Below are 143336 nucleotides of genomic sequence, written 5' to 3' on the forward strand. Positions count from 1 at the left end.
CGGGCGGCCAAAGAGACGTGACATCAGATCTTTGTTTCAGAGAGATAGCTAACTGGGACTGTGTGAAGGTGGGTTTGCTCCCAACATTTCACCACGAGGAAACCCCTTTCCTTAATTTACCTCCATAGATCTCACAGTTTGATTTGGGCCATTTAACAGATTCTATTTATTAACATCTGTGAGGCTGTACTGAGGTAAATGTACAGTTTCTAGTAGTTCCTTTAAATATTGAAGATCCATAGATAATCTGAAAGTGCCGGGTTGGGGACCAAGGGCATCGAGAGAGGTCAAAGAGCAGAGATCTGCAGACCCCTTAGTAAATGCCCACAGTCTCCTGGGCCAAAGTCGGGGGACTGAGCTTAGGCAGGGCTGTGCTTTCCAAAAGGCAGGGATAGGTGGGAGACAGTCTGTGGGTGCAATGGACAGGACCTGTGAGGGAGTGGGGCAGAGGAGAGGGAGGAAAAGAAAGAAGGTGATTCAGAGGCCCTGGGCCTGGGGATGAGACCATCAGTGGTGCATTCACCAAGGGAGGGGGCAGACTCCAAGGGAGGAGTCAGCAGAGAGTGGGATACAGAGTTTGAGGGGCCTACAGTCATCCACGTGGAGTTCTCCAGCAGGAGGTTGGGAGCTTGGGGGGCATCTCAAGACATTTTCTCATGGGCAGAAAAACTGGGGCTCTGTTGACCTTCTATCCTCAGGCTCAATGCATGGGATCAGTGGGTGGGACTAGCGATCCTAGGCCTCCACCTTACCTTTTTTTTTTAACATCTTCACTGGAGTATAATTGATTTACGTTGTTGTGTTAGTTTCTGCTGTATAACAAAGTGAATCAGCTATACGTATACATATATCCCCATATCTCCTCCCTCTTGCGTCTCCCTCCCACCCTCCCTATCCCACCCTTCTAGGTGGTCACAAAGCACCGAGCTGATCTCCCTGTGCTATGTGGCTGCTTCCCACTAGCTATCTATTTTACCTTTGGTAGTGTATATATGTCCATGCCACTCTCTCACTTCGTCCCAGCTTACCCTTCCCCCTCCCTGTGTCCTCAGGTCCATTCTCTACATCTGCATCTTTATTACTGCCCTGCCCCTAGGTTCTTCAGAACCTTTTGTTTTTTTTTAGATTCCATATATATGTGTTAGCACACGGTATTTGTTTTTCTCTTTCTGACTTACTCCACTCTGTGTGACAGACTCTAGGTCCATCCACCTCACTACAAATAACTCAAGTTTCGTTTCTTTTTATGGCTGAGTAATATTCCACTGTATATATGTGCCACATCTTCTGTATCCATTCATCCTATGATGGACACTTAGGTTGCTTCCATGTCCTGTCTATTGTAAATAGACCTGCAGTGAACATTGTGCTACATGACTCTTTTTGAAATATTCCACCTTATCTTTTAACGTATGCTCCAATCAATCCCTGATCACATAGAGTCTACTTCCTAAAATTCTCCTGTACCTGTCCCTTGGAGCCTAGGCAATGCTTGTTGACTATCAGAAGGCAAAGATTGGGTTAGGAAGCAGGGTGGACGGAGGGGCTCTGGATGGCACTCTGCCACCACCTCCTGTGTCCGTGCCCAGCCTGTGGTCAGCCTGATTTAGAGCAGATGCTCTCAGTCATGATCAACCTCTGTCTCTGCTTTTGCTCTGTGGTGACAGAGCAAGGGTGTGGAATAGGAAACAGATGGCTTGCCCTGCTGTACTTGGGACTGAATTGCAATATTGGTGGTGGGGGCACTGGGCAGAGTTTCCAGAGTGGGTACTTTTGCTGCTAACACCCCTTCCTGTTCAGGTTGACAGTGTGCTGCCCTTGGGGCTGCCAGACAGATACGTGGTGGGGGGCATAATCCCACCCCAAGATTTCCCATGAATGCGGCCCTCTGTGACTGCCCACTGTGTGGAATTCAGGAATTCAGAGCACAATCACCCTATGAGGTGGGTCTGGGTCAGGGTCTTCTTGATTAGGAACAGCTGTCCCACGCCAGGTAAAGCCAATCTCTAATTCTGGGACCAAACGGTCCTCCGTGCACGGGCTCGGACTTTACCAGCATCAGGATCATCTGCCAGCTTGTTGGAATACAGATTCCTAGGCTCCACCCCAGGTCTGGTGCATCAGAATCCCTGTGATAATGATTTACATTTTTAGCAAGGTTTCCAGGTGGTTCGAATGCACAGTAAAGTTTGAGAGCCACTGCTGGAGACCATCCGTATTACCATGACGCTTGGTTTTCTAGAAACTGTTTCCTGAACCACACGCTTGTGTTCTGAATCTGGGTACTTGACTCTGGTCTAGGCTCGTGTGTCCTCTAGCTTCTGGCCGTAGGTGCTTCCTCTCTTGCAGGCCCACCATGATGGGGCGCCTGGACATGCAGGGCAGCAGGGGGAGCTGGACAAGAAAAAGGGTCCGATCGTGTTCACTGATGTGGGGAGAGCTGGGAGTCGAGGATCAAACCAGCAGGATAATGCTGAAGTTCACAGACAGCCGAGGGAGAAGTTTGCTTTGGGAAATCCTGGGTTTATGCTGCAGCAGGAGGGCCTTGTCTGTGGCAGGTGGCAGTTTGGGTCTGGTGCTCCAAGGGTCATGGGCTCTGGGATGTGGACCAGCATCGGCACGGAGGTGGTAGGTGACGTGGAGTTGGCGGTGGGTGAAATTGTCCAGGGAGAGGGTGGAGAGGTGGAGAGATGCCAAGCACTGGGCCTGGGGGCCTTCTCCCTTCTAGGGATGTTGGTATAAGAGTTGGGATGGATGCAAAACAGTATCCTATGAAGGAGACCAGAGTCAGGTAAGGGGAGAACCTCAAGGAGGGAGAGCTGATGGTGCAGGAGGCACTCCATCCGGGAGCCACAGAGATGGAGTGGGAACACTTGCTTTAACAAGCCATTGGCTCTGCGTACTGGCGAGGAGACAGTGGAGGCGAGTGTTCACGAGCTTTGGCTCTGCTCTAAGTGGGGTACACTTGGGCGGTGGAGCACCTGTGCGTTTGGCTTCCCTGAGGGGCTGGCATGGACTCTCGCACAAGCGGGCTGCAACAGGGCAGTAGAAGGGGAGCCCCTCCTCTGACATGTCACCGTGTCCTCCCTGTGCAACTGGGCTTGGCCAAGGCTGAGCTGTTAACCGCTTGCCCCGTGCTGGCTTCCCATGCCCTGCTCCCCAGGCAGTCTAGAACACCATGGCCCTCCTCTGCTCCTCGAGCCAGAAACTGCACTCTGCTAAATGAGCTGGACTTGCTGGAACTTTCTCGTCTGCCTAGGCCACTTAAACTTCCAAATTGGTTGAACACCAGCTGGTTTTCCGTTTGGGTTTGAGTTGCCCCTCCTCCTTGCACCTCGGCGGCAGCCGGTGAGGTCGAAGAGACTGGCCGCTCAGCTGTGGCTGAATGTGGGGAAGCTCACTCCGGGGGGCAGGCATGGAGTTGGGGATGAAAACTGATCCGTGCCACTTGGCTTCACGTTTTTCTCCCCAAAGTGAAAACCCAGCTGGCTCATTCTCCCTGGTTTGCTTCTGAAGCTGTATCCGGTATTTATAGAGGACCGAACCAAGGGCCAATCAGCTCGGAATGGAAATTCCTGAGCCTGGAGTTCTCTGGAGCAACCGGCTCTTGGCTTTCTCTCTCCCTGGAGTTCAGCTAAGGTTTTCTCTTGAAAACTTTCAAGTTCTGAGAAGTTTGAGGAGGCACAAATGGAGGATGGACATGACAACACACTGACTGTCTTCTCTTGGTGTGGACACCCTGTGTGCTTTTTGGGGTTGACGGCCACAGATGGGTGAAGGGCCAGGAGAATGGATCAGTGGGGGACCCTGGGGAAACAGCTGCGGTGCCCAGCTCTCTGGGGGTGACAGGCATTGTCTACTGTTCCTGCAGCCTCTAGGACCTCCCACTTCTGAAATTATGTGCCCGTGCTGACCTACTGGGTATCAACCAGAATTGGTGGTGGTTGTTAGCACGAGCCTTCCAGCTGCAAGGAAAAGGGATTGTGAGAGATTTGACATTTAAAAAGACAGCTACAATGAGTGAGGTATTGACTGACACATTAACTAAAGGTCACCACTTTTGTTTCCGAAATTTTCAACGTTCAGTGCTTCAGTTATTCTAAATTAATTACATAGCCACTTCATTTATTCCTTACATTCCCCCTCCCTGCTCCCTCCCACCCTCTCCAAGCTTAAGAGCAGTACATTGGCTTATCCCCTTTGTTCTCAGGTTACTCAGTTGTGAAAGTGACAGGTCTTCAAGGGAAAAGGAGAGGGTCCAGGCCGAGGTGCTGCAGTAAGCTCTCAGGATGCAGATCGAGGTGGAGCCTGACCACTGCCATCAAAGCAACTACACCCCTGTTTTACAGATGAAAGAAATGAGGCTCAGAGAGGTTACGTGATCCGCCCAGGGTAGCCTGGAGAAGCTTGAGAAGGCAGGACTTAACCCACATCTTCTGGTTCTAGGTTCTTGAGTTTTCCAGATATACTGGGGTCAGAGAGTTGAATCCACCCTCACAAGGCAAATCTGGCAGGAAACAGGTACCTGCTGGGATTGAAAGACTGGAGAATATAGTTCTACCCCCTGCTTCATTGCCAGGGAGAGAGCCCCTGGGAGCATAAGGGCAGCTCCAGGTTCGAGACCAGGGGTTACAGGAAGAACTTCTCCTGTAGAAAGTCACGTATATTTGAATCATTTGGGAAAGAAAGTTCCTGGTAATTGAAGGATGACAGTGTCTGAAGCTCGTCTGGCCCTTTGATTTCACAATCCATTTTAACTACAGTGTGTCATTGTCAGTAATTTCTCCAGGGAGATGAAAGACCATGGTATAAAGGGCCATAGCCCTTTCCACCATGATTAGCAAGTCCTCTGTCATCTCAGGGACTCACGTTTCCAAAAACACTGAGAATTTCTAGCCACGAGTTTTCATTCCTTATTGCTCCAGACTGAAGGGGCCTCACAAACCTGACTCAGGCACAGATTGCAAGGTGAAGCCACAGAGAAAAGAACTGCTACATGTCTCAGTATGCCTGAGGCTCCTGCCCACGTTGGCGCTCTGTGTCTCTCTGGATAATTCCTGATGTGTCACCAAACTTCCCCAATCTGTGCAGAAAAAGAGCCACCTGGGGAAAAGAGTCACATACCTCCCCACTCCTACCCCCAGGACTAATTTACCGTGAGTTACTCGTCCTCAGCTGAGATCCCTGTAGGAGGAGACTCACCACTCTGGTTCTGAAAGGAAAGAGATACAAGAAGGCAGAGCTAGCCTGTGTGCATTCCTGAGTTTCCAGGCTTCCTCTGAACCCTCTGAATTCTTCTGTCTGTCCTCTCCCATGGCAGCTCATCATCAGTTTCCCTTCTCATCCTGTCTAATGGCACAGGCTTTGTTCAGAGCTGCACATGGCAGAGTGATGAGCCCTTGACTGTGCTCAACACTGCTTTCCAGTAGAGCTGCTGAATTACAGCCTTCACTCTTCCTTGTATTGTCCAACATAGAACACATTTATGGGCTGACTGGCTGGGGCTGGGCGTGATGGGCAGACTCCCCAAATCTTTAGCTGTTCCTAGAGGAGTAACTGATGTAGGGAATCAAGTTAGTATGCGTGACTGAGGGTTCACAAAGAGGTCGTTGTAGGGCTGTCTCCAGGAAGGGATGAGGCTGGGCTCTCAGAGAGTACATTTGGGATGCGCCATGAAGGGGATATGCATAGATGGCTGGGGTAGGAAATCTTTCTCTAGGATGCCTTAAATCTCTAGTATATCTCTAGCATTGCCCTTACCATATTGTAGAATAATTTTCTATTTTTGTGTCTGTCTCCTCCTCTGAATTGTGAGCTCCTTGAAGAGCTATGTTTTGTTAGAAGACAGCTTGGCATCGTGCTTAAGCATGTGAGCTCTGGGATTTAGATATCTGGGTTCAGCTGTGTGACCTTGGGCAAGTTTCTTAACCTCTTAGGGCTAGAGGAAGAATTAAGTGATATAATGGATGTAAAGAATTAAAACAGTGTCTGGCATATAGGAAATGTTTTGTGTTCGTTAGTTATTATTAATTTGTGTGCCCTCAGCCCTAGCATGTTACCCGATATATACTAGCTGCTCAACACATGTTTGTTGAGTGAATACCTATGTGCATGCAGAAGCAGATGAGCCTTCTTCATTCATGGGAATGAGTCCAACTGAAGTTCTTGAGTGTTCTGGAACTGAGTGGGCAGGAAAAAGAAACTGGGCTATAGGGTTGAGTTTGGTCAGCAGGTTGGGAGTTGTGCCAGGACATTTGCAGTTGTGGGAGGTGACTTCTACAGAAACTTGGCAAGAGTTGAGTTTAGTGTAAAAGGTCTAGTTAGCTGGTTTGAACTCCATGACTTGGTCCTGCACCAAGGATCACAACATGTGTTTAGAAGTAGGAACCCCAGAGGTGAGGATGAATTTGTGGACAGATTGTCAGCAAATGGCATTTGCGGGTAATCACAGTGTCCTTAAGAGTTGGATCTCTACCAATACTACCCAAAGCAATCTACAGATTCAATGTAATCCCCATCAAAGTCCCAATGATTTTTTTTTTTTTGGAAATAGATTCATCCTAAAATTCATGGAATCTCAAGGGACCCCAAAGAGCCAGAAATAATTTTGAAAAAGGACACAGTTGGAGAATTTACACTGCCTGATTTCAAAACTTACTACAAAGCTATAGTAATCAAAACAGTGTGGTACTCACATAAAGACAGACCTATAGACCAATGAAACAGAATAGAGAGCCCAGAAATAAATCCACACACATATTGTCAAATGATTTTCAACAGGGTGCCAAGATCATTCAATGGGGAAAAGACAGTCTTGGCAACAAATGATGTAGGAAAAAACTGGATAGCCACATGATAAAAGAATGAATTTGAACCCTTACCTCACAGCCTATACAAAATTTAACTGAAAATGGATCAAAGACCTAAGTATGAGAGGTAAAACTATAAAACTCTTAGAAGAAAGCACTGGGGGAAATCATCATGGTATTGGATTTGGCAATGATTTATTGAGTATGGCACCAAAAGCACAGGTAACAAAAGAAAAACTAGAAAAGCTGGATGACATCAAAATTAAAAACTTTTGTTCATCAAAGGGCATGATCAACAGGGTAAAATGGCAGCCCACAAAATGGGAGACAATATTTGCAAATCATAAATCTGATAAGGGGTTAATATCTAGAATACATAAAGAACTCTTAAAATTTAATAAGGACAACAGCAAAAATTCAAAAATAAGCAAAGGACTTGAATAGACATTTTTCCAATGAAGATATACAGAGGGCCAATAAGCACATGAAAAGATATTCAGTGTTACTAATCATTAGGAAAATGCAAATCAAAACCACAACAAGATACCACTTCATACCTATTAGGATGCCTACCATCAAAAAATCAAACAATAACAATTATTGGTGAGGATATAGAGAAATTAGAATCTTTGTACACTGCTTGTGGGAATGTAAAATGGTGCCGCTGCTATGGAAAATAGTATGATGGTTCCTCAAAGTATTAAAAATAGAATTACTGTGATACAGCAATTCCACTTCTGGGTATATGCCCCCTCAAAATTGAAATCAAATCAAGGACACGAAGAGACACTTGTGCACCTACGTTCATAGCAGCATTATTCCAATAACCAAAAGGTGAAATGTCCACTGTGGATGAATAGAAAGCAAAATATGGTACATACATATAATGGACTATTACTCAGCCTTAAAAAGGAAGGAAATTCTGACACGTATTATAACATGGATGAACCTTCAGGACATTATGCTAAGCGAAATAATCCAGGATGAAGAATAAACGTCATGGGAATTCCCTGGCAGTCCAGTGGTTAGGGTCCCACACTTCCACTGCAGGGGGCACAGGTTCAATCCCTGGTCAGGGAACTAAGATTGTGCAAGCTGTGTGGTGCAGCCAAAAAATAAATAAAATAAAAAAGAATAAACATCATATGATTCCACTCTTATGAGGTACCTAGAGTAGTCAAATTTACAGACAGAAAACGGAATTATGGCTGCCAGCAGCTGGAGAGAGGGAGTGGTGGGGCTGCTAAATAATGGGTGTAGAATTTCAGTTTTGCAAGATGAGAAAAGTTCTGTGGATGGATGGCAGCGATAGTTGCACAAAAATGTGAATACATTTAAAGTCACTGAGCTGTACACTTAAAGATGGTTAAAATGGTAAATTTTATGATATGTATATTTTACTACAATTAAAAAAAAAAAAGGCAAGAGCATAGCTGAAGTGGCAAAAAAAGAGGTGGGTCCCTGCAAATGTGGGTGAAAATAGACTAGTGAGTCAAGTTACGTTTAAGCACTTTGGATTAACTTGTTATGAAGAAGTATTTTATGAAGCCCTTGATTGATGTTTTTGTTCATTAGCATTTTCATCGATTAGCTTCACTTGGGGACACCTCCATTATTATTCACATCACTTCTGTTCTCCTTGACCTCTCAATGTTTATAGGTCCTGAAGAACATCTCTTTGAGATCTCCTTGTTTTGGCGTGGCAGCGTCAGCCTCCTGTCTTCACACCTCATTTTGGTGTGTAAGCTTTCTATAAATTAACATCTCATGCCTGACCTCTCAGCCGAGTAGCATGTTGGGCTGCAGCTGCCTGCTAGACATCCTTCCAGCATCTCAAACTCAGCTGGGCCCAAACTGGACTCATCAGTTTTTTTCTTGTTCTGCTGAGTTTCTGGTTCCCTCGGAAGGCACCATCATTCTTCTGGTGCCTCGAGTGTAAAGCCAACAGCTTTGCATCCCGTTTCCCTCTCCCTTCTTCCAGGTTTGCTCAGCTGTCAGCTCTGTGGTGTTTTCCACCTGTGATCACCACATCCTGTGCATGTGCCCTTGTTTCCCTGTGCACTGCCTATGCTAGCCCAGCCCTTGGTCCATTCTCGACTGGACCACTGCAACTGCCTGCCGGTCTCTTCGTCTCCAGTCTCTCCCAATGGGCTTGCCACAGCTGTGCGGGGGGTGCAGCTGTGACCCAGCCAGAGGAAAGCCAGGGAGAGGCCAGTTCTGTTCCCTGAGCTAGAAGATCAGACATGAGAATAGGGCTTACTTCAAAGAGGAGCAGAGCAGGACAGGACAAATCATAAAGTCCCGAGTGGCTTGTTGCTGAGAAACAGCCTGAGGAGGTAAGACTGGGTAAGTGGATGAGGTGTGGCAGCTGGGCTAAGTCTCAGATGCAGGCAAGTTTTGAAGTTCCAGGTGATCAGCCCTTTTGGGAGCAGAAGCCTAGCCTCCAATGGGGGGTGGGCAGCAAGTCTGTTTCCCAGTGGAGGCAGCTGGCAAGAAGTACGCGGGGACCAGGGTAGGGGAAAGGAGTGCTTCTCGGGCAGAAGTCCAGCATTCTGTCTGGGAAGAGCAGTGCAAGCAAGGGGGCAGTGGTTCAGGGGGCTCCTTTGTCTCCCCTGGATGCAGGTGGCTTGGCAGCCCTCGGAATTCCTCAGCTCTGGGTCTTCACGTGTATGGACCCCTCAGCCTGGAATGTGCCCCCTCCCCACAACTTCCGCATCCCCAACTCCTACCCATCCTTAAAAGGTCTAGATCAGGGGCCCCTTCTTCCTTGAGCTGTCACTCCATCTGCAGAGCTGTGGTATTCTTTCTTGGACTTCTGTAGCCTTTTATTTCACCTCCCTTCCTGCATTTTCCACTTTCTACCTTGGACTAGAGTTACTTATGTTACCAAGTTACTAGACTAAAAAGCTTTTTGTGGGCAAGATTCAAGCCTGAGGCTAGCACAGGTGTGTGGCCCAATATATAGCCGTGTGACTCAACGTACAGTCCTTGATTTCATTCAAAAATGAATAGACCACAGTTTCCCTTTATTGGTTTCTCGGAATCAGCCCTTCAGTGGCTGTCACCCTTCACGGGTCTGTGAAGTTCACTGTGGTCCTACCAAGTCCTGATGACCAAATATTTCTACTTCTTCTTCCTCTGGGAGCTTGAACCCCTTATGTTTTGGAGGCCACATGAGTAGTTCTGGGCAATGAACTGTGAAGGAAAGTGACATATATTCCTTCTGGGCCAGAGCACTGAGGCCGGGATGAGACCCTTCCGAGTGCTCTTACCCTCGGGCGTGGCAACTGGCAATGTCTGAGATGTTGGCTGCTCTGTCATCCTGAGTTCCCCTGAATCAATTCGATGAGCAGAGCCCCGCCTTGCCGACCTGTGATGAACATATAGCATGAATAAGAAATAAGCCTTTGTTGTTTTCAGTCGCTGAAATCTGAATGTTGTTACTGCTGTATAACCCAGCCCAGCCAGCCAGACGCATTTACCCTGATGGCTGATCTGCTCTAGATGTGACTAGCACAGCGGCAGATCCTGGTGGCTGGTGGGTGACCTGATGGGAAGTCAGAAGCAAGAGGAAGCTGCATCTTTGGGCCACAGAGTGCTTGTCTCAGCAGTTTGGCTCCCTTGGTGTCTTCTCACTGTGGAGTGCCAGTAATTCAGATGCAGATGTGCAGGAAGAGAGAGTACCTTCCACTCTCTACTCTATGGGTTGCTTTCTAAATTAATTAAAAGCTGGGGGTGAGCAGAGAGGATATTCTATTAAGTTAGAATGTTTTTGTTTTTGTTTTTCTTTTAATTTTCGAGTCTGCAACAGGATTTTCTCAAGTTGCGTTTTATGAGAATTAGCAGGATTCCTCTCCCGGTAGGCGAAAGCATTGCGCTTTCCCAGTATGAGTGTGTGACCCCTTCCCTAGAGAAGCTTCAGCATCTGGAGTGGCTGCTTGTTGAGCTCAACAGCTGAGAAAACAGCAGAGCCCCGTGTACCAAATGCCCTGTGAGCTACAAACCTGACAAAACAGGTGGATTCCAGCCTTCCGGGGTACACAGGTATTCCTTGGGCAGAATAAAATATGAACAAGCCCTTCCACTGTACCTTGATTGAAGGGAAGTGGTTATCTATGTGAAACACAGATTAAAAATAAAAGCTTTCCAGTGTCCTGTGTGTGTGCTGACTGCTAAACCTCAGGAATGTACGATGATAAGAGAAACGGGCAAGAGGAGATTTAATTGAATAAAAACTCCAGGCTGTGACAAGGGTGGGACGACACAAAGCAGTAATTAACAGCATACTTTTTTAAATGACCATGCAATTAATTGCATCCTGAGTGTAAGGGGAGGGAAGGGGAGGGGAGAAGCATTCTTCAGCCTAGAAACACTGCTCCATAAAGGGAACTTTGCACTTTCAAAAACATCGATGTACAAAAGGCCCTGGTTATCATGACTTCAGCGAAGCCCATATCGCCAACCCAAGAAAGAGGTTACTCGTGGCAGAGGAAGCTGACAAATGAGTCAACCTTGTATTTCATTTTATTCTTCAACTTGTAACCATTTTATGCTCATCTTTGAGGGAGAGAGATCAGGGTAGACAACGAAATGGGCAGAAATTCAGGTTCCATTCATGCTTTGGGTTGAGGACTAGTCTCGCCTGAGGATGCTGGAGGCGGGGGTCCAGGAGCTGAGAGCCTCCCTGGCGTGGGCTCCCCAGCCTGTAGATGTTTACTAAAACTGCCGTAGCGGGACTGGTAGCAGTCGGTCAGGGTGGTGTGGAGGCTAACCATAATCTGCTCAGGAAATGATTTTTCACAGCCGCTGGGAGGCTCACTCGTGTGAGGTGGCTGCTTGGACATAAAAGGAATGCCTCAGAGCAGTGACTCTTCCATGATTCGCACTGATCCTATTCCCTTCTCAGTCCTCCCCATCTACCTACAGGTTTGAAGACGACAGCTGGACATGTGTTTCAAGCTCACTTCTGGAAGGAACCCCTCGCACTAATTTCTGGGCTCCCTATGAGGCTGGAAAGTCAATGCCCCCTTCATAGTTACAGGACCCCCAGCACCTGCCCAATGATTGAGATGGCCATCTCGATGGGATCATTCTAGAGTCAAGAAACAGAATGAAGTTCATGGCCTGTTGGAAGTCTTGTCATGACCTTGAGTTTCTTCTTCTCTCAAGAGAACATCCAGCCGCAAGGCCACTTGACTGGGAAGGCCTGTCAGTCACAAGACTTATCTTTACACCAATGACACATTAGCCCCTAGCCTAAAGCTCAGTACAGGGTGAATTCTCAGTTTATCTCCATTGTTTTAAGATGCAAACTTCTTTTGCCACGATATCCTGTTACCTCCTGCCCAATCTGGTCATTTTAGGACTTAGGAGACACTACCCAAAGTTATATCAGCACAGAAACCTGATAACTTGGCTTAAAACAAGGGTTACTTTATTGAATCGCTGCTCCTAAAGCATGTGACATATGTAAAGAGTGAGACACAAGGTGTGTGAACAGTTTTTACGTTCTTGACCTGCCATTGTTGAAGGAAGCGCTTCTTCAGCAGACTTCAGCAGCAGTCACACGCACAGCTCTGGAAATTGGCATTTCACAGCCACAAACTGAAGTGAAAACCCACCCACACATCTACCAGGGCTATACAGACTGAGATGGAGCAAATCAATCTAGTTCTAGGGGGTTGGTGGGAAGGCCACTATTAACTCAACAGAAATGGACGATTACAATACAGAATAGTTCAAACATTCTTTTTTCCTAAACTGAATTTGACCTACGGTAGAGATCTAAAGAAAAAAAAAAAAATCCTTCACTACCACTGAAACAAACACTAAAGTCCTTTATAATCTATAGAACTAAAGTTTAAGATGAACATTGTCCTAGCATCTAGGGGGCTGAAATAGACTTAAGCTGACTTGGTTTTAATCAAGAAGGTACTGTTCATAAAAAGACTACACCTATTCCTTGGATTTCAAAACTTCCCATTCAGAAAAGAACATTTTATGTAGTTTTTTCTTTGATCTCTTTAGGCATTTTAAACAGTTGCTTGATACTTCATGGAACTATAAAGCTAGGTATAATGCAGAAATCATTCCAGAACATATGTGCTTCCCTTTTTTTTTTTTTTTTTACAAGAAGGTTATTTTTGAGAACAAAGATCTTGTTTTCAAACAAATATGGTCATTAACTGTGGCGCGCCAGAAAACATAGGGCATGTTCGTTTCAACAGAATTATTCCTAAAGGAAGTGACTCAGTTCCCATGAGGAATCAAGACATGTTCAATTCACGAGGACTGGGAGAGAGGAGCCCTGCACGACCAGCTGAAGGTTCACAGATAGCTCGGAATGCTCCCAATTTCAACATGGGGCCAGGAGTCCACATCTCGGTTTATGTCACATCAGCAAAGAGCTTCTAAGAGTCGTAAGCAGTAGCCTTTGTAAAGGCTCTTCGCTGAAGCCCACTTAACAAAGTAGCCATTGCCCGTCTCCCACTTCCCTCTCCTCCGGGGTTAGGGAGTTCAGTGGAGACACAAAATTTCAGAAACTCAAACCACCTCCCCCTCAAAGACGACTATGTTACACTGTATTTAATAGAACAAATGTCAGGGCTCTCCCCTCTTTTTTTTTCTCTTCTTTTCTTCCTGACAGCAGATCCATAAAAAGTGAAAGAACCAGAAAAACATCACCTTGGGAGACAGAAAAGACTAAGACAGATCTGACCACACGACAATTGTCTCGGCCTTGACCTACACGGGGCAGCTAAGACTCTGGAGTGAGAGGCACTGCCCCTACCGCCGCTGCTGCACAACACTGTGTTTAGACGGTTGAACAAGTGCAAAAAGAACCCTGCTGAGTCTCGTTGGTGTGGCCCGGCCCGCGTGCAGCTCAGGGTGTCGGAGGTGGTCTCGGAGACGGGCACGAGCTCTCGCTGTCGAAGCTGGCGGCTCGGCCCTGCCACTGGGGAGAGGAGAAAAAGCCACTTACCCGTTGCCAAGGGAATGTACATTTCAACTTTTGAAGCTCATCCGGCCCATGCACTGAATTCACCTTTTCCCAGCTTTTCATAAGCTTTCGTGAATTTTGCTGTTAGCCATGCAAAGATGTAAGGAGACCAGCTTTCGAGCTTCTAGTTTGGAAGGCCTGATTTTTAGAAAAGACCTGCTGCAGAGATAATGAAAGCTTTCTCTAGCGTGTGGAAGGCATGCGTGCAGGTGTGTGTGTGTGCACGTGCGTGCGTGCACGTGCGTGCATGTGTGTTAGTTAATGAGGTGCTATGACTGGACCATTTCTGAATGCTTCAGCCATTTTTCATGCTGAAAATCGGATTTTGTGAGCAGCGAAAGAGGCCGTCTGCAGAGTATGCCCTTACGGCCAAGATCCTGCAATCATGAATTCTTAGCAGTTTGTCTGGGAGCTGTTCGTACAGCTAAAGCCCTGATCTCGCTTCAGCGCTGGGCTCTCCTCTTCAGTCTGAGTGCTTCCCGGGGGGACTTCACACTCAACTTGTGAAGAGGTGGGAGGAGATGGCAGCCCCCTGCCCTTTCGGGTGCCTCCACCTTTCTTTTCCTCCCTCTCCTGTCTCACAGGCTGCCACCCCCTCAGCCCGACTCTAACCCCTCTGTGAAGATGGTGATGTAATGAGGTGTAATGGAGTGAGGAGAGGGCTGAGGGTGGATGACCCACGCTTGGGCCATCGAACCCTTCTCTACATTGAAAAGCCAGGCAGAGCTGGAGCCATGTTTTCTGGACAAGGATCTGACCCTGTGAATATTCCAGAGCCGTCTGGTGACTGTATAACTTCAAAGCAAGTCAGTGTCCACTGCTCACTCCATCCTTTCTGTGAGCAGAGGAGACGCCATACTCTCCTAGGTGCCTGCGGGACAAGGCTCCAGGGAGAGAAGTTAGGTACGTGGGTGAGATGGCCTTTCTGAACCTGAAGTGCAGCCCCTTTTGCTTCTCATGGGTTTTTGGGGTCTCCACGTGGAGGGATGGGGCTGAGGAGAAGTGGACTACACCTCTGTGTTATGTGTAGGGGTAGGATGGGGAAGGACGCGGTCCCTTCTCCACCCCACACCTCACAACACAGCCCTTTCTAGACAGAGCCGAGCCACTTAAGGATTAGACCATCCCTTCCAGCATCTCCTGTGGGAACCCACAACGCAGAGGAGAGACCCAGACCTGCTGATTGCTTTCATGTTCCTGGCTCTTAGGAAAGCCTCTGTTACCTGTCCCCAGGCTCGATCCTTCATGGTCCCTTAGTACCCACTGGGCAGGCCAACCTGAAGATCTTTACAAGTAATCAAAGGCTGGACAGGCAGGTATTGATGACCACCATAGCGTGACCTGGGCCTGAGCAATCTTAGCATGCGAAACCCGGAGGCAGGCCTGGGGGATCATCGAGGCTAGCTCTTTTGTTCTTGCAGATAAGAAAACCAAGACACAGAGGAGTCAACGCACAGCTCGTTAGGAGCAGAGCCAGGATCTGAGGCCAGGTCTCCTAACTCCGTCCACACTCAGTGTTCCCTCCGCTCCATCCTGTGGCCACCTTTGCACCTGGCCACATCAGGAGAAGAAGGAGACACACAATGGAATAAGAAACCTAACCTCTTTGGTGCCATACCAGGTACTTACTCCTAACTCCGGTGGCAGTCTCTCTGATTGCAGCATCCACGTGAGTGAAATCACAACCGAGGGTTTCCCTGGTGAAATATTTTACATAAATAAATGCCTGGTTTTTGAGCCCACTGTGACTTCTGACTCAAGCGTTTCTTAACCAGAAGGTGACATAAGATGATTACTAATGCTTTCATTTAACAGATCTTCATTTTAGAGCTTCTGCTTTTTCTGTTACAACCTTTAATGTCGGTGAAAGGTACATTGTAATTACTGGCTTCTCCCCTGGGTAAGCATGCCTCTTAAACAACCCGACTGATAGGCCAGCTCAGAGGAGGAGAAAAAGAAAGGGCTACACAGAGTACATCTTTCTTCCTTTATATAATAGCTCAAAGAGAAGTCACACGGAGCATAATTGTTTATCCAGGACACATGAAGAAGGCACACTGGCTCCCCTGCCAGCCCCTGATTTTTCCTGTGAAGATAAACAGAGGGAGGAGATGGGGTTCCTGGACAATGGGAAGATGAATGGTTCCTGTAGGCTTATCATGGTGGCTCTGAAATAGCAATGAATTGGTCTCCGGGACACCAATGAGGATGATTATTCAAGGGCGGCTGTGGTCCAGTGAGATCTTTTATTGTTCTGAAATGTGTGACATTCCAACAGAGATATAAAATCCCTGGCAGATGATCTGAATTTGACCCTTCATAGTAAACCGCCTTGGAGAAGATCGCTGGTCAACGTGGGCTGTGTGTGTGGTGACAGCGACAGCACGTAGCATTGGGCAGGAGTGCTGAGAGGAAAGAGGCCACAGCCTCTGCTGGGGAAGGATGCTCACTGTGGCTTAATCAATTTTTATTCATGAAAAAACCCCAGCAGGGAAAAATACCTTTTCAGTTAGTTTGTTCCTTCAACCTAATTTTAAAACTCCAAACAAACAAGCCAGTATGGTGCCCTCTGTTCTCGTTAATAAAAAAGAAATGAGGGCTTCCCTGGTGGCGCAGTGGTTGAGAGTCCGCCTGCCGATGCAGAGGACACGGGTTCATGCCCCGGTCCGGGAAGATCCCACATGCCGCGGAGCGGCTGGGCCCGTGAGCCATGGCCGCTGAGCCTGCGCGTCCGGAGCCTGTGCTCCGCAACGGGAGAGGCCCCAGCAGTGAGAAGGCCGCGTACCGCCAAAAAAAAAATAAATAAAAAGAAATGATCACAGCACTTGAAACTCCTCTAAGAAAGGTGGAATATAAATATAGTGCTTTCTAGATATGATGCCATTTATCTTCCCAGGAGGGGGAGAATAAGAGTTTTGTATGTCTTATACAAACGGGAGAAACAAGCTCCAAGAGCAAGGTTCTTGCTCAGTGTCCAGAACAGGACCAAAAAGAAGGCAGGAGCTCTAAGGATGATTGAGATGATAAATGTTCAAGTACAATGCATCACATGAACACGAAGAGGGTGCACTTAATATTACCCTAGTGGTTTTTAGATGCATCTCTATACAGGTACTTAAACTGTGGATGCTAAAAAGTGCAGGTACACATTTTTACGAATTTGTACTGAAGAAATCCTAAGTCGCCAAGATGAATGTCATTTTCAGCTTCTTCACACAGAGAAATGATCAGCTGAGCAGAACATGGAAGGCCAGGGAGTGGGGGAAGGGAAAGTCTCGGGAACTTGGTGTGCGAGGTCAAGAGAAAAGTAAACCCAAAGGATATGAATCAATGTATTCTCTTTCCGTTTTCCACGTACTGTTACTTTCCCTTTTCTGTCTTATCAAATATTCATTTTCAAGGGCTTGGTTCTACTTTATCTTTCTTTTGTAGTCTGGACCAGTGAGTTGGAGTTCTCAAAGCAACAGGACTTGAAATCAATTATTGGGCTTAATTAGGTGGTATTCGTCATGGAGAGCGATGCTGGGGCTGAGCCCCAGCCCCTCTGTGCTACCCTGCACCTCAGCCCCATCTCCAGCCACTGTTGGCTGGTTACTCCAGTCTGTGTGGCCAGACTAACCGGGTAACAGCAATGGATTATGGCAGCTTCAAGGTCAGAAAGGCGATGCAAGATGTGGGCTCACCTGCCACCTGTCGTCCTGTCATTTTGGGCCAGAGTTTCCTAGAAAAGCTGAGATGGGAGGAGCCCACCCCCCTCATTTTACCAACCAGGAAACTGAAGACCAGGTGGGGCAGTGAGGTGCCTGAGGCCCCGCAGCCCATCAGAGGCCTCTCAGCTCCCATTCCTTGCCCCTGCCCCACGCCATCCTGAACGTTTTAGTATACTTATTCTATCCTTAAATATCTGCAAAGGATTTTAAAAGGAGGGGTGCCACACCCCCTCTCTAGACTGAATCAGCCCTGCAGTCGGTGAGGTGCTGAATGTCCACTGGCTGCCTCCTGTGTAGGTGCAGGCTGGTTGTGTGTACCTCACCCACACCCTGCGGAGAGGGCCTTCTGGAAGAAAGGGGAGCCCAGGAGCTGAGGGACGGGCCTCACTCATTAAAGCTCCACAGCTGTGGTAAATCAAGGCAAACACCAGACAGAAATGTGAAGCCTCGCGCTGCTGGCCCGCAGGCTTGACCACCCTGAGAGGGAAGAGGAGACGGCGGATCCTCTGGGGTTGCTGCCCACACCTTTTCTGTGTCACAGAACACGGGGAAGGGGTTACGCTGCTTTTAAGCTGAGGGGCCATGTGGCTTATTTTTTTATTAGTAGATTTTCCAATTTTTATACAACTCTCTAGACTCCCTGGCTGGAAACCTATTAAAATGAGTGAATGATCACCTGGCTTTCTAGGATATGGGTGGAAGTAATAAGATGAGGTTTAAAACTTGCTTGGCTACCCCCATGTCCCAAACCATTTAAGAAAAAGCCAGCCGGAGGACCACCAAGGTGATGAACGGCAGGATCTTAAATTGGTGCTGTTTGGTGGAGGTGGGGCGGGCTTGTGTCACTGGAAGGAACATTTTCTTTGCAGTTGAGAGACCAATAACTAGCTCAAGATTATGCTGCAAGTTGGAAAGGTCCAGGGCTGGAGCCCAAGTCTCGGGACTCCCAGGCAGTGCTGTGTCCATTACGTCTCTGTTAGGATCCGGCTGGAAACTGGGCCACCTTGAAGCCACACTCTCTTCTCCAACAACGGGGAGAAGCAACGTTCACGAGGGTAGGATCCTCTCTCTGGCCAGCTCCATCCACGTGGCGAGAACTGCCCCAGGACTGTCTGGCTAGAGCCTCAGGGAACTTACTGCTTCGACAGGGGTAGAATTTCTTGCCAAGTTCTGATCTCACCCTCTTGGGGCTCTCTCTGAAGGGACTGACTTGGCTCAGGGACTTCGTGGAAGCATTCCGGGCCTGGCACAGTGAGCTGCCGGGAAGGCTTCCTCCAAGTTTTTCTTTTCTGTTTTGAACTCAGTGTCACTTTCAATATACTCAACATCAAAGGCTTTTTGTCAAGCAGTTTCCCACCATCTTCCCTTTCTGCCTGTTACACCCTGGGTGAGACGCGTGTATGCCCCCCCCCACCAGTGCCCCCCAAGGACCCACAAAGGCGAGGTCTCACGGCAGCCAACTGCCATTCTCCAGCCCACGCTGCCATGCAGCAAACATGCCAAGGGCCAAGCGTGACCTCACCCACCTCTCTGAAGGATTTCTTTACCTCCACCAAGGAGTGCCAGTGTGCGATGGGCTTCCGCGGGTATGCCAGCATCTCGTTCCAGTGGTCCCTGCCCAAGCCTTCGGCACTGATCCCCACACGACAGACTCCTATGATCTCGTTGTGGCCTACTCTAAGGGAGAAACAAAGGGCCCGGCATCGGTGACCAGACATGCTCTCAGAAAGGGGAGTCCCGCGGTCTCGGTCTCAGCCCCCCAGGTCTAACTCAGAATACTGAGCTCTGTAAACAGATGCTTGGCAGGCCCTCAGGGTGCCAGCGGCGGTGAAATACTGCCCAGCCTCCTTGGGCGGACATTGGACACAGACAGACAGATGAGCAAAAGGTTCTCAACTTGTTTGGAATCTCAGGAATGGTGGGAAGATGGCCTGACTTTGGGGAGTGGGAGAGTTTAAGTCTCTTCCTTTATTTGACTCAGCGAGCACTTGAGACATTAGCGCTATTGGGAAATAAATCAACCTGCTCTGAGTACCATTTCTCCATACCTAGCGGCTGTGATGTGATTTATTCGCTCAGTAAGAACATCAATCATCACTCATATTTGTTCACCCAGCATCTACTATGTCTGGGAACTTGTGCTAAAGATCCTGGATTGAGGCTTTACTGCATTTTTTTTCTCCTTCAGTGAAAGTGACACCTGGAGAGAAGGAGTCACAGTGGCTGACGTAGTTGGAGAATGTGTTTGAGCCAGCCTTGACGGGGAGGCAGGATTTGGAAAGTGGTGGAGAAGAAACACATACAAGGTGGGGGAAATCAAGTTGGATGGATATGCTGGGTCCAGATCTGGAAGGTCTCGAGAGTCCAGGGGAAGAGCTTGTCCAGACAGCAGGAGCTACTGATGGTTCTTGAGAGGGGCAGGCCCAGGAACAAAGTGGTCTTTTAGGAAGGTGTGCCTTGGTGTGTTGGCTGGGTTGAGGCAGGAAGTGATGGAGGCAGGGGTCAGCTAGGAGGGCTGCACAGACATCCCCAAGTGGGAGTGGTAGCAGCAGTGGAAACGGAGAGGACGGGGGGAGGGGGTGGGCGGGATTCTAAAGGACAGATGCCAGATGGAGGAATGGGAGTAGTCGGGGGTGAATTCAGGGAAATTGATGGGTGGGGCAGCCCCTGATGGAAATGAGCCCATTGGGAAGTGAAGCTTGAGCTTCTACTTTGGCGGGGAATCCATGCTTTTCCTCAAACTCCTGTGCCCTCCTTGGGTGGGGCCAGATTTGAGACCAATGAGTGTCTGAGCCATGAACCACAAGGTCCAAGGTCAGAGAGCCCTGTGCTGCACTGAGGTGGGGACGAGGGGCAGGGAATCGTGGCCCTCAGGGACCTGTACCTACCTATCATAATCCATGACCGAGATGAGCAGACTGACTTGATCCATATTCTCCGGGGGAATGTCAAAGATGATGGCCTCGTTGTAGACGGGGTTGAGGGTGTTCTTCTTTATGGTGGTTTTCTTCTTCTTCAGTCTCCGCCCGTCACAAAGCAGGGACACTTTGACGTATGGATCTGTGCCAATGGGGGCAGTGAGAAGGGAAGGGAGCCTGTTAAACAGATGTCCTTAAACATCCTGTGCAGCAGAAGGATGGAAGCCCCAGACCTACTGTTATTCTCAGATGGTATCAGTGGGTTGTTAAAATAATTAAACCACCTTCTGTTTAGGTAGCACACCTGTCTCTGCAGATGCTCTGCGCTTAATAAACACAGAGTCTTTGGTGACCTCAGGCTTCTTAGCAGAGTGCTTAACGGACTTCCACTAATGGGGAAGCTGGCCCCACATCAGACAGGATACTTGCCCATGGGTATGCAGTTCACTAAATCTCAACTCTATGGTTGGCTGGCCGGCTCCAAAGGGTGGGGAAGCTAAACAAAGGCACTCTGTTCCCTTCACCTACTTGCAGCCTTTTCTCTGGGGGGTCTTGTCAGCATTATTAACCAAAGCATAAAGTGGGTAAAAATAGAATCGATGACACCCAAGGAATAGCAATGAGACAGAGTAAATGAACAGCGACAGTCACGATGCTTGTCGGGTCCTCCCTACCTGAGGACAGGATTATGGGTCTCATTGTCCCATCAAGCTCATTTCCATCTGGCATCAGGGAGCGGGTAGGAGCCCTGCTCTCTGCCTCCCCGGAAGCTGTTTGTGCCCACTCTGGGCAGTGGAGGAGGAGGGTGCCATGGCCGGGGGACTGAGTGAGGCAGCCTCCTGGGACTCAGGGTGGCCGGCTGCCATTTCATCTCTCAGTGGGATCTTGGAATCTCTCCAGCCCTCGAGGAGATGTCTTTTTACTGACCTCCCACGCGCCTCCCATCCTTGTCTCTTCTTTAGTTTTCTGAATGGGTATTTCATGGTCAGCTTCCTACCCTGAAATTTTCTACTCGTCCAAGTGAAGTGACACCGATCGTATCTCATCGCTCAGGTGTCTCAGTCACCGTCATAACTGTTATTTATGCTGCACAACTCAAGAAACGGGAGGGCAACACACAGGTAATAACAGCTTTTGAGACACTGATGTGCTGAGACACCTGCTTGCCCAGAAGCCAGGGCTCCTGTGACTCTGTCAGGAGGTGCGGACCAAGCAGCCGCTCCCAGCTCCTCATTCACAGGCGTATGGCTCTATCTCCTGGGCACCCAAGTACCCAACGAGGCGCTCATGCTCCCTGGGGAATTGTTCAGGTGGCAGAAGAGGTGCACAGCTTTGGGGAAGCTACAGAGACCTGTGACATGGGATCAGAAACTCAAGCCTTAAAGGTAGTTCTGTAGATGCCCACATGTGCTACGGACTCACCAACGTGACAGCAGCAGCTGTGCCTTAGCCATGGGGGCACTTGGGTTTATGGGGTACCTGGGGAGACCATGAGGTGTTTAATCACCCTGCTGTCTCTGACGACCCATTTGCAAGGGTTCTCTCTCAGGAGGACGTTCAGTAAAAAGGAAGGAGGAGTTCCTAGAACTGCTGTGAGATAGCTTTCTCGTGTCCGCAGGCTCCATTCCCTATGGATACGCCCCGGACCGTGTTGAGGTCCAAGCAGATGGGTGGGATAGCTACCTCCGAGGCCTGTTGTGAACTTGGCAACCTCTATGCTCCTGAAGTGTGAACATTGCCTTGGAAAGCGTCTTCAGGCTTGAGGCTGCCCAAGTGCTGCCTCATCCCCTGCCATGCCTATTTCCACACACACCCACAGCGGAGCAAACCTACATGTCGCCAGGCTTGGAAAGATGTGACAGAGCCACCTGTCCCACGGGCCACTAGGCAAATGCCTGATGATTAGCTGGGAGATTCTCAGCTTCCTTCCCCACCTCTATTCACTCGTATGAGGCGTATCTAATTTATAAACTTCAGTGGGTGTTTCCCTTGAAGGAACCCATACTCTCACCATGATCCTAGAGGCTAAGCAGAGAGAGGACTCTTCCTTAGGGTGTTTGCTCTAGGGCAGAAGCCTGTGCTTCTAATGGAATGCTGGCTCCAGACGACCTTTGAGGCCCTTTCCTCTCCAGCAGCCAATGATGTTTATGCAGCTGAGGGAGGGGGCACGACGACCAGCCGTGTGTTTCAGTCTCCTTGTCATGAGGGCCATCATAATTCAGCATGCAGTATGTGTCAGGCACCACGCTAAGAGATTTACACATATCATGTCAGTTAAACTTCATGTCAACCCTATAAAATATTCATCATCCCCCTCTTCTACATAGGGAAATTGAGGTTTGAGAGATTAAGAAACTTGCCTAAGATTTCAACTTAGCTCTGACTCCAAAGTTTATATTTGTAACCATTAGAGTCAAAGCAGTGCGGACCAGATGTGGCAGAGATGGGTGTGTTCACTCACTCACCATCCCTTTGGGGTATACTGATCCTTATTATTATTTTGTATTATTTTTTATTGTCATGGTTCTGGTGGATAGGCTTAAAGAATTGACTCACGACTAGTTTAGATCGAGGAGAATAGGAAGATCCTTGGTTTTAGAGGTCAACGTCATATAAACCAAGAACAGGCAAGAACCAAGAACATCCACTCCCTAGTTTAGTCCAACATCAAAGCAGTCCAGGCTGAAGGCAACCTCAAACTTATCCTCCAAAACAGGAGATCTAGCTTGAGAAGCCCCTGGCAGGTGTGTCCCCACAAAGTTCTTTAGCCTATAAATTCATTCATTCATTCATCCTTCAATACATACTTATTCAATGCTTAGTGTGTTCCATGAACTGTCCCAGACACTTGCTTACCTCAATGAACAAAATAGAAATCCCTAGCAAAAAGAGGACCCCTGAATTTTCAGAATCAAGCTGAGATTTAATACCAGATTCCAAACCCAGGTAGAAAAGAGAGGCAATCATGAGAGGGAGGTTAGAACTTAGCGTGAGAAAAGTCTCTCACCCCCAACCCTCTGACGTGGAACAGCCTTTACGATTACCTTGGCGGCTTCGCTGTAAGCTCTCTCTCTAGCACATCAATTTAATTACACCAGAGGAGATAGTGTGGGGACTTGGGTAGCAAAATCCTATTTCCTTCAGCAGTCTTGAGCGTCCTCAGTGAATTTCTGTCCCTGCACACACTTATTTTGATATTAAAATGCAATCTACGTTGGTTGTATTTTTGGAGGAAGCCAGCTTGCTGCTGCCTAAGAGCTTTGCACGTGCCGGAAGAGGTTCTTTAAGCTCCTCACCACATCCTGATGTGTGGTGGTAGCTTCAGTGGAAAGAGGCGTCAGGGCAGGTGCTAGAGGCATTGGGTCAGGCGCTATCTGGGGCAGCTTTTGGCCTGGAAGGTATGAGTGTTGCAGAGAGACAGTGCGGGCTGGGAGCAGAGGCTCTGAGGGATTCAAAGCCACCACAGATATACCTTACTTCAGCGTTTCTTGACCACCCTTCCCTGAAACCTCATATTTCAAGGCCTAATATCTCATCTTCTTCCAAATGCACCAGGTTGGGCCTGGGCCCAGATATTTTCAGCTAGACCAGTCACCTCTTTATGGCAACTGTGATTACACTAAGGAAATAATTAATGAGTAAAAGGAAAACTCTTCCATATACTCCCAGCCAAGTTCATAGGCACCTGTGGAGTGGATTTGTATCGCTAACTGGGATTTCCAGAAGAGCCTCTTGGGTAGGGGTCTAGGGAAACAAACCAAGCCTTTCCCCGCATTTGCTACTAAGTGCAGCCCAGGCGGTTCTACGTGCCGGCTCTCCGGGACGCTCTACCCCATCCCTTGGGCTAATTTGAGCCGACACGGGGAAGGAGGCTCCTGGGACTCCTCTGTTCTATCAAAACTCAAAAACCTTCTCTGACAATGACTTGCAGAATCGTGGAAAAGGGTCAAACCTCTGACGCCGGGTCCAGCCTGCAGGCTCTGAGGCTGCATCCAAACCAGCATCTCCTCGGTTACTAGAACAGGACTTCTTTCTCCTGCTGTACCTAGCAGCTCTCCTGGTGCTGAGACAGAGGCCCAGAGCCCTGCAGGAAAACCTCAAATACAAGTGCACTCTGCTTTTCAGCGCCTCTGTTCCTTTGACTCAGTCTGCAGGGCTGCCATCGCTGCGTGGACCTACAAACGCTTAAGACACTCAAATTTGACGTAACCCTTGGAAGTCCTGAGGCCTCACACAAACTAGAAAGATGTTCCTTAATTTTTTTCACCTATTTATTTGCTTCTTCTTCTCTCCATCCTCAAAGAGAAAGAATGATAGTAATAGCCAGTATCTACTGACTGCTTATTATGTATCCGGCACCTTTCTAAGCATTTACTTGAATTAACTCGTTTATCCTTAAAGTAACCTGTGTAAGTTTTGTTTTTTTTTTTTTCCAGATCAGGAAACCAAAGCATTACACCACAAGGAAGGGGCAGAACTGGAATTCAAAGCCAGACCATTTGCCTGCAGGGCCGTGCTCCTGTTCGAAGAATACTGACAATTCTTCCCCCTTCTCTCTGAACATCTTCCCACATCCTAATATCTAGGCTGCTGGCAGGCCACTTGGCAAGCACTCGGGCAGGAGAGGTACCTGAGTAGCCTGTGATGTCCATCGCCTTGAGGTTCCGACATTTGATCACAGTGAGGGTGAGCCTGCCTGCTGTGGGCAGGTAGCAGAGGGAGAACATGATCTCTCCCAAATCCACGCTTTCCTGCAAAGAAGCAGACAAGAGGGCAGATGAGGGGCACACAGCTCCAGTGCAGCTGCAGGGCTGCTCCGGAGCCCAGGAGAAGGCTCTCTGAGGGAGAGTGCTATGTCTTTAAGGCCTGACGTTCTGGCCTCCATGCTGAGAGTAACTGGGTATAAAAGGCAATGATAACAACGCTGGGTCTTCAGCAGAATTTGTCCCCTTCAGTATTCCTTCTGAGCTCTGATCAGACTCTGGTCCTCGTCCTCCCCCTCCTGCTTTGGCCTCACCTGCCCTACCTATGCCCTTTGGCTGCAGCCTCCAGACCACCAGGCCTTTTGGGGCCCAGCCCTATTCTCCAACTTACCCTTCTCAGTCACTGGACCCCTTGACTCCCCACCCTGCCTGGCCTGGGGTCATGACAGTATTCTGTACGAGACCCACTCTGGCCATCAGGGGTCCCCTCTCCCCACATATCTGGTTCTAGCTCTCAGCTCAGTCATTCTTTGTGAGTCCCTCTGCTTTGGCAGCTTCCTTGCCTCTCCTGAAACACATCTAGCCCTCCAACTTCCAGGCTTCAGTGTGGAAGCACGGGGAATCAGGACCTGCCCAGGATATGGGCTGACCAAGAAGACGTACACGCGTCATTCCAAGTTTGTGCCAGGTCTTGGATCCGCTCTGTCCTTAAATGTGGTCCTGCTTCAGAAGTGAACCCAGCATGGAGCACACACTCTGCTGCCTCTCCTGCCCCTAGAATCATCATGACCAGGGATCCCAATCCTAGGAAGATTCTGAGCAACAGGGAATAGGAAAATGTCAAAGATGGTGAGCGTGTCCAGCTGTTGAATTAAACAGCGCCCCGCTGGACTGCCTTCTCTTCCTGTGCCACGCCTGGTGGAGGAGGGTGCTGTCACTGCAAAACCTCTCCCTCGGGCTCTGAGGCTGCCGGGGGGCTCCAAGACATGGAGGTGTTTCCCCTCTTAAATCTCCCAGACCCAGGGTAGAAGAAGAGGAGGTCGGGGTTTGGGCTGGCTCTGATTTCAGATGCAGATATCCATTTGTTCACTCATTCAGTCAGTCAACAAGTAGTAATTGAGCACCTGCTATGTGCCAGGTGTTGCTCTGGGTATGGAGATATGGAAAAGAACAAAATAGACAAAAATCGCTGCTCTAACGGAGCTTACATTTTAATAGGACAAAGGACAAGAAAGATGGTAAGTAAGTTGGTAAAAAGGATCGAGGAGAAAAAAATAAGGCAGGGAAACAGGATATGAAATGCTCATGAGTGAGGCTATAGTTGTTGAAATTTTAGACAGGGTAGCTGGGGAGGCCTCCTGGAGGAGGTGACTTTTGAGAAAGAGTGCAGTCAAGGGTGGCTCCAAGGTTCTTGTCCCTTCTCCTCACAAAGTAACACCCTCTACTGGGGACTCCAAGAGACCCCTGATACTTGGCCTCACCTGGAGAATAACCCACCACCCCTTCCAGAGCCTGTGGTCTCAATGCTCTCCCCTAGGTGGCACTGATACCCACCCTTTCCCTAGCCCAGGATTTGTCCTTTTTTAACCCTCTGGTGAATCAAATCCCAGGAGTAGCAGGTGAATCCTCCCGGCTCCCTGGGTGAAGAGGTGGAGGGGGCGGGGGTATTGGGGGTGGATGTGAGGGGTGGAAGGGTGGTGTCTGGCTGGGGCAGAGCTGGACACAGCGTAGAGAGAGCTACCCCCACCCCCCCACCCCAGCACAAGAGCCAAGACCATCACCCACGAGCTCCTGTGCCCCACGAAGCTCTTCTGTGACGGGCAGCTCCACCTCTGAGGCTCACAGCCACTGTGCAAGGCAGGGTGCATTGGCATTATTCCCTCCATCTCACAGAGAAGAATTCAGTGTTTAAACTTGGGTGTAAAGTCCTGACCAGGCTTGCGTGGCTGGTGGGAGACACAGCTGGACTCCGACCCCTAGGAGAGCAACGCCCTCCCAGCCCACCTAGGGAGCACCTCAAGGTAACCCTGGCTCCTCTAGACCTTAGACCACAACTTCACCTGTTCTTCTGTTTGTATTTGCCGAGAACCTGCTAGAGGCACCATGTTTAGTGGGGTGTAACCAATTAAAAGAAGGCACCAGGATCTCCCTCTCCCTCAGGGAGACACAGGAAGTGGCCCATGACAGGTGCTGTGGGTGTATGACTGTCCCCTCACGCAGCAGGGGTCGGGTCAGCAGTGCACCTGGCTGAATGTTCCATCTCTGGCAGGGGCACCGAGGTACAAGGAGGCCCCCAGCTCCCTTTATTTCCTTGTAACTCTCCAATCCTGCCCAGACTTAGAGAAACCCTTTCAGACGCAATAACAGGAATAAGAACCAAGGTTATTGCATGCGTACCAGGCGCCAAATCCTTTACTAAATTATCTCCGTCGAGTCGCACCACAGCCCCGTGAGGTAGGTGATCTTAGTATCCCTACTGCACACAGGAGGAAATGACTATTTGGTGAAGTTAAGCCTTTCCTAGGCCAGCGCGGCTGCTTGCACGCTCTCAGTGGCTCCCCTTGTTAGGCTCCTGGAATCAAGGCCCATCTTCCCAGCTTGCATTCCGAACCCTCAGCAACCGGGTCCTGTCTTCCCTCCTCACCTGATTATTTCTCTCTGTTCCTCTATGCCAACCCTCTGCTCCAGCTGGCTGGTATATCTTTGGTCCCTTTGGCCAAAATGCCTCCTCCTCTTATCTTTGCTTGGACAATCCCATGCCTCTTGTAGGGCCCAGGGCCATGCCCCTCACAGGGACCCTCGCCCAGGGTCCAGCCCACACAGAGCATATCTCCCCTACACCCCTGCAGCACTTTCTGTCCCTGAGCTGCTCACAGGGGTTACGGAGTCCCTGCCTTGCTGCAGCTGGGCCCTCCCATGCCGTCCAGGGACTGGAGGCCCCTTAGGGGCAGGGGCTTTGCTTTACACCTGCTGGGCTTCAGGGGTGCCCGATAGTACAAGAGGAGCTACACACACGCCCGGATCATGTTAGGGCCCTGGTGAGGAATCTGGAAGCTCCTAGGGCCCCCCTGTGAGGGGGGGGTGAACAAAAAGCTGCTGTCACCCTTTCCCCACACGGCTACTCTGGAGGCTTCGAAGGCTGTCTTGTCGCAGGGGTCTGAGCTGATTGGTTTGTGAACTGGGGAGACTTGCCTGGGGATGTGGGAGATCCCTCAGGGTGAACGGAATCATCTGGGGTGCTATGGGCTGCCCTCAAGGATGGCTCCCTCTAGGGAGAGCACCGACCCAGCAGGCCCCCTCCTTTTGTGGTAGAACTGTGGCAGCTGGGGGGCACTCGTGGTGCTGAGTCTGCAGCCAGGTTTGGAACCCCCACCCCCATCCTGGTCCCTGCACTGAATAGTGAGCTCCACCCTCCATCGTTGGGCCCGGACAGGCAAAGGGAGTGAGCCAATATCCCCCTACGACTTGGACGCAGAGAGGAAACTGGGGCCGGGGGGCCCGAAGCCCAGTCCAGGACCTTCTGCTGTGGGTGACTGGGCCTCGCTGGACCTGATGCCAAGATAGCTGCTCTTGGCTCCGTGGATCAAGGGGAGTGTAATTCCCCTGCACACGTAGGCAGCAGAGGACGGGTTATTTGATAAAGGAAAATAAATGGGTTACTTTCGAGTAAATAGATGGAGCTGAGCAAACAGAGTCAGCATCTCCTGGTCGCCACCTTCCTCTCTGCAAAGCCAGGCCCAGCTTGACCCCATGGGCGGCCTTCCTGGGTTCTCTCAGCACCACCCCCTTTCTCAGGGGGTTTCAGCCCCAGATTCTGTGCACCTTGCCAGCCTTTTATCCTCATTAGGGATGTTTGCGACTTTGGCTTTAATAAAACCAGGGGTGACCAGGGGCCGCAGAACAGCCAGCGTCTTATTGCTTTCATCTTCACCCTCTGTCAGGGGAGGCCGCCATAGGGCCCCTGGCTGGTAATGAGCTCCCTGGTGCTGGGGAGGTCACTGCTGTCCAGAAAGCAGCAGAATCCAAGTTGCCCCTCTCGACTGCTAACCCAGGGGCTGAGAGCGTGGGTCTGAGCCCAGTAGCAGCTGGTAAGCGTCTTGGCTAATGCTTGCAGGGGGTAGGCCTTCAGCCAGGATGTCGGCTCCTGGAGCAGTCTGTCCTTACGTGCATACAGCCTGTCCAGCTACGTTGTCGCCCGTTATGGTAGCACTCTCCCCTGGCTGCAGTATCCAGGCGTCTGGGCAGGAAGATTTGTAAAGGCCCATCTATTGCACCACACCGCCCTTGCTGTCCCCAGCTGCCCATCTGCAACAGCTCATTAAAGCACTCCTCTCTCCTTGATGCACTCACACAGCCGTAGGCATAGAAAAAAAATTCCTATCCGTGGACTGTCCCGGAAAGAGCAGTGAACCACAAGTCACTGCTTGTGGAGGCGTTAGTCCCTCCACCACTAACTAGTCCAGAGATGTCGGGCTCATCATTTCACATCTCTGGGCTTCGGTCTGTAAAAATGAGGGCGTTGCACTAGATGTTGTAGCCTTAAGGTCCCTGCCAGCCATAAAACCCAAGCATTCAAACTGGAAAATCCATTATCAGGCATCATCAACTGAGATGGCCCAAGGATGCTTAACTGGTGTCTGTTTATTACCCACCTCAAGGTATCTAGCAACTTTGTTTTGAAATTCAAAGACACTCATTCCTTCCGTTCCTAATGCCCCCCAAGTGTTTTTTGTTCTTCTCCAGGGCTAGCCTTCCTCCCCCTAAATAGGCGATGAGCGGCGTCAATGTCTCAGCATCCCTCTTGGGAATCCAGGCTGAGCGAAACAAGAACGATGCTTCCCCATCTCTTAGAGAACACTTCTAGTCTCTTAATCATTAAGTGGCTTGCCTGAATTTCCCATCAACAGCAGAGGAGCATCCGCTACACTTTCAGAAAAGCCACAGGAGAGTAAAAGGATCTCTGAAGCACTAGGCAGAAAGTGCTGTTAAGTTACCCTGGGGCTGGGGGGCTGGAAGAGAGATGGGGTGGAAGCAAGTTTGCCTCCAATGGGTAAAGAAATGGCCAGTGAGCCTCTGTGTAGGCCTGGGACTTGGAAGCGGGGTTAGAGGTGAATCAGATGTGGAGGTTGGATGCCGGGACTGCTCCCACAGCCCCCCAGACCTCTTCAGAGCCCACACCACGACCGTAACCTTTACCTTGATTGTGGGGTTATATGATGAATGCTGTGTCCTCATTAGATGGTGGGTTCTTTGGGAGCAGAGATAGGGTTTGGTGTAACTCATCATCAACCCCCACGTCTAGCCCAGGGCCTGATTCACAGTAAGAGCTCAGGAAATACTGGCTTGATGAAGGAATGGTTGAACCTATGGATTTGGGGTCAGGCCGATCTGGGTCCAGGTTCCAGCTCTGACATTTATGAGGAGTGCGGCTTACTTTAACCCTCTCACGGTCTTGGTTTTCTAATCTGTGAAATGGGGCTAATAACAGTATCTACCTCTTAGGACTGTTAAGATTAAATGAGGTAATTTGTGTAAAGCGCTTAGCATAGCGCCTGGCACAGAGTAAGCACTCAGGAAGCATTAGCTGCTATTATAATTATTATAACTATAATGACTATTGTTATCAAGAGTTCACAGTCTTGGTGCAGGGGCAGGGGAGAGAAAGGCACGTGGGTAAGCAGTGGTATCTGGCTTGATCAGTGAGCACTGTAAGAGAAGTGTGGACAGATGTAGGAGGTAGAGGAGGGAAGAATAAACTCTAAGAGGGATTTCAGGGTAGGCTTCCCAGAGGGGGTGATGCTTGGTAGGATCCGGTGAGGTGAGTGAAAGGAGCTGACGGCAGAAGAAACAAGCAAGCACATTCCAGGCAGGGGGTCAGCGGGTGCATAAAGACACAGGGGGCAGGCGCGGAGGTCCCACGTGGCTAGAGGGCAACGTGGACGCAGGGTGGGCAACAGGAGCCCACACAAGGCTGTGAACAGGGCAGGGCCCACCGTGTCTGCCTCAGGGCCCACACCTAGCAGCTTGCCCTTGACCCTGCAGGTATCTTCCGCCCCATTTCCCTCTCAGCCCACCGCACCACCCTCCACCCAGACCGCCACACCAGAGACCATCTTCACGTGTGTCATTCATTTGTCACCCGCTTGCTAAAGGTTCCCAAATACAGGGAGACAGTAGTGGTGAGACAGACGGAGTCCCAGCCCTCCAGGATCTTATATTCTGGAGGAGGGAGACAAAAATAGAGTAAGCAAGGGAGTATCCAAGGGCGCTGGGTGAACCAGGGCTGGGACAGAGGGTAGCGAATGGCGGGGTGGGGGTGGGGCAGTTTAGACAGAGGGGTCGGGAAGCCGGTCTGACCTGAGGGGGTGGCCTGCCAGGAGGGAACAGTGAGGACCACCACGGGAGTGGCTGACAGGCACTGTGCTGGGGAGCCCCGGGTTAGGGAGACAGGCCCAGGTTTCAGAGGCCCTGAAAGATGTTTGCATTTTCTCCCCTCTGAAAAGCAGGACCTCAGCAGTCTTGCAGAAAATGAATGGCCGGGGGAAGAGTGGATGCCAGAAGGATCCCAGCTTCCTTGCCCTCCTGCAGCCTCCACACCCAGTCAGTTACCCCGCCATGCTGTTCTGCCACCTAAGGGTCCGCAGACCCCGAGGCCCTCTCTTCCCCTCCCGCCTGCACTGCCTTAGCTCTGACCTGCACCAACTCTTGCCTGGACCTCCCAGCTTTCTGACTCCCTCCCCCCGACCCCTCTGATCTATCCTCCTTGCTATAAACAGGGGGTCGTTCTCCTGCTCAGAATCCTTCAGTGGCTCCCCATTCCATACCTGTTTTGTAACTGGAAAACTCTTCTTCGAATGAAACATTGTTAGAAGTCCAAATATATACAACGGATGAAAAGTGGCTTAGAGACAAAGCACCCAGAGCTCCTACCTTCAACCCCTCCTTGGAGCTTCCAGGAGTCAGCTTGAAAATCCCTTACCCACAGCATCACGTGGCACTCAGGTTTCTTCATGATTTGGCCCTTGCCAACCATTGTGGTCCAGGTGCCCTATTATGGGCTGTCCTGTCCTAAGTGCTCGTACGTACTGAGTCATATAAATTTCACAAAAGCCTACGGTTATCTGCATTTTCTCCACGGGGACCCTGATGTGCAGTGAGGCCGTGCCTCTGGTCCAGCCCACAGCTACTCCATGGCAGAGCTGGGATGTGACCCCAGGCAGCCAGGCTCGAGAGCCCCCAGTTTCAGGCACTACAGCATCCTGCCTCTCTATAACTGCCCCTCCCAAACCCTCCAGGTTCTTTTGTACCTTCGTGTCTTCACCCTGTTCTTTCCACTGCCTGAAATAACCTCTCCCTCCCTCTGACTGTCCTGGACAACACTCCTCTTTCCAGCCCAGCTGTCCTGTTCCCTCCTCTTGGGTCACCTCCTCTCATTCCTCTGGTCTGACTTGGGGTGTCTCCCATGGCCCCTGGGTCTAATGGCCTAGGGGACAGGAGTTACAAACGCCTTGAAGCCCGGCAAGGCACATCTGGGAAGAAATCAGCAGGATCTGGTGACCCACTGGCCGAAGGGGATGCAGTGGAGGAGGGCGGAGACTGGCACCCCGGCTGCCCCATGCCCGCATGGCTGAATCAACTCTCTGCTGGGGGAGGGGAGCGGGGGGGGGGTGCTTCTCCCCGGGTGCCAGAAGAGGGCTCCGGCTGTGAGCCCCGGGCTGTTCCCTGCTCCCCCTCGGGCCTGGGCTTGCAGGGCTGGGGAGAATGCCCAGCGCTGGGGGTGGCCGGGGTAGAAGGGTGGGCTGTGTTTGCTGTGCTGGGAGCTGGGGCAGCTTCTATTTCTTCTGACTTCCATGCCTGCTTTTTCTCTCAATTGTTTTCTGCCCCAAGGGCATTGCAGCGTTATCAATAAATGATCTAGCGGAATGGAGGCGCCTTAAACGAACTCCATACACTCCGGCTGCAGCCTGTGTTGTGGACACTGAAAGCCTGGGACCCGGCCCGGCCCATGGAGAAGGAGGCCCTCCAGCTCACAGGGAGCGGGGAGGTGAGGGAGACCCTCGCGGTGGGGTTTGGTCCCGGGGGACCCCTTGAGACACTACAGCACATCAGTGGGAGACAAATGTTTCTCTCTCTGAACATCTTCAGGGAAACGGATGGTTTTATTTAGGAAACTTTTTCACAGCCTCTCCTTCGTGAACCTGCCCTTGAAAAGAGGTTTAGCATTTCACACGCACCATTACTTTTGGGCAAATATCCATGAGTCAGAATCACACACTGGGAGGTACAGATCTCTTCCTAATGACTTAAAAAAAAAAGTGGGTAGAGAGGGAGAGGAGCTATGAGGGCCTGGAAGGAGTCTGAGGAGAGCAGAGTTTGGGGAAGTTCTAGAAGAGATGGAGGCAATGCCTGGTCAAGTGGAAAAGTCTGCACCATGGGTGCTTTTCTCTGTGAGAGGCCAGGGTCGAGGACTTCATCTCCTCTCTGGTCCATCCACGGGCATCTTCACTAATGACAGAGAGGAGTTAATGGCACGTTAATGAACTTAATGATGAGAATCTGTCTTCATTTCTTGCCTCAAGTCGTCCTGCTGCGTGGCTGTCAAACAACTGTGTCAGTTTCCCCCGGAAAGGGCGGGCAGCTCAGCGGTGAGTGATCTGCTCTCTGCCCGAGCAGGGCTGTGGCCACAGGGCTCTCAGCAGGAGGGAAGCTGCCCTGGTCCCAGTGGGGCAAGTCTCCTGGGACAGCGGAGGAACATTTCTGCAAACAAGGGCCCCGGGGATGCCAACAGGCAGGGCTTTGGTGCCAGACGAGGGCACGTGCTTGAACCACCAGTGATGGGGGATTTAGCTTCTTCATATCTTTGCTGACCTGAAGGTTTAGGTTTTCACCTGTCTCCAGATGCTCCAGACCTCTGGGTCTTGCTGTGATGAGGCTGTTCTCCGAAGACCCTCTTTGCAGCCTTTCATGGAGTTGCCTATGCTGCTCTTAAAGCATTCTCTTCGTTTAGTTCTCCTCCCACCTCTGCAGCTACCTTCTAGTCCCTGCTGGATCCTCTTCCCATCCCTACCGCTAAGCAGTGGGTTCTAAACGCTCATTCTCTCCTCACTCACCCACAACGTTAACACCCATCTCCATGCTCGTGACCCCCGAATTTATGGCGTCTTCACCGACCTCTCCTCTAGACTCCAGCCTCGTATGTCCAACATGACATCCCATCCTGGACATCTCACAGAAATTCAAACTTCTCAGATGCTCAGGGTGAACTCTGAGCTGCTTCTGTTTACATTTTCCTCTCGTTTTCTCCAACTCAGGAAATGGCCCCTCCATCCATCCAGTTTCTCCAGGCAGAAACAAGACCTCGTCATTGATGCCTGCCCGCCTTGCTCCTTTGCATTTAGTTCAACACCAAGCCCTGTCAATTCTTTCTCAATTCAATCTTGAGTCTACCCACCTCTCTCCACCTCCAGTGCCACACAGAGGGCAAAATCCCCTCTCATTTGCTCACATGCCACAGCCTCCTAACAGGCCCCCTGCTTCCCTTCGTTCTCCTGCCCCACTTTCCGTACAGCAGCCAGAAAGCACTTCCAAAACTGTAAGATGGACCACGTCACTCCTCTGTTTGAAACCCTCCAGTGACTTCCCCCTGTGGTAGAATAAAAGCCAAAAACCCCTCCCAAGACCTACAGGGCCCTACATGATCAGGGCCCAACGCTTCCCCCTCCCCCTGCCTCAGCCCTCCTCACTACGCATTAGCCCCTCAGGCTCTTTCAGCTCCTCAACTGTGCCCCCGGGACTTTGCACATTCATCTCCCTCTGCTTGATCATTCTTTTCACAACTCTTCACATGGCAGGTGTCCTCTCATCCTACAGGCCGCTTCCTCCAAAGCCACAGCCCCTGCTCTAGACTGTGTGTTCCCAAAGGACAGGGACTGGATCTGTTTTAGCAGGTCCAGGACTAGGGCAGAGTAAACCAAAGTGCCCAGGGTGCAAAAGCAAAGGCGGTGGAGGCCCTCACTCTTAGCTTCCCTCACGCATGCCTCCAGGAGCGAATGCTTCCATACATTCTGCCCTCTCGGTGCCTTGCTTACCTTACCCTGGTCCCTGTCCCGTATTTTACTCACCACTATATTCCTGGGACTGAGCACAGTGCCTGGTAAATAAATAACACAGGCTCACCAATATTTGTTGAATGAATGAGCAACTCAGCTTCGTGAGGTGCCCCTGGTTAGAAGGCGGTGAAAAGGACGGGTGTGGGCCCTTGCATAACCTCAGCCTTGGGTCTGTCCGGCAGTGTCCATGTGGGTGACAGCTCGGGGTGGAGCCTCATAAGTTGTTGCTCAGGGTGTGGTCTGGAGGTCTCCTGAGTTGGACTCACTTGGGGAGGTGTGGACTTGACTCCTGAGCTGCGCCCCAGGTCTACAGAGTCAGGATCTCTGAGGGTGGGACCTACGTGTGCGAATGATTGACAGGCTTCCCAGGTGATTCTTCCATATGCTCGGTTTGTAACGTAGGCCAACGAGGAGATTCCGAGGCTGCCCTGGACAAGACCCTATTAGAGCCGCTGTGACATGGAGTATGACGAAAGTCATTCAGTATCAGTGTTGCCAAGCAAAAGTTAGGATCATAGAAGGGCCTCTTCTCCTTTTTTAGGTGCAAACAAAGTTCCGATGGCTCAAAGCCACGCTGGTCCACCTGGAGCGCTTGCTCCCCGTCACCCTCCACTTTTTCCCTACGCGCCTCAGGCACGCCGCAGAGCTGAGTTTTAGCAAGAAGGGGCCTCACCCAAATCTAGGTGGTTTAAGAAAACTGGATGGCGCTCTAGAAAGGTCTGACACAGCAGCAGAACTTGGAACTTGCCAGAAATGCAAATTATTGGGCCCACCCTCACAGGGGGCGGGACCTGGCACTCCATATTTTAACAAGCCCTGTAGGGAAGTCTTAGGGGCTGAGAATCATTGCCTCGCGGAGTTAGAAGAACCAATTGACCACGCACACTCTGGCCGGGATTTTGACGTTGCTTCCACTTTGTCTCCTTATTTTCGTGATCAAAGCCAAAGTCAAGAGACAAGGGCACTGACAGATATGAAGCATCTGCTTGTTTGTAGAGACCATGCTGGGTACTTATCATACTGTACTTAATTCATTTCGTTCATACAACATTCCTGGCAGGAACCCACAATTATTGCCATATTGAGGATCACAGAAGTTAAGTAATCACCTAGGGTCTCAGAGTGATCGACCAGGTCTGGATCTGGACTCCCGTCTGCTGACTCTGAGGCCTTGTTCTCCTCCTTCATGCCACCCAGCCTCCTCTGGAACTGTGCTCCACTCCACCTACCTTCTGCTCCTGGTTATTGAGGATCAGGTGGGCTAAGGACACGTGCGGGTTTTTTTTTTCTTTAATAAATTTATTTGTTTATTTTTGGCTGCGTTGGGTCGTTGTTGCTGCGTGCAGGCTTTCTCTAGTTGCGGCGAGCAGGGGCTACTGTGTTGCGGTGTGCGGACTTCTCATCTCGGTAGCTTCTCTTGTTGAGGAGCACGGGCTCTAGGCGCACGGGCTTCAGTAGTTGTGGCATGTGGCCTCCGTAGTTGTGGCTCACAGGCTCTAGAGCACAGGCTCTGTAGTTGTGGTGCATGGGCCCAGCTGCTCCGTGGCATGTGAGATCTTCCCGGACCAGGGCTTGAACCCGTGTGCCCTGCATTGGCAGGGGGATTCTTAACCACTGCACCACCAGGGAAGTCCCTCTGGGTTTTGAAAGCAAAATTTTTCAGTATTCTGGAAGCAAGAAGCCCTAAAGAGGAAGGCTCTGAGACTCAGAGTCATTGCTTCTCTCTGGCTGCCCCAGTCTGCTTCCTCTTGAAAGGGGACCAGTGTGTGATGTGAGGGGACCCATCTCCTGCTCACTTCAACCAGCCAGTGCCGGCATCCTCAGTCAGCCGTTCCTCATGAAATGCACCTATATGTCATCATCTCACCCAGTGCTCAGTTGCTCCAGTGGACACTGCCTTATGCAAGAAGATTGGGAGAGGAGGAAGCCAGGCCAGCAGTGGAAGGACCCTGTGCTCTCTCTACATGGATCTTCCCACCTGAACTTCTCTGGGGTGCAGACACCAGGTCTGGGAGGAGGAAACCCTTCATGAAGAAATTTTGGGCAGGTAAAGTGTTTCCCTCTGTGTCCTGCAGAGTTGGAGTTATTTTCCTCACTTTTGTTTTCCGGCTTCCTCAGGTCTTAAGGTGGGGCGAGGGGATGGTCTGCAGGCCCTGTGGGCCTCCTGGGAGAGTTGCAAGCATCATATCTTGGGATTCACTCCCTTGGGGTGGGATCTTCGTGGATCAGAGCAAGACAGCTCCACATGCCACTAGGCAGCAAGAGACCACGAGTGACTGGTCAACTCATCCAAGCCTAGCTTCCAAGCAGGACCACATTAAACTCAACAAATGAGGCCTTTTTTAAAGACATCTCACTCACACCTTTCGCAGTGTTCCATCATCCTGGAACTCAGGAAGTTCTCCTTGACGTGCAACCCAGTGCCTCCCAGGTTACTTACACCCTTCCCTCCTAGTTCCCACCTGCTGTTTCATCATAACGCAGACATTATGCCTTCACAGTCTTGAAGACAGTATCAGTTTTGACTGCCTTCCCTTCTCCAAAGCTGGGAAGTCCAGTGTCCTTGGGCTTCTCAAGTTTCCAGGCATTTCAGTGGCCCTCATCCAGACCCACAGTAGTCATCAACAAAGAACTCTCAGCTGGGGGGTTGGTGGGAAGCTGAGGTCTCGGCTCTTCATCCAACCAGAGGGGAGGGCATCACAATTCTGCTACAAAACAGCCCCAGTGGGGGATGCATGGGGTTTGGGGCAGAACCCAGGGTTCAAATCCCTACTCTACTCCATTCCAGCTGCATAATCGTGAACGCCATTGAACTTGTCTAACCCTCTCTGACAAGGAGCATCAGCCAGCCTCAAGGTGGTTCCCTATTGGGCAGCTGCTCTAAGCCCCTGATTTGGAGGCATAGGAGGAAACCACAGGGAGGACTGCCAGCTGCTAGTAGAAAAATCAAAATTTATGTGCAGCGAGAATACAATCGTTCTCCTGCCACATTGGGGCAGGCGGTGGCCCTGCACCCAATGGATGTGCCATCCAAAGCCCACCTGGTGGGCTGAGGGGCCAGGTGTGCTCTGTGGACATCTGAGTCAGGAAGAGGAAGAGGGGCAGCTGCCCTGGGCACGTCCCTGGGTAGAGGGTGGGAACGAGGACATCTTCTGGCCTGGGTTTCAGAGGCCACAGCTCCTGACTTCAAGGCCCATGGGAAGCTGTGCTGGCTAGCAGCCTGCCTCATTCTTTCCTCCCAGCCCTGGGCTTCCCCACCCAGAAGCATCTTCAATAAGTGGGGTTAGGGAAGGACACCTGTGGGTCTTCTTGGGCTCCAGGCACCAGCTCAGGTGTCCCCAGCAACAGGATAAACTTAGGGGTAACATTGAACTTAGAGCCAGGAGGCCTAGGTTCAAATCCCAGCTCTGCTGACGGTTGGCCGAGGGATCTAGGGTGCGTCATTGGGCCTCCCTGAGCTGCGGTTTCCTCAGCTGTAAAATGAAAGCGTTGTACCAGATGGCCTCACCTTCTCATCTGTAAAATGGGCTTAACCGTGAAGATGAACGAATGTGTGCACTTAAACCGCTCGCACGGGGGGTCTAGTGCAGCGCAGGCTCTTCACACACTTCCTCAGACGCCCAGGCCCCTTCCTGCTCTGTCCTGCTGTGGCGCTGCCTCGGGCTGGGCTGGGCCTCAGGAGTCTCCAAGCTGCGTTCTGACAATCCACCTCTGGAAGGAGAAGCTGCTGGTGGAAGAGGAGGGCAAGGGAGGAGGGAGCGTGGCTCCAGGACCCCTAAAGCTGCCCGAGGAAGTACAGAGCTCTGTGCCGGGAGATTGTTCTGCACCAGGCCCAGGGCCTCCCTTCCCCCTCTGCTCACCCAGAAGCATGATGATGAAACACCAAATTAGCTCCGTTATTGTAACTCCTCCAAAAATTATAGGCCACATGCTCTGCCAGAGCCAGCTAATGTCTCCCACTGGGGAGCAGGTGACACTAATGGTTATTTCCTCTCTTCCAGGCACCAAGTGCAGAGTGGCAGAAACAAAGAGTGAGGCTCAGGCTGGGAGGCGGCCCCGGGGGTGGGGAAGAGAGGTTTCGTGCAATCAGTGTTCCTGACTGCCCGGTACCAGAGCCACGGCTAGTGCTGCCTGAGCTCCAGAGCGGACGTTCTTTCAAAACCTTCCTTCCCTCTCCCGGAGGGACTGCCTCTTGGCACTGAATGAGCCTGGACAGCCCCCAGGTTCAGGAAGAGGCCAGCCTGGCATTAAGGCAAGGCCATACCCCACAGCCGTACTCCTGGCCCGGCCCAGCCTCAGCCCCTCATGCTGGGCATCCCCAGGGTTCCCGCTACTCCTGTTGTGGTGACTGCTACTGACCGGGGGCCTGCTGCTCCCTGGACACCCCCATCTCTCAGGCCCACCTCTCAGGCTCCTTACGCAAGTTGCAGCCCGGCTTTCCTTGACATCCTCTCTCAGCTCCTCCTTTCACCCCACCTCCACCTGCCTCTGCTCTCACGCCAGATAGCACCATCTCCTGTCTGCAGCAGTGAGGCCACCTGTCCTCAAGGAGGTAGGCCTTTCTCAGGCTGATCCGGGCCCCTTCCTGCCAGGCCAGGCAATGCGAAATCACAGATTCCGGGACCTGTGTTCACCGCCAACCACGCACCCCACGGCTCTGCAGAGCACCCGCCACTCTGTTTTGGCCCACGCCCTTCTTAGAGACTAGGGTGGGAAGTGGGTCTCTTTATAGAGTTCCTAGCCAAGCACCTTCTGCAACTACCGCAATTAGCAGTTTGAGAGTAAAGACCTCTCTGTGATAATCAGTATAAGAGCTCAAGGGTCTTTGGATATTACAAAGTTCCCTTCTCGTTTTACAGATCAAAAAACAGAGGTTTTGAAAGCCTGGGCGGCCCAGTTGATGCTAGATGGAGTTTTTTTAACCCTTAGACCACTTTGGAATCCCCTTCTTTCACTTTCCAGTTTCATTCCACATGTATGAATTGAGCACCTACAGGTGAAGGCCAGGGTTAAGGGCTACAGGGGACATGCAAATAAACAAGACCCCGAGGGGCAGCAGTGGCAAGTCGAGAGCCCTGGACTCCAGAGACTGCTAACCTCCACCACGGTGAGGATGATTACAAGGGAAGAGCCTTCAAGGTCCCACTCGTAGCTCACACTCATCAAGCACTCGCGGTGTGCTGGGCACGTGGCTAAGAGCTCTGTGTTTATAGATTAGGGGTTACTCTTGGCCATATTTTACAGATGAGGACGCAAGCACAGAGATATTCACAAAGATATTAACCAGCCCACTTTGCTAAAGAGGAGGGAGATGTGGCTCAAACCCACGCAGCCGGACCACAGGGCCACCCGCTCAACCACCGTGCCAAACCAGCTTGGTTTTCTGAAAGGTTGTCCTCGGGGGTCATATCCGCTACCCTCACTAGCCAGTGTTCTGGTTTCCTCTAATGCTTCTGGAGCCCTGGTGAAGCAGTGTGTGTCAGTGCTTTACGTCTGTTATCTCAGTTACTTGTTCTTATAAATCTTTTTTTTTTAACATCTTTATTGGAGTATAATTGCTTTACAATGATGTGTTAGTTTCTGCTTCATAACAAAGTGAATCAGCTACACATATACAAATATCCCCATATCTCTTCCCTCTTCCGTCTCCCTCCCTCCCACTCTCCCTATCCCACCCCTCTAGGTGGTCACAAAGCACGGAGCTGATCTCCCTGCGCTATGCGGCTGCTTCCCACTAGCTATCTATTCTACGTTTAGTAGTGTATATACGTCCATGCCACGCTCTCACTTCGTCCCAGCTTACCTTTCCCCCTCCCCATATCCTCAAGTCCATTCTCTAGTAGGTCTGTGTTTTTAAGAACCTCATTTACATGTCATAGCAAATGCATGAACTAGGTCTTATGATTACCTCCACCCCCTTTGAAGAAACTGAAGCTTAGAGGTGTTCATAACGTTTTGGAGTTCAAAGACCAGGCTCTGAACTGGCCCCGTGATGTTGTTCATTACTCCCTCTGGTCCCAGGAGCAGGGGGTGGCTTTGTTTTCCCCAAGCGTCTGGTTTATACTTATTTCATGGACACAGAACCCTGTGACTAGGCTTCCCTCTCACATAGCTGCTAGAATGCTTCCAGGCAAGTGTGAGTCTGCTACAGACAGCGTTCGGATGGTGGGGCACACGTACTGGGTGGTGGCCTCTCTGGACTCCATTTGACTTTCTTTCATTTATTCTCTTGCCACATTTGTATGTTGTCTTAAGTTTATTTGTCATCATTTTATAGGTCTTGTGAGCTAGCTAAATCCTTTTTAGAGCAACACAAAGTGACAGACACAAATAAATGAAAGTTTTTAGTACTTGCTGTGCAACCTTCAGACAATTCACTCTGTCTTGCCTCAGCTTAATTTTCTCTACCTGCAGAATTAGAATAATGTCCCTGCGAAGACTTGCTGAGGACCGAAGGAGGCAATGTGTGTAAAAGGGTCCTGTAAATTCAATAGTGCTATGTAAGGGCCAGGTGGACTTGTAATATTGTTATTAATAGCAAGATGGGGTCCGGGCCCTTGAGGCACGTGCCCCATGAGCGGTCTGGACCCAGGGATTGGTGAGGAGGGCCTGGTCGGCTGCGACCCAGTCCTGCATGTTGGGAAGATACCCAGAGTTGCTGATGGGTTTCTCAGAGTGGCCCAAATGCTGCCGTGGTGGGGTTAGAGCTGTACCACACCACACTGCCCATACCTGGAGGCTGTCCCTGGGGCTCTGCCCACTAGGAAGCCAGCTGGCTGAAGAGGGAGAGGTAATATCCCCAGGGCCACCCCCAGGCCCCAGAAGAAGGTCAAGCATTCACTGTGAGGCTGTAGGGCTCCCCAGAGGGTCTTCCAGGATGTCCCAACCTCATTCAGCTGGGAAGAGGAGACCACTCCTCACATCCCTAGGAACTCAGGGGTTCACTGATAAAGATGAGCAATGGCCATGGTCCATAGTGAGAAGGCAGGCCTGGGGGGCCCAGGTTCCTGAGCCTGGTCTTCACAACCCCACCTCTGAGCCTTGGCCCTGCTCGCCTAACAGTCTCCCCCTCCTGTTCTCCACACCGCATCCTTCCCTTCATGCTAGCATTCTTCCAGAATCGCTTAATCCCAGGAACTTCCAGGCCTAACCTAGACAATGCTTCAACCCTCTCTCGGTCTCCAGCGCATTCCTGCCCCTCACTACCTTCAGGTGGTTTTTCTAAGCGGAAGATTCTGGATTTCATCAAAATGTTAATGGAGGTTATCTCGGGATAATGGGCTTATGGTGCGTTGCATTTCTTTTTTTGTGGCTTTCTGTATTTTCCAGAATATCTACAACAAGAATATAATGCTTTGCCTTGAGGCAAGGAAGGATAAAATATATTACAGTCTTACAGCTTTTAAAGAAAATGATCTCACTTTTGGTTCTCTGTTCTATTGCTTTAAAACTTGACTCCAGAGAATCTCCTCAGTTTGCCTCATCTACAAAATTGAAATGTTGATTTCTTACTGTGCTGAGAGTGTTAAATGAGATAATGTACTGGGAACATGCTTTATAAACACATTAGGTGTTGTTGTTAGTCCCGGGAACAATCAACTGCGGCGAGAACCTCTGGAGGCCCCTTCTCATTGGCATTTCACCTCAACCTTGTGAAATACAGGTTATTTCCCACATTTTTCTAATGAGGAAACAGAGAGGTGATGTGATTTGTCTAAGGCCACACAGCAGAGGCAGGATTCTCGCTCTGGTCTCCTGACTCCCAGTCCTGCTGACCTGCAGGTTCTTGGGGGATGGCACTGTGTTTGCCTAATGCCTTGCGGAGGCCTCTTGGATCCTGACTGACAGACCAGAGCTGGCCGTGTGGCCTTGAACAGTCCTGCCCCCTTATCCGTGCCTCAGCTTCCCCAAGAGTGAAGAGATAATCCTTATCCTCCCTTCTCAACATGTGGGGGACAGCCTGTGGAAGCAGTTGTGGGCTTACTATCGTCACCCACATGGGTATGTCACAAGCTGCATAATCTTCAGGACGCAAGGTCTTCCTGAAATTCTTCTTTTCCAAATGCAGTTTCTCGGGGCAACCAAAAGGTGTCTCTCTCTGGGGGACTGGAGTCCCAGAGAGCCAATTAAGCAAGATTGAATGGGAAGAAGCCTCTTGCTGGGTCCCCAGTGTCTGATGGACGGAGCGTGCGTGCAGGTGTGTGTGTACACGCGCGTGCGTACAGGGCTGCCCGAGGTCTGGCCCAGGGAGGCCCAGGCTGCCTCCAGCTGGCCAGACCCAAGGTGGTCAGGGGACCCTGCTGAGTCCTCCCTTCCTTTCTCACGCAAGAGGAATAGTTGCTCAACCAGAGTTTCTCTGGTAAACATTGCCCAAATTGGGCTGGGGGAATAGTTTTCCTTAGGGTGCAGTCACTCCCGAAAGTGAGCTGGGCGTCTGCCCAGCCTTGGATAGGATTTACTAAAACCAAACCAAACCAAACCAAAACAAAACAAAAAAAACCCCTGTCAGGGAATTGGAATTACAAAGGCCCTCGCTGCCTGCCTTTTTTCCCTGGCCCCTTTTTCTCCCCAGGCCTACCAAAACAGCCCAGAAGCAAGAAGAAAGTTTGGTCCCATGTTTTCCCCCTTAAAGCATTTTCAAGCAGGTGCTGCCAGTCACAAAGCCAGCCTGTCCCCAACTCCTTAAGAAGGGATGTGCTTATTGTGTTTTCATGACACACCACCAGAGCTGTTTTTCTCTCTCTGGAAGCTGGACTGTTCCAAGCACATGGTCCAATGTGTCACTACAGGGTTGTGAGTCAACTGAAGGCTCTCCAAAAGTGGAATCAGCCCCGCGGGGAAGGAGTCCCATGCCAGTGCTGTTCTAGGGCTGGGCTGGGAGAACCCCGCCCGCCATCCCTCCCCACAAGGGCTCTGGAGGAGGCTAGCCTCGGGGTGGGGGGGGGGGAAGGGCTGAAGCGGTACCTCCCTTCTCCCCCGACCCTGAGCTGCCCCATCTTCCCTTTGGGGTTTTCTCTTCAGTTCTCTCTGCCCTAGCACCTTCTGCACTCTGTTTAAAGCTCCAACCCAAGTGGACACCCATACCTGGTCTACTCCTGGTCCCCACGGCATCCCTGAAATAGCCCTGCAATGTGAAAAAGCACTCCAAATGCTGAAGGTGAACCAAAGAAGTAACCACAGAAAACACAATGGCACACAGACAGGGCGCCTTCGAAGCCTTTCACCACTGGGCTCCAGGCCCAAAGGGCTGGGACAGCTTCACAGGCCCCTCCCCGGAAGCCCTCTGCCCATTTCTGGGGAGTGGCACCCTCTCTTTTCCGGACATTCATCTGTGGTCTCCTAACAGCCTGTATCCTTCCTGGCTGAAACCTCATCCAATCCTACCACCTGGGGCCTCCCACTTAGGCCTCATTTTGGTGGGCGGGGCTGTTTCATTCTCAGCCTACTGGCAGAACTGGGAGAGCTGAGTTGGAAAGTGGGTCCCCCTTCCTATCTCAGGTAGCAATTTCACCTGTCCCCCTAAAGAGGGGCCTCTCCTGCATATACAGGGACGGCCCTACATGCCCCTTTGTGGGCTCAAGGAATGCCAGTGGCCACAGCAGTTATTAGGTAAAAAGAGAAAACAAATGCTATGTGAAACCACAATTGCCTTCTATGGAGGGTGGAGCCAGCAAAGGCAATATAAGAGTCTCAGGGTTCCACCACTCCTGGGGAAGAGGGCCCGTCATTCAGTTGAATACCTTCTTGGGTTCTGAATGTTTGCAGATGGGGCTGGAACTGAGCCCCAGCTTAAGGGCTGGCAAGAACAAAATTTCCCAGGGCAATTTAAAGAGGGGCACAGTTTGTTTGTGATTGAGGCAGAGAGCCTGGAGAAGGTGGAGAGGAGCCATTAGGCTGAGGGGAGCAGGCATTCTATGGGAGGCAGGGCAGCAAGAACCTCTGGGAGCAGGTGCCTCCCGCAGCCTCCCCTGCTGCTCGAGGCTGTTCACTGGGCAGAGGGGCATAGATACCCGATTCCCACGAGAACAAACCTCCAATCGAGCTCTGCTACTCCCTTTGTGTTGCTTGGGGTGGAGTGGAGCTGGGCTTGCATCCCGTGACTGGGTCAGTGAAAGAAAAGGCTGAGAAGGGGACCCTTCAGAAGAGACAGACAATTAGCACCAGAGAGGGACCCGGAGAACATCTGCTGTCCCCATCCATCCTAGGAAGAGGCGGCTCTCGGGGACAGCCCCCCGAGCCAGCTCTTGAGGCAGCAGAGAGAGTTAGGGGCACATACAGTGGAGCCCACGCACCCGGTGTGACTCTGGGCTCTGTTTCCCACTGGCTTTGTGAGCAGTGGATCACAACAGTACCTGCTCTGCAGGGTGGTAGTGAGGGTTAAAGGTAAGCGCACAGAGCCTGGCACGTGGAGGGAGAGAGGCCCCAGCTGATGCCCCGCTCATGCCTGCAGTCGGAATTGTGTGCACAGACGGCGATCTCAATCTTGTTCTCTGATCGGTTCCCATCTCACCTCAACTCCTTCCCACCACGTACGTGCTCAGACACACGATTTCTTATCACAATAGAAAACAGCTCCTGGAGAAACTGGTCCCAATGTCAAGGATGTTGGCGCCCTCCCTGAAATCCAAACCTTGCCAAGTCCAGACCATTAGCAGGAAGACAGGCAGTCTTCTGAAGCAATCATTGGTACTTCTCGGCCATCAAGATCGAGGGCAATGCCAGCCTGCACTGGCCAGAGAGGGGTGAGGGTTTAAACATCTTGCCTGTCTCCCCCACTCGAATTCCCAAGGCCAAGTGGATTCCATGGAAAACCCTCCATCCCAAGTTTCGCTGCAGCCCTAGAGAAACCCTCAAGGTCTCAGAGACTTTGTCCAGAGAGGAAGGCATTAAACATTCATGGAGAATGAGTAGGTGTCATTTCAGACCTGCAAAGAAAACGTGGCTACAGGGGACGACTGATGAGGATGAATGAGGACCAGTTGGGCACGGGGTTGGCAAGGGAGTGGGGTGGGGATGGGAGCTGCCTGCTGAAGAGGCCACAACTTTCTTCATTGTTGCTGACACGGAAACATCATTAAAATACGCTAGCACTTGGACAAGGCTGACCCAGACTCTACAGCTAGCTTTGTCTCCTTCCTCCTCCAAGGAGTAAATACGTGTGCACAGTGGGAGGCTTGGGGGTGGGGGCTAGTTGGCTTAGGGTCCAAGGCACTTTGACGTGTAGTTTCTCTTCCCTCCTTGGTTTCCTTGCTGGCGTTGCCTGTTGGTTTGCCTATTTCCACTCCCAGTAGAGACTAGACGTCTCTTGCGTGGAAGAGACTAATTGCGACAGAGAGAATGTCGTCTTTGCTCTGTGCCCTTTGACACCTCATGCCTTGGACTCCAAGTCTTGGCCCTCTTCCCTACAGGATAGAGAGGTTCACAGGCACAGAATGAAGACAGGGAGTGGGCAGAGGCCTGGGAAGGGAAGGGAGGAAGGAGGGAGTAAAATAACCAGGGCAAGAGAATTCCCTATAAAAGCCTAGAGGCAAGGAAGTCAGTCGGAAGAGCACGGGGCTGGGTCTCATGAGACCGGGGTTGGGGTCCAGATTCACACAGACTCACTGAGCCACCCCAGACAAGTTGTGCAATTTCTCTGGTCTTAACTTGCTCATCTGTGGCAGGAGGACGTTGGGCCAGATCATCTCCGAGGCCCTTGCCAGCTCTGACCTTCCCCGAGTCCACGAGAAAGCAGAGTCGGAACACCGGGATCCGCAGAAATTAGAAACCCCTCAGGGACTGCCCCAGTTCTTCCAAGTCAGTTGCCATTCTAGTCGTAGTTATACCCAGTGGCCCCAGTCTCTCTGGATTGCTGCTGATGTAGGGAACCCATTGCAATCCCTTCCTCCCAAATGAATCCTGCAGTTTGAATGTCCTTGTTAGTGTCCAGAAGGGATGTCTGGCTGTTGCTTCCCTTGTGACCAAAGAATCTCTCTCCAGGAGAAAAATGTCCCTGTGAGTCATCAGGTGGTAGAAGCCGTAAGACAAGTGCGTGCTCTGCACGGCAAGGTGGGGGGAGCATGAAATGCACCAGTGTTGAGGAACAGATTTTTGTTGATGCGTGAGCTTGTTGCCTACTGATTTCCCGTTCATTCTCTTGTAAGGGAAAGATTGGATATTTATACCATTGAGATGCACAGCATACTAATGAAGGGCACGTGGGGCCGGGGCAGGGCAGTGCTGGCTGGCCCAGCCAGCTCGGAGCTATGGCAAGCTGCTGGCAGAGGAGGGAGGCAGAACAGGGCTGCGGTCTGGTTGCCAGTGGGAGCTGGGTTCTGCAGGCAGCTGGCCAGAGTGGGCAGTGGGGCTGTCCGGAAGCTAGGAATTTATCAAGGGTGAGAAGGGAACTGTCTCCACTGTTCTGAGCCTCTGGCAGTCTCTTAAGGCCACTTCTTCCGAAGCTGCAGGGAAGGACCTATTGTGAAAGGCTGATTTTAGAAACAACTTAAAAGAAGCCAGTGGAGCCGTTATTTACAGCCGGGTCAGAGCCCTGCGTGGAACGATGAACTATGTTTTCCAGCCTTGCATGGGAAACCTTTAACCCCATGTACCCAAGAACGGCTACTGGCCACACTTGGCCCAAGTGAGAGGGTGTGGAAGGTGCACATCCATCACCTCTGCTGAAGGGACAACCTGCAGGTCTGGAGCTTTCCCCTGTGGTGCAGGGACCGTGTTGTCATTCTGGGATTCTATCCCCTCTCTCTCCTGAACAGACACACTGCCTGTGGAACGGAGCTCGGACCCTACACCCCGCCTCTTCCCCTTTCTGGGTTCTTGATAGATTTTCAGCAACCCTTTGCTAGAGGAGCCTTGGCCCTTTGAGTATTTCCCAGAAAAGTCAAGGTCACATTGGCTGCAGAACCTGGAGCCTAGCGGGTTGAGTCACGTTCTCAGTACCTGAGCTTGAAGCATGGAGGGACCCCTGGCGCACCCCCTTCCAACTTCCTCCTGGTCATTACAGGACATGAGCTTGGAGGGCGGGGCTGCAGGTCTTATTCTGGAGCAGGAAAAGCTGCTCCTGGCTTCGACATCCCTAACATCACATGGCATCCTTGCGGGAGGCAACCAACCAGGCCCTTCCCCTCCTCCCCTCTTCAGGGAGGAGAGCAGAGGAAAGAGCCCAGCCAGCTGCCCTCTGCACTGGCAGGAGCTGAAGGAATAAACTGCGTGGGGGCAGGGACTGGACACTGTTGACCTTCCCCCAGCCTGAGGGTGTGGGTGCAGGAGAGCTCAGCATTCCAGAGAATAATGAGTGTAAGGAGGCCAGGCCCTGGGGAGTGTGTGGGTAAATGAACATTAGCAGAGACAAGGAGCTCCAGCTGAGCAGAAAGTAAACAAGAGAGGCCTGCAGCCCTGGAGTGACCCAGGGCTTCTGACCCGGGCAGTGGGGTCAGGCTGCCGGGAGGGCACAGCCAGGGCTCGCGGGGGGCCAGGCCGCTCAGAGAGTGGGCAGGGCTGGCCGGCTTCATACATGGTTCAGAGCAGCTCCGGCTGGAGGGCTTGGGGAACAGTCTTCATGGGTTTGGCGGGCAGCCCGGGCCCAGCCTTGCTTCTTTCACACCTCCTGGGGCTTCCATGTGACCCTGATCTGATCTCTTTTAGAAGGTTCTCTCTCTCTGCTTCTATCCTGGCTTGGTTCTGCTTGCAAGAGTCCAGACACTCGGGAATTCAAGGCAGAATTCTAGGGATACCTAGACTTGCTGCAAATTCCTGATGCAACGTGCTGTCTTGGCCTGATCTGCTCTGCGTGAACTGGGGCTGCTCACCCACTTTCCCCCATCCCCACCCCACCTTTTCCCCAAGTATGGCCCATACGTGGAGCTAGCCTGCTGGCACACTGCAAAGCCAGCCTTCCTAGGCCTTGAAATCTTGTCTCCCTAAATGATACATAAATGATAAAAAAGAGTTCCCCCCAAACGATACAACCCGTGTCCCAATATTCCGCAAATGACCTCATCTCCAATGGGGCTCCACCAAACAGCTCTTGGCAAGGCAGATGCTGAACGAAGTGGTCACGTCTCGGTCTGCATCTTACTTGATCCGTTGCAGCGTCTGATACACCTGATCCTTCCCTCTCTCGTCCTGGACACACTGTCCTTGTTTCCTAGGACACTGTACTTTCCTGGTTTTCCTCCTATTTCACTGGCTGGGGCTTATCAGTCTCTTTTACTTCCTCGTGGTCCCCACATCTAAACCTTAGAGTGTCCCGAAGCTCAGTCTTAGGTCTTTTCTCTAAATGTGGGATCTCAACTAGTCTCATGGCTTTTAACACCATCTATATGCTGACATCCCCTAAATTCAGTTGGTTAGCCGAGGCTTCTCTTTTGGACTCTACACTCTTTTTCTGGCCACGCAGCCTACGGGATCTTAGTTCCCCGACCAGGGATGATCAAACCCGTGCCCTCTGCAGTGGAAGTGCAGATTCTTAACCACTGGACCACCAGGGAAATCCCTGGATTCCACACTCTGTATCCAAGTTTCTATCCAACATCTCCAGTTGGATGTCCCGACGGTCTCTCAACTACAACATGTTCAAAGCCGAGCTCCTGACTTTCCTCTCCATATGGGTTCTTCCTCCAGCATTCCCCAACTCAGTCAACGGCGACTCCCTCCTGAGCTACTCAGGCCGACAACATTGATTCTTCTTTCTCTACACCCTGGACCGTGCACCCAATCTGTCAACAAATACTGCTAGTTCTACTTTCAAAATGCATCCAGAATGAAGCACATCTTACATTTCTACCCCCCATCCTTGTCCAAGCCACCATTGTCTCTTTTTCATGGCAATAGCCTCCCAACGGACTTCCCTGTCTTTGCCCTTGTTGTAGAGTCTGTTCCCAACCCATCTGTTGTAGAGTCTGTTCCCAACTCTAGTGGTGCTTTTAAACTTTTGACTGTGGAACTCCATGAACCTTTCCTGCCCCTTTACCTCTCCCACTTCATCTTTTATTCTCTCTCCTCCCCAGTCCCATTTCTGCTTCAGCCACACTGGACCCTTACGGTTCTTTGAACAAGCCAGGCATCCTCCCACCTCAGTGTCTTTCCATTTACCATTCTCTCACCTGGACCTCTCTTCTTCCAGATATATGCATGGTTCTCTCCCTCTTGCCTTTCAGGCCTACTCAGATGGCCTCCTCTTGGGGATGTCTCCCCGCCTACCCTGTTTTACCCTGCGATCCTCTCCTCCAGCCACCCTCCCAACCCCAATACCACCCCCCTCCCACCCCGCTGCTTCCCGGCTTTATTTTCCCCAGGCCACTTACCACCCTCAGCCACACTATTTATCTCACATCCTCATGGTCTCCCCCACACGACTGTAAGCTTCATTTACCACTGCATCCGCAGTGTCTAAAACGGTGCTTGGTACCCCACAGATGCTGGAACACATCACTTCTGGTTGCCTAGTTCCCGAACTATTCCTCCTTTGCCTTCCTCAGTTCTCTTCTTTTCTCTCGGATCTCCCCCTGCTTGGTACCCTTTTCTGGCCCCTGTCCTTCTTCTTCTTGACTCTGGGTGTTCCCCAAACTCAGTTCTTGTTCTCAAATTCTCCTTCTGCCATCTGCATCTCCCATTCCACTCCCTTACTCTCCCAGCTTCAGCAATCACCTCTATTTTCGCCTTCTCCCATTTCGTGCAACTTAAATAATCGTGTCCTTTGGATTACATTTTTACTTGCTCCGAAAACTCCACCCAACTGTAAGCTCCTTAAAAGCAAGGACTATATTTGTCCTTCAATACCCAGTGTTCTTGGACCCGAATAAGTTCTTTAAGAGATCACTGAAGACATGTTGAGTGGATGAAGGTTCATGATGCTTCCCTCCTTCTCCTGCCCGGCTCCTAGCCAGGATAGAACTGGGATCCTAAGATCCAAGGTGGGTACTTTGACGGCATTGCATCAGGCTGCTGGTCAGTGAGCGTCTGGGAGGCTTCATCCCAGGTGACTGACTGAGTCACAGCGAATCAATTGTGCCGATTCTTTGGTTCTACTCGAAAAGGCCTCTTGTAAGCTACCCTTGGATCACACTAGACTTGAGTATGTGGGTGTGAGAAAAGAATGCAACTAACTCTTTTCTGGCAAGGAAGGCAATTTCATTCCAGGAGGCCAGCCTTCCATCAGCATGCTGGGACCTGTGTGTCCCCTGGGATGGTGGAGGTGCTTTCCTGACTCCCCATAGGACTGTGAGGCTTTGAGGACTGGACTGAGTTGAAGTTATGGTATCCCCTGTGCTAGCCTGGTGCCTGGTACACGGTAATTACACCACAAGTAGTTACTGCACAAAGCAAAGAAACCCATTGTCTTCGAGAGAAGTTCTTTCTAGATCCTTCCCCCAATCCAAAGAAAATAGAGAAACACACTCCCCTCCCTCTTTCAACACTCTCTTCCTTCACTGCCATCAAAGCCTGGCCTAAAACTTTCCTTTTCTAGCAGCTTTCCCAGACCAGTCTCATCTGGCTCTGATTTCTTTTCTCCATCTCGCCTCAACACTTCTGCACATGGCTTGCAGTGCAGTGGCTTGCATGATTTGGTTGTGAGCTTCCTGAATTGCTCTGTCCCCAAGTATGTGCCCTGTGTGCAAGGGGGTTGAGGGGTTTGGGGGTCACTGGGCATGCTCCACACTTCCCAGTAGCTTGGTCAGAGGTGGGGCTTTTTCTTTGCCATCCTTTCCACAGCCCGGCCCAGCTTCTGTATCCAACACATGCTCAGTGATCAAACTGAGAGCACATAGCTGACACTCAATAATGTTTGTTGAATGAAAGAGGAATGAATGTCAAACTCAGTGCCGCAGGAAGAACACTGGGGAGATGGTAACGGAATCCAAGTGTCAGCACAAAAGCTGCCCCCTGAAACGAGAGGAATGATCCAGGCCACAAAGAGAAAATCAAACCAGTCACTCTTCTGGGTCCCCTGACGAGCTGCACAGTTTCAGGGTCTATCTTCTGTTCAAGGAGCAATGTAATCACACTCACTCCCCTCTAGCCATGCAAGGATGTGGGCTCTGTTGAAGACCTGGACTTGAGTCTTGGCTCTCTAGCACCTTCTGTCTGGGTGACACTGGATGTCACTGAACCTGGAACCTTCGTTTCTTTACTTACATACAGGGCACAATAATAAGACTTATGGTGAGGATGAAATGGGATAAAGTTGGTTGTGCTCTTGGCTCCCAGTAGGAGCTCAAATAATAACCTGCATATTAATAACCAGTAAATGGGGGGCCTGAAAGGTGGGGAGGGCGCTGAGCCTGTTTGCAGGACTGTGCCTCATGGGAAAAGGAGGAAGGAAGCTTGCTGGTGGGGACTTGCTTGTGGCAGAAACTCCCCGGAGGACATTTCCAAGGGGCTTAAAGAGAAGACTGATTCTCACTGACATTGAAAGGAGGAAGGTGTGTCTGGAAGTTCTGCCCTGTGGCCCGTCAGCCTGGGATTTAGGCCTCTACTAGGGAGACCACACTTCCAGGGACTGGGTATCCCTGCTCTGAAAGCAAGAGAGCCAACCACTTCTCTATAGGGGAAGCTGAGAATCTCAGAATCTCACAACTTGGAAACAAGTTTCTGAGGAAACCACAGCTCAGAGAGGGCAAATCACTTTTCCAAGGTCACACAGAGAACACATGATAGGACAAGAAGTAAAAGAGAGAAATAAATAAAACAGGAATAATAACAACCAACAACCTGTCGGAATAGGTGATCTGGAAAAAAGTGGGCGATCAGGCCTGGGAGTGGTACAAATAGTGACCCACAGGCCGAGTTAGAAGGAAAGGCACTGTAAGAATGGGGCTCAGGAGGCTGCGCTGTGACAGTGCTGCCCTAGGCATCTTGTGCATTTTATTTCATTTACTACATAGAATATCGCTATGAGGTATGTGCCATCATTATCCCCATTTTACTGATGTAGAAACTGAGGCATGGTTTAGACAATGTCCCCAAGGTCTCAAAGCTAGAAAGCGCAGAAGCTAGAATGCAACACAGGTTTGTCTGGTATCAAAGCCTGAGCTCTTTGTACACAACCCTGCTCGTTCCCAGGCTAGAAAAGAGACTGTTCTACCACATAAGGCCCTCCCTCCTCTCTGCAGACTCCGAGTCCAGGCTCCCTGGAATTATACGGAGTACTCCATCACCCCCAAAACACACACATACCTGCACACACACACACACACACAAACACACACACACTCATTCTGACCTGGCGGGGACCTGGTAAGGCAGGAAGTTGGCCGAGTCCATCAATGCCACCAAGCACAACACATGTTTATGGCCCCAATGACAGCCTCCATGAAGGAGCTGGGATGGCAACAGGAATACCTGTGTGCACTGGGGTCTGAGGCCTCTGTAACAATAACTACAAGAATACAGAGATGTTACCAAGCCCTGGTGATGGCGGCTCTATTGTAATGATAAATCTACAGCTTCATATAGAAATAATGAGACTGGGGGCTGGAGAGGGGGGAGGGAAGAACAGAATGGTTTCAGCCGATCGAAGTTCTGTGTGGAGAGAAAATGACAAACCACGGGGAATGCCCAGGAGACCAGCAGAGGATCTTAGTCAAGCCAGGCGAGAGGTGGGAGCCTCAGTGGCAGACCTGCCCATGCCTGAGCTTCTGGATTCCAGGAACAGCAGAGACCTCTGACTGTCCTAGCACACCTTGTTTGCCTGTTGCTCACCCTCTGGTGGGGCGTATGTTAGCTCCATGACAGCCTAGGCTTCCATCCAGAACAACCTGGGGATACTGGGGGGAGCGGCCCTTGGGGCTGAAGATTTGCAATTAACAAAGGGCTAGCCTCCCCAGATGAACACCCCCACTTCACGAGCCTTGAAGCTCCATGTTCAGTGGTTGTAAGAAAACAGCACAAATGCTCCAGGCTTTGCTACTTCAGACCACCTTGGGCACTGGGGCGGGGGCCAAAACAAGGAACCTGCCTGGTTCCACCTGCCAGGGCCGCACCTGATTCTCCCATACAAGTGTGAGGAGTACCAGGGCAGCAGCATTCATGGACTCCTGTGACATCAGAGCAGCCTCCCGAACCCACTTCTCACAGGGCCTCTCCCTCTACCCAGACTCTTGGTCCCTGACCCTCTACTTCAGTCCAGGCTGGTTAATCTCTTTGCTACTCCAGACATAAACCATCTACCCAAACCATCTCTCTGTAGGAATGCACAGCCCAGGTCTCTCCCCACCACGCCTGGCTCTACTCACTTTCAAAATACTACTTGACTTTCTCCTCCAGGAAGCCTTCCCAGGTTAACTGCACCCAAATTCCATTTCTTCTTTAATAATCCTTTCCTTGTGCACCAATACGTAGTTTTGTTTGAATTAACTAAGCCATCTGTCATTCAACAAGAACTGCTGAGTTCTTACGTTTGCATAAAATGACACACTCAGCCCTGAGGGAGAATACAAGAGACAGTCAAATGTGGGACACAAGCCATTCCTGAGCCACTGGGGACTCTGCAAGGCATAAGATGACTCAGTGTATAAATGAGGGACCCAGAAAATAAATCCAGAGGAGTGATTGCTGTGAGAGCGGAAGGGCTTCAGGGAAGCTTTGAAAGGTGGATTGGTTTGGGCCACGCAGAGAGGTGGGGGAAAAGCCTGTCTGCCAGAGAAAACCTTGGGAGCAAAGGCAAGAGGCAGAAATGCTGGACGTGTTCAGCGACAAGCCTGCAGGCCGGAGGAGCTGGGGCCCAAAATGCAGCTCTAGGAATGAAATCTGGCAGGAATCTGGCATGCAGGAAAGATGGGAGCCGGCTGTGCTCATGTGCACCGCGCCCCACGATGCTGGCTGAAGGATTTCACGTACACTGAGTGCTCAATCATTGCCCGTTACTAGGGCTTGGGCCTCTCTGGCCTCAAAATAATTCCAATTTTAGAGTAAGCCCAGGTAAAAGCACCAGCCTTTTATTACCTTTTCCTTTCCTTTGTCTGATTCCTCACCCCCCAGGATAAAGAGCCCACCCCTGAGAGCTGGCCTGCTGGAGAGGCTGTGGATGGGAGGGCCCCAGGGGCCTCACCACGCAGAACATTCAGTGCAGACAAACTGCGAGCAAGACAGAGAGTGTGAGCAAATGACCCGATCTTCTGCTCCAGAAACTCCTGGGCCCAGACTCCTCCTGCTTTTGACTATCAAGTTATATATACCAGTCCCTCCCTACCCACCTGAATTCTCCTTCCCCACCCAGGAAACCTTCCCTGGCTGTCCTAACTCTCAGATCTTACAGCCTCACAGTATTTGCTACTTTGCATCACTAGCTACTGCGTTAAAGTTCCGTGGCGCAAAGAGGCTGTCTTCTATCCCAGCCCCCCTTGCTCCCGAGTTCCTGGCACAGTCCTGCTTAGAAAGAGATGGAGGAGGGTTAGAGTGGTACTGACTGAGGATGATGAGGGTGGCAATGACTTGTCCAGCTCCTTTTGGACAATCTGCCTTTTTCTGAAGCTGGGCTGAGGAAGGGGTGTGGGACGAGTGCAGGGACAGCCACGGAATTCTAGGATGTAGGAAGTTAGCATTCAGGGGAGGGGCACCCTTGGGCACGGACCGCACGCTCCAGGACTAGGGCTTTCATCGTGCCTGGAGCTCAAGTTACAGGAAAGGGAGGCCTCTGGAGAGGAGAAGGGAGGCTCTTCAGAGGGCTGAGTTGAGCCCTGCTTCCCACAGCCCCTGGCCCTCACACCTACCTCTCTCTGAGCACTTGGGCCTCAGCCTCAGTATGGGGGGGGACTGAGCCGCTTTTCTCTACCCGTATAGTCACGATAATGAAGCTGCTGCCTTACGAGACCACAAGGGAAGAGCTGCACCAGATGTAAACTTCAGAGTGATTTATAAAGCGGAGCTCTTGGGCTTCAGGCGGGCACACAGCTGCTGTTCCAGCCCGCCCCGTCTGCCCGCCCTGTCTGCCGGCCCCGCTGCTTGTGCTGTTCTTGCGGATGACATTTCGGGAGAGCAAAAGTAGGGGAGGCAGTGAGACATCGGACAGGGCTGGTCAAAGTCAGCAGCAGCTAGGAGAATGGGCTGTCCCAGAGACCTTCTCTGGAGCAGAAACGGAGCCCACCAAGCTTTCTCTCTTTGAACAAATCGATTCTTATCCTTTTCCCACCAGAGTGGGGCTGATTCTCCCAGCCTCTCTCCTTACAAGTTCAGCCCATAGATATTGAGTATTGATTGTCCAAAGGGAGGGTCTGCACTCAGGGAAATAGTGCAAGAAATATCCCAGGAGACACTCAATCAGTTAGAGTTCAAGACACGAGACACAAGGCCATTGGTGTTTGGTGGCAACACCCCTGCAGGGCTCTCAGCTGTCTGGCTGGGCTTAGAGAGAGGCATGCCACCTACATCTGTGGGATGCAATTACACAGCTTCCTCAACAGCCACCCAAGGGACTGGAGAACACTGTCTACACTGGACCAAAGGGCTCTGGAGATGCCCTCTTAACTCTCTGTGCCAAACCTGTCCTCCCTCTTAAAAGCCAACTTGAGCCCCAGCTCCTTGACACCGTCATGGTTAATTCCAGTTGATCATGAACAGCCAAGCATCCCCTTCCCGCATGTGTGGATCAGCCAGGTCTCCCTTCAAGCCCCGCCCCCCGCCCCGCTCCAACTCCCGGACTGGCCCAGGCAGGCAGGGCCTAAGAGCAGGGGCTCTGCTGCATGGTAGTCACTAGTGCTGTCGTTAAGTACTTCCAGTCCCCCTTCTGGACACGTGGTAGGATTGCTTTGCCCGGCCCCCTTGATAGTAGGAGTTGCATGTGTCTTGCTTTGGCTAATGAAATATGAGTGAAAGTGACATGTGCCACTTCTGCATGGAGGCTTTAAGAACGAGCACATGATTTGCCACATCTTCTTCCTCCTCAGGTGGTAACTATAGGGGCACAGGTCAAAACGGAGCCTCTGTTGGCTTGGATCCCTAAGTAACAAGGAAGAACGGCCAAGCTGCAAAGCACATGTAACATGAATGAGAACTAAACTTTGGCTACGTCAAGCTACCAAATCCTAGGATGGTTTGTGGCGACGGCATAACCTGGTTTATCCCAATTACTACAGCCTGTTCCTGATTGCTCGTGCCGGGCTTCCAGCACACACCGAGGCCCTTGGCTCACACTGCTGTCTGAGTCAGGCTACGGGCCTGGCCCGATCCTTACCCATGATGAAAGACATATATCATTTTATAGGTGGTAGACCTGAGGCCTGGCAGGTAGAGAGAACCACTTCAGAACATGCGATCAGAAGCCATAGATATGTTCCCTTCCCTTCCCACCCACATGGGGACTCTGCTCCCTGCCCACCCCCCCACCCCCCCGCAATGTGGGCCCCAGGGCAAGGACTTCCCCAGAGTGGGCTGGGCTATTAGTCAGAGTCCCCTTCGTACCCTGAAGGGCAGAGGCCCATTTGTCTCTAGGGGTGAGGAGGATGCGGGACACATCCCAGTCAAATCCAGGACTGCAACTCCTCAAGAAGCCCAGGGAGCAGGGCGGTACTCACACTGGTTGCGTACTGGATGTCCTTCCAGATGGAGGTTTCCTGGGACAGGTCAGAGGCCTCAAAGAGGTTGTCCAGGATAACCTCCCCGATCATGTCATGGCGGGAGAAGCGGTCAAAGTCAAAGACACTGAGATGCAGCTTGCGGTCAGCCAGCTCCTCATAGGGCACAGGGAAGTGAAAGTTCTCATCGAAGGTGGGGTTCAGGGTCTTGCGGTGCACCCGTGTCTGCAGCTTGCATTTGCGATCAGGCAAGAGGTAGATCTTGACGTAAGGGTCAGAGCTGCCACAGAAGTCCTTGGCGGGGAGGTCGAAGGCCTTCAGGATGCGCACGATCAAGGTCTCGTTCTCGTAGTCGTAGCGCAGGCTGAAGTTGATCTTCCCACAGGTCTTGGCCTCTGTTTTGGCATCGTCCCCCTCCACTGACTTCTGCTTGTAGAGCTCGGGCTTGATGCGGCCAATGCTGGTGGGCTGCTCAGCCGCAGGGGGCAGCTCATTGCCGTAGTCCACGCTGGAGACATGCATCTGCCGTGGCAGGTGGCGCTTGAAGGACGTGTGCCTGGCGGAGGGCAGGAGGGGATGAGAGAGTGAGGTGGGGGAAGGAGTGGGGGAATGCCGGCAGGCATGGCTCGGGGCCCTGGCTCATCCTACCCCTTGTGAGGCCCCCTTTTCCTCCTGCCCGTTGACCCCCTTTCCCTCTGCACACACTCGGTGTGCATGACTTAGTATATGAAAAGTAGTTGGAATGGAGCCTGGTACATAACAAGCTTCAGTAAGTGTTAGCCATCGTGATCATTATCATTTTTCCTGCTTTTCTGCTACCTGCTTTCTAGGTTTCTTTCCTGGTAGGCATGACTCTGGTTCCCCCACTAAACCATAAGCTCCCTGACTGAGAAGGACCATCCTTTCCCACCCTCCACGTGGCATTCCTTCATCCCCACCACTACCATCCCCACCACCATAGTTAACATTTATTGTGCTTTGGAGTCAGACTGCATAGGTTCATTTCGGCTCTGCCACGTTCTAGCTGTATGACCTGGGGCAAGTTATTTAACCTCTCTGTGTTATAAAATGAGAATAATAAAAGTAGCAATTGCATAGGATTGCTGTGGGGGTGAAATGAATAAATACAATGAAGTGCTTAGAACAGGGCCAGGTATATACTAAGCTTCCCGCCCCGGTACGCGGGCCTCTCACTGTTGTGGCCTCTCCCGTTGCGGAGCACAGGCACCGGACGCGCAGGCTCAGCGGCCATGGCTCATGGGTCCAGCCGCTCCGCGGCATGTGGGATCTTCCCGGACCGGGGCACGAACCCGTGTCCCCTGTATCGGCAGGTGGACTCTCAACCACTGTGCCACCAGGGAAGCCCTATACTAAGCTCTTATTATCACATGGATTCTTTCACTGCTCCTCATGGATACCCTTATGAGAGTCATTAGCCCTATTTTACAGTTGGGAAAAGTGAGGCTCAGGAAAGGTGAGCAACTTGCCTGAGGTCAAACAACAAACTCTGTAAACGTGACCCAGCACTTTCATCATTTCTGGCTTTCAATCTGAAGACCAGGCCTGCTTCCCTTTGGCTGGTCCCCTGGGGGCCTGGACCCAGGAATCCACAAGAGCCCCAAGTTTTTTTTTTTTTTGTTTTGTTTTTTTAACATCTTTATTGGGGTATAATTGCTTTACAATGGTGTGTTAGTTTCTGCTTTATAACAAAGTGAATCAGTTATACATATACATATGTTCCCATACCTCTTCCCTCTTGCGTTGCCCCAAGTTTTTAACAAATACAATGCCTTATACCTGCATGTACCACATCACTGAAAAGTGTTTCTGAATTTGGAGTAGGTTTTCGTCATTATGTGGTGGTTGTTTTTTGTTGTCATTTTGTTTTTTCAGTTAAAGAATGCCATGTATACAATTGCTGTCATACGGGGAACGCTGTCCAAAGCTACCCTCATTCTCAAAGTGTCAGGAATCTCTTGCTTTATCTCCCACGCACTGCAGCCTCCATCTAGGAGGCTGTATTGACATAGACACGTCATGAACTTCTCTGCCTCTGCGCCTTTGCATATTCTCTTCCCTCAGCCTGAAGTCTTTCCTTCCCTCCGATAAGCCAACACCTCGCACCCACACACATCCCAGGGCTTATCACCTGCACAGCACCCCACCTCAAAGGTTCCCCTCTCCTGGCCCCCACCTCCGAGTTGATCCCCCACCAAGGAGCACATCATCGGACATATTCTCCAACCAGAATGTGCACATGATTATTTCTGGTCTCTGATCCTCACAGGCCGGAATCTCATTAATGTATTGGATCCAGGAATGTGGAGGTAGGGAAGGGAGGGGTCCACCCCTCACCTGGTGGATGACGCTGGCTCTGTGGTCTGTCGCTGCAGCCGTGTGTGACGCATGATGTGCTCTTTGACCGACCTCTGCACCTCGGCAGGGATATCTGGGGACGTGTGGCTGATCTTCACGGCTGCCTCTAGGAAGCCCAGGGTGTTGGGGTCTTTCAGCTTGTCCGCCATGTTGCCTCTGGAGCTGGGGCTCTGGAGGGCCTCCGGGGAGGGGTTAGCAGAGGAGGGGCTGGAGGCCTCCTTGTTCCTCCAGGGCATCCAGCACAGCTTCCAAAAGAGAAAGAGAAAAACTGCCACCAGGGCCACGCCACACACAATAACTACCACTGTGAGGAGGCTGACAGAGGTGCCTGCCCTCAGCCAGGCGGGGAGCGACAGGGACAGACACAGGAGGGGAGAAACAGGGAAGGGTGTTCAAAGAGGGGCCACACAGAAGGGACAGAGACGGAAGAAGAGAAAAGAGTGGTCATGAGAAGGCTGCCCAGGTAGAGGAGGGATGGTTGTAGGGCTGATGCTCCGTATCCACCTTGCAAAATATCTGCAGCCTCGGGTTCACCTCGGTCTGGTTTCTCCAGCTTTGCCCCTCCCCCCACCGCCAGCTTGGGGAGCACCTGGGTTGCCTCCCCTCCCCATGGGCACGTGTATGGGGAAGGGAACGTAATTTAAATAGCAGCCTAAGCAAATGTGCAAATTCGTGAAGCAGTCACATTTGGATGCTGTTTGAATTTCTATTAGAGCTGTTACTATGGCCAGATTTACAGCAGGGTTGGTTTTGCAGACAGCTCTCTTCCTCCACAGGCTGTGGGGCCTCGGGGACCCTCATTCCCTTCCCTTACCCGGTGCCTGCCAAGCCCACAGCAGGAGCTAATGTATAGTTAGTAGGTTGACTCGAAGTGAATGAGATGGGGCATAATCTCCTCGAGGAGGGGGATTAGGTCTAATGCTTCTGCCGTACTCCCGGAACTCTGCACACAGTAGGCTCAATAAATACTTGTAGTAAGTCGGAATCTGATCCACACAGTTGACTTCAAAGCTAAATACAGAGGATTCCGATAGCTGTCCTTTCCCCCCATTCCTGTGGCTACGTGAGAGCTTTGCTGTAAAACTGAATGTCGTGATTCGTTCAGAGGCAGGCATTCACGGTCCCACACCCAGCCCACCTCTGCCCCCAGTAGGATGCCCAATACCCCAGGAGAGCTGTGAAGGATGCCTCCCTCTGGGAGAAATTATTAAGCAGGCTTCCCACCCCACCTTTAGGAATGAACCTTTGAGCCCAAGGCCTCTTCTTACTCTGAGATGTCAGAGGCCTTGAACCAATGATGGGTTTGCACAAAGGTCACTTGTAGACAGGCCAGCAGAGGAGGCTCACCTGGCTTACATGATGATTGAAACATTGAGCAATTCCATCATCACTATCATCATCATCACACCAGATTTCTGGCTTCTCTGGAAAAGGCCTGAGGACTTGCTAACTAGACCTATGCTCCCGCATGGTGGGAACTGGCGATGCCCTTCGGAAGGCTGCGTGCTCACCAGCTGCTCTCCCTGTTACCTGCCTGGCCCCTGCAGGCCTGTGATCTTGTAGTCTCTGGATTATCCTGTCCCCATGCCTTAAGAATCTTGGGATTTAAGATGAGAAATGACCCTACAAGTGAGGCTGTGCTTTTGCAGATGGGAGCAGTGGTCCAGAGAAGGGACTTGCCTGGGGTCACAGGTCAGACACAGAGCCTGGACCAGGGTCCAGATGTCCACTGCCCAGCCTGGGGCTCATTCCACTGTCCCAGACTCTTTGTCCCTGATTAAACTATAGGCTACTATAGCCCTGTGTTTTTTATATTTGTCTGACTCAGGGCTCAGCATAGAAACTGACACATGAGAATGAATGAGTCAATCAATGGCACATAAAACAGCTGTCATTATCTCATAGCCAACATTTACTGAGCACTTGCCATGTTCCAGGTGCTAAGCTAGACTGGGAGTATAGAGATGCCCAGTCCCTCCTTGGGGGATCAAGAGTACTCTCACGGCACATGGGCCCCCGTGAAAGCTGTCCCCCATCCAAAGGCACCTGAGAAGGAGGCCAGAACATCAGCCACCCTCTCTGGGGAGTTAGCACTGCCTCCCAGCTCCCTGGTTGGAGGGTACTGGCCTTGACCAGCTACCACCTTCAGGAATAAAGGATGAGAGCACAGGATCCTCAAGTCCTTAGCAACCTACTCCAGCCCCCAGGTCCCTGCATGGAGACAGCGGAGTCTTTCCCCAATACAGGAACTGAGGTTAGTCCACCAGAGACCGCCAGGGACCAGAAAAACTGATTCCTATTTAACTTCTAGACTGAAGATCTGCAATTATGGTGTGCATGCATCCTGGGAGCACAAGAGAAAAAATATCAGATTGCTTAATATTTATTTATTATAATAAATAAATAAATATTTATTTATTATTATAATATTTATTTATTATCTTAAAAATAAGAAAGCAAAATTGTAATATACAGGTTGACAGTAATAGGAATGATACCATTTTATTGTTGGATTTAGTCAAGTTATTGAACATTACTATGTCCAAGGTACAGAGCGCTTTTTATGTATTCACTCATTTAATACTCTCCAGTGAAATAGGTAAAGGTTATTATCCTCACTTTGCAGATGAGAAAACTGAGGCACAGAGGGTTGAATAGATTGCCCAGGGTCGCACAGCTGGTAAGTGTTTGGACTGAGATACAACCCAGACAGTTCAGCTCTACAATACCCCCTCTGTACGTGTGTATAGAACGTGGGAACAAAAAACACATATTGGAGGTATTAAATCAAAATAATTTTTGCTGTTATGAGTTCATGATCTAAATGGTTTGAGGACTGTGTTTTAGGCCTGGATCCCCTTGGGGTTCACCAGGAACGCTACCACAGGTATGGGTGCCCTTATTCTAAGCATCTGGCCATCTCTGGGCCCTCCACATCTGCTCTCTGTTACAGCTGTTCCGGGTGCAGTCTCTGCAATATGGGTCACCTTAAAACAAAAGGTATTTCTAGGGTTTTGCTTTCCTTTGATCATACATCTTGCTTGCTCTGGTAATAATTAGAATTTTAATGAGAAAGGGGGAGAATGGGGGAAATCCAGAGAGCGTAGAGTGCATTTAAATGTTCAGCCTGACAAAAAAACTGAATTCATAAATGAAAAGAGAGGTGGAGGAATCAATTTTTCCTCCGTGTGGTTGCTATTTTGAATGCGTCTCCACGTGACCCCCGCCCTGGCTGTTATTCCCTCGGAGATGTGATTAGGGAAGGCAGAGGTATGGATTATTGGGAATTGGCACCCCGCGCTCAATACTGGTTATGTAAGACCAGGAGGCCCTTCCTCTGCCTGGAGAATCTTCTTCCGGGATATCTCGCAGGCAGGCAATGCAAGGAGAATTAGGTCCTGATGCTGAGTGGGTTCACCCACACAGGGGAACAAGGTGGTGAGCAAGGCTGGTAAGACCAGAATTAGGCCAGGATGGGTATGATTGTATAGGATTTAGCCCCTTTAACATCACTACATGTGGCCTTGAACTCAGCCCGTGTAGCCTGGCTGAAGGTACATAATGGCCCAAGGGCTGTCCAAAGGCCCAGATGACCTGAGATATGTGCCTTCCTACCCTAGGCCTGCTGGGACCAACCCACCAGGATGTGTTGCCCTCTAGTAAATCACAGGTGCATAGCAGCCTTCAAAGCCTTCTTCCCACTCATGTCTTGTTTGAACCTCAACCTTATGAGGCAGATAGAATTTTGACGGGCAATTCAGCCACCTTTTGAGTCCTGACCCAGTGCTCTTCATATTTATTTGTATTCTTCCTCCCTGCCTTTTTCCTTCTTTATTTCCCCTTCAGGCTGGAGAGAAAGAAGCACTGCTCTAAAGTCAGACTGGTCTCATTCAATGTCCATCTCTACTGGTTTTAATCTCTCCCAGCCTCTGTTTCCTCATCTGTAAAATGGGTACAGTAATAGTATCTACCTCATAGGGTCATTGTGAGATTTAAACGAGATCAAGTGCATCAAAATTGCTCAGGACAGTGCCTAGAATGTAGTAAGCCATATCATAAATATTTGCTATTTTTATTAGAATTATCTAGCTCTGCCCAATATGATTTTGGACATCTCCTAGTTCTGAAATTTGTTTAGTGGGCAGAACACGTGCAAACCATGAACACTAATAAACAGAGATAGCTTTAACTTTATCATTACAAACTAGGAACCGCCTTACTCATAGAAATAATATAACTATTTCATATATAGCTAGGTGTCTCTGTATCTCAAGGCATAATACATAATATATCAAAGATCTCACATCTCCAAGTTTTTCTGTCAACACTCATTTGCTTGCTACTTGTTCAGTTGTTTTGTCATTACTGTCACCAGCCAGCTGGTGAACAGGAGCAAGCTCCAAAGCAATGAGGAGAAATTCATGGAAGAAAAATGTTCAACCGAGAACATGCTACGCTTTTGCAAAGTCTTCTTGGAAACTGGGGGAAAGAAGTCCATTACTCAGTATTAGGTGCAAAACATCTTCATGGAGGTATCAGAGGAGACCAGTATTCCATGGGTCCCTGGTTTGGGAAACCCTGTTGGCCAGTCACCCAGCAGCCTCTGGGAGAGCAAATAGCTGTGGAATTCGGCTTCAGAAACACACCCAGTGACCTGGCGCTGTGCAGGGCACGTGGCTTCTGGCCTGGGCTGGGGAAGTGGGCATCACTGGGTGCTCAGACACCAGGCAGACATCTCAGCTGAGCACCAGTGCCAGAATGACCACAGAGCACACCCGCCCACATTTCTAATTGCGTGACCTTGAGCAAGTTACTTAACTTCTCCAAACATGGGTCTCCTCTTTTATTTAATGGGGATTCTAATTATCCCTACTTCACAGAATCATTGTGAATATTAAATAAACTAAGGCTTTGAGCACAGTGCCCAATACATGGTGAATGCTCCCAAAAAGTAAGCTGCTATTACTTCTTCCTGTTTTGTTTTGTTTGTGTTTGTCTGTTGTTTGTTTGTCTGGTGGAAGATAATAGTTTACTGGGTACAGGAGGGACCCAAAGCTTGGCCATCTGAGGCAGGGAAGGGGACCCAGGACCAGAGGGCAAAGCACCTGAGAGACCTCAGGCTCCTTCTTTCCTGGGAAGCTAAGGTCCCCTGAATGCCATCAAGGCAGGACCTGCTTGTCACCTTAAGTGAGATTGTCTGACAGGGGTGATGGCTCATGGCCTCCCTCTCTTTCTGGAAAATGGTAAGCTATTAATTAGCAACCCAGGGCTTTCTTATCACCCCAATGACACTTCTTTCTCCAGAGACAGAGCCCTGGTGCCCCGGTGCCCCCTCCTCTTCTCTCCACCCACAGTGTTAGGATTTATCAGCAGTCCTCATCGCTTGCTATTGTTTCCATTTTTCTAATGGGCCTCCATGTCAGGAAGATCCATTTTGTAATAGTAACAGACATTCTCGCTAACAGATTGTAATTGAAAAGATAAACTGGGGAGAGGAAGTGAAAAGAAAGGACCATTTTCCCTGCTCCCCTCAAAGCTGAAGAAGGCTGGCTTCAGGGTCTGGGGCTGCTGATGGACCCTCGGAAACGGGCAATGCCAGGCTCTGCAGTGCAGGAGCTGCCTTGGCCAAGAAGCTGCCATTCAGACACAGATGGAGAGATAGACCAGCACAACCCAGAGACCAACCAGCAAGAAACTCAGAGGCCCTAAAGCCTGGAAGGAGCGGCGGGTAGTCTGGGAAGGGAAAAGACTTTGGGCAGAAACATTACTACTAATACTAGTAATATTATTTGTTATTTATTTCTACATGGTAAGCACTGTGGCCCTCAGTGATCTCATTTAACCTTCACATCCTCCCTAAGAAATTCACCTCTCAAAGATAAATTAACTACGTTTAGAGACGTTAACAAAATAACTTGTTCAAGTGTACCTCAGTTAAGTGGAAGAGCTGGTATTTGAACCCGGACTTTCTGATGCCAAAGCCCAGGTTCTTGAGCCAGGCCCTTGAGGGGTCTGAAGGCTGAGCTGAAGAACTACAGAGGAGAAGCCTGGGCAGAGAAGCTAGAGAGGTATTTCTTCACTATAATCAGGAGAGGGTGGGTTGCATAATCTACTTTTTGGCCTGACCCTCTGAACCTGGGCAGAGCCCCGGGGACTAGGATTATGACCAGCCTCCCCATCCTCCATTTCTTTCTCCTTCCCTGGAAGATGCAGACACTACAGCCACCAGGCAAATAACCAATGGCCCCTGGAAAAGTCCCATTCAGAGATGTACCTGAGAAATACCTGAGCGTGTGTGTATGTGTTGGGGCAACAGGGGCTATTCTGTTCTGAGGCTCACAGACGTTCTCCATTAATAATAAGCTCTGCTGTGGCTTGTAAATGTATTAGGAGAACGTAGTATAATTAAAATTTAGGGTTGGGGGGAGGGGGAGCAGAAAGCCTTGGCTTCCTTTCCGAGATCCAGGCCGAACTACCAATGGGGATAATTAGCAGAGTCCAGACAGAGAAGGAATTAATGCTCTTGGAAAAGCTGTGATGAGGAGAGACAATGCTGGGTTAATTACGGCCGCACCAAGCTTTATGACCGGGAGCCTGTTTCCACCATCATTAGGGGATTCAGGGATAAATCAGAGACTAATGTGGAGTGTTAGAACTAACAGAGCATTGGCGTTAATTTAGCAATTATTAGTATTTTGGCAGATGGTATAACTGTGCCTTTCTGCCTGATTGGTCAGGGCATGTAGCCCCTCTGAATGGGGCAATCAAGCCTGGGGTGATGTGGGGAGAGGCAGACAGAAAGCTTCATTCTTTTCCCTCTACTCCCCTCTCCCTGTTTATACCTGCAACTAGTGAGAAGAGAGGTCTGCCTGGGTCCTCGTGGAGCGAGAAAAACAGTTCAGCGCCCCGCACAGAGAGAAGGGAGGGATGAGGTAGTGTCAGACACCTGGAGCATTCAGGGCTGGATGCCCTGCTCACTTCTACTTTCAGCCCCTCTGCCTTCAGTTCAAGTGTGGCTGAGTCCTTCCATTTTTAGAGGCTTCTTTTCCTAAGCTGGTGCCACTTAGCTGGGTCAGGACTTTTAGCCTGCTGTGCCCCGCTGCAGACAGCCCTACAGAGACCAAGGAAACCTGGCCTGATCCACATGCCTCAGTCTTACTCCTCCTTATTTTCAGTCATACATCATATCCCAACTCTGTGGACAGGGAGGACAGAGTAACATTAGGACAGTTAGAAGAGAACACATCTTTTGTACAGAGCTTGGAGGGATGCAGCATTCTGGATCTACCATCCCCACTCTTGAAGTTTCCACACAGAGAGAAGAGAACTTCTAGACCTGTACATCCAAGGGCTCTACAACCCCTAGATACCAGACCCTGGTTCTAGAATTGTAAAGCCCAAGACACACCGTAGTGTCCGAATAGCATCACCATGGGTTCTAAAGGATTGTGCACTGCACCTTTCCCCAAAGAAGGCGAAATCTGCAGAATTCCTTCCTTCCATCAAGGAGTGAGGGAGTGACTCACTCAGTTATAGAAACAGGACTTTTGTATTCTGATGAAATGCTGTGCATTTAATTTGGCATCACAAGCAGGAAAAATGCCTGTGCTGCAAAAGGCCAACTTTAAAGCCAGGTGGCTGAATCACAGAACATCTCCATAGTCATTAGAAAAGTGAACAAACATCACATGCATCTCATGGCCATAGGTAAGCCGGAGAATAACCATTCCTGCCTACCAGTCTGGGAGGGGCAGGGCAGCTCAGGCTCTCTCAACAGATTCCTGCATTTTCTGGAACAACTCTGTACTTCTGCTCACTACCTTGAGAACCATACAACGCAGAACCCATGCTACCCACACTTAACTCTCTGCAACTTGGCTCATGGAAAAAGTTTATTCACCTCCATAAGGCAAATGACATAAAGAAAGCTGACGAACTGCCTGCCAGTTTCCCCTGGGGTGGGGTTGTGGGGGTGGATATTAAGAAGGAGGGCAGACCCTTTACCTTTAGAGTTTTTTTTTTATAAAAAAAAGATGGGACTTGCTTTCAGCTTGGACAGTTTGTGTAGAGATGTTTCCCAGTCAGGGTCTGATTGAGATTTTCTGTGCAGTTCCTAGCACAGACCTTGGCATATAGGAGTGTCCCAGTAAATGATAACAGAGTCTGAATCTCTGTTGTTGAATCTCAGGGTGTTACTAGAAATCCCATGAGCTAGAGACTTAGAGAAGGAGTGAAGGCAGGGGAAAACATACAATGGTAAAGGGAACTGGGCATGCTCTTGCCACTTGCATTTTTCAAACAACTGCAAATGAAAAGATGCAGCCTTTCTCTGACTGGAGAATCTGGACCCAGACAGTGGCTCTGGGATGCAGGGAGTAGGCTGGGAGATGTGATACCTGTGGGCCCTGGTCCCGAATACCACAGCATCTCCCCAGACGCCATGCTCCCCTAAACCCCCAAGATCCCAAAGCCATGCTCAATCATTTTCTTTCTTCTGCTATGATCAAGGGTGTCCTTCGGCCTTCCCCATCCCTTTCAGCCCTCCCCCGCCCCAGCTTGGCCCCAGGGCTTACTGAGACTTGTGATTCAGCAGCCAAAGTTAAAGTTCCCCAAGGCTGACAACTCAACCTCGCTTTCTGAAGCAGCCTGCAGGAAAGGCATACTGATTCATCTGGGCCTGCTGGCTCTCACCCCTCAGCCTTCTCTCACCCGCAGCCTGGCCATCCAGGTACCTGTCTTTCCAGACTATGGGGTGTCCCTCTGGAGTCAGAACACCAGTGCCTCCCTGTATCAGGATGTGCTACACACATATGCCAGCCCCTCCCCCCCCACTCTTAGCATTTCTGCCCTAAACAGACAGGAGAAACAGCCTCCATACCCGACGGAACTCGACAGGTGAGTTCTCACCTTGAATTAGCCCCTTTAGGATCGGAGGGGTCAGAACCAGCATTAAGGGCCCCACTGGAGATGGATCACTGGAGGAAAGGATGGAAGGAGCTGGGGAGGCAGGAAGGAAGAGACACCCTGACTTGGGGAAAATTGCGTGTCTGTTGGATATAGGGAGCTGGGTGGTGTAGATGGTGAGGGCACGGAGAACCAAAGTCTGATAATACTTGCTGGGCCTAATTTGCTCAGAGATTCTTCAAGAAGAATCAACCTCTTCAACCTCCATCACTGTACCACCCTCTAAAAGTTCTTCTGCATGTCTAACCTCAGTCCCTTCTGCTGCAGTAATCGACCCATTGATTAAACATTGCCAGGGCCGGGGAGAGAGAGAGAGAGGGAGCAGCGCCCCCCTACAACCTACACAGGGCCGAGGTGGGCTCCACGCGCCCCGATGCTGCACAGAGCTCCACCTCACGCACACAAGCCTCCCCTGGCCCACCACCCTCTTCTCTCTCCCCCATCCCCCAGGGGCACTGTTCCTAACCTAGGACCTATCTGTATCTCCGATCTCTAACCTCAAGTGAAAACAGGGCCCTGGAACCTGCGGCCTCTGGGGAGCTTACCCCACCTGTACCTCCCTCCAAGAACCGCGGCTTCCGGTCCCAGGAGAAGCGTGTGGAGACGAAATTCCCGCCTCTCGAGGCCCCCTCCTCGTTTTCCCGCGCGGGTGGTGCGCAGCCGCGGGGCGACCCCAGCGTACCTCTAGGCCCAGTGCCACTGGGGTCAGGGCCGGGGTACAAGGAGGGGTGCAGTCTGCGGAGCCAAAGGAACCCCGGCGCCTTGGTCCCTGCAGGATCTCCCCACCCCCACTCCGCATTCTCTCGGGGCTTCGCACTGCTCCCAGCCTCTCCCCGCGCAGAGGGAACGCGACCCGGTACTCCCTTCCGCCCAGGACCCTCCAGACGTCGGGATCCGGACAAAGAAGCCCGGCTGTAGCGGGAGAGCGCGGCCGCGCGGCGCCGGTGAGGCAGGTAAATACCCGCCACCGGCCGGCCGAGCTGCCCACCCACCCGCGGCTCCGGCCGCCAGGGCGCGACACGCCATTCCCGCTGTCGCGACTCCCGGGAGACGCCGCAGCTGTGCGCCGGGCCCGGGCCCCGCGGGGCTCGGGCTCCAGACTCACCGGCTCCGGCGAGCTCGACCGGCGCGGGCTCCCGCCTGGGCTCGTCGGCCGCCTGGACTGCGTCCGGCGCCGGGTCCGCGCCGTTCGGGCAGGAGGCGCCCGCTTGGCAAAGTCGGCAAGAGACACCGGCTCAGTCGCGCACCGGCCCCGAGTCCGAGTGAGTCAGAGAGAGACCGAGGGAGCAAGTTATAGGGGCGGGGGGTAGGGGGGTAGGGTGCTGAGACACCCTCCCCCACCCCGCCCCCCGCCCCCCAGCGGAGACGCAGAAAGCCACTCGCAGCCGGAGACACCCGGACACAAAGACCTCGTGCCAGCCGCAGATCCAAGTTTCTCCCTGAGAGACCCAGGGGGCTCGGGCCACGTTCTCCGAGAGAACAGATAAACTAACGGACAGACCGACAGACGCACCCAGGGACGTCGACACCCCCGAAGAGACGAGTTACTTCCTCAGCCGGGATGTCCCTGGTCTCCTGCTCGCTCTATAGACCCCTCCACTGGCAGATCGCCCGCAGAGCGAGCAGAGAGACAGGAGGGAAACTGAGGCCCCTTGGGGCGCCGCGTCCCGGGAGCCCGGCTTTCCGCGGGGGCCCCGCAGAGTCACACAGGAGGGGGCAGTGGGATTCTCTCCCTCCCGGGTCCCCTTCACGTCTCTCTGCTTGCCCTGCAGGCGATGGGCCAGGGCACTGGCCGAGGCTGGATCCGAATCCAGAATCCTGCGCCGGAGTTCTCCATCTAGGTTCCGGGGTTCCCGGGGTTGGGGCTTTGGGGAGCGGGGACAGCCAGGGCGAGAATCCAGGAAGGGAGGGGGCCTCGGCTTTTCTGTTACCTGCGTCGGCAGCGCTCGGACTCCGCTCTGGGGGCTCTAGCTCGAAGCTCCGACAAGTCTCCACGTCCAGCCCGAGAGGGGGCGGCCGAGCCCGGCACAGCGAGGCCAGGACCGCGAGCGCCGCCTGGCACCGAGGCTCCCCGGTTTCCCACACCCCGCTCATGCCCTGGATACCCCAGCCCTCCAAGCAGCCGCCCGAAACCGCGCCGCGGCCGGACTGGGGCGGGGCAAGGCGTCCCCAAAAAGACCCTCCCCGCAGCGGCCCCCTCGGGCTCCGTTCGGCTTTTAATCACTTCCCCGCAGGGTCTCCGCCCCTCACGTGGCATCCCGCAGCAGCTGGCAAGTCTGGCGCCTCACGGCCGCCCCCTCTACACTCAGCGACCAGTCTGAGTCCGGGCGGTTCAAGGCGGGGGAGCTAGGTTGTTCTGCATCCTGGAGGGTGCAACACTCGGAAAAGAGCCTGGGATCTGGCTCCACATTCACGGCCTGGTGTGACCTTGGGCCTCTCTGAGCCTCAATTTTTCCTCTCTCTATAAGGGGTATAATAATTACGAGTGTTTCACGGGTTGCCTGGGGATATAAAGATAGTGTTTGTGAAAACACTTGGTAAATTGCCACATGCCACACAAGCGGAAACGAAATAGACAAACCTATTACAGAAAGAAGGATGACCCCGCTGGGGGTGGGAGGACCTTGGCCAAGGTTCCTGATGGGAGAAATTAGTCAGACTTGGCCCAAGTCGCAGCTTCGAAGACAGAAAACCGTAAGACTGCGGGGCGATGCGAACTGCAAAAAGACTTTCTGAGCCCCGCAATCCTGAGGTCCGCGGTACCCGCACGTTGCTATGGCGACGGGAGGCAGCGGCCGTCTCTCTCCATGGCAACGGGAAGGGAAAGTTTCTGGCGAATCGGAATGGGGGGTGTTTCAAGAGGGCTCTCAGTTCCCGCCAGACCCATCTCTCCGCATCCGTGCAACACCACTGATGTTACGCTTGCTATTAAGCGTAACAAGGTCCAGGAAGACCGAAAACTAAACGGGAGGATTGAGGCTAGATAGGGCAGAACAATTCCCTCCAGGAATCGTGGCGTGAGGTCCAGGAGCAGATTGACTGAGGGGCTCCTAGGCGCCTCACTCAGCCTGGATGTCTGTGGAGAGCCACCGGGTCGCGGCCCTGAGGGGGCCCTGTCACAAAAGTCTTGCGTCATCAGCTGGTCGGCGGGTGGGCCTCTTCCTCTGTGCGGTTCACCTGAAACCCCAGGCTCAGGTCCCTTTGCCTTCCCGGAGCTGGGAAGGAAACTTTAGCTGGAGCCTCTGGAAGCCACGGGGCTGGTGTGTACCTGGGTGGCGGATGGAGGAGGAGGGTCTTTCCTCCTAATTAACACGCTAATTGGAAGTGGCTCGGGAGGTGACTCGCGTTCCGGAGGCAGGAGATTCGGAGCCCCAGCTCCTGGCGGTGTCCATCGTGCTCCATATGCACCAGCCGCGCTAGCCGGCACGTGACTGCCCTGAGCATGCCCTGGGTACAGAGGGTCAAGCCAAGGCCTAAGAGGACCGTGGCCTAACTGGGCGGTTTTTCCTCTCCCCCATGTGCTTCCTAGCTCTGTCCATGGTGCTGAAGGCCCAGTTGGTGCGACCGTCGCGTGGGCACCCCGTTGGGGGGGGGGGCGGGCAATTGCGGTGGGTTCGAAGCTTCCACCCTGACTTCAGGAACTTGCGACAGGGGAGGGCTAGGAACTCAGGCAGGAGGGACTGAGCAGGCATGATCCCAGCCACACAATGCAATCCAGGCTGCCTTCCTGTGGGAGGTGCTCAGCTGTTGTTCCAAGAACAGGTGAGGCTGTGGAGTCCCCATTCTCCTCCCAGTGCTCTTAGAACTCACCTGAGGGGCCCAGAGGCCCCATCACTTTTCCCTCCACCACCCGATGCAGGGCTCAGTAGCTAGGAGAGACTGGAGCTCAGAGGCCCCTTGTCACACGCTCATTAGCAGTTTCCGAGGGGGTTGGTTTGTGTTTATGTAAAACAACAAATGGAGAAGAACCGCTCTCTGCCCATGTTTATGGCAACTCTCACTCCGCGGCGATTTCTCCCTCCCCCTCTCAAATTCCCGGGGAAATCTGCAGAACAAAGCGCCTTGTGTTGCCTTTGCAGAAAATGAAAAAATACAGGTCTGTTCCAAGGGCCCAGGCCCCTGATGCAGGGAAATCAATATTTTGCTTTACAACGAGTGGGGGAATTTGCATCTAAACTGAAGGCAAAGGAGCCTGTTCGGAGCAGAGCAGGTGGTAGGAACTGAGAGTTAAGAGATAATTTCTCATTGTTCCAGGATTCTGCCTCCACACTCGGCAGGCGGTTCTGCAGCGTCTCTGGTGCCCCGGCAGCAGCTCCGGACCTGGCATTTCTCATCCTAACGGGGAGAAAAAGGTTCTGCTCTGACAGGGCTGCGGAAAGGGGCTGGGGCTCCCCAGTCAATAACCATTGAATCTGGATTGTGCAAGTGACTGTGTGCCTGTGAATGAGAGAGAGAAACAAGAGAGACAGAGACCGAGATAGAGATAAGAGACAGAGACACCTGGAGAGGCAGAGAAGGAGAGAGACATACAAAGAGACAAATAGAAGAGATAGATTCAGAGAGCAGAGAGAGACAGAACTGGCGTGCATGTAAAGGGATGTATAAAGGGACACTCATTCAGAAAGAGAGATAAAAGAGAAAGGTGGTTTTTCTTACATTAAGAACAAAGCTTTGCCTTAGTAGTCATTTTCCTGCCCTCTCCCCTACAGTTAATTGCTGATACTTGTGGTCACATAACCAGACACAAAGCAGAAAAAATATCCTCATGTAAAGATGGGACCCTTTCCTCTCTAGAACCCCTTTCCCTTACAAGCCCACTCCCAAAACACATCTATGCTTCTTCCCATGTGAAGAGACCAAATTCAGGCTCCCAGGGTCCATCCTACTCAGACCTGGGGAGGGAAGGAGAGGGAAGAAGTGAAATTGTTGCCCCTCAATGCTACCTCTCACAGGAAGACCATTCTGAGTTTTATTTAGGGGTGGGGAAGAGAAGGAGGGGTGGAGACAGCCAGCATGGCATAGGCAAACAAAGGCACAGGAGGCTGGGTTCCACGACTGGTGCACCAAACCAGCCCCGGGGCAGTCACCTCCCCTGCCAGGGCCTAGGTTTCCTTATTGGCAAGACAATGAAGTGGGATAAGGAGCTCTTTGAGTCTCCGTCCAGCAACCACACTCTAGGATTTTACAGGAGGGGAAAGGAGGGAGCTGAGCAGGGAAAGGAAGGAGGGAGTGAGGAGCAGGTTTTTCTGGCTCTCAAGAAAAGAGTGTGTCACAGATGTTCAGACCCACTTTGGGCTTCTCCTCCCTCATTACCCTCATCTCCTGTACAGTCATGGCTGGAGCATCCTGAGCCTGGAGCCCCCGAGGCCAGACTGCTCAGAAGCAGGAGAGGGGGTTGGGGGTGAGGCGAGAGGAAGAAGGAGAAGAGACCTGAGGCAAAAACCAGCAGCCTCTCACTGCTTTGCTGTCCGTCCTCTGATCAGAAATAGCCAAAGTACACTTCCCCTTCGCCCCCCACCCCAAGTCTCTTAGGCAGTGGCCTGACTGCCCTTGGAAGCTTCCCAACCTGTTCTGAGCAGCAATGTCCTGTTGAGTTATACTAAAAATAAAATAAATTAAAACAAAATAATAATTTCAAAAAAGAAATTAAACCTCAGTAGGAAATTGCTAATGCTGTAGGCGGGAAGAATGAGCTCTTTTGACATGAGCCGATGTGTCATATTGTCTTTCCATCTCAATGCAATTTCTAAATAGGGAACCCTTTCCCCATTCCCTCCTCCCCTCCAAACCCCCAGCAGAGATGTGAAGGAATCAGTCTGATATTCATAGGTGGATTGTCTGACGCTCAGGGAGAGATACAGAGAAATAGACACAAGCAGACCCACTGCTTTGCCGAGCAGATTGGAGCCAAGGGGACTGTGACCCAACCTTGAGGACCACTGATCGCCTCTCTCCACCTCTCCCATTTCCTGCTTACTGAGGCATCTGGCCACTTTCTGCGAAGGTTTTTAACTTAAAGAAAACAGACATCAGCTGAACCTGTTCTACTGCTGGTGGAGAATTCAGCTGAGGTCCTGAATTGGGGAGTGGGAGTAACTTTATCCCATTTTTTGGAACACGCTCTTCTATGGAATCCCCATGGGGTTTCTGCCAAAACAGCTTTATTGGTGTTTCCAGCAGATGTCACCCTATGCCCCCAACCTCACACCAACATAGCAACTCTAGCCAAAGCTGGGTGACTTCTGCAAACCATGCCCTTCCAAGCCATTATAAGAGTTTTCAGGAATTCCTCCTTGCCTGAAAGATGCAGAAGACATTGCAGAGCCCTGAGTCGATGCCCAGGTATTTTTGAGAGTCCAGTCTTGCTTTTATTCTAGGAAAGGTCCTTGACAATTCAAACCTCCTGAGCCGAGGGTATATTTGCCCCCGTCTCATTTCTTCCCCATTTCAGAGGCCCCATTTCTGTTGTGCTTTCTGCTCAAGCATACAGAGTTCCAGATCAGACTTGGGAAGACTGGACAGAGTTTGCTGCTTCCAGCCTGGCTTTGTGGGCTAAAGCAGGCTGGGGACCAGAAAAGCAGATACAGGTTCAAGGTCAGAAGGCAACATCCTCCCTAAAACAGTTTTAGACATGGACCTAACAATGTTGGGTCCAGGGCTTTCTCTGCATTACTTGAGAAGTGAGAAGGATATTGGAGGGGAAGGGCTGGGAAGGAAGCCAATTGTACTCTTCTTCACACTGATCTTGGATAGAAGAAAGAGCATCGGTTTTGGAGTCAGACAGACCTGTGTTCAAATCCTGGCTCTGTCACTTGGTAGCTGTATCGCTTGAGGCACTTAGCTCTCTGAACCTCAACTTTTCATCTGTAAATTGGGACATATAAGGCCTGCTTTATAGTGTACAAGGATTAAATACCTGGAGTTAAATGCTTACTATATTATGGCTGATTCATGGCAGGTGTTCAAACAAATGACAGTTCCTATCCCTTTCTTCCTTCTCTCAGATCATAGAGGGAAAGCCAGCAGGAGCATCGTCTAAAGGTTAACCATACCCTGAAGATTGCCAAGAGCAAATCTGCCTCATTTAATTTTATAACAACCCTAAGAGGCAGAATGGGTGGGTGCTAGTAGTCCATTTGGTAAATGAGGAAGTTAAGTGACTGGTCCCTGGTCATACAAGCTAGGATGTAGCAGATAACTGGAATCTAAGCCTCTGTGAGTGTCTCTTCCTTCTACTGGGGAGGATGGTGAGGGTATGAATAACTTTTTTCTTTTACAAAAAAAGGTTATAGTATTTTCAAATTGACTTCATAATAAATAAAAAGTATTTGGAAAGAAATTACAGAGTACTGAAAGATTCACTCCTGTGTCTCTTTGCAAAGGTCTTGGCCCTCTGACCTTAGCCATCCAATTACCCCTTGGACCCAGTTGCTGGTCTTGAGAAAAGACAGTGTCATTGATGAAACACAGGACTGGGACCAGACAGCTTCATGGCTCAGGACATGCTTGGCTGCTTCACTCGACAGAGATAGGACTCCTCAGAGGACAGCTTAGGGAGTCTCTGCTACAGCTGGGTTGTGTCCTGTGGTCATAGCACAGCTTCCAGGAAAGGTCCAAGCCAAGATTCTTGTACGACCAGGACCCCAAGGACTGGAATTATCCCCAGGGAGCCTGGAGAGAGTTTGTAGTCTCAGGACTCTGGCTGTTCCACTAATGAAAAGAAACCGGATAAAATGCCAAAACTGGGCTTCCCTGGTGGCGCAGTGGTTGGGAGTCCGCCTGCCGATGCAGGGGACGTGGGTTCGTGCCCCGGTCCGGGAGGGTCCCGCATGCTGCGGAGCGGCTGGGCCCATGGGCCGTGGCCGCTGAGCCTGCCCGTCCGGAGCCTGTGCTCCGCAACGGGAGAGGCCACAACAGTGAGAGGCCCGCATACTGCAAAAAAAAAAAAAGCCAAAACTAATTAAAGTGACAAATCCAAAAAAGGCCCTGTCAAAACTAGGAAGTCTTAATACTGGATTTCAACAGAACCCAAGCAGGAAGAATCAACAGAGTGTGCATTGGGTCAGGGGCCTACTGCCCCCTGTGCAATGAAGGGCTGGAACCCCTGGAGAGAACAAATCTGTTCCCTAAATTTTAGCCTCCATCCATTCAGTAGGATAAAAATCCTTTTCCATCCCAGCCCCCAAGCATCATCTAAGTGTCTGCTGTTTGCTAGAGGTACAGTGAGTGGTTTTATTGGCTCAGCCCCCACCTTCATTACTACTCCTGTACATTTGTAAAGTGGAACAGTTTATACAACGGTCTCACGTATGTTGTCTCATTTCATACTTGCAACAGCCCTAGGAAGTGAATATTATTATCCTCCTTTTACTGGTGAGGTCTCAAGAGAGGCTAAAAATAACTGACTTGGGATCACAGCTAGCAAGTGACAGAGCCAGAACCTGAGCCTGTCTTTTTACGTCATTCATTCATTCAGCATTTATTGAGGTCCTACTAAGTCCCAGTTCTGGACCAGGCACATAAGAACAGACCTGTATTGTTTCCCATAAGCACTAGCCCTCCATCACACACAGTGTGCAGAGCCCTAAGCATGCAGCCTTTGTCCTGGGGGAGTGCGCATCATCGGTTGCAGAGAGAGACCACACATGAAATTGGTTTAAGATGAGTTCTCTGACCTCTTTGCTGCAGAGTTGCCCATGCCCACATCGACTGTGAAATTCGCTCCTGTGATATGACTCTCTCTGGATTGCTCTTTTCTCCTGATTCTCTCACTCTCTCCTCTGACTCCTCCCAGCCCTTCCATTTTCTCCAGGGTTCAACTCTCGTCCCTTCTTCTGTCTCTGCACATTCTCTCCAGTGATCTCATCTACTCCTAGGTCTTTAAATACTAAATAATACGAATAGTAATAGTACTAAACACTTATTAAGATTTATTGTGTTTCAGGATCTATGTTGCTTGCTTAACATGGATTACATCATTTAATTCCTACAACAACCCTATTATTATCTGCAGTGTATAGGTACCAAGTGATGGAACCAGCACTTGAACCCAGGCAGTCTCACTCCAGAACCTAGCTCCTAAGGACTCCCAATTCTGCTCTGACTCATCAGTCTCTCCTTGGTCCTACACATGCATTTCTAAATTCCTCTTCTGAACACTTTCACCCCAGACCTCCTGAATCTAATATATTCAAGGTAGAATTCATATTTTCCTTCACAAACCTGCTGTACCTCCTTAAAGGAGGACGTAACCAAACCAAACTAAACCCAAAACCTTGATTCTTGCCTCTTCCTTTTCTACCCATATTCGGCCTGTCACCAAATCCTCTTGTTTTTATCTTTAAAATGATCTAACCCCTGTTCTCCACACCACTGTCACTGTCCCAGCTTAGACACTCAAACTTCCTCTTCTGGATCATGGAAGTCACCTTACGGGATACTGTAATTATGTCATCCTCTCACTTGAAACCCTTCACAGACTTCCCGGGGCCTTCAGGATGAGGTTGACACTCTTTAGCATCGCATACAAGTCCCTTCCAGACTTGGCCTCTGTCCACTTATGTAGCCTCCTCTCCAGACACTCCGGGTATCCCTGGAGGCTGCCTGTGCTGCCGTCACAGAGTGATAATCCCTGTCTCTCATCCTTCCACCCCACCCAACCTCCTGCTTTTGCTGACTGTTCCCGCACATCCTCTCTCCTTTACCCATGGCCCCTCTAGATTCTGGAACTTTGCAATTGCTTGTCCCTCTGCCTTGAACACCTTTCCTCTTTTCCTCGTCACCCAGCTGGTTCCTATAGGACATAGAGGGGTACAGAGGTAAAGACTGTGGGCTTTGGAGCCAGGCTGTCTGGGTTCAAATCTTAGATCTGCCGTGTAGTAGCTGTGTGACCTTGGGCAAGTTGCTAAACCTATCTGTGCTTCAGTTTTCCTCTTCATAAAATGGAGACGATAATAGCAGTACCTCTCTCGTCAGTTTACCAAGAGGTTTCGATGAGTTGACATACATGAAGCACTCAGAACAGCCCCTTCCCTGACTTCCAAAGCTGTCTCAAGATGTCCCCTTTCTCGTCAGCCCAATGCTCACTTTTTTTTCACAGAGTTTTGCAACAGCACACCATTAACTTGGTTAACTAGGCTATGAGCTCCTTGAGCTGGGGTCTGGATCTCATTCATCTTCATCTCCTCAGTGCCTCACACCTAATCCACATTCAGTGAGTGACTACTGCTCTGAAGACAGGTACATATGTGAATGTAATGCAGTGCAAAGCAAGGATGTGAGTGCCAGAAGAATCCCAGAATACAATTAAATGGGCCAAATCAGGGAAGGCTTCCTGGGGGAGTCGAGTTTTGAGTTTTTTAGGCAGGCGAGACTGGAAGGAATGGGGGAACACCTTCCTTCCAGGCTGCAGGAACAGCCTGGGGTAAGGCTTTCAGGCAAAAATAAGCCCTCCATGTGAAGGGGAGGTGAGCAGCTTTTCTTGACTGGAGCATAGGTGAGGGACAGGTGGGAGAGAGAACCACCAGCCTTCACGCATTCCCAGATTCACCTCTAGGAAGCTCAATCTCACTTGGCTGGATTTTTACAAAGAGCCCAGTTTGTTCCAGCCAGTCAGGAGGCCAGCTGAGGAAGACCCAAACCCTGCCCTCAGAGAGCTTATGATGAAGCTACAGGAAGCTGGGGGGGGAACCAGCTCCAAAGTCCTCTGTGACCACACCAGAGTCTGGGTCCTGAAAAGTTTCTTCATGAGAAGAAATTGCTCATTTTTCCAGGTATCAAGCCATTTCTGGGAAGCAAGTGTGTGTCTGCTGGCACAGCTCACTGTTTTCGAGCAAACGTTTCTGATGATAACACCAAGTCATTACTGTGCAATGAGCGCTGCTAAGGGGAATTCGGAGTACACACCCCACCTCCTACTCACCTCCCTCCCTTTCTACCATCTCTGCTCTTTCTTACCCCTGCACACACGTTCTCCTCCCATCTCTCCCTCTAACTGCTGAGCTGGCTGTGGGAGAAGAGAGGGCCCAGGGTGGGACTCTCAGGCCTTCCAAATTAGCAAAGTGCCCTTGGAGCTGGGAGGGGAGCAGAGAACAAAGGGCATTGGATGAAGGGGAGGTGGAGGCTGGCCTCGGATGAGAACATCTGTAAAGTTAAAAAGGGAGGAGCCCTGTAGCCTGGGGGAGCAACCTGACAGCTATTTGCCCCCCAGGACCCTGTCCGGCGCCTTGGAAATTGGGGGATTTGCCCCAGCAGTGTGGAGATGGCCCAGTGCTGAAGCCAGGTGATGCTTTTTTTTTTTTTTTTTTTTGCTGTACGCGGGTCTCTCACTGTTGTGGCCTCTCCCGTTGTGGAGCACAGGCTCTGGACGCGCAGGCTCAGCGGCCATGGCTCACGGGCCCAGCCGCTCCGCGGCATGTGGGATCTTCCCAGACCGGGGCACGAACCCATGTACCCTGCATTGGCAGGCGGACTCTCAACCACTGCGCCACCAGGGAAGCCCCAGGTGATGCATTTTTGTTCACCTGGGTGGTCCAGGCTGCTGGTAAGGACAGCAGCTAACATGGGAACATGCTGACGGGAACATGCTTTGCTTCATTCTGACCAATTCTTTCCCCTGCGCACACGCACCTCCCGTGCCACAGGGACATACTCACATGGGCCACAGTCAGACACACGCCGCCAGGGGGTTTTTCAGCCCTGCTCCTGAAAGCACCTGACAGCTTCTCTGACTTACTCTCCCTCTGGGAGGCTACTGAGCTTTTAGGAAATCTCAGCAGTCTTTGTAGGATGGAGTGGGACAAGTTTTGAAAGTGCTGAGAAAATCATGGAGGGGAGGCCCAGAGCCCACTGAGGCCTCGGTTCCTGAGTGGGCTTCTTCACAGTGGGTGGGGGAGGGCTGGAGAGCCCCCAACTGCCCCAGCCAGCGGAAACCAACAGTGGCTGATGGAGCCCAAGCCTAGCACCGTGGGGGCAGCGGGGAGGTGGGGCGGTGGGCAGAGAGGAAGAAACAAGGCAGGAGGAGGAAACGGTTAAGCCTAGGGCTTAAGGAGGAGGAATCAGGGACAGGAGGTGGCTGAAGTGGGATCTGGATGCAGAGGAGACTTCCAGATACAGCAGGCATTGGGGTGGCAGACAGGCCACAGCGCCATAGCTCGGGGAAGCCACAGAGAGTGAGGTAAGTGCCTCTAGCCCCTACAGGAGGCGCCAACAGCCTGGCTTGTCTCATATCCAATTGTTCATGATTCTTGCACGTGAAAACTGCCAAAAACCAATCGCTTTCCTCACAGCTGTGCTCACCTGGGGTGGAAGGTGGCAGGGAGGGTGGCGGGGGGCTTTCCACTATTCATTGCGTTAAATTGTTAGAGCCAAACAGTATAACAAAAGGAAGTCAGTTGCTCTCCCTGAAAGCCGTCTTGATTGGCCTGGAGGCTGCCGTGGGGTTTGTGAGCGGAATTTGGGCTCTGCTTTCCTCAGTTCCTTCTGGCTACCCTCAAACCCTGCTCAGACAGTTCCCTGGCCGAGAAAGCAATTCCCATGCACCTCCCTCAGCTCTGACTGCCTCCGCATTCCCCCACACGGCCCAGAGACACAAACGTTGAGCCTTTCCTCATTTTGAGGATCTGCTTTGGGAGGAGGGGACGGTCCCATCTTCCTATCTGGGTTAGACCCCGAGAACCCTTTATAGACCCTATATATCTGCTGCCTTAACTGCCCTCAGACTTCATGGGAACGACTTACCTAATTATCTGTCTCCTAGACCAGATAAGGACCAGACCATCAGCCGGGTGAGGGCAAGTTCTGCATCTGTTTTGTTCACTTTGGTTTTCTCAGTCCTTGCTTAGGGTCTGTTGCCTAGTAGGTGCTCAATCAATTTTAATCAGATGGATTAACTGAGATAAGAGTTTCAACATTGGTGGTAGTGATGAGGGGAGTTGTTTTTAATTTGATTAATTCTTTCTTGCCAAGAAGGGAATAGCCATGAAGTGTTTGAAGGCAAAGGATAGGTTTGTGGACCACAGGATGGGAGAGGGGCGTGTCCTCAACCTGAAATCCCTAAAATCGGCTGCACAGTGAGAATAACTGCTTTGAAGATCTGCCAAGTAAAGCTTTGAGACCTTCTCAGAAGCCCAGTCACCTGGACCAGAGCCAGGGGCAACCATCAGAGGAGGCCTTTCCCTTCCTTCTCTGATCTCCCAGGATCCAATGCTAGGTGCCTCTAGAGATGTAGCTCAGGGCAGGTGCTGCCTGACTGGCTCCACACCCTGGAAATCCTCTTCTTGGACCAGGAGCCTCATTGCTTCTGCTCAGTTTCACCTGAGAGCTGTTGCAGATTTCTGCTGCCACCTTCTGCTTCTGGGAGGAGCTGCTCTATCCCTTAGTGGTCCCACCCAAGTGAAGACAGAATTCTCTTCCTTGGGTCTTCTCAGGGTGCAATGACAGGTTGGCAGTTTGAAAAAGAACCTCAAGAACAACTAAGGAAGGAATTTTAGATCATATAAAAAGTTTTGGGTAGTTAGATTCCCAACGCAGAGCCTATGATCAGAGTCACCACACTCAAGCCAGAAAGAGCAGGTGCATGTCACCAGTGCCTCACTGGGGTCCTGGCCCGGTGAGGTTGAGCCAGTAGGGCTGGGTTCTCAGGGCTCACCAGCTAAATGGTTGGAACGAGGGAGTCCTGACATTCACTGTAAGCTCTGCAGCAGCAGCTCATTGGTTGCTTGTGCAATAGCATAGAGGCCAAAGCGAAAGGCTACCAGAACCAGGGGCAGGAGCTGAGATCCCTGCTGCAGACCCAGAATGTCAGAGGCCAGCAGGGATGGGGTCAACACAAAGCAGGCTGGGCCCCAGGGCAAGTGTCACAAACACTTGTGAATGTTCGCAACTTGCCTTTACGGAGTGGTTGTGGTGTGAGTATGGCTGTGTGGATTGAGCAAGATGAGAGAGTTTGGGGCTGATCAGAAAGCTTCCTTTCCTTCCAGCCACTGCCAATGAGCTGGTCAGATGAGCTGGTCACGCTACACTGACCTCTCTGATCAAAACATGAAATAGGACCACAGTAAACTGTCACCAAGAGAGTTGGATGACCTTCGTTTTCAGCCCAAGACAATCGTCATTGGGCAAGACCCAGCAGAGGTTAAGAGCATGGGCCTTGGAGTTAGGCAGAGATCATTATAAATACTGGGGATCCTATTCATTTAATGTATATAAAACCCCACCCCCCCAACTTAACCTCCTTTTTGTCATCTGTAAAAGGGGCTAATATGACCACCTGTTGTGTTGTCTGGAGGATTGAATGTGGTAATACCTGAAAAAGACTTAGCATACAGTAAGCACTTATTAATAATAATGATGATTCGGACTTGGTAAGTGGTTACTGAGTGACCTCAAGTACAAGGGGATGGCCTTGGTAAAGTCCCCTATCCTAGGCCCCCAACTGAACACCTTAACCACATGGGGACAGTCATGCCCCGCCCCTGCCCCGGCCCCAGTTTGTCCTCAGGTCCAGCAGGAGTGCTCTGCCCCCAGATAAGACAGGCAGGGTCTTTGCGGGCCTGGAAATCTGCAGATGGCCCCTCTGCCTCAACACTGAGGTGGGCACTAGTGGAGGAGGGGGCTGCTGGTTAAATCGAGCCATTTGACATAAATTATAAATGGGTGACCTTTCCTAGCCTAATTACTCCTGCTGCTGGGTGGTCCAGGCTCTGGTGCTAGGCCCCCAGGGTGCAAGTTCTTCTCACAGTCAGCAAGCCCATGGCCTAGAGCTTCTGCTTTCATCCACTCTAGTTCATGGGGCTATTTTGGTGGGAGGAAAATTCTCTCACTGTGATGAATGTCACACCCTAGGTCAGGGGCTGTCCCCCTTTGGGCTTTTCTAATCCCTTGACCTTTGCAGAATTAACTTATCATTCTTTTAAGCTTGATATCATTGCCAGCTCTTTTTTTATTTTTTTAAGTTGAACCTGAGGGTTATTAATGAAGCTGAGATACTAATAGATCTATGTGTTCTTGAACTGATACACAGAAACAAATGCATTCAGACAAAAAATGCTCAGGGCACTCCATGACCCTCTGGAACCTGAGGGGGATTCTGTTAGTTTGCAGCCTTGAGAGGCAAGAACCAAGATGTTGACCTTTTTTTTTTTTTAATAGAAAAGTTCAAACATATGTAAGAGAGTAATATGAAATTCTACATACCTATCCCCTAGCTTGAAAAGTTATCAACATCCTCCCAATTTTGTTTCATCTCTTCCCCCATCCCTTTACTTTCCTAAAGTATTTTAAAGCAAATTACAGATTTTATATCATTTCACTCGTCAACCAATTCTTCTGCATATGCTTCTAACTAATAAAAACCATATATATTATACATACTTAATAAAACTAACAAAATAATAATTCTATAATATTACCCAGTCCATATTCAAATTACCCTGTGGTCTGAAAAAATGTCTTTTTATAGTTGCCTTGTTTCAGTTAGGATCCAAAGTGGTTGGTTTTTTGGGTTTTTTTTTTGACTGTGTTCGGGCTTTCTCTAGTTGCGGCGAGCAGGGGCTACTCTTTGTTGAGGTGCGTGGACTTCTCACTGAGGTGGCTTCTCTTGTTGAGGAGCACGGGCTCTAGGTGCGCGAGCTTCTGTAGTTGCAGCACGCAAGCTTAGTAGTTGTGGCACGCGAGGCCTAGAGTGTGCGTGCAGGTTTCAATAATAGTTGCAACGTGTGGGCTCTAGGGCACGTGGGCTTCAGTAGTTGTGGTGCACGGGCTCAGTAGTTGTGGCTCACAGGCTCTAGAGGACAGGCTCAGTAGTTGGGGCACATGGGCTAAGTTGCTCCACGGTATGTGGGATCTTCTCGGACCAGGGATCGAACCCATGTCCCCTGCACTGGCAGGCAGATTCTTAACCACTGCACCACCAGGGAAGTCCTCAAAGTGGTTGGTTTTTGGGTTTTTTTTAACATCTTTATTGGGGTATTATTGCTTTACAATGGTGTCTTAGTTTCTGCTTTATAACAAAGTGAATCAGCTATACATATACATATGTTCCCATATCTCTTCCCTCTTGTGTCTCCCTCCCTCTCACCCTCCCTATCCCACCCCTCCAGGCGGTCACAAAGCACCGAGCCAATATCCCTGTGCCATGTGGCTGCTTCCCACTAGCTATCTACCTTACGTTTGTTAGTGTGTATATGTCCATGACTCTCTCTCGCCCTGTCACAGCTCACCCTTCCCCCTCCCCATATCCTCAGGTCCGTTCTCCAGTAGGTCTGTGTCTTTATTCCTGTCTTACCCCTAGGTTCTTCATGACATTTTTTTTTCTTCTTAAATTCCGTATATATGTGTTAGCATACGGTATTTGTCTTTTTCTTTCTGACTTACTTCACTCTGTATGACAGACTCTAGGTCTATCCACCTCATTACAAATAGCTCAATTTCGTTTCTTTTTATGGCTGAGCAATATTCCATTGTATATATGTGCCACATAAAGTGGTTGGTTTTTAATGGCTTTTTAGTCAAAGTTGGTGACCCGATGGAATGACCTAGAGAAAAATCTCGTAGTCATTAATGTAGGGTGGGGATGGGGACATGGGGAAAAACAATCTACATTTTCCAAAGACAAGGCCTGAGCCCCAGAAAATTGTTTTAAGCTTGGGCATTTGGGGAGTGTGCCTCGGAGCCTTGGGAACAGAGATACCCCTTTGGCATAGTACAATAGCCATCCTCTGGGATAGGTCTCATGTGATCACTACAAACTGGGCTAAGGGCTTTGCCAGAGCCTTTGTGCTGCTCCTGTCTCAGAAGTTATGCTGTCTCTTCCACTCATGGATTTAAGGGATGGTTATGGGCATCTGTTCTGAGCTGAGAGCTGGGGGAACAGACAAGGAGAAGACATAGTCTGGGTGCTACAAGCGCTTGCCACAAGACAATGTCTTAAGCCCCTTGGCAAGTGTGTGCAAAGAGCAGCAGAAGCCAGAGGGAGCCACTGAGTCCACTGGGAGTCAGGGAAGACTTCCAGAAGGGGTCACATTTTGAACTGCTTCTGTGGTTTCTGAGGGGCCAATAAGTCAAATCTGCAGATTTTAAATCAGAAGCAGACATGGAAATCAGAAAGAGATCAAATATCTACTTTATCAGAGGTAAAGCTGAATTGGAGAAAACAGCTTAGATCCAAGGCCCAAAGGGGCTACCTGTTCCTCGTCCTGAGCGATTTTAAGTTAAATGCAACAGGGAAGCATTCAGGCTGCAGAGAACAGAAGGCAACATTAAAGAAATACCAGGCAGTTTGTAAAATGCTTTGTAAACAGGTCAGAGCTTCATTAGAGTGAACCTTGGAGTTTGACGTTGAGAAGTTTGTCTTAGCATGGGCCAGGAGAAGCTGTGGATCATTAGTTCAGTGAGGTCTCACACATAAAGAGAGAGAAAGGCTTCCAGTCTAGTCTGTGGCCTCAGTGTTCTTGCTCAAGGTGTTCTCCTGGCTTAGGGACCCTGCCTAAATCCTTTCAGTCATATCGTGCCCCTCACACACTCTTCTTCAGGAAAGCTTCTCTTGCATCACTTTTTGCTCTCCTTGTCAAACTTTGCAGACCTGCCCACACACACTGCACTCAATGATTGCAGTGGAGGTCCCAGCATTTCCCACAGGATCTTCCACATTATACAAGTATTTTTTGCCAATGCTAAGTCATCTCCCGTGGACTTCCAGAAGTAAGCGCTTAGGTTAAGATGAGGTCATGGGGGTGGGGCCCCTGAGATGAGATCAGTGCCCTTATAAAAAAAAAAGACCAGAGCATGTGCTCACTCTCTCTCTCTTTCTCTCTCTCCGCCATATGAGGATACAGCAAGAAAGCCACAGTCTACAAGCCAGGAAGAGAGCCTTCACCAGGAACTGAATCATCCAGCACCTCAATCTTGGACTTCCTAGCCTCTAGAACTTTGAGAAATGAATGTTTTCTTTTAAGTCATGCAGTCCATGGCATTTTTAAAGTAGCAACCTTTAAAGCTAAGACTAGTGGGGACCTTGACAATCACTCTATGGGTGGAATGTTTGGGAGAAAAACATGATTGGGGAGCATGCAAGAGAGAGCAGTTGGTGAAGTTGTGGAAATTACAAGAATGGTCAAGTTTTTCAAGGAGTTTTGCTATAAAGGGGCACAGAGAAAGGAGGCAGCTGCTGAAGGAGATTGTGGTGTCAAGGGATACCTTTATTTTTAAGATGAGAGATATTACAGCACATTTGTATGCTGATAAGTATGACCAAGGAGGGAGGGGAAAGTGATGATGCAGCAAAAAAGGAGTCTGTGCAGAAGCGATGACCTTGAGTGGGAGGGGAGAGGTCCAGTACTGAGAGAGAGGGCTTAGCCTTTGATGGCAGCATGTACACTTCATTCCTGGTAACAGGAGGGAGGTGGACTTCATGCATTCACCGTGCAGGTGGGTAGATGGATACAGCTGTGGGAATTTCTATTCTTTCAGTGATGCTAGGTCATCAGCTGAGAGTGAGGATGGCATCATGGGTATAGGGGGTTTGAGGAGATGGAGAAAGTATGAAAAAGTCCCCTTGGAGCATATGAGCGTGAATCAACTAGATGAATGTAGGAGCACTGCCTAGCAGCACTGAGGGCCCACTTGAGGTTTGCGGTCATGAATTTAAAATGAGACAAATCAATATGGGTGTGTGGGGTTTTTTTTTTCAGCCATGATTGCAGGTGAGGGGTAGGCAGAGTTGGATTTAATCAGGGTTGGGATTTTGCCAGGCAAATACGAAGAATGAGACGGGGCAAGAGAGTTTATTACAATGATGCCAGGTGGTGATGCTACAAATGGATGTGGGAATCTAAACTACATAAGGAGGAAGGCAGGCATGAGCTGGGGAATGGAGAGTGAGGGGTGATCAAGTCAGAGTGACATTGTAGGTAAAGATGAATGGGAGCAAGTGGCTAAGGAGGAGAACAGGGCTGGGGCAGTGAGCAAACCGAGAAACTGAAAGGCCAGGGACTTTGATATGGCTGTGGAAGTCACCAGGAATCATGACACGTAGAGAGAGCAAGTAAAGCAGGTGATAAACTAGTCAGTGAATGGAGGAGTCTTTAGGAGGGACAGTAGATAATTACAAAAAGGGAAGATACTTGGTGGTATGACATGACAACCTGTGCTCCTAAGCAGCTGAGGAGTTCTAGGAAGGAAAGAGAGAAAATCATCTGAAAGTGGCAAAGAGGAGTGAGGGCACCGACCCTAGGTCTGGGTCCAGGGAGGTGTATGTGATATTGGATTCCTGGTGCTGGGAATATGCTGCAAACCGGACAGGCATGGATTTTATGAAGATTATATTTCAAATGAGGAAGACAGATAATATACAAGTGCATAAATAAATATACAAGATAATGTCAGAAAATGAGAAGTGTTATGATGGAAATGAAAATGGTGATGTTACTGATGGTGTCCGGCCATTGGGAGTGGGGTAGAGCTGCTTTCCAGTTAGGGTGGTCTCAGTGAGTTGCCTGTGGGGATCAGATTCCCAGGAATAGTGAAAAGCAAGTGTAAAGACAAGTTCAAAATCATGATGCTTGAAGCAAGATCAGAAAAGGTCAGGATCCTGCAGACTTAGGGCGTTGGGCTCCAAGTCTGAGAGAGGAACTTAGCCAAACAGAGCCCCCAAGAAATAAGAGCTGAACTGGAGTTGTTTGTCCGCAATGCCTCGGGATGTATTAGAACTGAAAAGAACATTCCTGATGAATCTCTGTGTGGCTCAGAAAAGTTATAGTATTCCCAATACCCGCTTTTTATGAAGTTTCACTTTTTTTTTTTTTTTTGCCCTTAACCAAATTCTTCTATCTTTGTCTAAAATCGAAGAACATTTTTATTCTGTTTGCATTGTTGGCTGAACATTGCGTCGTTGGTCTTCTCTCTCACTTGTTCTCATTTTTTATTTTATTGTTATTCAGTGCAAAACAAAAAGCTGTGATCATGAAAAGACAATAGAGGGATGGCTGGAAGAAGCTTGTCAAAATAACCTCCTGGCTACTAGTTTTGCTTCTGCTCATCCCTATGACTTCCATATGCATAGAAAGGCCAGAAATTTATCAGAAATGGCAGGAAATTGCATTCTATTAATTTCAGAGCCTTTGGCTCCAACAGCTCCATCTTCAAGAGTGGTTGCTTCTAGGGTGTTCAAGAAAACAGTACGTCAGAATAAAAGCTATTTTGCTTATCTATTTCATTGTTTAGAAGAATATATTTCAGTACATTTTCCAGAGAGAATTTGCTCAGAATCTCATCAGTTTATTTAGAGTTAGCTTGCCGGCACAAGCTCTTGACTTCAACTTGAAGACAAAAGCTTAGAGACTGTGGGTGAGGCTGGTGAAAGAGAATCTCTTACAGGAATCAAATTAAGAAAAGTGAAATGTCTTTCAAAGTGAACGGAATTACTTGAGAAGCAGAGAATGAAAAGAAAACTCAGAGCCTTAGAAGCAATACCCCCTCCCATTATATCCCTGATATTTGTTCCTTCAGCCTTTGCTTGAATTTCTCTAGTGATAAGGAACTCACTACCTGTGAAGACAGACTGTTCCATTTTTAAGCAATATTAATTGGGAGAAGTTTCTTCCTCTGTAAGGGCAGAAATGGACTTTCTGCCACATTCACCTGTTGATCCCAATTCTATTTTCCAGAGCCTCCCACACACAGCAATTCTTCATGTATCAAAAGGCAACCTTTCCATCTCCCTTGGGTCCAACATCTCTGATCACTTCTCTTTGGGATTGCCATTTTCTAAGGTCTCTTCTGCTGCCCGTGGCCTTCTAAAATCCAAAATGGTAAAACTCTAAGATTGCAACTCAAATTCAGACATGTGTTTATCTCACTGTGTTAAGGAAACACTGGGCAGAGTGACACATGATCTGCAGAGGCTCAGGGCCTGCCAGTGACTGTCTACCACTCAGTATCTCCAGCAGATGTCTGATGCTGCCCAACAAAGCCAGAACTCGCTCCCATCCCTCCTCCTCCATGAGGGTCAAGGCCAAAGATTACATAAGCACATGAATTTCTCATGCTTTTTTGTGGTCATGTATCACTTTGAAAAACTGATAAAAAGCTCTGGGCACCTTCTCCAGAAAAATGAACATGCACATAAATATTGTATTCAATTTTTTCAAACTTACCCACCCCTCCCATGCATGAACCGCACGCCCTCCCATTGGGTACAAAGACTCCGGATTAAGGATTCCTGCTCTAAATAAAGCATACACAGCCCAGCCCTCCACAGCATTTCAAAAGGGTTTTCAGTTGAGGACTTGAAATGAGTCACCCCATCCACCCATCCTTTCCATCAAATATATCAAGTATGTGTCGTGTGTCACATCCCAGGGGATGGCACTGAATAGGATGCAGTCTCCATTCTCAGAGAGTTCATAGTCCAGTAGGCAGAGAACAAGTAAGCAATCATGCTTACACAATTATGCTATTATAACAGCAGCACTATAATAGGTACAAGGACGTGGCAGGCACAGCAGCAAGGCACGTAACCTGGTCTGGGGTGTTTCCAGGAAGACTTTGATTTTTTCAAATTTTACTGAAGTAGAAAGAAAAAGACAAATACCGTATGCTAACACATATATATGGAATTTAAGAAAAAAAAATGTCATGAAGAACCTAGGGGTAAGACAGGAATAAAGATGCAGACCTACTGGAGAACGGACTTGAGGATATGGGGAGGGGGAAGGGTGAGCTGCGTTAGTGTTACTACACTAACAAATGTAGTAAGGTAGATAGCTAGTGGGAAGCAGCCGCATGGCACAGGGATATTGGCTCGGTGCTTTGTGACAGCCTGGAGGGGTGGGATAGGGAGGGTGGGAGGGAGGGAGACGCAAGAGGGAAGAGATATGGGAACATATGTATATGTACAAGTGATTCACTTTGTTATAAAGCAGAAACTAACACACCATTATAAAGCAATAATACCCCAATAAAGATGTTTAAAAAAAAAATTTTACTGAAGTATAGTTGATTTACAATGTTGTATTACTTTCAGCTCTACAGCAAAATGACTCAGTTATACATACATATATTCTTTTCATATTCTTTTCCATTATGGTTTATCACAGGATATTGAATATAGTTCCCTGTGCTATACAGCAGGACCTTGCTGTTTATCCATCCTCTATGTAATAATTTGCATCTCCCAATCTATCCCTCACTCAGCCCCCCAGCCCCCTCCACAACCACAAGTCTGTTCTCTATGCCTGTGAGTCTGCTTTTGTTTCATAGATATGTTCATTTGTGTCATGTTTTAGATTCCACATGTAAGTGATATCATATGGTATTTGTCCTTCTCTTTCTGACCTACTTTGCTTAGTATGATCATCTCTAGGTTCATCCATGTTGCTGCAAATGGCATTATTTTATTATTTTTAATGGCTGAGTAATATTCCATTATATATATGTATATATATATATATATATATATATACTACATCTTCTTATACAATAATCTATTGGTGGACGTTTAGGTTGTTTCCATGTCTTGGCTATTGTAAATAGTTGCTGCTATGAACATAGGGGTATCTTTTCCAATGATAGTTTTGTCTGGGTATACGCCTAGGAGTAGGATTGATGGATCTTATGGCAGCTCTATTTTTAGTTTTTTGAGGAACCTCCATACTGTCTTCCATAGTGGCTGCACTGATTTACATTCCCACCAACAATGTAAGAGGGTTCCTTTTTTTCCACACCCTCTCCAGCATTTATTATCTTTAGACTTTTTAAGGATGGCTATTCTGAATGGTGTGCGGTGGTACCTCATTGTTCTTTTGATTTGCATTTCTCTCATAAGTCATAATAATGAGCATCTTTTCATGTGCCTACTGGCCATCTGTATGTCTTCTTTGGAGAAATGTGTATTTAAGTCTGCTGCCCATTTTTCAATTGGGTTGTTTGTTTTTGCTGTTGTTGTTATTGAATTGTGGGAGCTGTTTGCGTATTTTGGAAATTAAGACCTTGTTGATTGCATCACTTGCAAATATTTTCTCCTATTCCTCAGGTTGTCTTTTCATTTTGCTTATGGTTTCCTTTGCTGTGCAAAAGCTTATAAGTTTGAATAGGTCCCATTTGTTTATTTTTACTTTTATTTCTATTGCCTTAGGAGACTGACCTAAGAAAACATTTGTACAATTTATGTAAGAGAATGTTTTGCCTGTGTTCTCTTCTAGAAGTTTTATGGTGTCTTGTATTATATTTCAATCTTTAAGCCATTTTGAATTTATTTTTGTGTATGGTATGAGGGTGTGTTCTAGCTTCATTGATTTACATGTGGCTGTCCAAATTTCCTAACATCACTTGCTGAAGAGACTGTTTTTTTCCCATTGTATATCCTTGCCTCCTTTGTCAAAGATTAATTGTCCATAGGTATGTGGCTTTATTTCTGGGCTCTCTATTCTGTTCCATTGATCTGTATGTCTGTTTTTGTGCCAATACCACAGTGTTTTGATTCCTGTAGCTTTGTAGTATAGTCTGAAGTCTGGGAGGGTTATGCCTCCCATTTTATTCTTTTCCCACTTGATTGCTTTGGCAATTCTGGGTCTTTTGGCAATTCTGGGTCCAAATAAATTTTAGGATTATTTGTTCTAGTTCTGTGATGTCATGGGTATATCATGGGTATTATGAGGAGTTTTCAGAAGAGACTGCTAGGTCCTTCAGAAGTCTTATATTTAGATAGATGTCTTTGAATCCCAGGTTCGGTACTAATTCGATAGGCCAAACTGGCCATACTCTTGGCACAACACAACTCCTCACAGCAGAGCCTCCCTTGTTCACCTGCTCGCAAGGCTGCCAGGCTCCAGGCTCACAGTAAATGCTACAAGAGCCACTTTTCCTTATCCATCATGCTATCTCCTCCCTAAGGAGCAGCTGCTGCTTCTTCCAAACATCGCTGGCCCCCAGGCAGGTAAAATTGGGACACAACTCCAATTGCTAATGAAGACATGATGTTCCTCTAATGAACACAGTGGTGCTGGGATCCCACTATGGATGAATAATTACATCCCAATTAAACACTGCCTTTTGTTTCCCACTCATCTATTTAGTACTAAATGTGAATGAAGTTTGCTTCCTGTAAGATTCAGCTCTGACACATTCCTATGGAGTCACCAAGAAGTTATTTCTCCAGTGATGCTTATTTTACCACCTGGTGCTCTTAAAGATCAGAATATATATATATATATATATAAAATCTTTGTAGGTGGAAAACATTTCCTTGTAACTGGATTCTCTTTGAACAGATGATCTGCACTGGGATTTTTTTTCTTGCTTCCAGATTCTCCTTGGCATGATCCTCTCCACTGATTAAATCCATTCTTCAATGCCGTATTGACCAACTTCATTTACTCTTCATGCCACTGAAGCCAGGAAGGGAAGGGTGAGAAAAGATCTCCTTAGCTCAGTTCCTGGCATAAAACTAAGCGGGAATGCAATCATTTTCCAGCACAGAACAGGGCTGACTTGGGAGAGAGGCAAGTTTTCAAGGTCTTGTAGGTTTTTCTTTATGGCTTGACTGTATCATCTGTTCAGAAGCTTTGCAATTTCTCCAAACATTAGACATCTTCATACTCAAATGCCTTTCAAAGCCCAGGCAGGATTTTTTCTGAGCAAAACAGGCTTATCTGGGCAGCTTTCTCTGGCATAGAGTGTCCAGATTTATCTGTTTTTTGAAAAGATCATGACCCCAGATGGGCAGGAGACAGCACAACAGGTGAAGAAAAACAAATCAGGAGTCAGGGCAGTCATTAGTCTTGTTGTTTGCCAGGATGGTGCTTCCGGCTCTCCTTGTGTTTGGGCTCACATGGGTGGTTTGGGTCAGTGAGTTGGAAACCAAAGAAACATGTGACACTTTCATACCAGAGCACTTAACTGCTGGTGTGAAAGCCTCTGGAGAGCTTGCGCTGGTGGCAGCTCCATCAGCAAGGGTCCCTGGGTTCCTGCAATGAGCAGACCTGCTCTTCCTAGTATGCATGAATTATACACATGCACCACCATAACTAACACACACCTCAAGGTCCCAAGGGTGACATTCATCTCTAATAAAAATGAATGTGAATCCACATTTCAAAAGTGTTTCTGATCATTTCTTTCTTTCTTTCTTTCCTTTTTTTTTTTTTTTTTTGCCAATGTCTTGTCAGATCTGATTAGATCATCATTGTTTTCCTGTGGAATGTGGCAGATGCAGAATGCATTTTGGGAGCAGAAATATCAGTTCTGCCTCTTCCTTATTGCTCATTCAGGCTTCTATTATCGGTGTTAACTTCTAACCACAGGAATTCTTTTAAACCATTTGTCTATTTTATGAGAGCTCTTTTAGCTAAAATTAGGTGACATAATCTCTAACTCCATAAAAACTAAAGGTTATGGAAAAACAAAAAAAAAAGTGCATTGACAAACACCACCACATTAACCCCTCTGGCCCCCACTTTTGCTTCTGAGTCTCTGGACCATTCACAGTTCAGAACCATTCAACATGTAGGCCAAGTAAGGGCTCCGGTGTCATTAAAGTATTAAATAACGCTAAGTGTGATATCTTATTTTTTTAAAATATAAAATACAAACACTGCATTTTATTGATTCAAAGACACATTTTTTTCACATTTTAATACCTCCGAAATTAGGATGCATCATACAACTGATAGCATGTCATAGTTTAATTGGTAGCTTTAAAAAAATTTTTCACTAACACAACATTGTACATCAACTATACTTTGACTTTTAAAAATAAATTAAAATTTTTTTCCCCAATGTACACAAAATAATGGTAATCACTGACATCTTTGGTAAATAAAATAGGAGAAATAGAAATCCCAGGATCATCTTCTTTGGACCTGAATGGATTGTTTTGTGATCACTTTTGGAGAGCACTGCTCTGGAGTCCTGCTACTCAAAGTGTGTTTTGGGACCAGCATTATGGACATCTCCTGGGAGTTTGTTAGAAAAGCAGAATCTCAGGCCCCACCCCAGACCTCCTAAATTAGATCTAACAAGATTCCCAGGTAATTTGTGGGCGTATTAAGGTCGGAGAAGCCCTGCTCTAGAGGCATTGAAATTTGGGACTTGTCCAGTGGGAGCTTGTACTATATTTGATGAGAGCAGATATACTTCAAAGGCAAGTGTCTTATGCACCTGGCTGGCTGATGTCTATTCTTTTAAGACTCTGGGTACCTCCTCAGTAGTGTGCTGGTAAATGTTTAACAACTGGCTCTCTGGAAAAGAGGGAAAAAAAGACACCTGATGTGTAGCATTTTCCAGTTTCTATGGTGTAAATATTCCTCCCGTGGCTGATTTCAAGCTACCAATGGTTGCTTTGGGTAACATTCCTGGAAATTTGACAGTCAGCTCTCAAGAGCCGGTCTGAGTCAACTGTAGTACTTTCCTCCAGAAAGTCCTTCCTGCCTCCTTCTCCTCTTCCTTTTCCAAGGTTGAGTAAGGACCACCCCACCTGTGCACATCTCCCTCAAGGCGGAACCACACTGCACTACTTCACCTTATTCAGTGTCTGCGCAGTAGGCAGAATAACGTCTCCCCCAAAGATGTCCGTTTCCTAGTCCCCAGAATTTGTTCATAAATTATGCTGTATTACTGACAGTTGGCCTTGAGCTGGGACGATTTTATTCTGGATTATCTGCATGGATTGAATATAATCACAAGGGTCCTTATAAATCAGAGAGAAAGGCAGGAGAGTCTGAGTGATACAAGGTGAGAAAGACTACATCAGAGCTGATGGGAGGAGCCACATGCCAAGGAACGCGGCAGCCTGAAGAAGCTGGAAAAGACAAGAAAACAAGTTCTCCCTTAAAGTCTCCAGAAAGGAATACCTACCAACACCTTGATTTTAGTGAGATTGATTTAGTGAGACCCATTTTAAATTCCTGACCTCCAGGACTGTAAGAAAAGAAATTTGTGTTGCTTTAAATAACTAAGTTTGTGGAAGTTTGTTACAGCAGATATAGGAAATTAATACAGTCTGTCTTTCCCTACAGATCAGTGGTTTACGAACCACTTAGCTACATATTAGAATCACTAAGAATATTTAAAAATTACAGATGCTGATTTCATCATGGCCTACACATTAGGATTTTTAAAGGCATCCCAGAGGGCATGCCGGAGCACTGGGCTCCTGATTCCATCATCGGAGAGCTTGTTAGAAAGGCAGAATCTCAGACCCTAACTCAGATCTACAGAATCAAAATCTGCATTTTGAAAGACCCCAGGTGACTTGTGTGAACATCAAATTTGAGGGGCATTACTTTAGCTCATGAGTGTTTTGAGGACAGAGGCTGTGTTTCCTCACCTGGCTTCCCACGCACCCAACACAGTGCCTGGCACAGAGTATGAACTAAGTAGATATCAAATGAATGGCTAACTGAGTTCTGAGCAAACTAAAAGCTTAAACGCTAGAGCGATATACAGAAATAAAATGATAGCTTCAGAAAGATCTAAGATAATGGTTTTCAAACTTTTTTTTTGAAGTAGAGGAGCTTTTTTTTTTTTTTTACTGCAGTCTTAAGTAGAACTTGAATATATAAGACAGATAAAAGTGGCACCAATAGATTTCCCACTCAGCCTCTCGCTGGGCCTCTGCTCCCCACCCCACCCCCAGGGTGGTACCCTGAAGCTCAGAGAACACAGCAGGAAACTTTAGCTGGAGGAGAGCACAGGGAGGGCCTGAACAGGATGCTGGGTACAGAAGGTCCAGAGCAAGAACAGGCCAGGTGGCAGCAGCGTGACCCACAGCAAGTGTACAGATAGGATAGTTGTATAGAAAAAAGCAGTGCAAGTTCATTGGAATCCAAGGTGTCAGGCCTAGCCAGGCCAAATAGACTCAGTGCAAAGTAAGCTAAGGTCAAGGGGCAGAGGTGATGACCGGGCAGGGAGAGGAAGGCAGACGTGGAGTGCAAACATCCAGATGGGGCTCAGACAAGGCAAGAGGGAACAGGCAACCCTGCCATCCACTGGTGTTTCCATTCACGTGCCACTCTACTCCAAATTCAAAGTCCAGGAAAATAGAGTCCAGCTGGCCTAACTTGGGGTCCTTGCCTTCCCTGGCTGGGGGAGGACAGGTCAGCTCCATTCACAATCCTGTCAGCAGGAAACAGGTCATTTCCCCAAAGGAAATCAACGTGCTGATGGGAATGAGCAGTTAAAACCAGCACATGTCCTTTACGGGCAGGGAGCGTTATCTCTGTTTTTGGAGCCCCCTTCTTGGCACCAGGAGAAACTACTGGCTGATGTATGCTCCCGCTTGACTCAAGGCAGGACTGTATGTACACAGGGCATATTATTCCCCAAAGCTTTTGGAACATCTACTGTGTACCTGGCAGTGAATTCCAGCTCTCACAGAAGTCACAGGTGGGTGAGGGAGAAAGGACTTGTAAATGGACTGTTCTACAAGGCATCTGGTGGCACGTAGTTTCACAGAGTGGTTAAGAGCCCAAATTCTGCGACCAGATTGCATTTGAATTCTAGCCCTGCCACTTACGTGCTGGGTGACCTTGAGCAAATTGCTGTCTTTCTGTGTCTTTTGTTTTCTGATCTATAAAAGAGGCATCATATTAGTAAATACCTTCTTGGTTGTTATGAAGATTCAATGAGTAAATATTCCTAAAAGTGTCTAGCAAGTGCTATGTAAGTGTTTGTAAAATATAGCCACTAAAAGTGAGCCCAGGGTGTCAAGGAAACCCAGAGGAGAGATAGCTAACCCTGACTTAGAAGCTTGAGGCACAGTCAGGGCCACTTCCTAGAGTCGGGCAGCTGGGACTTGATGGAGGCAGCAGAGGACAAAAAACCAGAGTTTTCCAGGGGGCATCTGTGAGACGTCATAGAGGAGGTGGGGGTGATGAGGGGGGAGCTTCGGCTCCCCTGGAATATGCGGGGCGTGGCTGGGCCAACTCAGGCACAGTGGGTTTGGGGAAAGGGAAATGCCGACAGAAAAGGCACAGTCCAGTCTAAGTCCCTGTGAAGCCTCCGTGCAGCCTGGAAGAAGGATGGGCCTCTCTCCCGCTGAAGCACAGGTCACTTGTAAGATTTTCATCCAAGTCCAGCCCCCTGAGGTTACCCAGTGTAGCTCTGGGTTGCCTCTACCTCTGAGTCTATGTGCATCCAAGGGATTAAATAATGAACGAACTAAGACAGCTTAGAAACCCGGCTCTTCTTTAACACTATCCCAACATTGCTCCCACCACCCAAATTGTTTTAATCAACTCACAGGCCTTCCACAGCCATCCTGTCCTGTCCAGATAAACTGCAGTTTTAAAAATTATCCATGCCCCAAGGACCCTGCCCCCAAGGCATGGCTAATTAAAGCAACCTGATTCCTACAAATTTGAAGGAGAGCCACATTTGATGTGAGCCTGGGAAGCGCTAATGAGCTTCTTTGCCGACAGGTGGAGAGAGGGCCTCGGCCGTGCTGTCTGCAAGGTTGGAGGAGCAGCCACTGTTTATAAAACTCCTCTCTGGGGTCTGCCATCAGAAATCAAAGCTGGGGCTCTCATCTGACCAGGCCACTCCCGAAGCTCTTGGTCCACGCAGAGCCACGGTCACCTCTCTCTTCTCAATTGCTCTGAGGAGTATAGATCCAGTATGGAGATCTCTTGTTAATTCCATTTCTCCACTTGCTTAGAATGTTTCTTCGTTGGGCAGTGAGTGAAACTGGGGAGTATATTAGTAGGAACGGTGGCCCCCAGGAGGCCTCCACCCATTATTTATGAGAAGGTGACACGCTGAGAAAAAGGTTGTTTCCTCTCGAGATGTCAAATGTACTAACGGCCTTAATGAAGCCAATGTGCAAGGAATAAGAAAATTAGTTTCATACCGCATGTCGTTATTGGTGGACGCTCGCCTGTCGATACGTTTAAACTGCAACAGAGAAGCCCATTAAGCGGCTTAGATCAGGAGGTGAGCACACTCTGGAGTAAGGTGTGGGCAGAGGCAGGGATGGGGGAGAGTTTGTGTGGGAGTCAGACTTGCCAGCTCACCAGAATCCTCAAGCATGCCGCTCCTTTGCTGTCTCCTTGTCAGACAGGAGTGGGCAATGAACCAGAGAGTGAAGTGGAATTGCATTAAAGCAAAGATGCAAGAAATGATTAGGCTTAGCATCCCTTCTCTCCTTTGCTGGAAGCGTCTCAAGAGCCAGGGGTGTGTCTTTTAATGCTTCCAAAGCCAGCCTCCCACCAGATGCCCTGCCCACCCCTGTTCTCACCAAAGTGGATTCAGGGCTAGGCAAAAACTTCCGGGATGGAAGAGGAGAAGGGCAAGGACCCCCAGCTTCAACCATGGTCCCAGAAAGCCACAGAGGGAAGGTGAGAGGGGGAAAGATAGCCATGGCTGGGGTTATACTGCCTCTCCCGTTTGTTGAGCCTTACTCAACACCAGCACAGCCCCTGCAGAGTACAGTTCTTCAAGAATCCCAGCACAAGGGTCTTTCTCCTCTGAATGGGTAAGGGGAATAAGCCAGATGTAGCGGGACAATGCCCAGAGACCCTGCTACAGGCTGCGGGGAGCTGTGCATCCCATGCCTGCATTTTGTTCCAATACACATACATGAGGATGTTTTAGTTTAATCTTCACAGCAACGCTTGGGGGTAGGAACTACTATTCCCAATTTGCATAGGAGGAAACTGACAGAAGTCAGGGGGTCTGATGGACAACTGGTGAACGGTAGAGCTTGGATTCGAACCTAGCTCTGCCTCTCTCCAAAGCTGGTGCACTCGTCTGTGCCCCCAGATATCCTTTTAGGGGAGGCCCAAACACAAATAAAGGGTCTGGTCACGTGGTGTGGAAAAACGCAGCCTCTAAGGCACGTGCCTCCCCTGTGCGGTATCTGGAGCTCCATAACTTTCTCTGCTGGTCAAGGAAGCTAATCATTATGCAAGTGTGTGAGAGCCATGCTATTGTATCTGTTCCGTTCAAAAAGGAAATAACGCCGCCAAATTGAGTGCTTTAAGTATTATTAGTAACCAGTTATTTGCAACACCCTTCAAAACCGATTGTAACATCCGCCTTCAGTGGCTCTCAAAGAATGCGGTGCATCAGAAGGAGATTCCTGGTCCCCGCCCCACTGATTCTGATCTAGTCGGTCTGGGGTAGCTTCAGAAAGCTGCATTTTAAGCAAGCTTCCGGGATGATTCTGAAGCCAATTGGTCTTTAGGCTCCACTTGGAGGAACCCCACTTAGAGTATACTGGGTCTTCACTCCCGAGTCGTGGGTTGGGAGGGAAGGGCACTAAGACTGGGATCAAGAGTCCTAGGTTTTGGGCTTCCCTGGTGGCGCAGTGGTTGAGAGTCCACCTGCCAATGCAGGGGACGCGGGTTCGTGCCCCGGTCCGGGAAGATCCCACATGCCGCAGAGCGGCTGTACCCGTGAGCCATGGCCGCTGAGCCTGTGCGTCCGGAGCCTGTGCTCCGCAACGGGAGAGGCCAAAAAAGTGAGAGGCCCGCGAACCAAAAAAAAAAAAAAAAAAAAAAAAAAAGAGTCCTAGGTTCTGACCTCAGCCAGCTTCTCCTCAGAGGTATGGCCTTAGTCTGGTCTCTCTGGCCCCAGTTTCTTCCTGGGACACTGAACTGGGTGAGCTCTGAGGGTCCCTCCAGTTCTAAGTGGGAGAGCCTCTGAGGCAGGGCCCCAGTCCAGCCCACTGGGGGTAGAACTGTGTGCTTTCTTTTTCTTTTCTTTTATTTTAATTGAAATATAGTTGATTTACAATGTTTCAGGTGTACAGAAAAATAATTCAGTTATATATATATATAATCTTTTTCAGATTCTTTTCCATTATAGGTTATTACAAGATATTGAGTATAGTTCCCTGTGCTATACAGTAGGTCCTTGCTGTTTATCTATTTTATATATAATGGTGTGTATCTGTTAATCCCAAACTCCTAATTTATCCCTCCCCCATCTCTTTCCACTTTGGTAACCATAAGTTTGTTTTCTAACTCTGTGAGTCTATTTCTGTTTTGTAAATAAGTTCATTTGTATCATTTTTTTAGATTTCACATATAAGTGATATCATATGATATTTGTCTTTCTCTGACTTACTTCACTCAGTATGACAATCTCTAGGGCCATCCATGTTGCTGCAAATGGCATTATTTCATTCTTTTTTATGGCTGAGTAAAAATCCATTGTATATATTTATGTACCACATCTTCTTTATCCATTCATCTATCGATGGCCATTTAGGTTGCTTCCATGTTTTCGCTATTGTAAACAGTGCTGCTGTGAACATTGGGGTGTGTGTATCTTTTCGAATTAGAGTTTTTGTCTTTTCTGGATATATGTCCAGGAGTGGGATTGCTGGGTCGTATGGTAGTTCTAATTTTAGTTTTTTGAGGAACCTCCACGCTGCTCTCCATAGTGCTGTGTGCTTTCTTTTCTTTTCTTTTTTTTTTTTGCGGTACGCGGGCCTCTCACTGTTGTGGCCTCTCCCGTTGCGGAGCACAGGCTCCGGACGCGCAGGCTCAGCGGCCATGGCTCACGGACCCAGCCGCTCCACGGCATGTGGGATCTTCCCGGACCGGGGCACGAACCCGTGTCCCCTGCATCGGCAGGCGGACTCCCAACCACTGCGCCACCAGGGAAGCCCTGTGTGCTTTCTTAAAGGTAGAGAAGATGGAAGGGGGCTGGTGAAGAAAGAGCAGGGTTAATGGACAGACGTACTCCTGCCCTCCAGTGAGTAGGGCCCTATGGACAGGACTGTACCAAGATGCTGCAGAGCAGTTGAGTTACCTGGACCCAGATTCCTGGAAACTCAAGACAGCCCAGCCCAAGGTGGAGCTGACTTACTGGGATCCCGTCCCCTCGGCAGACATGGCTCAGGGCAAAGAGTTCTAGACCATCCAGGTCCTCGGAAGGGATTCTGTGCAGGTGGGATACAGAAGCCCTAGGTTCTCCTTGCTCTGGCACAAACCCTGTGTCCTTTCCCAAGTCCCTTTACCTCTTTGGCCTTCAGGGTCAGCCACACCCTAAAACAAGTCTCTGGGATTAGACCATATCGAAGGCCCCTTCTCAGTCTGTGATCTGACGATTCTGAGGCATCCTTCCCACCATGCGGAGCCCTATATCTCATAGATCCTGTCACGGGAGCCAAGCTGTTGAAGACAACCCTGCAGTGCTCCACAAACCAAAGTGAATGAAGACTAATGGTGGGTGGAAGCTGTCACAGCCTTAATTCTATATGAATAAAACATCTACGTTCAGAGGTGCCACTTGTACCTCTGCACACGCTCAAAATTAATGTGCCGTTACTGCACGACAGCCTGTCCCTAACACGCAGCCGAAATCACTTTGCCCCTGAAGCAGCGTTAGGAGGAGGCCAAGCACAGCATCAGCTGTGCCTGTGAAAATGGCTTTGTGTTGGGAGCGAGAGTCCCTTCATACTGACAACTGTTAATCTGGGCTGCAAAGAAATCGAAGAGACAGAATGCGGGGAGAGAGGGGAGGGCGGGAGGAGGGCAGGAGCTGCCCCTGCACCTTGCTCAGTGTCCTCGCCCCTGCCTGGGCTTCTTAGCCAGCTGTGCAGTGGGTGAAGGGGACAGTGGGAGCCATGTCTTGCAGGTGCCCACGTCCTATCCTGTCCTGTCCGAGCCCTGCCTGCCAGCCCTGCAGCCATGAGGAAGAAGGGGGTGCTTCTCTCCTTTTAGTACCCTCTCACCGAGGAGCTACAGAAGGGCCATGCCCTGTGCTAAGTGAAAGGGATACGGAAATGAATCAGGCACCCATCCCCCTGAACACCAGCCTTGAACCACACCTCAGTCCAGTTCCTGCCCGTGAAGCCCAGCTGGAGGAGGCCAGGCCCGTGGCACACCCCGCCCGCCGTGGTGGATGGGGAGGCTCATTCTGTGTGATCAGGGGCAGCTCTCCCTGCTCCCCCATTTCTCCTGACGCTGCCTGAATTCAGATCCTTTTACATGCTCACCTAGAGGTCACAATGGCCTTCTCACAGTGGTGAAGCCATGTTCTAAACAGCAGGATAGACGTGGGGACCGGGGCCTGTGCTCTAAGTTGATGGGCCAGTGTTTCAGTCTTGCATGCACTCCAAGGTCTCTGTTGCTGTTGTTGTTGTTTTTATCATAGTCTTAAGAGCAGCCTTGTTAACATACTTCTTCAAATTGTGGAAAAGACACCACACTGAGGAGCTGTGCTGGGAAGGGATACTGCTCCCCCTTCTCCCTCATTCTTCCTCCAGCTGCTCTCCTGACTTCCAGCTCTGGCCCCCCTTTCATACTCCTCAGCTCTGCCAGGTAGACCTCTCCCAAGCCCACTGGGATGGGTCACTCTGCTGCTCACAGACCTCTCAGATTCAGGCTGTCGGACAACAGTGCTTACAAGGACACTTTGACTATCGGCTACATTCCAGAAGCTATTCTGGATACTTCATGTACATGACGTCATGTGATCTTCACCCCATCTCACTAGGTCGGTATTATTACTAATCCCATTTTACAGATGGGAAAACTGAGCTTCAGAGAGAGCGTGAAAGTGGCAGAGCCAGGACTTGAACCCTCAGCCAGTGCATTGCCACTGCACTTCAGTGTCTCTCTGTCCTTTCATGTGTCCACCTGATAATGTCATAAACTGCTGGCAGGCAAAGGCCAGAGTTAGGAACTGTGAACAGCTAACTCCTAATGCAGAATTTCCTGAGGCATGTTCTATGGACTAGTCCTTGAGATTCTGGGCAGAGAAGAGGTCAAATGCACATAGGAGAGGTTGTCCATCTGCCTCCTGAGAGGTTCTCTGGGAAGTGACCAGTCTCTCTTCATGACAGGGCAATTAATTGAGATAATATTTTTCATTTTGTTCTCACTCTATTTTTCCTCCACCAACCCCATCTCCCTGAGAAAGTAACCAGCCTTTTGTTCCCTGTCAATGGAGGGGAGATCTGTTCTGTAGGATCTCAGTAGCCACTTGCTGATACACCCTTTCCTGCCTTTGGGAGAAATTTCCTAGATCCTCCCAGAGGGGAAGACAAAGGCAAGTGCTTTTTTAAAAATTTTATTTTATTGAAGTATAGTTCATTTACAATGTTGTGTTAATTTCTGCTGTACAGCAAAGTGACCGAATTTTTATATATATATATATATATATTCTTTTTCATATTCTTTTCCATTATGGTTTATCACAGGTATTGAATATAGCTCCCTGTGCTACACAGTAGGAATTTTTTGTTTACCCATTCTATATGTAATAGTTCAAAGGCAAGTGCTTTTGCCTGGTGGAGAATGGGGTGGGGAGGCAAAAGCAGAGAGAGGTGCTAGAAATTCTTTAAGATGAAAGGCAAGCAGAGGTTGGGGGCTTCTGGGAGAAGCTGGCACCAGGCCTGATGGGAGCTGTCAGGACCTGATGGGGGCCTGTGGGGAAGCCGGACTCCGGGCACTGAGGCTCCAGCCTGAGCTAAGCTCCCTGTGCCCAAGCCTGGCACAGGTGCAGTGGCGCCACCCCATCACATGGCCATGGGCCCTGCACCAGGAGCCCTTTGATGATGCCACGCCACGCTGAGCCTCAAGGGTCCTGCCCTGTGTCAAACCCCAGGACATTGTCATAATCCTGGAGGGGGCGGGTGGGATCAGGAGGCGAGTTTTCCATTAGCCTGGTGGGTCAGAGGCTCAGGTTGTGTCAAACTGATTTTAAGAAAATGAGGTCATGGGCTTCCCTGGTGGCGCAGTGGTTGACAGTCCGTCTGCCAATGCAGGGGACACGGGTTCGTGCCCTGTTCTGGGAAGATCCCACATGCCGCGGAGCGGCTGGGCCTGTGAGCCATGGCCGCTGAGCCTGCGCGTCCGGAGCCTGTGCTCCGCAACGGGAGAGGCCACGGCAGTGAGAGGCCCGCGTACCGCAAAAAAAAAAAAAAAAAACGAGATCATACAACAGTTCTTACACAGCCAAGTTTGAATTTAAATTCTTACCGTTAAATTTGGTAACTCTTTATTTGTCCACAGAAATCTTTTGAACACATGAAGTCCATATTAACAGTTGTTGGAATTGTTGGTCATTGGATCGCTTTTTGGGAAATTCTGACTTTAGAACAGTAGCCTCCATATCTGGGACTTAACCTTCCAGGAATAATGGGCCAACCAGACAGGATAAGAAGGAGGGGGCTGGTAGAGAGAAGGAGGGAAGAGTGGGAGAGGGAGAAAAAAAAGGAGAGAGGGAGAGAGCATGGGAGTCAAGGGCGGGTGGCAAGGGCTTGAGCTAGTGAACTGTGGGGAGAAAGGACAGAGCGGGAGAGATTGGAGGAGCCGGGAGGTGGAGGAGAGTCCACTGCAGGAGCAGGTGGGGACTCGGCCCTGCTCAGAACCCCTGGGCCTGGGCTGCACCCCACCTTACCTGTGAGTGAAGCAGACCCCGGGGGGTTGCAACACCAGATGGGCGCTCTGTGAGAGGGAAGACGGGGATGGATGTGTGGCTGAGAAGAGGCCCAGCTCAGTTTTGAGGGCAGGATCCTTTCAGAGAACTGGGGATCAGGAGACTAGATATAGGCCTGCGTTGGCCAGTTGGCTGGAGGAAGGGGCTGCTTCAACCCAATGCTTCTTGTTCTGTTTACAGGGGGTATCCAGTCCAGACATTTCCTCCTGCAGGGTACCCCCCAGCTCTAACATTCTATAGTTCCATAAATGGAGTTTAATGTAAAAATCAAGTAAAACTTACAAACAAATCAACCCAGTACAGGTATGCGAAGGCCATAGTTGTTACTGAGCTAGAGAAACAAATGCTCAGAAGTTCATTCAAAGAGTTATACTTAGTGTTACTTTTCCCTCCAGAACAACTGTTTCTGGAGTCACATGCACAAAGCAAAGCGAGAGGGGAAAAGAGTCTGTGGGCTCTGCCCTGCCGTGTTCACACAGAAGGAGGAACACCCTTTGGCTTCCACAGGCCTGAGGGCTGATGACTGAGGCCCAGGCTGCCTCGCCTTGTTCTGGGCGAGGAAGATGGGATGCCATGACCCAGCCTTAAATCCCTTTACAGACATTATTCCCACAACACCCTTCAAGTAGTATACTGGTCAAGACTTCTGGTGATGGATGTCGGAAACCCAACTCAGACGAGTTTAAACACAAAAGGGAATTTACTGACTCAGATAACTAGGAAACTGAGGGCTGCTTTCAGAAATAGTTGGAACCAGAAATTAAACTGTTTCATTAGGGCTCTCTCTTTTTTAACCTCTGCTCTTTCTACTTGGCTACACTGTTTGGACAGCATATTCCCACATAGTAGGATAGTTTGCCGACCACACCCCATACTCCACCTTCACAGTTAGCAGCTCCAGCAGAAAAAAAAATCTATCTTTCTCACTAACCCCACCAGAAAAATCTGGTTGACCAGCTTAAGTCACATGCTACTCTGTGAATCAAACTCTGTGGCCGAGGGATGAAATTCTCTGAGTGGACAGACCTGGGTCACATGCCTTCCCTGTGACTGGGAGGATGAAGTGGGTGAGGCCCAACCCCACTTGAACCCCAGGGCATGGATTACCTACAGGAAAGAAGTGGGTAAAGAAGGGATTCTAGACAGATGAAGACATCAGATGTCCTCAAATACACTGGGTTTTTTTTTTTACGTTGTAATTTTAAAGAAACATTTATTTTAATTATATAGCTTATACCTGAATACATAATTATAGTAACAGTTTAAACTTCAGAGACACGTCTAGGGCAAAAATCTCAATAAAATATCCTAGATAAAATCAATATTATCATTTTCTTAGTATCGCCTACAGTTTTCTTTGCTTTTTAAATACATATATGTAACTTAGAAATATATAATTTGCTGCACATAAATAAATACTAACATCCTATAGATATTGCAATGTAATTTCTTTTTTGGCTCTACATACGATTGTACCTAATTTAATTACATAAATACATATCAAATAGACTGTTTTTAAACCCATTTTGCAGATGAGAAAATTGAGGATCAGATTGGTTAAATAACTCACCTAAGTTCACAAAACTAGAAAGTTGCGGAGCTTGGACTTGAAGCCACATTTTTCTGCCTCCAATATGGATGTTTTAACCACTAAACTCTACTATCCAAACTGTTCCAGGATCCCCAGGCACTAAATTATCTCAGCTCAAATACTTGGGGCTTGTCATTCAGGGCTCCCAAAATAACTGATGTTGCAGAGAGCCTGACAGTAAGTTCAAGACCCCTGCATCCTCAAGGAACTTTTTGCTCTGCTCCATTCATATTCCTCTGCCTTTTCCCAGTTGGAGGGAAAGAATGAGGGAACCACAAGCACACGCCTCATTATCCCTTCCAAGTCTGAATATATAGTATGCAGAATAAGCCAAGCATCATCATTTAAGGCAAAAGTTCTCAACCACAACGTGTTCATACTGGTGTGGTGACTCACTCATAAGGTGCCTTGCAAATGATCTGTTTTACTAATAGTTAAAATACTGGAGTTTGCAAATGATTTACCCTTAAAAAAATAAACCAGAGAAAATCCAAGGCTATCCCTATAACAACATCCATTGCATTCACTTGTATTTTATGCTTTCTTGAGCGGGAGAGAGGTGATGTTATAGCAAGCAGGCATGACCTCGTCATCACCCTGACATTGGTTCGGGGAGATTTTCTTGCTTGTGTGCCCTACTGGAGAAAGGGTTGGGAATTATCAATTTAAAGGAGGATTTCTGCCCACAAATACCTTCTCAATACCTACTTTCAACTCTACTAAGTAAAGGTATATTGGTTTTAAAAGCTAAAGCTAGGTAGGGAGACTGCTTAACATTCGCTGGCATATCAGAGTGAATCGTAGGATACCCTTGTACTAGAATAAGGTATTCTAGAGATCGCAGAAGAATGGAGACATTTCTGAGTACCTTCAGATAATAAAAACTTCTGAAGGGCAAAAAAAAAAAAAATGTCAAACTTTAAAGTGGAGCTTTCAATAGAGGTGAAAGCTTTGAGTTAATAGATAATCTTATGCAAAATAAAGTTCATACTAGCAAGCAGCTTCCAGAGTGAGCGACAAAGTAGGCAGCAGATTTTTTTTTTTTTTCTTTTTGCCATTGTGGCAAAGTGGAGCTTTATCCTTTCAGTTCTGTTTTGCTTTCTGGCTGTTTTTAATGTACTTATAGTATAAGAGAGAACCAGATCACACACCCTTGTTCACTGCAGCATTATTCACAAGAGCTAAGGGGTAGAAACACCCCGAATGTCCAGTGACAGATGAATGGATAAAGAAAATGTTGTGTGTATATACAACGGAATAGTATTCAGCCTTAAAAAGGAAAGAAATTCTGACACATGTTACAACATGGATGGAATGTCCCTGTAATGTCACATTACACTGTTATGTTCTCAAGGGTAATGTCCTTGAGGACATTATACAAAGTGAAAGTGTTAGTATTTTGTCACAGAAAGACAATTACTGTATGATTCCACTTACACGAGGTATCTTAAAGTGGTCAAACAAACAGAAAGTAGAATGAGAGTTGCAGGGGCTGGAGGGGGAGGGTGGGGAGTTAAGTGAATACAGAGTTTCAATGTTACAAGATGAAAAGGTTCTAGAGAGCTGTTGCACAACAATGTGAATATAGTTGACACTACTGAACTGTATATTTTTGAAGGGTTGAGATGATAAATTTTATGTTATGCATTTTCTACACAATTTTTTAAAGTTTTTTTAAAAAGAAAGAGACAGAAAACTAGGGCTGAGCTGTTCAGTCATTTGAAACAAGCAAAAAATGCAGGGGTGGGGAGGCAGTAATTGGTCCCAGAATCAAATCCCAGTAGCCTTTGGAAGTCAAAAATGACAGTGATCCCTTCTCTGGGAGAACAAAGGTCAAAAGAAAAATCTACATGGAGTAATTTAGTTCAGAAAAGGAACATTCAGAAATAGGAAGAAGAGGAGAGAGGAAGGGAAGGAGTGGTGAGAAGCAAGCTGCAGTTGTAGTCTTAAAAAGGATTATTTTTGGGCTTCCCTGGTGGTGCAGTGGTTGAGAGTCCGCCTGCCGATGCAGGGGACACGAGTTCGTGCCCCAGTCCGGGAGGATCCCACATGCCGCAGAGCGGCTGGGCCCGTGAGCCATGGCCACTGGGCCTGCGCGTCCGGAGCCTGTGCTCCGCAACGGGAGAGGCCACAGTGGTGAGAGGCCTGCGTACCGCCAAAAAAAAAAAAGGATTATTTTCAACAATACACCAAAAAAACTTCAAAATAATGCAGCAATGTCATATCCGGCATTGTACAAAGTGTAAAAGTGTCACCACAGCTGTCACAAAAGCCCTTCATGCTGCTGGCAGGGAAAGATTGCTTATGACTAATTAAAATCTCACCAATCAGTGGTGAACGTTCTGGAGTTTAATCAGATTGCTTTCCCCACACCTAGCGTAAGAAAATGGAATGGAGATAAAGAATAGTTTGAAGGCATAGAACCCTATGATGGTAAACAGGCCAAGGCCAGGAGTTCTGAGTTGTCAAAAAGTAATCTGTGCAGGTGAAAGGGAGTATTCGTGGCCAACTAGAGGAGGTAGGGGCAAGGCCTTGAAAGGAGGGTGAGAAGAGAAACAAATGTTACCAGTACAATTTTGGCCTGTATGAATACATTGGTTCTGCCTTCTCCCTTCCTACAAACAAACTATTTCTATTTGTTCTTTTTTATTTTCTCAATTGAAGTGTAGTTGACTTACAATGCTGTGTTAGTTTCTGATGTATAGCAAAGTGAGTCAGTTATACACATATATAATACATACTGTTTTTCATATTCTTTTCTATCATGGTTTATTCCAAGGTATTGAATATAGTTCCCTGTGCTATACCGTAGGACCTGTTGTTTATCTATTTTATACATAGTAGTTTGTATCTGCTAATCGCAAATTCCTAATTTATCCCTCCCCCACCCCCTTTCCCCTTTGGTAACCACAAGTTTGTTTTCTATGTCTGTGAGTCTGTTCCTGTTTTGTAAGTAAGTTTAGCTGTGTCATATTTTAGATTCCACATATAAGTGATATCCTATGGTACTTGTCTTTCTCTTTCTGGCTTCCTTCACTTACTATGATAATCTCTAGGTCCATCCATGTTGCTGCAAATGGCATTATTTCATTCTTGAAACAAGATAGTTCTTTTTTTTATTTTTATTTTTTGGCTGTGTTGGGTCTGCGTTGCTGTGCGGGATTTTCTCTAGTTGCAGTGCGCAGGCTTCTCATCGCGGTGGCTTCTCTTGTTGTGGAGCATGGGCTCTAGGGACGCAGGCTTCAGTAGTTGTGGCATGCAGGCTCAGCAGTTGTGGCTCGTGGACTCTAGAGCGCAGGCTCAGTAGTTGTGGCACAGGCTTAGTTGTTCCGCGGCATGTGGGATCTTCCCAGACCAGGGCTCGAACCTGTGTCCCCTGCATTGGCAGGAGGATTCTTAACCACTGCGCCACCAGGGAAGCCCACAAAATAGTTCTTACTTAAATTTTATTAGTCTCTGCCTTCTTCCCATCCTAACCCCCACAGCTACCAGAGGGTTGAGACAGGCAAAGACAGACCCTCCTCGGGGAGCTGGCTCGTGGCAAGGATGGAGCTCCCAGGGATCGCCCTGGAGTAGCTGCAAGGCCCGCACTGGAATGTGCTGGGTTACTGATGCCATGAGGTGATGTACACAAAGGCAGCTTAGTGGAAACTTTGTCACACAGATGACTACATGAAAGCCAGCCTGGCCAGCAGTCATACATCATGGGATTTCAATGTGCAGCCCTTCTGGACCAGGCGAGGGCTGGCTAAGGCAGCATCCCCTGAGAGAGGCTGTGTTCCCTGCCCTGTCCGCTCTGGACGCCAGGATCCTGTCAGCAGTGGTTAGGTGCGGCTCTTCTCCCAGGCAGATTCCATCTATGAAAATACCTGGAAGTGTTCTTTAATTTAGACTTCAATAAAGACAAAACCAAGGTTAATTGAGAATGGCTGAGTCTCACATTCTGTAATGAGATGCATCTAAAATGTACTGAACTGTTAACTTGGGAAAACTGCATCTGGGTTCTGATGTTGACTTTCACTCCTTCCTCAGGAACTGAGAAGTCTGCTGATTTTATGGTATCCAGGTCTAGCTGCTCTGCTTCTTCTATTCCACCTAATTCTTGACTCATACTGGTCCAGGTTCAGGGGATTGTTTCTTGTATCAAGGCTCTTGTTATTAATTGCAGAGAAATCTCCATCTCCATATCTGGAATCTCTCAAAGTTCAGATTTTAAATAACAAAGGCCGTATCAGTTGACATCTAGGAAGGCTGCCTTTTCCAATGTGTTCTGCAAAGTGCCTACGGTCACTTATTTATAACCCACAAATGGCTCCTTCCTCTACTTGCAATGTGCCCTTCTGCTCCACCATCAGCATCTGCTGGCCTCTGCTCCGCTGCCTCTGTGGTGGACTGGGCTGGGAACTGGAATTCTTGGTATCAAGAATTGCTTCCGGACGGAATCTGAGCTTCCCCCATTGGAAAGAAATGTAGATTCTAGGTCACTTCTTGAGCAATCCCGTTCAACATCCCCCTTTGACTTCAGATGGTTTAGGGTTTTACTCTTTAAGCATTTCACGTTTACAGATGAGGGCAGGAAAGACTGAGCTACTGCGTATGGATGTGAGTTTATACACTGTGCCAAGGTGCCCAGCCAAGGAGGCAAATAGGGCTGAATTCCAGTCCTGCAGGAAGGGATGCCTTTTTTTTTTTGCACAAAAGCGGCAGCTTTCCACTAAGCCATATGCTGGTGGAGTGTGTCCACACAGAAGGGGTATCCTTTTAGAATTTACATACTGTATAGGCTGGCAGCAGCCTATCCTGAAACAGATGCCATGGGATGGGGAAATTAGGGTTCTAAGGAACCTAAAGAAAAGTTTACTGGGATTGTGAAGGGAGAAAATTCCGTATGATCATTCCCCCAAACGGAAGCCAACAATGTTCAGTCTAAAGACCAAAGATTAAGAATCTGAAACTCTGTGCCCTGATAGACTCTCCATTGGGACATGCATCACTTTCCCCATCTAACTCCTTTTTCCTCTCCCCTAACACCACTTTGGGAGAAAGAGAGCTTACATAATGTACAAATACCACAGAGCGTAGTAGACAGTTCAGAGCTGCGCTAAATGCCGTAACCTTACGTACACACTCAGCCGGCAGAGTAACTCTTGGGACCGATTACATTCAGCCACAGTGGAAGTGGCGTGCCAGGCCGACACGCAACAAAAGAGAGCTTTGTTCAGCGTGGTGAGCTCTGCCCATAAATCTTGCTCCTCCAGACTTCCCTTTCATTCCTCACCGTTTGCACACCCTGTCTTGCTGCTCGTGTTCTATGTTCTGGAATTCTCACTGCCTCCCAGACCCTGTGGTTTGCTTTAATTGTTGCTCTTTGTTTCTGTCAAGCGGAGTTCTGATGAACAGAATACTAGAGTCTCCAGCCAACTCTAGTCGTTCCTTTTGTTCCTACGTTTGCTGCTCAGGCACAGCAGTAAATGTGGAAACAGATATTTTGGAGCACCTAGTACGTTGCAGGCATGATACGTACTTCTAGGCACTGGCAATACAGTGGTGATTCAAACAGCCAAATACCCCTGCTCATGTGGAACCTACACTTCAGAGCTGGTGGGGTGGGGGAAAGACAGGTAATAAACAAAATAAGCAAGGGGAACGTGTAGTGTGTCAGATGGTGGCAAGAAAGCAGGACAGTGTGGAGGTGGAGGTACCATTTTCTAAAGGCGCTTGAGAAGGCCCTCAGTGAGAAGACCACATCTGACTAAAGGTCTGAGGGAGGTGAGTGAGCTGTGACACAGCTGAGAGAAGAACTCACTGTGATTCTTTTGTAACTCTCACGCTTCTGATTGGCTACACTGGGTTTATATTTTACTAACTCATACCAAGGGTATTAGTTATCAGTAGCTGTGTAACAAATCACCCCCGAACTTAGTAACTTAATACAACCAATGTTTATTTCTCGCAGTTGCTGTGGGTCAGGAATCCAAGTGTGGCTTGGTTGAGTCCCTCTGGTTTAGGGTCTGTCACAAGGTTGCATTGAAGGTGTCAGCCGGTGCTACAGTCATCCCAAGGCTCAGTTGGAAAAGGACCCACTTCCAAGATCACTCAGGTGGCTGTTGGCAGGTCCTCACAGAATCTTCGCGGAAGGTATCAGATCCTTGCCACTTGGAGCTCACAACAAACAAGCCAGCAAGAGTGTGAGCACGATAGAACTCGCAGTCTTTTTATACCTTAATCTTAGAAGTGACCTCTCATCATTTTTGCCATATTATGGAAGAGAGTCCTTATGTCCAGCTCACACTCAAGGGGACGGGATTACAGAGGGATGTGAATACCAGGATGCGGGGATCACTGAAGGCATCTTAGAGGTTGTCTACCACCCCAAGAATAGAACAAAGGCATGTACATCCTTTAATACTCACCTGGACTACACCTCCCAGTCACTTTTCCCTGTAGCAGCCAGAGTGGTCCTTATAAAGTGTAGGCAAGAGCTATTACTAATCTCTGCAAACCCTCCATCACATCTTAGCACAACATCCGCATTTCAGGTTCTGACCTCTGCCTACCTGCCCACACTTATCCCACCACCCACCTGACTGATGCTGCTCTAGCCACAGGAGCTGTCTTGCTCTTGCTTGAATACACAGAACCCATTCCTGCCCTTTGCATTAGCTGTTCCTCCTGCCTCAAATGCTTCCCACATGGTCCTCCTCCCATCATTTGGGTCTTTTAACAGAGCCGGGGGCTTTTCCTGACCACCCCCATTTAAAACATCCCCCTATACCTCCTCTTCTCCCCCTTATTCTATTTTCTTGTCCTCAGACCACTTAACACTTTCTGAAATTGTATATATGTTTGTGTTTGTCTATTGTCCACCTCCCTGTCTAGAAGGTAAGATCCATGAGGGTAGGGATTTTTGTCTGTTTTGTTCATTACTATAGTCCCAGTGCCTGGGATTTAGGGAATTCTCAGTAAATGTTGCCAGAATGAATGAATGAATGTCATTTAAATGTATGTAAAGATGAAATCATCTCTAACACAGTAATAATAGTATTTTCCATTTGGGGGGTATTACATTCTAGGAAATATATAAACATAATTTTATTTAACCTTTATGAAGATCCCACAAGGTAGATATGATCATTAACCAACATTTTACAGAGGAGGAAACTTACCAGCCATCACACAGTAAAAGGAAGAGCTAAGATCGGAACCCAGGGCTGTCTGACTCCACGGCCCACACTCACCACTGAGGTATACTGTCTCCCCAGCAACAAGGCAGCGGCCGCCAAGGGCATCTGCACGGCATGGGCCCTGTCCTCATAGGACCCCAGTCACTATTAGACCATTTCTAAAGCTTCTCCCTGGGAAATCCTAATGTACAGCCTGGGATAAGAACCTTTGCTCTAAAGCATCCTGTCTTATACTTCAAGATCCAGTGAAAAATATTAATGCAGTGCCTACCTCAATCTCTACTTTAATAGAACATTTATTTACTCTCAAGCCAGTTTTGGACAAAACTGTGACATTTAGTTTGGGGCAACCCAGAGTCCTGGGTGAGATTTGGGCAGCCCTGGGTTTCTGCCCTCCTCACCCACACTTACCCATGTTGTGGCCTCTTCCCTCAGGGTTCTGGGCGAGGACAAGCCAGGACTGTCCCCCAATGCAGGGTACTCAGCCTCCACTGCTGTCGCTGGCTACCGCCTTATGAACAAACAAGGCTCCCACCCATCGATTTATCCTCACCCTCCCCTTCTCGACAGTGTGTGGGGCACCTGCCTCCCATCATTCCCTGCTCCTGCCACGCGGAATTTCTTTCAGTCCCAGAGCTCATCAGGTTCTCTCACCTACTGGCTTAGGTCATGCCTGTGCCTCTACCTAGAAAAATCTTTCCCTCTTATCGCCTGATTAAAGCCCATTCATGCTTCTGGTCTCAGTGCAAATGTCACTTCTTCCGGGGAGACTTCCCTAACCACCTCACTCCCTGCCTGGGTATGTCTCTGCTCTGCTGGCAACCAAGATTTCCTCTGCAACAGGGGACTACTACCTTGGATTCACAATTACCTGATGTTCCTATAGAGGTTCATTGAGATCAGGGACCATACCTGCTGGGCATCTGTTTGCAGCCTAGTATTTATTCACTCTCCTCTAAGAGACAGCTTATCGTATTTCCTTTGGGAAATGTCCTTCCTCCCCATTTCAGCCATGTGCTTTGTGTGAGATTGACACCAATGCCCAGCTCCAGTTGTGGAGCTTAAATTAACCAGCATCCCCTACCTCCATTCTCCCGGTCACAGTGATTGGCTCAGGGGTGACATGTGACTTAGGCAGGACCAATCAGAGTGAACCTCAGGGCTCCCCACTGGAAAGGACGCACCCTGTCCTTTCTCCCCTACTGTTCACATAAACTCCTGGGATACTGGAAGCCACCCAGGATGGATGCGGGTGAGGCTTAGGGTGGGTGAGTCTGGCCAACAATGGAGACAAGCAGAGCTAGGAAATGGAGAGAAAAAAACAAAGTCCTGGTCACATTATTTGAGCCCCTGGATCAAGCATTGCCTGAAACTAGAGCTACCTTTAGATTTGTCAGTTACACAGACCAATAAATTCCCCTTGTATTTAAACCAGGTTGAGGGTTTGATTATTTGTTGTTGCTACTTGCAACTAAGGAACATGCTAATTTCAAATTCTGCCTTATCACCACCCTCTCTGGAGGCCTCAGCATAGCACCTCACACTTTGTTTTGAGTGAATGAAGAAGTTTCTTTGTTCTGGGTAAGAAACCTGGGGACAGGCACAGGGCAGGCCCTGGAAGCACTCAGCTCTCTCTACTCTGGTAACTGGAAAGGCTGGTTCTACTTCTGTCTCCCCTATTCCTACTCAAAGGCTGGTCAGACATCCCTCCCTCAGCTCCCCTGGGCCCTGCAGACTCAGGAGCTCTTCTATCTGCCTAAGACACAATCCCCAACTCCTGGTCCCACTTACAGAATCATCCCTGACTAGCTTCATTCAAGCCCCCAACTTGCCTTAGCAGGTCTATTAACTCAGAGCTGTTTCGGGACCATGGACCACTCAAAGCACAGATTTAGGGCACTGTCTACTTGTCTTTTAAAAAAAAAAAAAATCCAGGCTGTGATTGGTTCTTCTACTCACACTCTGAATGAATTCTGTGCCCTGTTGGTGTCACCAGTCTGTTTCTATTTCTGTTGTTGGAATCACAGAATTTGAGAAAGAAACACAGAGGTCACCTTGTTCAACCCCCTCCCAAGGTATGGGGTCTAGCCTGCCTTGGCTTGAACACATCAGGGACCGGCTGCTCCATCCTTTGCAAAGCAGGCTTATATTCAGACAGCTCAGATTGTTAGAAAGCTCTTCCTGTAATTGAGCTGGAATCTGTTTTCTTGTCATTCCACCTAGTCCTGGATCTGCCATCTGGAGTCGCTGGCATCAGCCTGATCCCTCCCCAACATGGCAGCCATTGGGATATATGAGGACAGCTCACATGTCCCTAAAGTCTGCTTGACTCCAGGCAAAGCATTCCCTGTGCTCTCCCCCAGTCCTCCTAGGATTTAGTCTCCTGATATTGCACTAGCACATGATCCTCTGGCTGTGCTCCAATTTGTGCTTGTCCCTCTGAACATACGGCTCCTTGAAGAGATCTCAACAGTCTAGATATGGCCTCTCCAGCACCAAGTACAACAGAACCATCCTGTACCTTGTTCTGGACTCCTCACACCTATGAATAATGGCATGAAGTTTCCAGTGTCATTTTGATAGCCTCATCATAGTATTGGTTCAGTATAATGTTAACAAGAAAAAAATTCATTGAATTTTCCACATTGGATGTTTGGAGCTCTACATTGATTTCTCCTTAATCTTATCTTGTCAGTTTCAGACTGGGCAAGAATCACTAAGGGGACCCTATAATTTATCATCTGAATCAGGAAATTTTTGAGAGCGAAAGTGGTACTATGATGGCTATTAATAATCACATTGAGACAGCAGGCATAACCAGGACTGTCCCAGATGAACGTGGACTTAAGTCAGGTAGTGGCTAGGACCTCAGGATAGTGGTTAGGACCACAGAGTCCAAGTTCAAATCCCAGTGCTCTCATTTACCAGCTCTGTACTTAATCTCTCAAAGTTTCTGTTTTCCCATCTTGAAAAGGGAGATAATATTCCTACATCATAGGGTTATAATAAGCATCAGGCAAGATCATTTATGGAAAGCATTTAACCCAGAGCCTGGTTTGCATTAAGTGCTTAGAAAATATCACCTGTTATTTTTAGCTTCTTGAGGTCTTTTTGAATTTGAGCAGCTATCCCTCCCAGTATTGTGTCATCTTTAAATCTGATAAGTATGATTTCCACTGCTTTGTCTGAATTATTGCTTAAAATAACCTGTGTCAGCGTCTAAGACAGAACCCTTGTGGCCTGTCTCTGGTGTTCTCTTTCCAAGTTCATGTTGATGCATTGGTCACTATTCTTGGGACTTGGCTGTTAAACTAGCTAATGCAGTGCATTAGAGGAAAGTGAGTTCAGTATTAAGAGATCCCACAACAATTCAGAGGCTTAACAGACGTACAAGTATCTTTCTCTCTCACATAACTGTCTGGAGAGGCCCCACTTAGGTGAGAAGCCATCCTCCCACCGTCAGTCAGGGAGCCAGGCTGAAGGCAGTTCTTCCGTCTTCAGCACATGGTTGCTTTTGCTCAGTTGGTCATCCCTCCAGCCAGCAGGAAGGGGAAGAGCTTGGAGGAGCAAATAAGAGAGGCTTAAGGGCCGGGCCTGGAAGTGGCAGGCATCACTTCTGCTCAGGTGCCAGTCGGGAGAACCTAGATACAGCGGGCACCTGCCAGCACGGAAGGTGGGAAATGCAGTATAGCTGAGCAAACAGGGGCCAGCTCCACACCTCTTCCAACAAAGAGGGGGAGGTGGGAACTTGGTGGCCAGCTAGCCATCTCTACCTCAACCATGCCCCTAATGCATTATCATTCATCCCACATTTTCTATCTTGTCCTTGAGGAAATAAAGTCAGACTCTCCCAAATGCCTTATGAAGTCAAAGGCCTCCAGCATTCTGCTCTGCCACTGGCCTGGCAACCTCCCACAGAAAGAAATAGTTTCCAGGGCCTTGTAAGAAGACGGCATACAGGTGGCCTGCACTGTCTCTGAAAAATGGTTTCACGTTTTGGGCAGTGAAATTTATTTAATCTTCCTATTAATCTGTGTGGGGAAGAAACAAAAAGGAGAATGCAGGAACACAGTGGAATTCAAAAAGTGAAATCAAATGAAATTCCAAGACTTTATGGAACTTTATGGAAGAGTCAAGCAAAAAGGGAATTCTACATAAAAGTTAAAGTAATGTAATAGATTGTCCAACATTTGTCTTTGAGCAGTTCTGAGCTCCTTGAAATAGATTGTAGGAACCAGATTTCTGAGACAAGTAACATAAACATTATGTTCAGCTTTGAAACTCCAGCCTGGAGCTATTAAAACCAAGCACTGTGGATAAGTAACCTCCCCGGAGACAATTGAGCTGTTCATTCAACGAACATGTGTACAGAAGCTACTTGGTGCCAGGCACTGTGCAGGGAATAAAGAAATAAACAAGCAGTGGTCCCTGCTCTTGAAGGTTTTTCAGACAAAAAGGTCAAAATTCCTAGCAGCAAAAATCAGAAACCAAGTCTGGCTACTTTAAGCAGAAAATGAATTTATTGAAGAATATTAGTTAGATCACAAAATCTCTGGGAAACGATGCAGCTAGGAATCACACCCAAAACACTTTGCAGAACTATCTAGAGGAGACACTACTGGTCCCCCTGTTGACACAGACATGTAGCCTGAACTGGTGACATTGCTGATGCAGGACCTCAGATGCTCTCCTCAGGATCTTCTGCCACTACCTTTGAGACTGTGGTAGATACCAGCCACATTGGCCAGATTGCATTCCGTCTGGTGCTCGCTGCTTTGCAGCACTAGCTTCTGATTCAGGGTCCTGGACGGACACGTGCTGTTGGTCATCCAGGTCACATGCTGTGCCTTAGCTGCAAGGGAAGCTGGCAAAGTGAATATGTGCCTTCCACGATGGGATGTGAAGATTCATAAAACTGAGAATTCCCCAAACAGAGGAAGAATGTGAAAGGTCTTGGGTGGCAAAAAAAAAAAATTTATAAATGTCCATGATGAGGTGAAAAAAATGCATGTAAATGCATACATTAGAAGGGAGTGTTTTTATAAACTGTATGAACAAAGAGTTGTGGAAACAAAGAGGACAGAAAAGTAAAATCTGACTGGGCAGGTCAGCAAAAACTTCACCAAGGTGATCTCCACCTCTCCTACCCATCCGATGCTTTATCCTTCTGCTCACATTTTCTGTCTTGTCCTCTGGGTCCTAAAGTACGAGTAAGAGCTTTATGGGAAAAGAATCTGAGGAGAGGCACTGCACCTAGAGAAAAGGCATGTGAAAAGGCACAGGAGTGGAAGGCTTGGCATGTCTGCTGAGAGTTCCATATAGGGAAGTGAAGGTTGTGTATCAGCAGCAAAGAGTAGATGGGCTGAGAGGTTAAGATCAGACCATGAAAAGCCTTGTATGGCGGGTAAGGAGTATGGATTTTATTTTGAAGAAAAAGGACTCACTGGGTGTCATTTAAAGATGGGAGTTGATAAGCCCTGATTGTTTTTAAGAAGTAAACTGGTGCAATGTAGTGGGTGGATTGGGTAGGACAGAAAATGAGGATGAAGAAAGAGACCAGAGGCTGGTGCAAAAGGTAAGTGAAAATGATGCAGACCTAAACCCATGCAGTGGCATCAGGAATGGAGGGAAAGCTGAAAAATGCTTCCAAGTGGATAAGTCCAATGGGAAACCCAGACTGTGGGTCTGGAGACACAGTTTGGGAATCCCATTAGCGTTTAGATAATCATCGATACAAGAAGAGAGAGCACAGGGGGTGAACAGAAGGTGACCGTGCACATCGCTTAAGCGTTAGAATCTTCAAGTCAGGTTTCCCAATCCCAGCACCAACCCAAGGGCAGGGTGTGCCCAGGGCATAAGGCGCCACACTGGGTGTCAGTGGCAAGAGGGAGGTCGTGAGCCAAGCTTCCCGGAACTCATGGTCTGGTTGAAGTGCCTAGAGGGCAACTGGGGTTCTGGCTACCCAGGACCAGTTTCCTATTCTCATTGCAATAGCACCTGGTTTCTTTGGAAGAATTATCTCACCCATTATGTGCAGTCTTGGGAATGTCAATCAAGGTGACCTGTCCAGCCCTGGGCTAAGAGGTGGGCATGAGGCCCAAGGGCAATCAGATACTCTTCAAGGACTTTGTATGTTGAGGCAAGTGAAGCAAGGCTGCAAAGAAGAGGTTGGAGTTGGTTCAATCCGGCAACTTCTCCCTCAGGAGACTGTCTATCAGTCCCTGCTCCGTGGAATCCTGAGCTGCCCTCGCTTGGTCCTTCTGCAAGCCTGCCTTTCTAGCCTTCCTTTCAATTCTGTGAACTCAGTGAGACTCTTCAGTTGGATTTCTCTTCTGCTTAGAAGCTGGAATCTGTGGCTTGCAATCATAGAACCCCAACCAACTCACAGAGCGATAAACACTCGTGGGAACTCTATGCAGGAATCCGTACCAACCAACCTCCAAACAGAGGCAAAGTAATTATGCAAAAGGAATAGGGATCTCATGTGCTCCAGAACAAAGACTAAGAGGCTTCGATTCTAACTGATTCCATCCTCATTTGTCAGAAGACCTTGATCCCTTTATATCTCTGCTGCTTAGGGTTCACATCTGCAAATCATAGTACTGGGCTGGATGATAACTCAGGGTCAGTGCTGGTAAGTGGTGTGCTGGTAAACTGAGTCTCAAAAGCGGGGGTGGGGGGCACTTGATTCATAGTGTTTGATGATTTTTTACAGTGTAAATATGCCCCCCGCCATGGGTTTAACAAGCAGCTTACAAATTTCCTGAAAATGTTGCTCTTGCCATGAGGTACAGGCCAGCTCAGGCACACGATTGCTGGTGTCCCTTCTAGAGCCGGCTTCTGGTCTGGGAAGCTAGAAGACTAAGTATATGGCTCTTGTTGGAAGGAGAGAGTGTAGGGCAGCGTTTCTTAAACTGGTGTGGGAGAATCACACAGGAAACTTATTAAAATGCAGTTGACCGTGGAACACCATCAGGCCCTCTGAACTAGCATGGGAGGGGTCTCAGAAATCTGCACACACTCCCCACTTGATTCTGATGCAGGAGGTGTGAGGTCCATACTTTGAGAGACAGCAGCTCGGTAAGTGGAAGGGAATATGAAGAAAGAAGAGGGTACCAGTGGTGGTGGGAAATGGAGAGGCAAGGGGAGAGAGGAGGACTGTGGAGGAAATGGTAACCCAGACCACAAACACCGCGGGGATGTGGAGGCTGATGGAGGAAAAGAGGGGAGGGAGGCAGGAAATATTCTCAGCTAAACATCCAGACGTGGAGTGCTCTACGGAGCGCCACGTACCAGAGGGCTTTTAATAAAATCTGATGATGATGGTGACGATGACGGTGATGGTGATGACAGTGATGCTGGTGGTGATGACGGTGATGGTGATGACAGGGATGCTGGTGGTGACGGAGGGCAGTGGGCTTTGTTCACCAGCCTTACAGGGCTGATAGGAAGCAGAGCCATCTGGTGCACACTCGGCACATTACAGAATCTATTCTGCTTTCGCTATTGCCGCTCAGCCAAATTTATATCTGTTTCTGGCTGCAAAACTTGCCTGGTATTGGACTAAGCCCTGAGCTCTGAGCAGGAAGAAGCCCACGCCGAGGACGTGATCAGTTTCTCCCGAGCCCAGGGCACGTCTACATCTCTGAGCCTTCCTAGGATTTGAGTCCTTGTTCCAGAGGGTGGGAACCCAGGAATGTCTCCAAATGAATGATTAAAAGCTCTGAAGGAACGTGTGCTCACATAGCAAACCCTCTGTCTCCTCCCACAGGAGAGGGCAGCTGTGGCCCAACCTCACTGCTTTTTCACATCCTCGATCCTGTTATTCTATGGCTTCCGGGGGCAGGGACGGGGTTTTGCTCAGCTTTTCAGGCTACAGCCTGTTCCACACGTGTGTCTGCTGGGTGGATGGAAAGATGATGCAGGCAGGTGATGGCCACATGCTATTAGGGCTGGGCTGACTGAGACAGATGCAGACAGAAGAAAAGTAATTGACCAGTGGCAGTGGGTAGCTGAAGACTAGGGGTCCAAATACCCCGAAATTTACCATTCTAGAGGAGGAAAATGAATCTGCTTAAAGATACACAGTGAATTAATAATGATACACTTTGTAAAAAAAGCTGACTTATGTTCCTCCCTGTCCTAATCACTCCCAAAAAATAAAACAGGAAAACAAGACAACTTGCAGGAGAGTAGGGGATGGGGAGGTATGGGCTGGTAGAAGAGGCTCTAGGGACCCACAGACATTTGTCTCTGTAGTCTTTCAACTGACTGAAAGGCACTGCTCCAAGTGCTCCAAGGCACACAGGCAGAATTCCTCTTCCAGGGGCTGAAACACAGGACATCGCTAAAACGCTTCTGGATCCTGAAATGGTGCTTTGAGCTGCACGCACCTGACTTTCTCCATCTACAATTCCTCGTCAGAAATCCTTCCTTCTACCCTAACATCTGAGACACCGCACTCAGCTTTTCAGACCTACTTGCTTTGTGCTCCCACAGCTCAGCTCAGACAGATGAAATGCTGGATAAAACCTTTCAGTTTATGGGGCAGGGACCTTGTCTTTGTGTCTCATAAAATGCTGTGTACACCTGCAGTGCTTTGTAAATAATAAATGGCCATAATAAAGAAGCTGCCTCTTTGGGGTCAGGGACACATGTTTGCAGAAAAACAGCCCCTCCTGCTTCCCAGGTCTGGCTGGTGTAGCTGTTTCCAAGCCTGAAAATGCACTGCACAGAGCTTTCCAAAGGGCCATGTGTCTCGAAAACTTAGGGTTCCAATTAGAAGAAAAGGCACAATGCCAGGATTTCTTGGCCAAAGGAGGTCAGGGAGCAGCCTGCTGACGTACCATGTACTTGCACATGGAAATACAAGATGTCATTATTCAAGTTTTATTGTTCTGTTTAATCTGACCTTTACAAATTATAACAGCACAGGCCTTTTTATCCAAGTACATAATAATAATTCACTATTGAAAGAGAGAATGATTGGTAATATCAGGTATTATTTTTATAATAATGACTTACCAATTCAGTATAGGGCAGAAGGGAGGCCTCCTTCCAAACAGGTGAACAAACTGAAATGGACAAAGAAAGTCTTATTAGGGGAACTATGGGAAGGGCATCGATGATTCCCACATGGTCACTCGCTGTGATGACCCCATGCCACTGACACTGGGAACAGGTAGAGTAAAGCACCGGCGCATCCCACTGGTCTCTCACTACAACCGAGAAATGACAGTTCATCTTTTTGAAAACGTGCAGCTAAAGTCTCCCCTCCTTCTTCCTTTCCATTATGTTCCTTCTGGGGCATCATAAGGGCAAGAAAATCTCGACCATTACACGCCCATCTATTAGATATTTTGGCTGCAGAAGTTTAGAGCACATTCGTAATATTACTAGCTATCATTTATTGCAGGCTTGCTGTGTACCAGGCACTGCGCACCTCTTCATTTAATCCTCTCCACCTACCCTACGAAGTAAACCCTATTATTATCCATTAGGTTCATGGTCTAGGGTCCAGTATAGTTAGGATTCAAATAGTCTTACATTTGAATCCAGAACTCAAGATCTCAACCACTATGATCTACCACATCTACTGCCATTTGGAACTTATTTTTTTTAGGCTGCACCGTGTGGCACGCAGGATCTTAGTTCACTGACCAGGGATCAAACCCATACCCCTCGCAGTGAAAGTGTGGAGTCTTTTAACCACTGGACTACCAGGGAAGTCCCTGGAAATTTTTTAATGGTTGAAATAGTTTACTCAACATAAGTGGCTCAACCTTGACACCTCTAGTCAAGAGGGAATAATTTTCAATCACCCAAACTGACGGGAAGGACAGAGCAGTGGTGTGGGTAATCCCAACACATGGATCTTCAGGAAATCATTTACCTAGGGCTCTGGACTGCTCAGCTGGGATAGTTTGCAGCAGATTGTTTTCTGAATGATGTTTTTCCAAGGCAGATATTAAAAGTAGCCCATGGTCTCTAAGAATATTCTGGTTAAGTGCAAGAGGGGAGTAACTCTGAAGGAGGGATGGGGATGGAGGAACTGCTGAGGCATGAAAACGTGACCATGGATAATCCGTAAATCTGATCGTCAAAGCTGACTAGATTTGCTCTTTCTAATTAGCAGAGCTATATGGTTGTAACTCCTTTATACCTCTGAGACTTTCTTTTTAAAATTTCTTTATCTTGAAATGAGGAAAGTTGGAGGAAAATTAGAAAGGTGGATGCTTCAAGGTTCTTATCTTCTTGACCTGACCATCTGCCCTAGACTCGATTTATTCCAGATGGCATGAGCCATATTGACGAGCAAGTAGGGAGACGGTCTCCACCCAAGGCTTGCTCTGGACTAAAGTTATTGCCTCACAAATGACTCACTAATTTCTCATTAATCCTCTGAGCCATCCCAGAGCCCTGGCTAGAGCATGCTGTGCCCCTTCCCTGCCCTCCTCACAAGCAGGGAGCAAAATGAAACACAAGCTGGGCAGCGCACATCCCTTTCATCTTCACATTTGGTTCATATCACGGAACCACATTTGTTTTTAAAATCTCAAGGGTGGGGGACTGGCTGGGAGGAATTATGGAGGGAGAAGGGATGTGTATGTGTGTGGAGGGGGCTATTATGTGGCAGTAGTTACGGCAGTGGTGTGTATGTTTGTGTGTGTGGGTGTGTGTTCATGTGCAGTGTGGTGTGTAGTGTGATGTCATGTGTGTTGTGTCAGTCAAGTGCGTGGTGTGGTGCACGTGATGTGGTATGAGTGTGGAGGGGACAGATGTAGTGGTAGTGATGGTGGTGGTGGTGGTGTGTGTGTGTGTGTGTGTGTGTGTGTGTGTGTGGGTGTGGGTGTATAAAGACAGAGAGTGAAGCTGTCTCCAACAAAATAAACTGCTTGAAAAGGGAATTTTTCTATTCCCTAAAAATTTGCCAGGGTATCTTCCTTTTTGGCTAAAGCTTCTGTTCAGAGGGTCTCTGGGGCTCAGAACAAAAGAGGACAAGCTGGACTTCAACCAGATAAAATGAGTGCTAAGGATATTTGGGGGAGAAGCATTTAAAAAAAACAAAACAAAACCCAGCACTAACAATGCAGTGGTTTCAGTTTCCTTCCACTGGGTGAGAAGAGTATTTAATTTTAAAAACCAAGTCGCGTCTCCAATGCTACACCAGGAGGGAAATGAGACAAGCACACCACCTTATTTGTAGATTCATCTCCGCTCCTGTGATAGCTCCTGTTTGCCAGGTCGTGGATGGGATGAAATTCTCTCTTTGTGGAATATTAAAAAGGACTTTTTGAGTCTCCTAGGATTTGGAATGAATCTTGCAGCAACTGATAAAATCACCCTGGTAGGGAGATGCCACCTAGGGGCAGGAAGGGGCTGGAGGATTGTGTCCCAAATGCTAGCTCTTGGATTTGGGGTCCTCACCCAGGGATCAGCCCAGACCACTCCAGCAGCTTCAAAAGTATTTCCACCGAGAGGCTCTTCTTCAAGCCAAATTCCCCTGCACAGAGGCATTCCAGAGTAATGCAAAGGAAGTAAACATATGAAAAGATGTTTGACTTCATATTCATCGAGGAAATGTAGATTAAAACAATAAATCAATACCAACTTGGCAAAGGTTTTAAAAATGATCACGCCAGGGCACTTCCATATGTTGCTGGAAGTAATGTAAATTAGTGTAACCTTTCTGGAAGTTTGTCAGTACATACCGAGAGACTTTAAATATTCCTACTCTTTGATGCAATAATTCCATTGCTAAGAGCTTACTCTAAAGAACTTACCAGAACATAAAGGTTTTTCTGCAAAGATGTCCATTGCAGTGTTAGTTATAAATGTAAAAAATTGGTATTAACTGTAATGTCCAAAATAGGGAAGTTTTAAGATAAATGGTGGAACAAGCCCATGATGGAATGCCATATATTCAATAAAAATCATATTTTGGGGGAATTCCATGGTGGTCCAGTGGTTGAGACTCTGTGCTTCCACAGCAGGGGCCATGGCTTCGATCCCTGGTCAGGGAACTAAGATCCCTCAAGCTGCATGGTGTGGCCAAAAAAAAAATGATATTTTTGGACCCTACTAAATGGCATGAAAAAATAGTGAAATATAATGAGAAGTGGAAAAAGCCGCATACAAGAAAGTATATATACAATAAATACTCATAGGAAAGGGGGCTAAAAGGATATACATTAAACTGTTAATAGCTGTTTTCTTTGAGGAAAGATTATAAGTAATTTTTTTCTTTCTATTTTTTGCATTTTCTATAATTTTCTATATTGACCACGACATATTATTATAATAATAAAAACAATATATGTGATTAAAGAACACGTATTTTTATGAACAACAATCACAAAGACAGTAGAGGAATTCCTTTCTGTTCGAGGGAAAGGCACTAATATTTATAAGCATCTCCTCTGTGTCAGGCCCCTTGCTGTGTCATCTCAGTTAATGCGTATAACAGACTTGGAAGGAATGTCTCTTCTCATACCTCCGACACCTCTCCCTGCCCCTCACTTTCACCCCATGGCCTTGCTTCCCGTATTAGACAGGGAAACCTGCTAAAATACAAGTCAGATCATGTTACGCAGGGTGAAAGCCCAGGTCCCTTCAATAGCCTACATGGTCCTGTGTAACCTGGGCTCCTGATTCCTCCTCCAGCCTCACCTTGCTTACTCTGCTCTCCACAATGCTCTTGTGGCTGCTTCTAGAACATACCAGGCGTGCTCCTCCCACAGATATCTGCCTGACTTGCTCCTTTATATCCTCAGGCTTTGCTCAAATATCACTTTCTCAATGAGGCCTTCCCTGAGCATCCTGTTTAAAATGGCCGGTTTTCCCCCATGTCCCCTTCCCCTGCCTCATCGTCTCTATAGCTCTTATCACCATCTGATATACTGTGTAGTTTATCTTTTCATTTCTTTGTCGTCTAGAATGTATACTCCTTAAAGGCAGAGCCTTTGTAGGTCTTTTTTGTTCCTTACTACTTCTTTTGCTCTCTTCTCTTGTGATTTGATGGCTATCTTTAGTGTTATGTTTGGATTCCTTTTTCTTTTTGTGTGTGTGCATCTATTATAGGTTTTTTCTTTGTGGTTAACGTGAGGTTTTTATATAGCAATATGTAAATGGATATGATTGTTTTAAGGTGCTGATCTCTTAGTTTCAAATGCATTTTAACAGCCCTGCATTTGTACTCTCCTTCCCTCATAATTACTGTTTTTGATATCATAATTTACATTGAATTGTTTTGTGTATCACTTAACTGCTTATTGTGGGTATAGGTGATTTTACGACTTTTGTCTTTTTTTTTTTTTTTTTTTCTGTACGCGGGCCTCTCACTGCTGTGGCCTCTCCCGTTGCGGAGCACAGGCTCCAGACGTGCAGGCTCAGCGGCCATGGCCCACGGGCCCAGCCGCTCCGCGACATGTGGGATCTTCCCAGACCGGGGCACGAACCCGCGTCCCCTGCATCGGCAGGCGGACTCTCAACCACTGCGCCACCAGGGAAGCCCACGACTTTTGTCTTTTAACCTTCCTGCTAGCTTTGCATGTGGATGACTTTGTACCCATAGTGTATGTTTGCCTTTGTTGATGAGCTTTTTCATTTTGTAATTTTCATGTGTCTAGTTTGACATTTTCTTTTTTGCTTAGAGAAGTTCTTTTAACATTTCTTGCAAAGCTGGTTTGGTGGTGCTGAACTCTTTTAGCTTTTGCTTGTCCCTAAAGTTTTTGACCTCTCCATCAAATCTGAATAAGAGCCTTGCTGGGTAGAGTATTCTTGGCTGTAGGTATTCCCCTTTCATCACTTTAAATATATCCTGCCACTCCCTTCTGGCCTGCAGTCAGCTGATAGTTCTGGGAGTTCCCCTGTACACCACTTGTGTCTTTTCCCTTGCTGCTTTTAATATTCTCTCTTTATCTTTACTTTTTATCATTTTAATTACAATGTGTCTTGGTGTGTTCCTCTTTGGGTTATTCCTGTATGGGACTCTCAGCACTTCTCAGACTTGGATGTTTGCTTCCTTTACCAGGTTAGGGAAGTTTTCAACTATTATGTCTTCAACTATGTTCTCTCAGACCCTTTCTCTTTCTCTTCTCCTCTGGGATCCCTATAATAGGAAGATTAGTGTCCCTGATGCTGTCTCAGACTGTACTCATTTCTTTTCATTCTTTTTTCTGTTCAGCGTCAGTGATTTCTACTACTTTATTCTAGCTCACTGATCCATTCCTCTGTCATTTAGTCTACTGTTAATTCCTTCCAGTGTATTTTTCATTTCAGTTATTGTATTATTCATCTCTGTTTGGTTATTCCTTATATTTTCTCTTTGTTAAAAACTTCTAACTTCTCGCTCTGTGTGTCCATTCTTCTCCCTAGTTCTTTGATCATCTTTACAATCACTACCTTGAACGCTTTCTTGGGTAGATTGCCTATCTCTGCTTCACTTAGTTCTTCTTCTGGGGTTTTATCTTGTCCCTTTGTCTGGAACATGTTCCTCTTCACCCCATTTTGCCTAAGTTACCGTTTGTATTTTTATGTATCTGGTAGGTTGGTTCTATTTCCCAACCTTGGAAAAGTGGCCTTTTGTAGGAGACTTCCTATGCTCTAGGGGTTCCTGCTATGAGGGCTGCATGGGTCCTTCTGTTGCGGCGGACCAACTATATGGGTGGTCTGGTATGCTTGGTTGGCCCCTGGTCCAGTTGGTTACCAGGCCCTGCCTTATGTGGAGGCTGCTGCCCGCTAGCTGGCAGGGCTGGTCACAGGACCCCTGACTGTGGAAACCCAGAGGGCACCGGGGCTAGTGCTGGCTCATTGGTGGGCAGAGTCAGGGTCAGAAAACTCTAGTGCTGTTGCCTACTCACTGGTGGATGAACCCAGGTCCTGGGGTTAAATGCTGGCCTACTGGTGGGCAGAGCCAGGACCTGGATGGAGTCTTGTTGTAGGATCCAAGGGTCCCAGAGCTAGTGTCGGATCACTGGTGGCAGGGGGCCAGTTCCTGATACAGTTGGGTATGGGATCCAGGGTATTCCAAAGCTTGTGTTGGCCTGCTAGTGGGCAGGGCCAGAGCCCAGCTTGTCCCAGGGCAGGGTCTGGCCTGCTAGTAGGCAAGCTGCATATGCAAACTATGGGACCATGGTTTTCGTGGGTCTGGTGTCTGACCCCTGGTGGGTGAGGCTGTTTCAGAGGCCAGAGCAGGCTTCCTGGCAGGCAGAGCAGAGGGCTCAGGGGATTCTGGGGCTGGTGCCTGCCCACTGGTGGGTGGAGCTGGGTCCTGAGCTCTCTGGTGGGCAGGGTTGTTTCTAGGGCCATGTCCAGAGGCAGCTGTGGGCTCAGGGAGTCTTAAGGCAACTGATTGGCAGGATTGTGTCCCCACAGTTGCTTGGCCTGAGGCGTCCTAGCACTGGTTAGTTGCTTGGCCTAGCTCTGGTGCCTACAGGCTGTTGGAAGGGGCCAGGTCTTGGTGCTAATGAGCTTACCAGCACCAGTGTCTGCTGTGGTAGAAGGAGCTCCCAAGAATGGCTGCCGCCAGTGTCTGTGTCCCCAGGGTGAGCTGCAGTTGCCTCCTGCCTCTCTGGGAGACTCTCTAGGATCAGCAGGTGGATCTGACCCAAGCTCTTTTCAAATAGCTGCTTTGGCCCAGGGTCCTGGAGCATGTGAGATTTTGTGTGGCCTTTTAAGAGTGGCGTCCAGGTTCCCCACAGAGTCTGGGTCTCTTGAAAGTAAGCCCCGCTGGTCTCCAAAGCCAAACATTCTTAGGGCTCATCTTCCTGGTACAGGACCCCCGGGCTGGGGAGACTGACGTGGGGCTCAGACCTCTCATTCCTTGGGAAGAAGCTCTGCAATTGTAATTATTCTACTGTCTGTGGGTCGCCCACCCGGGACGGGGATGGGACTTGTCTATATTGTGAGTCAATATAGTCTGCCCCTCCTATCCATCTTATTTTGGTTCCTTCTTTATATCTCCAGTTGTAGAAGATCTTTTCCGGCAGGTTCTAACCTTTTCCATCATGCTTGCTCTGCAAATAGTTGCGGTTTTGGTGTGCCCGTAACTGGAAGCGAGTGCAGGGCCTTTCTACCCCACCATGCTGGCCAGTCTCCAGGGCAGTCTTTTGTCTATCTTGTTCCCTGTTACATCCCCGACACCAGATCAACGCCTGGCATACAACAGGCATTCCGAACACTTGTCGTGTTGAATAAATGAATGAATGAACTCATAGTAATAGAAGAGGACTTAACACCCTACTCGGTGCTTTACAAATGTGCTACTAATAATAGGAACAGAAAGGGAACTGGCCGTGAGTATTTCTTGTCCGCTCCCATTAGAACCTCTGATGAGACTGCACTGTTGTGTTATTATTCCAAAAGCAACCGCTTAAACAATGTGCTAAATACTTTTGCTGTTTGTTTCCATCCCTTTTCCCCTAACAGGTGAGGGGATTCGCTTGCTGATTGCCCCACTCTGATCACCATCAGGAGGCTGGTTTTCCTTTGGCATTTGGTATCTGTTTCTCTTCTCGGATTCAGCCAGTCACTTGGTCATCTGATAAAAACTGAGCACCTATTATGTCCTATGTGTAGGGTTCTCTATCTGAATTATAAGTCCATTGTGCGCCACAAAACACAGACCAAACATTTGCACCACAATCCTAGCTCTCCCCCGCTCCTAGGAATTTTTGTGCCCAGTGTCCCTAGTGATAAAGCATGTCACATCTCTGCCAGGAGGTCTTTGACACAGTGTGGGGTGAGGTAATGGTTCCCACTCTTCTGTAGAATCTGTATCAGTGTCAAAAACTCTGGGGCCTCTTTCCATGATAGTGGTTTTATATCTATTAACTGAGGCTACCAGTGGTACTTACTGTACTTTGGATTCCTGAGTACCTTACAATAACTGAAACTGCCTGGTCCACAGACCAAAACACTGATGTCACTGGCAAGAGCAGGGTTCTTAGAGCCAAAAGACCCTGTCTCACTCTCGGTTCTGCCACCTACTGGCTGTGCCTCCCCAAGCAAGTTGCTCTAACTTTCAAAGTCTGTAAAGCGGAAATAGGAAGGCTGCCTGGAACCTGTGTGGAGGCTGCAGGGAGGATTCCCTGGTAGACTGTGAAGGGACACATGGGTGGATGCAAGGACGCAGCATTAGTAAAGACACGTGTCCTTTCTGCCTCTCGACCCTCACCTACACAGGTGACTGTCGTCTGATACCCCCTTGGACCTGTCTCTTTAGAAATATTAGCTGAGTTTCTGAGGAGGGGAATTTTTATGTCTACCTCTCTTTATTTTCCAAATTCATTAAACATGTGCTGAGAATAAATTTACTATTAGACTTTCTGTAGGGCAGTCATCTTCCTCAGAGCCATCGCCCAGAAAGGACCTGGAATAAGCACTGGCCCCAGAGCACACCTCTTCGAAGGAGCCCTGTGGGCGGGGGGCAGTGAAGCCCCCACTGAATGAGTGAAGGCTTCCAAAAGAGGACCTGAGAGCCAGGTTCCTTCTCGGGTCACAGTCCCAGAGGAATTTTCCCTCTGGCTTCTCCAAGCAGGCTCACTTCTTCACTAAACATTTTTGTCAGCTGCTTTCAGTCCTAATATTTTGGCAGCCAAACAGCATGCTGTTCTGCAAAAGAGTTGGGAAACGCTAATGATCTGCTATTAACAGCCTCTCAGCTCGCCCATGTTCTGGCTCAGAACCCAAGGGTGATAACGGGACTTGGTGTCTCCAGGCCCCTTCCCTGGGCCTCATGCTTTAGAACCCCTCCCCCATGTCACAAGCACACAGAAACTATATTTATGAAGGAAAGCGTGGGCACCTCTGTCGCTAGGGATCTGCTGCTAGACTCTGGTAGTGCGTGACCCATAACCTCAAACACCCTCACTTGAAATGACACCATTCAGGCCTCAGGACAGCGCTTCTCCACATCTCTTTTCTATGTCCTTGAAACAAAAGGTGATTATGCCTGAACACCAGGATCTGTGGGTTGTTGCTTCTGATTTTGGAGATGGACATTATTTCAGAATGTGTGTTAGCTGGGGAAGGGGGAGGTGATTGACTGGCAGAAGCACTAGGATCAAAGAAAAGACAAATTAATTAAAATGTCAAATCCTTCCTCTCGCACAGCAAGAATGCAATAGATGCTTCCATGATGCAATCTGTGTCGCATGTCCATTTTCTCGCTTCTCTTCGTGTTCCAATTTGGGATTCTGGAGTTACCCATAATTAGTGTAGTATTCACAACAATTGTACATCGCAGCTAAGGGACATTCTGCAATATTAACCAGTTCATATTACTCTCATGCGTGCGTGTGTGTGTGTGTGTGTGTGTGTGTGTGTGTGTAACCAGGGCTTCTCAACCAGGGTTAATTCTTTGTTGCAATGTATGCATTGCAGGATGTTTAGCAGCAGCTCTGGCCTCTACCCACTAGATACCAGTAGCAAGTTGGGTCAACCAAAGATGTCTTCAGACATTACCCAATGCTCATGGGGAGCAAAATCACCCCCTGTTGAGAGCCACTGGTCTGGACATAATGTACATAAAGAATGATATTGTTTTTTTTACACTGGCAGCTGCACGACTATCACATATTAGAATTATAGGCATAGTATTTTTTTTAGCTTAATTTAGATAATTTTGGCTAAATGTTTTATATTCATTAATTATAATTTGTATTATACAAATACAGTAAAATAGAGTAAAAGAATTATTACTTTTTTGAAAACCTATATGAAAATTGTATATTCAAATAATTTACATTTAGTTTGATCTACACTTTATGATGGAAATATGCTGAGATTTTGAAAACTTTGAATAGGGCCACATTTTTAATTTTATTTATTTATTTATAAATTTATTTATTTTATTTATGTATTATTTTTGGCTCCGTTGGGTCTTCGTTGTTGCGTGCGGGTTTTCTCTAGTTGAGGCGAGCTGGGGCTACTCTTCTCTGCGGTGCACGGGCTTCTCATTGCAGTGGCTCCTCTTGTTGTGGAGCACGGGCTCTAGGCCCATGGGCTTCAGTAGATGTGGCTCGCAGGCTCTAGAGCGCAGCCTCAGTAGTTGTGGCGCACGGGCTTAATTGCTCCGCGGCATGTGGGTTCTTCCCAGACCAGGGCTCGAACCCATGTCCCCTGTATTGGCAGGCGGATTCTCAACCACTGTGCCACCAGGGAAGCCCAGCACCACATTTTTTAAATCCAAATTATCACCATCAATAGAACATACTTGATGTGACTATCCTGATTGTATAACAATACAGTTAGTGACTTTGTTGAAACGAAAACGTGAAAATACAATTTATGAAATAAAGATGTACTAATTTATTAATTATGTGTGCTTTTATTACTTACCCCAATATCACTGTCTGAGATGTGTGCAACGATAATTCAAGTCAGTCATTTATGACATTTGGTTAAATTTCAGTCATATAAAAATTATAGCTTTATATATTTTTTTATTTTGTTGTTTTGAAGATATATTTGCCAAAGTAGGAGGCTAGAATATATTTTATTGATCGGTTTTTTTCATTGGTTTATAGCTTTATTTAGTACACAAACGCATAGCCCTTGGACCTCCACGTATCCTCTGCCGGGGGTCTGGCACATGCGCATGAAGGACAAGTCTGGTTTCATGCCCTTGACCTGAGGCCTCAGTTTAGAGTCTTAAATGGGACCATGTAGGTGCTACAGCCAGGGGTAAAGAGCAGGAGGTGAGGGGAGGTTGAAGAGAGAGAGAGGAGCTGATCGATCAACCATAAGTCTGAGGCCCTGGGCAAAATAGGCAAAGTTGATTATTCCCTCCTGGGGGCTTCCCTGTCCCATCCCAGATTCCAGGTTCCTCATGCCCTACCCCAGCCAGCGCTCAGCGTCCAACCCCAAAGCACAGCCTGACCCATCTCCTGCTCGTCTATTCACCAAATACTTATGCATCATCTTCTATATTCCAGGCTCTGGGCTGGGCCACGGGATGTAAAATAGTTCTTGCTCTTAGGAAGCTCACCTAAAGAAGGAGAGAGGCCTTCTCAACACTGCTCTTCTTTCTCCTTCCATTTTTCTTGTTCTTTCCCTAACCATGAACCATATTAAAGAAAATACACATTTAAGAGTCATTGTGTTGCTCTACCAGGACATGGAAGCAACCTAAGTGCCCATCCACAGATGAATGGATAAAGAAGATGTGGCACATATATACAATGGAATATTACTCAGCCATAAAAAGAAACGAAATTGAGTTATTGGTAGTGAGGTGGATGGACCTAGAGTCTGTCATACAGAGTGAAGTAAGTCAGAAAGAGAAAAACAAATACCGTATGCTAGAGCACATATATGGAATCTAAAAAAAAAAAAAGGTTCTGAAGAACTTAGAGGCAGGACAGGAATAAAGATGCAGATATAGAGAATGGACCTGAGGACACAGGGATGGGGAAGGGTAAGATGGGACGAAGTGAGAGAGTGGCATGGACATACATACACTACCAAATGTAAAATAGATAGCTAGTGGGAAGCAGCCACATAGCACAGGGAGATCAGCTCTGTGCTTTGTGACCACCTAGAGAGGTGGGATAGGGAGGGTGGGAGGGAGATGCAAGAGGGAGGGGATATGGGAATATATGTATATGTATAGCTGGTTCACTTTGTTATAAAGTAGAAACCAACACAACATTGTAAAGCAATTATACTCCAATAAAGATGTTAAAAAAAAGTCATTGTATTTATTAAGTTCCATGTTCATTTTTTCAGAATCTTGCTTTCTACTGACCTAAGCAACTATTAATTTAATTTAATTAACAGGGATTTATTTATTATTACCTGACAAGCATGAATCTGTCCTCAGAGGATGCAAAAATCCAGAAAAATTTGGTTCCTGGCCTTACGTAGCTCACACACAGTAGAGAGGCGGGCAGGTGAGCAGTGAACTCTCTATACTGCGCTGGGGCCATGCAGAGTTTGCACAGAGTGTAAGGACGACAGAGAAGGAGGAGAAGGGACTGTTTCTGGGGGATCAAGGGAAGCTTCACCACGGGTGCTATTTGAGCTGAGTTGTGCAGGGTATGTGGAACCTTCCAGAGAGCTGCCGAAGAAGGAAGGCAGAGGAGGCAGCTCTGGCAAGTGCACAGCTGAAAGGGACAAACATCTGAGGCAGGGAACCAGGACACGGCACATAGTAGGTGCTCTACAGTTTCCAGTTTCCTTCAGCTGTATCCTAGCAGTGTGACAGGTGGTTTGTTCACCATACAGCTTAAATTATTTCTGGAGACATAACACCCTAGCCCCAAAGAGCCATTGTTCCTAGGATTTTCTGGCCCTAAATGTTGAAGCTGTGCCTTTCTAGAGGCGACTGCTATCACTGCAGACAGAGGGGTGAGGGCAAGGGCAAGAGGCCAGGCTGAGGACAAACTGGCTAATTAGTTAGAAGCATTAATTGACTGCCTACTCTCCCGGGGTGGCAGGTGGGGGGGACTGTGGAGATCAAAGAGATGAGGTGGCAGGTGTGGGGGGGACTGTGGAGATCAAAGAGATGAGGAGTGTGTGCCTGTGTGGAGGGGCAGGGGCGGGGGGGCGGGGTCTGGGGGGGAAGGCTGTCGCTCCTGGGATTGCCAGAGAATTAGAAGGCATCACTCTTTTCAAGGAAGAAACACCCTTGCTTGGGAGAAAAACATGTCTGTGAAATGCAGAAGTGATTTCAGAACTTTGAAAGTTTGCAAACTTTCAAACTTTCATCAGCAAGTAAACTCAGGGAGAGAATCCCCAAGGGCTAGAGGGTTGCAGAAGGATGGGAGTGACACAGGTGGGGAGGTTAATCCAGGCACGCCTCCCAGACAAGATGCACACAGATTGGCTAGAAAGAAGGCACAGTGTTCCGGGTAGGAAGAGCACGGTGCCAGTGAGTTAGCAAGGCACGTGCGAAGAAAGCAAGCAGATGCGGCCAGGCGGGGCAGAGAGGCCAGGCCCACAGAGAGGGCCACTGTGCAGAAGGGCACGGGGCGAGGCTGAGGATTTTGGCTGTGGGGGAAAAGGCTGGTGGAGAATTAGAGTTGGGAGGAGGCTAAAATGCTAGCCAGGAGGAGCCTTCCTTAGAAATGCTGAGCTGGTATACCTTTGAGGATCCACTCCAATCCTGAGACCTCCCTTGCAGACAGAGTTCCACTCTTTAAAGAACACACCTCACCCTAGCACAACCCAATCCCCAGCCCCAGGGGGTATATCCTGATGAGTTTAAACTAATCTCATCAACACCATTCCCCTTGGTTTAGGGTGAGTCTGTGGTCAGGCCTGACCAGTGAGCCAGGCTGGTGATGTGCTGGGGGCTCAGGGAGGCAGACCCACGAACAAACAGTCCATCTTCCTATGCATGACTCTGATGTGTCTGGAAGTGAGATGTGGAACCACCATCTTGTTACCAGCCTGAGAATGAAGCCAATGCAGAGAGCACAGAGCAGAGAAGCTGGAGGCCCTGCACAGGCAGCACCCTCGCCCCCAGAATTTCTTACTATGTGAGATGATAGATCCGCCTATATATCTGTCTATATCTATGTATAATTTCCCACCCAATAGAGATGGGAAAGAAGTATCCTAGAAAAAGGAACCCATCAAGGAAGCATGATATATGCAAGCAACTAGGAGTATTTCCGTATGATTAATGCATGAAGTTCAGGACGCCATGTGGCTAGAGATGGGACCAGAGCTGTAGGTAAGGGCTAGGTCTCAGGGGGACTTGTATACTTTTGTTGGGGAACCCAATCTTTGGGTTATGTGGGATGCATTGATGAGAGGGTTGAGTTACCCTGAATAAAAAGTCGAGGGCTCCCCTGGTGGCGCAGTGGTTGAGAGTCCGCCTGCCGATGCAGGGGACACAGGTTCGTGCCCCGGTCCGGGAAGATCCCACATGCTGCAGAGCGGCTGGGCCCATGAGCCACGGCCGCTGAGCCTGCGCTTCTGGAGCCTGTGCTCCGCAACGGGAGAGGCCACAACAGTGGGAGGCCCGCGTACCACAAACAAACAAACAAACAAAAAATAGTCGGCAAGTCATAGGGTTGCTGAAGGGGGAATAACTAGGCTAGTGTAGATGGGGGTCAGCACTGCACAGAGATTCAGGGCAAGGGGTTCGGTGACAGACCGGCCAAGGTTTGAATCACAGTTCTACCCCTTATGAGTGATGTGCTTCAAATGAACTCTGAGCCGCGGTTTTTCGAGAGATGGTAGGTCCCACCCCTCAGGGGGGTTGCAGAGCGTAAGCAAGCTCTCCCTCCGATGACCCACATACCTCTGATTGTTCCACAGATGCTCACTGGGCACCTGCAAGGTGCCAGATGCTGTGCTGGGGATGAGTAGGACATCATAAAGGGCCACTTCTGCCATTATGGTCAGCAAAGAGGCCAAGACAGGAGAAGGCAAATGTCAATGTAATAGACAGAGTGCTAGGTGGAGGCAGACACAGGCCCAGGAAGAGTAGGTTTTTAAAAATGCAATGAACAAAATGTCCAATGATTGTAGAAGCTCAGCAAGTTGGTGACTCAGTTGCAGGATGGGGGGGAGCCCCCCCTCTGCCTGTCCCCCACCACTCACCACACACCAACTCTTTCTTTACCCCGAGACCCATGGCTGCCACACTCCTCAGCTCTGCCAAGGGACCAATGGGAGGGAAGCACCCCCAGCCTTCCTCCAGGGCCCATTTATTGGTCCACTGTAAGGGACACTTCTCAGGGAGAGTTTTGCAGCCTACCTCTGAGGAAGGCCTGGCATCTTTCCCAGGTCCTGTGGCCTCCTGTCCCCTTGGAGCCCTGATCACACACTTCAGGAAAGCATTTCTGTGGAGCACCCTCACACCTCTGCTAAAAGCAACACCAAGCCCGAGCCTAATCAAACTCCATCTGAAACAAATCCTTTCTTGGATGGGAATTGGGCCAGGATTAATTCTTCCTGCTCAGCCCCAAACCATAACCATTTGTAAGGGACTCTCGAGGCTTCTCTGAATCATCATTATCCCAGAACTCTGCAGTTCCGTGACCCCATTCATCAGTCTACAAGTCTGTCACACCCACAGTCGTTGAAATTAGCTCATTATTCTGATACTCCAGCTTCAAAGCTGCCACAAGATTCAGTGACCCTCTTAAGGAATCCCAGAAGTCCCCTTCCCCAGCATTCAAAGCCATTCCTCACCCTCATCTGGGAAAACACAGGAGGGTGATATTAAACACTGAACCATAAAAATTTCTATAGGAGTATAACACGCGTACAGAAAAGTGCCCACGTCATCATGGCACAGCTCAATAAATTATCACAATGTGACTATCCATGTGACCACCACCCAAGGTAAGAAACAGACTATCCCTGGCCCCCTAGAAGCCTCCCTCATGCCCTTCTCTATCATCAGCTCCGTTCTCCTCCTCAAACGTAACGTCTATCCTGACTTCTAACACCATAGAAGTTTTTAAACCAGAGAAGCCATGAAGGTTTATGCAGGGAGGAAATACAATCATATTTGTCCTCTGGAAAGCACTTCCTGTCTTGGAAGAGGACAAGTCTGCAGGCAGGGAGGTGAGTTTGGAGTCTGTTGCAGAGATGGTGATGGCTGGGACTAGAAAAGGGGCAGAGGATGGGAGGGAAGAAGGAAGGAGGGGAGGAAGGAAGGAAGGAAGGAAGGAAGGAATGGAGGGAGGGAGGGAGGGAGGAAGGAAGGGAGGGAGGGAGGAAGGAAGGAAAGGAGAAAGGAAGGGGAGAAGGAAGGAGGGGAAGGAAGGAAGGAAGGATGGAAGGAAGGGAGGGAGGAAGGAAGGAAGGGAGGAAGGAAGGGAGGAAGGGAGGAAGGGAGGAAGGGAGGAAGGGAGGAAGGAAGGGAGGGAGGGAGGAAGGAAGGAAGAAGAAGGAAAGGAGAAAGGAAGGAGAGAAGGAAGAAAGGAGAGAAATGGAAATGGGAGTCTATGAGACCAACTTCCTGCCAACTTGTCCACTCTGTTGTGTTTTTTGTGCAAGTTGATTAAATGGCCTTAAAACTTCCTGCCTCCAACCCTAGAAGTCTTTTACGTGAACCAGTCACCCGGAAAGCTAGCATCCTGCTGATGCTTAATTCACTCAAGGAAAGATTAGAAGATCCTGGTGACCTAGCTTTGAGAAGTTGCTCATAAAGTTCAGCAGGAGCCTGCAGTCCTCAGAGACTTCTATTTTTATCAAAAACACACACAGAGAAGTGGAGAATTTTCCAATGAATTAGACATGAGATTGATCTTTTTATACAAAAGAAGAGAGAAGAGCAACAGTGATGCTGAGTTTGAATGACTGCCCCGCCCCCCAATTTCCCAAAGCTGCCTCAGCTCATGGCTTAAGTCAGACTTGAGCTCTGACCTTAACCCAGGCACAGACCACAGCAGGGGCTGATGGCCAGAGATGCCCTGTGGTTTCACCAAGACAATGAACTTAGTACACACCACCCAGACAGGGCCTGCTTCCACCCAGAGAGGAGCTGGTCAAAATTGTTCCCCCCAGTCCCAGCTGAATAACAAAAATGACTTACACTCTGAGTGACAATTTGTGTTGAGGAGGCTTTAAATTCGACGTGCTCAGACAGGGTTTGGTGATCCACCTGGGCACACAGTTGGCAAGGCAGACCCCTGAAGTCAATGATGATTTCCAACCCTTGTTCTACATCCACCAAGCTGGGGTCTTCCTCAACAGTGCAGTGTCAGCTACTGATACCTAACACCCTTTCTTTAGCTGGGCTCAGTCAAGGTCTCCGTGTTTCCTCTTATGAGCTTTGCATGGGCTAGATCTGTGGCTGTTCAGTGGTGCTCTGTGGAACACCATGGATTGTGTGAAGGAGGCTCAAGGGCTCCTGAGCAGGCAATACTCTGAAACTGCTACAAACTTCAAATAGAGAAGCTCCACTTTTAAACTGGGCTTAAGACAACATAGTCATCTTTCATAAAATTTTGTCAGACAGGCTTAGCTCTGTCTTCTTGGCCATAGAAAGATGACTAAAAAACAAATTTGCATATGGTTTGCCAGGTAAGAGAAGATATACCCTCAAAAGTCTTTGTCCTTCAAAGGGCTGGACAGGGATGACAAATTCAAACGTTAACGAAGTCAGGCAGGTAAGTGAATGAGTAAAGAAGGCTGCTGGGAGACAAGAGGGAGCAGTAGGGTCTTTGACAAAATGAACAATGCATTCTTCTCACCTTCAGCCAAAAGTTGCCATGTGAAAATGCAGGCCTAATGTTGCCAGACCATCTAAGGCTTCAGGAGAAGACAGATATCATAATTGTCTGTGAATATCCTGATTTTTAAATATTGGCACTTTATTCAAATTTTTTAAAAACTAGAAACATTTGTAGTCAAATTCATGCACAGTCTGAGGGCCACAGACTTCTGGTTTAGGTCCACTGAGTGAATTAACCCAGAATATTGGAAAAGAGAAGGGTTTTGAAGGCTTCAGAATTCAGGGACTGAAAAGGGAAAACCTGATCCAGGAAAGCCTGGTTGGAGACATAGGAACTAGGAAGACAGGCAGAGTGGCAGGTTCCGGAGTGATAGGGACCTGAGCCAATGCAGAGCACACATCTTGAGGAGGCAAGATCTTGGGACAAGGGTCGGGCAGGGCACCAGTGCCGGAGCCAAGAGGGTCTCAGGAAGACCCCACTGCTGAGCATGGCCCTGGGGTGGTGGGGCTACCAGCAGAGCCACTCACCACTGCAGGCACCCAGAGGGCCTGGGCAAGGAGCGGTGTCAGCATCAACCAGGAGGGACCAAGGCCTTCGCCTATTTTCTGTGCCAGGGTCTGACCCAGGAGAGGAGGAAAGAATCCCAGAACATTAGGAGCGTGGACTTCCTTGAGCCAGAGTTAATTTTATTAAGGAAATAAAGGAATGTGTCATTTCTTTCAACCCCAAAGCTCTAGAACAGTGGTTCTTAAAATATAGGTTATGGACCCCCTGAGGGTTTCTGAGACCTTTTCAGAAGGTCTTTGAAGTCAAAACTATTTTCCTTTTTTTTTTTTTTTTTTTTTTTTTTTTTGGTTCGCGGGCCCCTCTCTGCTTTGGCCTCTCCCGTTGCGGAGCACAGGCTCCGGACGCGCAGGCTCAGCGGCCATGGCTCACGGGCCCAGCCGCTCCGCGGCATGTGGGATCCTCCCGGACCGGGGCACGAACCCGTGTCCCCTGCATCGGCAGGCGGACTCTCAACCACTGCGCCACCAGGGAAGCCCCAAAAGTATTTTCATAATCATACCGAGATGTCATTTACTTGTGTCACTGTGGTCAGGTGTACTGATAGAGAAAAGAGGCTGTGGGTGAAACTGCTGGCCCCTCCCCATGAGTCAAGGCAACACGATGTCCTAGCAGTCATTGTGTTCTGCACTGTCACACACGTGCAGGAAAACAATGGCCAGTCTCACTAAAGAATGTTTTTGATGAAGCAGTAAAAATTACTCAGTTTATTAATCTTGACCCTGAGTTCATATATTTCCATATTCTGTGTGACAAACTGAGAAATATGCACAAAAGCAGTTCTGCTGTATTCCAAAGTATGATGGACGAAGAAAAGTGCTTGAAGAAAAGCACTGTGTAATGGGTTTGAGTTGTGAGCTGAACTAGCCTTTTTAAAAAAGTGAAACACCATTTTTACTTCAAAGAAGCACTGATAGACACAATGTGGTTATTCAGAATAGGGTGTTTGGCAGAAACTTTCTAAAATGAACAAAGTGAGCCTGTCACGTCAAAGATATCAACTGACAGTATATGTTGCCAATGGTGGAATTTGAGCTTTTAAACAAAAATTTTTAATTTTTGGAAAACTTTGCATCCACATCTGTAAGCTTGACAGCTTCCCCCAGTTCTAAGACTTTTCTGATGAGGCTGGTCAAATTAATGAATGGGATTTTTTGGATATCATCTAAGGAAATGTATCAACATTTAGGTGATCTGCATAACTCTTTGAACCAATATTTTCCAAGTGACCAATTCATGATGCGGCAAAACCATGCTTGGTAAAAGATCCATTCATAGTGCAAGACAGACCAATGGATTTTAATGTAACAAAGAACGAAAAACTCATTGATTTTCAGATTCCATGTTGCAACTTATCTTTAAATAACTGCTGCTTGTTGAGTGGGTGTGACATCAAAGAACATCCATAATAATCCGAAAAGGCTATTAAAATACTCCTCCCTTTTCCAACTATACATGTATGGAGACCAGATTTTCTTCATATATTTCAACCAAAACAACGTATCCCAACAGATTGAATGCAATAAGCCAGATACTAAAGAGGGCTGCAAAAATGTAAAAGGGTGCCACTCATCTCACTTGATATTTTTTGGTTTGGAAAATATCACCATTTAAAATAAAAATATGAATTTATATTAACATTTAATGGGTTATTTTCTTACAATGAATTACTAAGTACATATTTTTTAATCCTTAGTTTTAACTTTGAGAATAATAACTATTACCCATATTAATAACTCTTTGGGGTCCTCAGTAATTTTTAAGAGTGTAAAAGGTTCATGTGACAGTGAATTTTGAGAACTGCTTTAATCTAGAACGAGTCCTACATGCCTTACTCTGATTCTCTAGAGAGCCCAGAAAGATCACAGCCATTACGAGCCACTAATTCTACTGTAAGGGGGCTACAGTAGAGGTTATGATGTACAACTGAAAATTCACTTTCATGTATATGATACCAGTTTATCCTCAAGCCCTCTCTGGGAGGGCAGCAGGATCTACCTTTCCCAGATGAGGAACTGAGACTGTGACAGGTATAATACCTGGTCCCAGACCAACTCCCAGGCAAATCAGTCAGGATTTGGACCCAGGTCCTCTGACTCCAAGCCCAAAGCTCTTTCTGCTCCTGTGAACCTTACCTCTGTGCCCAGATGACCCTTGACTTCTGTCTCTTCCTTGCCGATCTTTCCCCTTGTTTGGTCTCATGGACAGTGTGAGCCTGTCTTAAAAGAGGAACTGCAATTCTATTTCCACCTGAAACATTCTGTAATTGACCATGGCAGCTCTACCTCCAGCCTGCAGTCCTCTATGCCACGTGACCCACCTGTCCCCCATAATGACTATCTGTGACTGAGGGACCAGGGTGGTCCCTT

At 48.7% G+C, this 143336-nt stretch overlaps 1 protein-coding gene across 6 annotated transcripts; it reads right to left on the reverse strand.

Moving 5' to 3' along the window:
* Positions 1-13692: 13692 nt before the first annotated feature.
* SYT6 (synaptotagmin 6) lies at positions 13693-71288 on the reverse strand. Of its 6 annotated transcripts, none has more exons than XM_027091028.1 (7): positions 71029-71282; positions 60113-60461; positions 57758-58313; positions 25068-25188; positions 20408-20579; positions 19046-19196; positions 13693-13764 (listed from the first exon to the last, which is right to left on the reverse strand). In XM_027091028.1, the coding sequence occupies exons 1-7, from the start codon at positions 71189-71191 to the stop codon at positions 13693-13695; spliced, it is 1584 nt and encodes a 527-aa protein (XP_026946829.1). In that variant the 5' UTR covers positions 71192-71282. The 6 variants fall into 6 exon arrangements, with proteins under 6 accessions (XP_026946829.1, XP_026946834.1, XP_026946832.1 ...); XM_027091031.1 differs by lacking the exon at positions 13693-13764 and adding an exon at positions 15439-15506 and having other exon boundaries at positions 60113-60378; positions 71029-71288; XM_027091030.1 differs by lacking the exon at positions 13693-13764 and adding an exon at positions 15439-15506 and having other exon boundaries at positions 19067-19196.
* Between the last annotated feature and the right edge of the window lie 72048 nt (positions 71289-143336).

This window comes from Aethalodelphis obliquidens, unplaced genomic scaffold (assembly GCF_003676395.1).
Source record: "Aethalodelphis obliquidens isolate GAN/ISIS:26980383/991018 unplaced genomic scaffold, ASM367639v1 scaffold70, whole genome shotgun sequence".
In the NCBI taxonomy this organism is placed as follows: domain Eukaryota; kingdom Metazoa; phylum Chordata; class Mammalia; order Artiodactyla; family Delphinidae; genus Aethalodelphis; species Aethalodelphis obliquidens.

Bases quoted from the DNA above. Each gene is read 5' to 3' on its own strand.
- SYT6 (XM_027091028.1), bottom strand. From the start codon at position 71,191: ATGAGCGGGGTGTGGGAAACCGGGGAGCCTCGGTGCCAGGCGGCGCTC. The intron at 25,189-57,757 runs GTGAGTACCGCC...GCTTCTTTGCAG, and splicing joins ACATCCAGTACGCAACCAGT to GAAAGCGTGGATTTGGGAGA. The intron at 13,765-19,045 runs GTGGGTGAGGTC...TCCTCTCCCCAG, and splicing joins TAAAGAAATCCTTCAGAGAG to TGGCAGGGCCGAGCCGCCAG.